General features: G+C 41.0%; 1 protein-coding gene, 1 non-coding gene and 1 pseudogene across 2 annotated transcripts; all 3 read right to left on the minus strand.

Annotated features, from left to right (window-relative positions):
* Window positions 1–28,854: 28,854 nt before the first annotated feature.
* On the minus strand, window positions 28,855–83,183 carry SLC28A3 (solute carrier family 28 member 3). Its single transcript, XM_047097600.1, has 18 exons — window positions 83,106–83,183; window positions 61,005–61,088; window positions 56,105–56,187; window positions 52,804–52,895; window positions 51,204–51,393; window positions 49,971–50,115; window positions 48,623–48,736; window positions 47,464–47,541; window positions 45,241–45,321; window positions 43,703–43,783; window positions 41,626–41,751; window positions 39,858–39,988; window positions 38,531–38,699; window positions 37,957–38,154; window positions 31,237–31,318; window positions 30,185–30,283; window positions 29,822–29,942; window positions 28,855–28,981 (listed from the first exon to the last, which is right to left on the minus strand). Exons 1-18 carry the CDS (start codon window positions 83,181–83,183, stop codon window positions 28,855–28,857), a joined length of 2,079 nt encoding a protein of 692 aa, XP_046953556.1.
* Window positions 59,097–59,201, minus strand: LOC124505303 (U6 spliceosomal RNA). Its single transcript, XR_006960609.1, has one exon. It is a non-coding gene; the product is annotated as a U6 spliceosomal RNA (small nuclear RNA).
* Window positions 83,184–91,907: 8,724 nt separating the features above from the next.
* Window positions 91,908–96,829, minus strand: LOC124524152 (dual specificity protein phosphatase 5-like; annotated as a pseudogene).
* Window positions 96,830–144,179: the final 47,350 nt, after the last annotated feature.

Below are 144,179 nucleotides of genomic sequence, written 5' to 3' on the forward strand. Positions count from 1 at the left end.
CCAGCAGAGATCCTAATTCTACAGCCACGTAGCCCCCACTAGTTTCATTTTGAGGCACAGGTGAACAATTTAAAATTTGTCACAATATAATTGAAAGTGCAGAGTGACTTCCTACTGACGGATTTGGAGACATGGGGGCATTGGGATCGAGGCACAGGGCATGCTCTCCACCATCTGGGCCATGAGGCCAGCCTGCTTCTGCTCGGGACAAGCTTGGTTCTACGTGGGAAGTGCCTCTTCTGCATAGGATCTTGATAGCTTTGTTGATCACCTGGGAAATTGCTCAGGGCCAGGTTTTATCAGTGACGTTTTTCCTTACTCAAGGCTTTTCCTAAGAGGAGGGTTCTGTAAGAGGCAGATGGATGGCACACTGTTTTCTGCCCAAATGTTAAATGACATTTTACACTGAAATAATAGCCAGAAACCTCTATGCTGTAACCAATGTGTCCTTTGTCTCAGGCAGGTTAGAGATACTGGATGATACCTCTTGAATACTCAAATGAATGAATAACAGAGTGGCTTCTCTGATCATGCTTTGATGGTAAATATAGGATAAGGAAAAACACAAGCAGCAATGAGGCACAGAAGAACCAGAGGGGAAAGATGGCTTATAGCATAGTGGCTTCAAACCTGATTTGCAGGGTTACCTCTGCCCTGTGGGAGGGAGGTGGGAAGGCCAGGGGTACACTCTGTTCCTTAGCAAAATCGATTATGTTCAAATCAGATCGTCTGCCCTGTGTAGCTGAGTCCTAGGACCCGGAGGTACCAAGTCGACAAACCTGCCTTCGATTATGGCTATTACATGCACATTATGACTTAGCATAAGACTGATATTTCTTACAGAACAGCTCTGTTTGGGAAAGGCTGTTTGTTGGGCTTGGCAGATTTTTTTCATCCTTAAGATGTGCTGTTTAAATTAGTTAGTGAAAAAAACCTCTAAATGCATAAAAAGAACTACCAAGGGAGAAAAGTGATGTATACCTCCTGCAAAGTGGGTCAGCATTATACGCTGGTGTTGTCCACATTGGGTAGGTAACATTAGCACTGTTGAATTCCTTTAGCCACTGTGCTAAAATACTAAGATCACAGATATGTTAGCTTGAACCATAGGATTTTTGTAGGTCAAATATGGTCAAAAGGCAGCAATTTCATTTGACTCAATCTGATAAGTGGCCTTTTGCTTACAGGAACTTAAACGTGAGTTGGGAGGCAGAAGAGTAACTTATAAATAGATGCAAAATGATTAAGAACTAGACTTAAGAAGGCTTTATTTTGAAGTCAGGAACACACATATTAGTAAAGCCTTAAGGATTCTTTTCTGAAGGCTTCCGTGAGGGTGAATCTTTTCCACTAGATGAACCACAGTGGAAATGAACTTCCATGACCATATGCAGCTCCGTTTTATCCCCAAATGTTATTTTCTGCCCTGACCACCCACCTTTTCCCTTAGTTGACTCTGGAAATGTTCACCCTCTCCCTTCATGCCACCGAGATTTATGCCATGGTAGATATTTTGCAGAGCACGCTGAGTCTCTGAAGGCAAGTCCCAAATAAGAGTTAATATTTGAGGTGCGGCAACGTCCCTGGCACAAATACGCAGCTGCCCAAAGTGACTGCTTTAGAGGACACAGGGCTCACTTAGAAAGCTCTGGTTGTGTTTCTTTTAAAATCACACACATTACTTTATAGTCACACCTTGTGAGACAGGGCTCAGGGTCTCCTCCAGAGTCCAGAGAGAGGCATTTTTTTTCCTCCTGTCTGCATTTAATTCAATTTCATATCCCATTTGAGTGGCTGTGACCTGAGAGGCTCTTTTTCAGGTTCCAGAGAGACTTCACCCTGGATCATTTATTAGAATTTATTATTTTTCTTTTTTTGGTGGTGGTGGAGATGTTACTATTGTAGTAATTACAATGCTCCTCTGATAGTTTCTGTCCTAACCACTATTGAATTTCTAACACAGCCAGCTGAACTGCTAATCACACATATGTGCTGGACTGATACTTTTTCTCCTTGTTGCTTTCCTCGTTGGTGTTTTTCTGTCCTATAGGGTAAAGAAAAATCTTGACTTTCTTGACACTGTTAAATAAAAGATTAAAATTAGTCCAAACTGTCTTGAAAATCAAGTCACAGAAGTTGTGGTCTCAGTTCTGAAAGGACTTTCTGTGTTGTCTTCGGCAAATTTATTAACTTCTGGCAATACTAGTTTCTTTCTTGGGAAATTGAGGGTGTAAAAGCAGATAATCTCCCAGATGGAGTCATCTGACTCTAAAACAATACGAGTCTATGTAAAACCTTGGATGTCGTCAGGTTGTTTTCTAAATTATTCTATGATCCTTACACATTCACTTTTGTAAGGAGTAAGGGAGGAGATAGCTCAGGAATAGGTTGGTAGGAAAATCCAGGTATGAAAATGCATATAGTAATTGAGTTATATGGAAATCATTTAGATTTGACTATTCTTTTTGAGATATTTTCATCTTTGTAAGAAAATATTTTAATAAGAGGGTTCTGGAGATTCTGGAGTATGCTTCTGACACCTAAAGCTTCTCAATTCCTTTATACATTTGAAATTGGGGTTCATGGAAACAGAAGTAGTCATTTGTACTGGAATAAATTTATGGCCATCTTGAGGTTCCTTTTTGTGGATGAAGATTATTGTGCCTGTTTTAATGTCTTGACTCAGACTGGAGCATTTAGACACATGAATGGCATTTGCAGAAATTTGGGCACTAGTTTATGTTCAGGACTAATGTCAGTTAGAATAGTTCAGTCTGTCATCTTGGGCGTCAGACATCACTCAGGGCCCTGGCCCCATTTGCTCCACTGTGAAGTTTGGACTTCAGCAAATATTTGCTCCAGAATGAAGGTTGGGCTTGAGTATCCTTGCTGGGGACATCCTGCCACCTAGTGGCCAGCTGTGGACTTGAGCATTGTGCATTGTTCCCTACGGGCAGGCTCCTCTAGGCTGAGCCCCCGGTGGAGAAGCGATTTATGACAGGCATTTCCAGGCTTCAGGGTTCCAAGCCCAATTCTGTGGGTTCTGTTCACTATTTATAGACTCTTTTACTGATCATCAAATATTTTTAATGCATCCTTCCCCAAAGAGAACCAATATTCCTTTCATTCTTTAAGAATCCTCATGTAGCTGGTGGGATGGCAGAAACGGGAGAGAAGTTAAATGTTGGAAATTCTGATCTTGGTTCTGCTCCTAAATTGATCCTTGCTTCAAGTAAGTCCCAGATCTGGAGTTGAGAGGCCAGATTCTTCTTGGTTCTGGTTCTGCAGATCAAACTGTCCACCTTTGGGAAGATCCCCTCACCCTCTGTCCTCAGCTAACAGCTACAGCATTTCACAGGGTTCCCCCAGGTCTGTGACCACCTGTCACAGCATCTGTCTGTGGTAGGTACTATTCTTATCATTTTATAGCTTTATGGAGATTCAGAGACACTAAGTAACTTGTCCAAGGTCACTCGGGTGACATAAAGTAGAACTGAGAGCCAAAGTTAAGTAACATGCGTCCCCACTCTGAACCCCTCTGTCCAGTGTCTGTGAAACGAAGTAAAAACACCCACTTTCCTGCACACAAAGCAGATGGAAGACCAAAGGAAAAGATAATGCAAATGAAAGCACTTTTGTAATGAAAAAAGACTTCCCCAGATGTTGGTTGACATTTTAAAAAATTATCATTATTACTATTATTATGCATGCTGTTGAGATTATTGCTAACTGCAGGCAAAGACTGTCTATTTCCTAAATGGAAGAGAAAAGTGACTTCTTGGAGAGAAATAGGCACATTGATTAAAGAGTTGTTTGCAGTTGCTATTAATGCTGCTCTCTAATCCTCTCCTTTTCTCATTTGCTGCATGGTTTCAGATGAAGCCGATCCTAATTAGAGATTCCATTTGTGGGAAATGAATTTGTTTGTAAATTCAATATATAAATGAAAGGCTGGCTTTGGACCACTGGGGATAATAACTAGAACCGTGTGATAAAGTTCTGAGGTTTTGGCCTGTTGCTAGGTGAATTGGATAGTTAATGTAAAATAAAGGAAGGAATAAAAGATGTGTAGTCATTCTCTCTAAAGGATAAGGAGGACATCGTTTTGTGTTCTGTGTCAGTGGGACTTACTTGGTATCCTGCACATATACACCCATCAGTCTGCTTTACCAGTGTAAGTGCAGTATGTGTAGCATGAAAATGAGTGATGCTCGGAGTAAAACCCAACAAACAAAAAGCAATGTGTCCTTCTTGTCTCTAAGCCAACGTTAGAGAAGGCTATCAGGAAGCATACACTAACTAAACCTAGCCATAGAGTATAAAGGGACCACGTTGGATGCAAAGTATATAAGCGTCTGGTTCAGGTAGCACATATTCACCACTTACATACCCACACACTGTTCTCACAAATCATTCCTTCAACAGGATAAATGCAGAAAAAGGCCTGGGTTGACTAGCAAGTCTTTGGAAGGCAGGATCCTGCTTGATAGGCTGTAGAATCGATGGAGCAGACATGAGGATCCATCAGAGATTTTGAAAACGTATCCCTGTGGCTTCAGGGGGGAGTTCCTTGCTTCTCCCCGGCAAAGGAATGGTACGTTGGCAACCGTTTTGGTTTCCTTTAGTAGATACACATTGCTGACATCCACCACTTCATATTCACAGTTGGGACACCATGACCCACAAGTGAAATATCTATGTTTTTGGTGCCTATATTTTATGGGTATGTGAGTATCTTGCATAGCTGAATCTTATTATCTACCTATATTGTATATTCAGAGATCTACAGGGACTAGAAGTAGAAAAAAAATGCACATTGAATTCCTCCCCAGGACACACACACACACACACACACACACACACAGAATTTTTAATAGGTTTTACATAATCTATAGAATTTAAACTTATATAACTTCAAGGGTATATTGAAGGACAAAATAAATCATAAAATTAAAGGTTGAATGGGGTATGCGAAAGGGAGGACATGTCAGTTTTGCCTATTTCTCATTGATGGTGATGGTGATGGCAGTAGACAACTTGGATATGGGCTAAGTGTATAAGAACTTGGCCTTCTTAACATCCCAGAAGTTACTTCTCTAAGTTCTACCTAGCTAGTGTTTGTGAGGGAGGGGAACTCTAGTATACTACATAAACCTGTACACAGGGTGATTTCAAATTATCTACATGTCTATTCTCCCAGTCTATATTGAAGAACGTCATGAAACACATCGTTTCTTCCATAAGGAAGTTGTTGCAATGTTGTTAATTACATTACATGATAGATATCCTCTTTATGAAGAATCTTAGGATAAATTAATTTGTTCATGCAGTTCATGCAGGAACAGGGGGTGTTTCTCCTGGACAATTAAAAAAAGAAACTTTATGACACAGAATTGTGTCCTCAAAAGTTTTACTGTCACATTAACCACTATAAGCCCGAAGCTAAATTTGCAACTCATTCAGAGCAAATATAAAGACTTTATGATATATATTTTTGTATTAAGTTTATTTCTGATTCTTAGTATGTTTTTACTCCCCACTCCTTGCTCTTCCACCTCAATTTACACTAGTAGTAAAAATTAGGTTTGGTTCTGAGGAATGGAAAACCCAAAATGCCAGTGACTTAACCAAGATAGAAGCTTCATTTTCTCTTTGGTAAAATTCTGGGTAGGTGGTCCAAGTTTGGAATGGCAACTCCATGATCATCAGGAATCCAGAATGCTAATGTGTTTCTCTGCCACCCTCAACACACAGCTTCCAACTCATGGTACAATAAAGCTGCCTCGGCTCTTACCATCACGTCTGCATCCAGGCAGCAGGAAGGAGAATAGAAGAGAAAAGGGACACAACCAATCCTCCCTTTAAAAGATACTTCCAGGGGCACCGGGGTGGTTCAGTGTGTTTAAATGTCCGACTCTTGATTTCAGCTCATGATCTTATGGTTCGTGGTCTCGAGCCCCACATTGGGGTCTGCCCTGACAGTGTGGAGCCTGCTTGGGATTCTCTCTCTCCTTCTCTCTCTTTCCCTTCTCTGCACTGCACATGCTTTATCTCTCTCTCTCTTTCTCTCTCAAAATAAATAAATAAACCTTAAAAAAAAAGATACTTCCTGGAAGTTACATGCACAACTTCCATTTATGTCCAATCGACCAGACCTTAGTACATTACTTCAGCAAGCTGTAAAGACAGCTGGGAAATGTCCTTAGCCATGTATTTTAGTTAAAAATGGGGAAGGGGAGGGGCGCCTGGGTGGCGCAGTCGGTTAAGCGTCCGACTTCAGCCAGGTCACGATCTCATGGCCGTGAGTTCGAGCCTCGCGTCAGGCTCTGGGCTGATGGCTCAGAGCCTGGAGCCTGTTTCCGATTCTGTGTCTCCCTCTCTCTCTGCCCCTCCCTCGTTCATGCTCTGTCTCTCTCTGTCCCAAAAATAAATAAATGTTGAAAAAAAAATTAAAAAAAATGTCTCAAAATTTCTTTAAAAAAAAATGGGGAAGGGGAGACATGAGGTATTTGGGAAAGAAGTAACAGGCTGTGTGCTAAGTAGATCTATTTGCAATTTAGATTATATAATGGATCTTTGTGAATTAATTTAGATTGTCTCCATACTGGGGCAGGGGTGGTTATAAGTAAATGAAGGAATTACATAAGATTACATTCCTTAGTAGGAGGGCAGATCTTGTTACTGTTTCTGTTTGACAGGTGTCAGACTCTCAGAACGGGCTCTGATGCCATGGAGTTCCTGAACAGTTTCTGTGAATCCTATCTTGGGATGCTCAGATCACTAAGTGTTGACAGAGGTCACACAGGTGAGCTCAGGTTATTCTTTTGATCTCTGAAAGCTTCATGAGCCATATAGATTCACCCATGCTGAGGCTGTAAAGGAAGATACATTTTCTTTGATTTGAAGTGAATTTTTAATTTCTATCAACGTAATAGCTTAAGATGGTTCTCTCTGCCAGTCAGATTCAGGGTTATATAAATCTTTGGTTAAAAAAAAAGAGAGGGGAATTATTTAATACGCGCAACTTGTTTGGTAGACAGATATCTTTCAAACAGCATGGCTCTTGGGGTGCAAGGGGGATGAAAAACATGACAGAAGGATTCAGAAGAGTGAAAAAAGATTCTGGATGCTGCTGGCTAGGACTTCCATTTTATATAAATTTCAAATTTATACAGCTACACTACAGCAGTATCTTTCAAACTTCAATGTGCTCAGGACCTTAGGGACTTTGTTAAAAGTGCAGATACCTGCGACCCACCCCCAGAGATTCTGAGTCCATAGCTTGGGGACAGCATTTTCACAAATACTGGGCTAGAGGATGCTGATTGTCTAGAAGTGAAACATTTCTAAATGGAGTAATTACACTTTCCTTTGAAAAACAAGCCATTTAAAAATGCAGTTTGCTTTAAATACTTAATTTTGTAGGTATCTAAAGGGCCAGCAGTTCTCCCCACCCACAGTCTCTTTTGTGAAGCAGGACCCTCAGATGGTTGAGCTCAACTGAACTCCTGCCTAAATGTTAATGATTTGATGAGGGGCCTATAGCACTGGCTTGCAGCCCTGGGCACCTGACAGGCCAGGCACCAATGGGCTTGGAGAAAGCACTCTTAAGTCCCTCCTCACCATGGCAACCAGCACACACTGATCTGTGTCTGTCAGATTCCAAGCTGGCAACTCTCTAGGGTCACCTGTGTCATAGCAACAGAAGGAAGCTGCTGTTGGTTTTGGCACTCCAAGTGCTCTGGCAACAGGGTGTCTGTCCCACGCCCTGACTTCTTCCTCTCTGCAGTTTCCTGGGTGCAAAGTTCTTTGGATTCTAGGAATTGGGGACCTGACAGAGATAGGGTGCGGGGGGCGGGGGGTGGGGGATTCGCAGACATGAGCTATTGGTGGCAGATGCGTGTAAATTGGAGCTGTCAGCTGGAACCACAGGAAATAGGAAGTATGAGTCTTGGAGGAAGGGAGCACATCACACTCATAAAGACAGCTTGAAATTTAGGCCGGGAGGGAATTATAAGTTTTTCACTATGTGAAATATCCAGACACAAGGAAAATCAATCGTCCTTTGCCGTTGAGTGTTTGTAGGGGGTTATGGTAAAAGCAGGACTAGAAGGAGAGAGGGATGGGGCAGCTAGGTGGCTCAGTTAAGTGTCAACTCTTGATTTCGGCTCAGGTCATGATCTCACGGTTCGGTTTGTAGGTTTGTAGGTTTGTAGGTGCTGACAGCACAGAACCTGCTTGGAGTTCTCTCTCTCTCTCTCTCTCTCTCTCTCTCTCTCTCTCTCTTTCAATCTGCCCCTTCTCCACTCGTGTTCTCTCTCAAAATAAATAAATACAAATTAAAAAAAAAAAAGGAGAGAGGGATGGTAGCCTTGTGTTTTTCCCAACATTTTAACATACAAACTTTTTTAAACATACAGCAAATTTTCCCATAATCAACACCTCTTATTTTTGGGGATAGCTTGGATTTTAATATTATGATTATTACTTCCTCCTTTCTTTTCTTTCAATTCTGGTCTTATTCCACTCCCTTCATTTGTCCTCATCCACCCAAAGCCACCATCTTTAACGATTACAACAAGAGCTTGGTAATGAAAACTACCAGTGTTGAACATGTGTAGTAAGCACAGTGCTAGCTACTTTTCTTATATTACCATCTCATTATTTGTCAGGATGAGAAGGAGGTGAAGTATCCCTCTTAGTGACAGGAAATGGAGTCATGGCTCCAAGTGGCTGAACTAGAATTTGAGCTAGAGTTCAAATCCGGTCTTCTCTGACATTCTGCATTGGCAGACCGGTTATTCCAGGAGGAATAACAGCTCTGAGATCCCTTTTAACTGAATCAGTGAAAAATTCACTAAGATCATCTCAAACCTAGTAACAAGGTCATTGATAATATCGTTTTCCACATGTAAAGGAGCCTTTAGGACAGAGTACAATGGAAAAGTTTTAGACTACTGTTATGTACAAGCCCTCTGGATATTTGCCTTTCTTTGCATGAGAGTGAAGTAGGCAGTATTTTTCTTCCCTCATTATCATTGCTGAAATCATCGAGTTCTTCTATGGGCAAAACATTCCACATTCATTTAATTCTTAAGACTAAGTCTAGAGGGGAATATCACAATCTCCATTTTCGAGATTGTAAGGGAGGGAAAGATCTTTTCCTTTGCCCTGTTAGGTTCTGTGGCCAGAGACCATGAATAAACTTATAAAAGATAGATTAACAAGAGAAACAGTTAACTTCCCATGCAGAGGGGGGATTCAGAAGAAAGAAGTGAAAAGCCAGAAAGTGGCTAGACCTGGGATTATACCATTTTAACAAAGAGTGATCAATTGTGAAAGAAGTAGACAAAGGAAGGTGGTAGATTGTGGGAAGTGAATTGGCAGTAAAATGTAGTTCTAGGGGCAGTTAATTGTGGGAAGGTAAATATACAGGGAACTAATAGACGAAAACCAGTATTCAGTAAGATTTGTTACACAGACTTAAGTGGGTGCCTTCCCCATTGGTAAGAGCCATCTTCAGTGATTGAGTCGTGCTCCTCTTCTGGTGAGAGAGACACAGAGAGAGACAGAGAGAGAGATACCTTTACACATGGAAATTAATGCCCTGCTTTTAGAGACCAAGGAAGAGGGCAGAGACCTAATTGCCTTCAGTTCAAAACAGTCCTTATACTAAAGTGGCATCGTTAGGGGTAGCATCAATTGATCCTCACTGGAATAGATAGATCAATGGAGCTGAACAGAAAGTCCATGTATACCTCAATACATGGAGATTCGTTATGTGATAAAAGTGACATCTCAAATAAATGGAGAATATGAACATTTTTAATGTAATTTTATTGTAATTTTTAAAGTTTATTTATTTTGAAAGAAAGAGAGAGAAAGAGGAGAGAGAGAGAGAGAGAGAGAGAGAGAGAGAGAGAGAGCAAGTGGGGGAGGGGCAGAGAGAGAGGGAGGCAGAGGATCTGAAGCAGTCTCCAGGCTCTGTGCTGACAGCAGAGAGCCTGATGTGGGGCTCGAACTCATGAACCGTGAGATCACGACCTGAGCTGAAGTCGGACACTTAACTGACTGAGCCACCCAGGCACCCCAAAAATGAACATTTTTAAAAATAATCTCTAAGCCCAGAATAGGGCTCAAACTCACAACCCTGAGATCAAGAGTCACATGCTCCTCTGACTGAGCTAACCAGGCACCCTGGGACAAGGTTTTACATGGCAAAAAAGTACTACAAAAAAGTAAAAATACGAATGACAATATTGGGGAAATATTTGCAATTCATATCACAGACGAGGGTTATGCCCTCTGATAGATGAAAAGCACCTACAAATGTCTGAGGAAAAGAAACTTAACCAACAGAGAAATGGATGAAGGATAAGAATGGACCATTTCTAGAAGAAATGCAAATGGCTCTTAAACACTCAGAAAGAAACTCAGCCTCATTTAACAAGAGAAATGTAAATTAAAACAACACTGAGTTGCCCTTTTCTTTGCTATGCAAAAATTCAAAAGTTTGATAAAATGGTGCATTGTGTTTGGCTGGTGAGACTATCGATCAGGCTAATCTCCAAAAGAGGGCATTTTGTCAGTATCTTCCAGAATTAAAAAAAAAAATTAACGTTTATTTATTTCTGAGAGACAGAGAGAGACAGAACAAGCAGGGGAGGGGAGGGAGACACAGATCTGAAGTAGGCTCCAGGCCCTGAACTGTCAACACAAAGCCCGATGTGGGTTCGAACCCATGAACTATGAGATTGTGGCCTGAGCCAAAGTCAGACGCTCAACTGACTGAGCCACCCAGGTGCCCCAGTATCTTACAGAATTTTATTATTTTTTTAAATTTGTTTTTTAATTTTTAATTATTTTTAATTTAAATTTTATTTTTAAAATTTACATCCAAATTAGCATACAGTGCAACAATGATTTCAGGGGTAGATTCCTTAATGCCCCTTACCCATTTAGTACATCCCCCTTCCCACGACCTCTCCAGTAACCCTCTGTTTGTTCTCCATATTTAAAAGTCTCTTATGTTTTGCTCCCCTCCCTGTTTTTATATTAGTTTTGCTTCCCTTCCCTTGTGTTCATCTATTCTGTGTCTTAAAGTCCTCATATGAGTGAAGTCATATGATATTTGTCTTTCTCTGACTAATTTCGCTTAGCATAATTCCCTCTAGTTCCATCCACGTAGTTACAAATGGCAAGATTTCATTCTTTTTGATTGCTGATTAATACTCCATTGTATATATATACCACATCTTCTTTATCCATTCATCCATCAATGGACATTTAGGCTCTTTCCATACTTTGGCTATTGTTGATAGTACTGCTGTAAACATTGGGGTGCATGCGTCCTTTCAAAACAGCATACCTGTATCCCTTGGATAAATAACTAGTAGCACAATTGCTGGGTCGTGGGGTAGTTCTATTTGTAATTAAAAAAAAATTTTTTTAACATTTATTTATTTTTGAGAGAGAGAGACAGAGACAGAGTGCAAGCAGGGGAGGAGCAGAGAGAGAGGGAGACACAGAATCAGAAGCAGGCTCCAGGCTCTGAGCTGTCAGCACAGAGCCCGATGCGGGGTTCGAACTCACAAACCATGAGATCATAACCTGAGCTGAAGTCGGTCACTCAACCAACTGAGCCACCCACGCACCCCTCTATTTGTAATTTTTTGAGGAACCTCCATACTGTTTCCAGAGTGGCTGCACCAGCTTGCATTCCCACCAGCAGTGCAAAAGAGATCCTCTCTCTCTGCATCCTCACCAACATCTGTTGTTGCCCGAGTTGTTAATTTTAGCCATTCTGACAGGTGTGAGGGGGTAGCTCATTGTGGTTTTGATTTGTATTTCCCTGATGATGAGTGATGTTGAGCATTTTTTCATGTGTCGGTTGTCCATCTGGATGTCTTCTTTGGAGAAGTGTCTATTCATGTCTTTTGCCCATTTCTTCACTGGATTATTTGTTTTTTGGGTGTTGAGTTTGATAAGTTCTTTATAGATTTTTGGTTACTAACCCTTTATCTGGTATGTCGTTTGCAGATATCTTCTCCCATTCCATCGGTTGCCTTTTAGTTTTGCTGATTGTTTCCTTCGCTGTGCAGAAGCTTTTTATTTTGATGAGGTCCCAATAGTTCATTTTTGCTTTTGTTTCCCTTGCCTCTGGAGACGGGTTGAGTAAGAAGTTGCTGTGGCCAAGGTCAAAGAGGTTTTTACCTGCTTTCTCCTCGAGGATTTTGATGGCTTCCTGTCTTACATTTAGGTCTTTCATCCATTTTGAGTTTATTTTTGTGTATGGTGTAAGAAAATGGTCCAGGTTCATTTTTCTGCATGTCGCTGTCCAGTTTTCCCAGCACCACTTGCTGAAGAGACTGTCTGTCTTTATTCCATTGGATATTCTTTCCTGATTTGTCAAAGATTAGCTGGCCATATGTGTGTGGGTCCATTTCTGGGTTCTCTATTCTGTTCCATTGATCGGAGTGTCTGTTTTTGTGCTAGTACCATACTGTCTTGATGATTACAGCTTTGTAGTACAGTTTGAAGTCTGGGATTGTGATGCCTCCTGCTTTGGTTTTCTTTTTCAAGATTGCTTTGGCTATTTGGGGTCTTTTCTGGTTCCATACAAATTTTAGGATTGTGTTTTCTAGCTCTGTGAAGAATGCTGATATTATTTCGATAGGGATTGCATCAAGTATGTAGATTGCTTTGGGTAGTATTGAAATTTTAACAATATTTGTTCTTCCCATCCAGGAGCATGGAATATTTTTCCATTTGTTGGTGTCTTCTTCAATTTCTTTCATAAGCTTTCTATAGTTTTCAGTGTGTAGATTTTTCATCTCTTTGGTTAGATTTATTCCTAGGTATTTTATGGGTTTTGGTGCAACTGTAAATGGCATCGAGTCCTTCATTTCTCTGTCTGTTGCTTCATTGTTGGTGTATAGAATGCAACCGATTTCTGTGCATTGAGTTTATATCCTGCAACTTTGCTGAATTCATGAATCAGTTTTAGCAGATTTTGGTGGAATCTTTTGGGTTTTCCATATAGAATATCATGTCATCTGCAAAGAGTGAAAGTTTGACCTCCTCCTGGCTTATTTGGATGCCTTTTATTTCTTTGTGTTGTCTGATTGCTGAGGCTAAGATTTCCAATACTATGTTGAATAACAGTGGTGAGAATGGACATAACCTGTCTTGTTTCTGACCTTAGGGGGAAAGCTCTCAGTTTTTCCCCATTGAGGATGATATTAGCGTTGGGGTTTCATATATGGCTTTTATGATCTCAAGGTATGATGCTTCTTTACCTAGTTTCTTGAGGGTTTTTATTAAGAAACGATGTTGTATTTTGTCGAATGCTTTCTCTGCATCTATTGAGAGGATCATATGGTTCTTGTCCTTTCTTTTATTAATATGATGAATTATATTGAGTGTTTTGCGGATATTGAACCAGCCCTGCATCCCAGGTATAAATCCCGCTTGGTCATGGTGAATAATTTTTTTAATGTATTGTTGGATCCGTTTGGCTAATACCTTGTTGAGGATTTTTGCATCCATGTTCATCAGGGAAATTGGTCTACAGTTCTCCTTTTTAGTGGGGTCTCTGTCTGGTTTTGGAATCAAGGTAATGCTGGCTTCATAGAAAGAGTTTGGAAGTTTTCCTTCCATTTCTATATTTTGGAATAGCTTTAAGAGAATAGGTGTTAACTCTTCCTTCAATGTTTGGTAGGATTCCCCTGGAAATCCATCTGGCCCTGACTCTTGTTTTTTTGGGAGATTTTTGATTACTAATTTGATTTCTTTACTGGTTATGGGTCTGTTAAAATTTTCTATTTCTTCCTGTTTCAGTTTTGGTAGTGTATATGTTTCTAGGTATTTGTCCATTTCTTCCAGATTGCCCATTTTATTGGCACATAATTGCTTATAATGTTCTTTTATTGTTGTTTTTGTTTCTGCTGTGTTGGTTGTGATCTCTCCTCTTTCATTCTTGATTTTATTTATTTGAGTCCTTTCCTTTTTCTTTTTGATCAAACTGGCTACTGGTTTATCAATTTTGTTAATTCTTTCAAAGAACCAGCTTCTGGTTTCATTGATTTGTTCTACTGTTTTTTGGTTTTGATAGCATTAATTTCTGCTGTAATCTTTGTTATTTCCTGTCTTCTGCTCTTTTGGGTTTTATTTGCTGTTCTTTTTCCAGCTCCTTAAGGTGTAAGGTTAGGTTGTGTATCTGAGATCTTTCTTCCTTCTTTAGGAAGGCCTGGATTGCTATATACGTTCCTCTTATGACCAACTTTGCTGCGTCCCAGAGGTTTTGGGTTGTGGTGTTATCATTTTCATTGACTTCCATATACTTTTTAATTTCTTCTTTAACTGCTTGGTTAGTCCATTCATTCTTTAGTAGGATGTTCTTCAGTCTCCAAGTATTTGTTACCTTTCCAAATTTTTTCTTGTGGTTGATTTCAAGTTTCATAGCGTTGTGGTCTGAAAAGATGCATGTTATGATCTTGATCTTTTTGTACTTGCTGAGGGCTGATTTGTGTCCCAGTATGTGATCTATTCTGAAGAACGTTCCATGTGCACTGGAGAAGAATGTATATTCTGGTGCTTTAGGATGAAATGTTTTGAATATATCTGTTAAGTCCATCTGGTCCAGTGTGTCATTCAAAGCCACTGTTTCCTTGTTGATTTTTTGATTAGATGATCTGTCCATAAGTGGGGTGTTGAAGTCCCCTACTATTATGGTATTATTATCAATGAGTTTCTTTATGTATGTGATTCATTGATTTATATATTTGCATTCTTCCACATTTGGAGCATACATGTTTACAATTGTTAGGTCTTCTTGGTGGATAGACCCCTTAATTGTGATATAATGCCCTTCTGCATCTCTTGATACAGTCTTTATTTTAAAGTCTAGATTGTCCGATATAAGTATGGCTACTCTGGCTTTCTTTTGTTGATCATTAGCATAATAGATGGTTCTCCATCTCCTTATTTTCAATCTGAAGGTGTCTTTAGGTCTAAAGTGGGTCTCTTGTAAACAGCAGATAGATGGATCTTGTTTTCTTATCCATTCTGTTACCCTATGTCTTTTGATTGGAGCATTTAGACCATTGACATTTAGAGTGAATACTGAAAGATATGAATGTATTGCCATTATGTTGCTTGTAGAGTTGGAGTTTCTGGTGGTGTTTCTGGTCCTTTCTAGTCTCTGTTGCTTTTGTTATGTATGTATGTATGTATTTACTTTTTCATCTTTCTCTCCTCAGAGAGTCCCCCTAAACATTTCTTGCAGGGCTGGTTTAGTGGTCACAAACTCCTTTAATTTTTGTTTGTCTGGGAAACTTTTAATCTCTCCTTCTAGTTTGAATGACAATCTTGCTGGATAAAGAGTTCTTGGCTGCATATTTTTCTGATTCAGCACATTGAATATATCCTGCCACTCCTTTCTGGCCTGCCAAGTTTCTGTGGATAGATCTGCTGGAAACCTGATTTGTCTTCCCTTGTAAGTTAAGGACTTTTTTTTCCCTTGCTGCTTTCATGATTCTTTCCTTGCCTGAGTATTTTGTGAATTTGACTATGATATGCCTTGTTGATGGTCAGTTTTTGTTGAATCTACTGGGATTCCTCTGTGCGTCCTGGATTTTGATGTCTGTTATCTTTCCCCAGGTTAGGAAAGTTTTCTGCTATGATTTGCTCACATCACCCTTCTACTCCTTTTTCTCACTCTTCCATTTCTGGGACCCCTATGATTCTGATGTTGTTCCTTTTTAATGAGTCACTGATTTCTCTGATTCTTTTTTTTTTTTTAATTTTTTTTTTCAATGTGTTTTATTTATTTTTGGGACAGAGAGAGACAGAGCATGAACGGGGGAGGGGCAGAGAGAGAGGGAGACACAGCATCGGAAACAGGCTCCAGGCTCCGAGCCATCAGCCCAGAGCCTGACGTGGGGCTTGAACTCCTGGACCACGAGATCGTGACCTGGCTGAAGTCGGACGCTTAACTGACTGCGCCACCCAGGCGCCCCTCTCTGATTCTTAAATATGGCTCTTTTACCTTAGTCTCCCTCTTTTTTTCTGCTTCATTATTCTCCATAAGTTTGTCCTCTATATCTTGATTATCTGTTCTGTCTCATCCATCCTTGCCGCTGTGGCATCCATTGGAGATTGAAGCTCAGTTATAGCATTTTTTATTTAATCCTGACTAGCTTTTACTTCTGTTATCTCCGCAGAAAGGGATTCTAATCTATTTTTGACTCCAGGTAGTATTCTTATTGTTGTGATTCTAAATTCTGGTTCAGACGTCTTGCTTGTATCTGTGTTGGTTAAGTTCCTGGCTGTTGTTTCTTCCTGCTATTTCTTTTGGGGTGAATTCCTTTATTTAGTCATTTTGAAGGGAGAAAAGGAATTAATGAGGTAAAACAATTAAAATTAAAAAAATTAAAATTAAAAAATTAAAAGCAACACACACATACAAATTAAATAAATGAGCCTAATCCTAGGTGTGTTTTGGTCTGGGTGTTGAAAGGGGCTTGATAGATTAGAGAAAAAAGGGGAAAGAAAGAAAAAAAAAGGAAATCATTTGAAAATTTGAAAAATGAGTACACTGAAGTAGAATAAAATGAAATGATGGAAGTAAAATAGAATTTGAAAAACTTTACACAAAGGTATAAAATATAGTAGAAAAAATTAAAGAAAAATATTTTTAATAAAAATTGAAAATAAAATTTTTTTTTCTCTCTCTGTATTCAAGAAAAAGAAAAGAAATGAAAAAGAGAAAAAAGAAAAAAATAAAATTGAATAGGTGGACTGGTGAACAGACTGAAATATGATTGAAATTACTTCACTTTCCCCTAGAAGTTAAACTATGAATTGCTTTACAGTCCGTGAACTAAGCAGGTGGAGCGACTTGTGTTGCTGAAAAGCGAGGTTAGCCAATTGGGCAGGGCTTAGTGTAACATCTCCTTTCTCCACTAGATGGCACTGCTAGCCTACTGGGGCAGATTGTTGTGGCGCTTGTAGGTGCGTATGTGCATGTGAGGGAGTGGTGAAAATGGTGTCACCCGGCTACCCAGTCTCCAGCATCAGAACTCAGCTCTCCCTGATCAGCAATCATGCACCCATCCTTTTTCCTTGGCTTCTGTACACTCCCCGCCTTTACACAATCTGTGACCAAGCCCCAGGCAGCACCTCCCTCCTGAATTTTATCTCAAATGTGGCTGTTTTTCCCAACCCCTCACTTCTGGGGGACTGCAGCTTTGACCTGTTCTGCCCCTCTGTGGGAGGATCTCACTGAGCAATGGCCAGGTGCTGGCCACACCCAGGAACATTGCAGGACCATGCTGCTGCCGATGCCTAGTGATTGTGGCCGGGTGCCAGCCTGCCCCAGAAAAAGTTCGCGTGACTGTGTGGCAGAAGCGTTTCAGGAATTATGGAAAATCACAACACACATCTGGCACCAGGCTTCACCCTTAAGGACCTTGTTCCAGCACCAGTGAATGTGGTTGTTCTCCCAGGTCCACTGGGGCCTTGCCTTTGGGGGATCCACACATCCTCTACCAGGTGTCCTTTCATCAGGGGAACTGCCTCTCCCTGTGTGGCCTGAAGAACCCTGGACTCCACTCTGCTCCTGGGGATTCACCCTTCCCACCAGAACACTGCCAGGTACTGAGCTGCAGCATTTCAGACTCTGCGCTCCCCCTGTTTATACAGTCTTAATGGAACTTAAACCCTCTCCTTTCTCTTTTCTCCCTTTTTAGTTCAGTCCCTGCGGCTGTTCCACTTTTCCACTTTCTCTCCAGCTACTTTGAGGGGGGGGGTGCCTTTCCTGTATTCTTCCCCTGCCCCGTCTCAGTCCTCTCTCCTCTTGCAAAAACAGCTCCCTGCCCTCCGTGGCTTGTCTCTCCCCCAGTTCACCTCTCCTCACTGAGTACCTGCTGAGTTCTGTGGTTCAGGTTGTGCAGATTGTTGTGTTAATCCTCAGGTCAGTTTTCTAGGTGTGCAGGATAGTTTAGTGTTGATCTGGTTGTATTTCATGGATGGGAGGCACACAAAAAACTTCCATGCTGTTCTGCCATCTTGGCTCCTCCCCCAGAATTTTAAATGTATGTGCAAGTTTCAGCAATTCCATTTCTAGAGATTTCTCCTATGAGTATGCTGTGTTAAGTGACACATGTAGATGCTATTTACTGCAGCTTTTTTTTTTCTTGCAAAAGATGGGATACAACATAAATAGAAGACTACTGAATAAATTATAGTAAATCCATATGATATGTACAAAAGAATGAAATCTGTATGTAGTAACTTAGAAAGTGCCCTAGAATATATATTTTTAATTTTTAAAGGGGTTTTATTTTATTTTTTTTTCAACGTTTATTTATTTTTGGGACAGAGAGAGACAGAGCATGAACGGGGGAGGGGCAGAGAGAGGGAGACACAGAATAGGAAACAGGCTCCAGGCTCCGAGCCATCAGCCCAGAGCCTGACGCGGGGCTCGAACTCACGGACCGTGAGATCGTGACCTGGCTGAAGTCGGACGCTTAACCGACTGCGCCACCCAGGCGCCCCTAAAGGGGTTTTAAAGTGTATTTATTTATTTTGAGAGAGAGAGAGAGTGCTTGAATGGGGTAGGGGCAGAGAGAGACAGAGAGAGATTCCAAGCAGGCTCCAGTGTCAGCACAGAGCCTGACGCGAGGCTTGATCCCGTGAACTGTGAGATGGTGACCTGAGCTGAAATCAAGAACTGGATGTTCAACCGACTGAGCCACCCAGGTGTCCCCTTAGAATATATTATTAAGTAAGAAAGAGCTAGGTACAGAACAGTGTGCATAGTATGCTGTCATTTGTGAATCACGAGTACAGGGAGTTGACCCCTCTCCCAGCAATGGAGAATCCAGGAGGTGCTCTCCTGGGCACCTTGAGTAGATAGAACACACAATTCTGGTCCTGCTTTTGCTGGTGAAATTGCTGGTCCTCCCCTACCTGGGTGAACAGACCTAGGTCCTCAGGGACTCATGCAGTGCTCACCCTTCTCCCTCACCATCAGCATGCCTGTGCCCACCTGTAGTGGTGAGAACCATACTTTTTGATTCTTTGTAGATGAAGACTTCTTTCCTCCTGGATGCAGGCCTAAAGATTGTTGGGAGTTAGCGTTCACACTTACTTTTGTTTTATTCATACTCGATTAGTCTGTGTTGGCATTTATAGAAGCCCACTGAAGAAATAGAGAAATGACTTTCAGTTCCACATTTGGAACTGGAAAATTCATCTTTAATCAGATAAAGATAACCTGGTATGTCATACACCAAGGGTTTTTACAAAGTGGGTACCAGTGATCAGTGTATGAAATCCCGACAAGCCCAGGCTTGCTTTCATGTTTCAACTACCTTCTCGATTGCTAGCATAATCTGAGATTTTGATTACAGGTAGACTAGCTTTGTATGGAAAATATGTTGTCCAATCAAAGATTGATCATTTGGCCTTGCCTTGAGGCTTAGCAGAAGATGAGAAGCATTCTTTTGGGAGATAAGTCTCTATGTGTCTGTAGCATTTCTGTATGTCTTGAGAGGCAGTCACTGTGAATTTGTGCCAAGATTTGACTACAAGAATGTTCATTGCAAATGTGTTACTAATCATGAAACATGGGCAACATCCACTATGGCCAATCATGGGAGATAGATTAAATTATGGTACAGTCATATAATGGAATGCCTTGCAGCTATTTAAAAATGATGAGGTAGAAGAAAAGTTAACAACATTCAAAAGTGTTCATGATATATTAAGGGGAGAAAAGCTGTCCTCAAAATAAATCACAATAGTGATCTCATTTCAAAAGTATTACACACACACACACATACACACACACACACACACACACACACACACACACAGAATGTCTAAACACCACAGATTATTAGCATTTGTTATATTTTTGTGATATGGGTAAAGTTTTTATTTTTTCTTGAGATTATGAATATTTTTCTAAAACAAATATGATTGCTTTTGCAATAAAGCATCTAATAAAAGATGTTTTGAGAAGGAATAGATGCAAAAATGTCTGTGAATGCCTTTTCTGGTTCAGCTGCAGTGTCTGATGCAGGAACCCACCTCCAGAACCTGAATCTCTTTTTGTCCTTCCAGGCCCTTGTGGGTACTGGCCAGCTGCTGGGGAAACTCTCTGGATCTCTGCCCTGTTCCTTGCTATTGATGTCTGGAAAATGTCTGTGCCATCCACCTGAGCAGAGACACTTGTAAAAACTTCTAACCTGAATATATCCACCCACCCCCACCTCGAGCATATTCCTGGTATTCCTGTTAAGTGGGAGGAGAAAACATTTAAGAAATTTATTTCATTTTCAAGTCATCTAGATGGAAGCCCCCTGCCAATTTCAGGTGGAATTCGATTAAATTCTTTCTGAAATCTCCAGTAGCTTTTGAGAAAGAACTTTCTTGAGTGTCCAGCTGCAGCTTCCTGGGAGCACATGGTGCCTGTTTGAGAACCTTGGAGTCCGTTGCTATGGAAACAATAATCAAGTCAGATTGCCACAGGAGGACCTCTCCTGAGTCCCCAAGAACATATTGTTTCCTTCCATTTGGTTCTGTTTGGTCCAAGTAGACACAGAAACCTTCACTTTCTGGATAACCTGTTTCCATGGCCAGACATTGATGAATGGATGGTCAAAGAGAGCAAATAATTCTTAACTCTTTGTGGTGTCCTTCTCAGAAAGGTCAGATTGTATTTTGATGGGTGAATTCTAATGAGAAATAGAGTCTTTGTTTTTCACAAGTGCTTTAAGAGCTGGTCCACCTTTCCCATCAATGGGATTAAATTTATTATAGCTCCTAAGTAACAAATATGTCAGCTGATGGATGCTTCTGTAACTTGCAAGCTGCTGGAGCCAGAATCTGCTATGGTATGATCAGAGTTCACCTTGCATGCTCATCAGGCTTTCCTACCGTACTTTCAAGATATGAGGTATTTTTACAGTTCATATATATACCCACATATATACATATACATATACATATACTTTTTTTATTTATTAAAAAATTTTTAAGTTTATTTTTGAGAGAACCAGGGAGAGATAGAGAGAGAGAGAGAGAGAGAGAGAGAGAGTGAGCACAGGCAGGGGAGGGGCAGATAGAGTGAGAGAGGGAGAATCCCAGGCTGGCTGTGAGCTGTCAGTGCAGAACCCCACATGGGGCTTGAACTCGCAAACCATAAGATCATGACTTGAGCTGAAATCAAGAGTCAGATGCTTAACCGAGTGAGCCCCTCATTTGTATTTTTAATTCATATTCCAGCACTATAGTTCTATGAGGTCAAATGCTAATGTAAATTTTACTTTTATTTGAGACTTAGAAAAGCCGAGTGAATTTTCTCAAAATGCAGTACGGTGAAAGTACCATTATGTAGTGTAGCCTCAAGCAAACCAACACTTTCTTCAGCCAAGAGGTCACTCTTGGTCCTCTAGCTTCCCTGTTATTCCCTTCCGAGGCTCCATCATCACTGATCTTCCAGTCTGTGACCTGAAGCCAACCATCTTGAAAATCCCCGTGAAGAACAACATATAAATAAAAAGACTCAGCAAGATTATGAGGGAGAGAAAGGGCGATAAGGAGCAAACCAACCCCCATGTGGCTAAACAATGCCTTCTTCACATTCCAATTTGTATTTCCTAAGCTTAAAGTCTTTTGAAACACCTAAGAATGTGTGGCAAATGGAAGCTTTTTTTTTTTTTTCCAAAAATGTATATTCTGCAAAAACTGAAAACAACCTGAATGTCCATCAGGAGCAGAATGGACAGATAAATAGTGGTACATTCATACGATGTAATGACAACAATAAAAGAGTGGCCCACTAGATAAAGCTAAAATACCTTATGCTGAAGCGAGAGACAAGCAGGCATTTGCTGTGTGATTCCATTTATATGAAGTTCCATCTGAGCTGTTTATCTGAACCAATCTTGGGAGGGGGAAAAGAAAATCCAGCTTTTCTGGGAGGGGTGGGTAGATTCCCAGGGAACTTTCTGAAATCATGGAAACATGCTCCATCTTGGGATGATGGAGCCACATCTTGGGATGTGGGATGATAGCCACACGGGTGCATCCGTTTGTCAAAACTCATCAAACTGTACACTTAGAATCTGTGCATTTACCATATATATATTGTACTTCAATGACGAAAAGGAGTGTATTTTATAGGCTTTCTCAGGGAGGCATTCTTCTAAGTGCTTTACATGACTTAACTCATTTACTTCTCATAAAAAATATGGGGGAGGAGATAGGTTTATTTTGATTTTACAGATGGGGAAAATGAGGCATAGAGAGGTCATCGGAATTTCTAAGGTAATGGAACTAGTGTCCGGGGCCAGGGTTTGAACCCTGGCAGTTCAGCTCCAGAGGTGGATTCTTAGCTGCTGAAACATACTCCCTCCCACCCCTGTCAGCAGCAGCAACTGGCTTGTTGTTTTCCATTTTCTATAAGAGCTTTTCCAAATCCAATAGCAGAACAGTTGCTCATTTAAGCACAAGGAATCTGGCTGTTTAAAATACACCTATTTACATTGGGGATTAGGATTTTTTTAAATTTGCTAAAAATTTTTTTTTTTTGAAGCGGGGATTAGGATGCTTTTAACGATTCCATTTAGCTTCAACATAGGAAACATTAGTAAATAGTAGACTGGCCTTGCAGGTTATCAGGAAGGCCAGGCTCCTGAACTTGGCTTGCTAATCATCGTACCATACAGTGTTACAAGACAAGCAAACAAGATGTGCCTGATGTTGCCAACAGATGGAATATGAAAGTGATTCAGGCATTGAGCTTGAAAGAAGACTCATCCAGTTTAGTTTGTTATAACTTACTGTAGTTTATCATAAAGAGAAAAATTAGCCATGACACCAAAGTGTTAACTGTGGCTAACTATGGGGACTACATAGAAGTTGGAAGAAAGTTTCCAATCTCTCAGTTATACACTTGCATACCATTTGCAATTTTTATCACGAGTATGAATTTTTGATGAGATTTTTAAAAGTTTTTAAAAGTGATCCAATTAACTGTTCCTGCTTATGTGAAAGTCAGCCATTTGGCTGACCTTTGTCATTGTTTATTCAATGCATGAGAAGATATTTATTGAATGTCTGCTAGATGCTAGGTGCTAGGTATTGGAGATACACATAGGAATTGATAGTCTAGTGGACAGACAGACATATGGGCAAACAATTATGGAATGAGGTGGATAGTCTGCAGTTGAAGGGACTTAGATCAGACCAAGGAATACTGCCCCCAACTCTCCTCTTAGCCATTATAATCTATGGGTTTGGTGACTCTAATGTGACTGGGGTAGGGGGTGGCTAGAGGAGATGAAAACATTTCTGAATGACCTAGGATTCTACAATCCTCTTATTTTATGGAAATTACTGGAAGCATGCCCAGCATATGGAAGATGTAGGGCTGATCCTGCATATTAACATAGCTTGCAAGTCATAGGTTTTTCCCTAATCTTGGTTTCTCATGGTAAAGTGGCTGGTTGTCCATTGCCAGAGGACTATATTAAGAGGTTGTCATTTAAATGCTTTTCTCTGTTCTGTGATTACAGGCTGTATCCCCACTATTAGAAACTTGTCCTCCCATTTTGCAAAAGGCATAATGTGTAAAAGGGGCTGGCTTGGTGCAGATTCATTGTTTACTTTCTAGAGTCCCTTGAAATGAAAATGCTAAGTAGTCCACTAATGACTGAGGTTGAAATTAATCACTCTACATCCAGAGGTCAATCACATTGCCTTGTAGTATAAAAGGAAACATAATTATCATAAGCTTATGCTGTCTTAAGGTCCAGAAAAAGAAGGGCTAAGTGTATACTTTCCTTCCTGCCTGAGCTTAAAACATTTTTCAAAATTAAGTAACAGGTTGTAAAAAAGTAGCTTTTCTCAGGACCATATGGTTCATTAGCACCATATGGTGCACCTGTTCCAGACATTTCTTAAGTCCTGTGCTCCTGCCTGTTTAAAATGTGAACGATTGCCTCCCCTTCCTGGCCTCCAGTACACTTAGGGTAGTTCCTGGCACACTGTGTCCGTCAATACCTCCTTTACAAGCAGGGCTGATTTGGGAATTGTTCTGTAATTGGAAGTCAGTCTCACTGGGCAAGTGTACACCTTAAGCCCTTCACAGTGGCCTACCAGCCTCATTAAACTACAGAAATATAAAGCAATGAGTTGGGAGCATTTGCAAAATGAATGCATGTTAGTAATCTGGGTAGTTACGGAGACCTTCTCACTCAGACTTCACTGCTTGGATATACTGATTTTACCAATGGAATATAAAAAAAAAAATCAAAGAAAATTCTCCATACCCCATGGCTACAATTTATTCTTTGCTGGGACTGTAAGGCCTCCGCAGGCCCAGAGAATTTGTTTGGAACCATAGTTTCTGGATTGGTGAGAGAAATGCCATTTCTGGTTCCCTCTCCTTTTGCAAACCGATGGAAAATGAGAATAAGCAGCAGAAAAGCAAACTTTCATTTTCATTAAAAGTAGGAAATACTCATAGCTGGACCCAAAATACTGTTTAAAAAAGGGCTTTCAGGGGCGCCTGGATGGCTCAGTTGGTTAAGCGTCCAGCTTTGGCTTAGGTCACGATCTCACCACTCATGAATTCAAGCCCCACATAGGGCTTTGTGCTGACAGCTCAGGGCCTGGAGTCTGCTTTGGATTCTGTCTCCCTCTCTCTCTGCCCCTCCCCCACCCTCTCTCTCTCTCTCTCTCTCTCTCTCTGTCTCTTTCTCTTCAAATATAGATAAAAACATTTGAAAAAAAGGGCTTTCAGATTAGTGAAAGCTGTATTGGTGTCAAGATAGACACAGAGAGAAGTCTGGGGACTTCAAATTTCATGGGCAGACTAGACAGAGTGTAGAATTCTTCAAAATAGATGTCACAGCCTTGTCTTGAAAGAAGCTCGGGGTGCATAGATTCACAGCAGCATGCTGTCAGCATTGAGTGACCTCAGACAACAATTGAATGAACATATAGGAAGCATACAAATGTCCCAACTTTGCCATCTTAGAGGACTATGGGTAGGTCAGTGTAGGACAAATCAGGAGGAACAAACAGCCCTCTAGCTTTTATGTTTGCCAAAAAAAAGTGGAGACATCACCATGTACCAAAAATTCCATGAAGTGGTTTCACTGGGAGGAGGGAAACTTTCAACCAGTCCTGAGCCATTCAACATGGACAGGGGATTGATAAGGTTTCTGAATGCAACAAGTCCAAAGTGGTCACCAACTCGTTCGTCTTGTCCGTACCCTTACTATTCTTTCTCATATGACGCAGGAATAATATGCCCTCCTCAGTTCAAGGATGGAAAGTATTAAAAAAGAAATCCGCATGAGATTTATGTGAACATGTAGCATTTGACAAGAAATATCACACCTACACACAGAGGTAGATGAATAAAACACATTGGAAAGATTATATCACAAAGCAGGTAAAAGTCAAGACAACATATTTCTCCAAGAAGCAATCTGGCAACATATACTAACACCAAATATATGTGGCACTTTAGTGGACCTATAAAACCATCTTATAGAATTGCACTGTCTAATATGGTAGCTACTAATAATTGAATTGTGGAACTATTTCATATGTGGAACTGAGGAACTAAAATTTTACTTTAACAACTGATACTCATTTCAGTTATTGGAAAGCTTTTGAGTGTGTTTGGAACAATTTGGGTGTATGTATTTCCTTTTCAACTGTAAATTTTATGGAATCCAAATACAGACCGAGTATTGCCAATGAAAATATAGTGTCTTAGTGTATGCTCTAGGTATAAAATATATACTAGATTTTAAAGGCTTAGTTCAATAAAAAGAATATAAAATAATTCATTAAAATGATAATATCATGGATATATTGGGCCAAATACATTATTAAAATTAATCTTACCAGTTTCTTTGTACATTTTTAAAGTGGTCACTAGAAAATTTTATATCACATGTGACTTCCATTATACTTCTGTCAGATAGCACTGCTATAGAATAAAATCACTAATATGCAAAGTAAGTGGGCAGATACGATTCAAAGTAGTCCTCAAACAAAACCAAACACCCAAAGTGGATCCTTGTCCTGAACAGAGTGGTTAATGCAGATACATAATATGTCATGGAGTATTATGATGCCTTTGAAAAAAATTATTAAAGTTTTGCCAGTGGACTTGAATATTCACAAAGTATTATTATAGAAGAAAAGTAAACTATAGAGAAATGTGAGTAGCTCCAGTATGGTAAAATCCTCAATGATAGATATGTTTATAAAATATGACCCGAACGTGAAAGGAAAGTACAGAAAGGTATATATCAGGTTATCTAACTAGGGTTACCCATGTGTGGTAGGCCAGAGACAGGGAAGAGGAGGGAAGGAGAAAGAAAAGATATTTAACTCTCTCTCTTTCTCACAGACACCACACACACACACACACACACACACACACACACACACGGGAAGGGAAGGCTAGAGCTAGAACTATATATAATAACTTGGTAGGAATGTCCAAGGTATATTGCCAAGTGAAAAGAAGTTGAAGGTGATATGTAAGTAGACTCATTCTAGCTATGTAGAAGCAACAACTCCTCAACACTCTTATGTGTGTTTGAAGAAAGGTCTGTGTGTGTTTGTCCCTTTTTATTACAAATGGGTATTACATTCTGCACTTGAAAAAAGAAGACTTGAAAAAACAGGACAGTGAGGATTAAGTTTTCCTTGAAATAAAAGAGTGTGGAGAAGAGCCATCAACATCCAAAGAACGATAATGGCAACAGGCGGACTTTGCAAATTAGTTGGCCAGAGAGGCACGCTAGAAACAACAAATCTCTTTGAGAAGGAATAAGAAGAGAGTGTCAGGAATAAAACAACATAGGAAAATACAAAGAATTAAAATGAGGTAAAAAAGAGTTAGAAAAACAATAGTCATAGTAGACCAGAGAGAACCAACATATGAATAACTGGCACCCTTGACGTACTACATCACGGGCTTTTATGAAGGGTGACACAAAAAACACAGAGAGCAGAGGGAAAAGTCATGCAAATATGTTTCCCTAAAATAAAGTCTAAATTTTGCAAGGGCACATGAGTTCCAAGAATAATTTGATACAAATGATCAATAGTTAGAAATATCCTAGTATATTATACTTGAGATAAAGAGTCTTTTCAGGGCACCTGGGTGGTTCAGTAGGTTAAGTGTCTGACTTTCTCTCAGGTCTTGGAGCCTGGAGCCTGCATCAGATTCTGTGTCTCCCTCTCTCTCTGTCCCCTGCCCCCCTCACACTCTCTCTCTTTCTCTGTCAAAAATAAATAAACATTAAAAAAAATTTAAGAATCCTTTGGGTATTTAATTTCATCCTTTACCACCACCGCCACACACACACACACACACACACACACACACACACGCCCCAAGGTATTTACATATATATTTCAAAAAGTTGTGCATGAACAAGAAAGAAAGCATAAATAAAATAAATTACTTCAGGTATTCCCAAACCTTTTCCCGCATTTTTTCTTACTTGTGAATCACCTTTTGGCTCAGTCATTGGTATTTGTGTTTCCTCACACAATGTGGTCTTTGAGCTATTAAGAGAATTGGCAATGAGCATTTCATTAAAGAGCACCCTGCCATTGACTCTGGATTCTTCTCCTGACACATCTCAAATCTCAGAACCCATTAAGGTTCTTCTTTGATACTCAGTAAGCAACTTTGATGCTGATTCTTTCCTGGTTAATGGAAGTATTGGTGGAAGGGTTTCAATAACCAGGAATTATTCCTCTTCTCAAATGGTCCTTAAGTGGCCTTTTGAATGAAAGGTAGTGCCATTTTCCTGTGTTGTCACCAGTAACATAACCAAATTTATGCATGAGTAGGCTTTCAGTTACACTCTATAACATGTTGACACATTGAAGGGAAACATGGAAATCATGCATCCACATAGTATATCATGTTGTTTCTTCAAAATACTCACTATCCCTCCTGAGGACAGGATAATTCATCCATAACCATTGACATTGTGCTTGTCATATGATTAACTTCAGGTAATGGAAGGTAGTAGAAGTGAAGGGTTCTCCCTAGCAGAAAATTTAAGGGCCACCTTTCCCCCCTGTCCCAGTATACCCCACATAGTGGCTGCTCCTTTAGCCTGGGTTCTGGAAGTGAAGACAACATGAAATACAGCCCAAATCGACCCTCCATAAGCATATGGTGTGAGGGGAAAAATAAACTTGTAAGTCACCACGGTTTTTGGCTTATTTGTTATTACACCATAGTTTGGGGGTAAGCTGACTGGTCTAACTAAGCACATGGGATTTAAAACCTGGTTTTAGAACGGTCTAAATGTAATCCTGGTGCACTCTTGATTTCTGTAGGACCTCCCCAGGGCAGGCAATGACTGGGTGATAAACAATTCTCCATGTGAGATTCAAGGTCCAGGTGAATGCAGTGACCTCCCCTGAGATGTTTGAGAAGTGAGCCACTCTGGGTGTGGCTGAGCCATAGTCCCGTTGTCATGAGCAACCATTTATATCTGTATTCTGGTCAAACTATCATAAAATTCTAGGGTCAGAAAACATCTCTGGGACTGGAGACACATCTTGAGATATCATAGTGGTTGTCAGTGGGGAAGGGTTTGGGGAATGGAGGGCCGGAGAGGGGGATGATGCTGGAGATCTGCAGTGTTCATTCCTGTTTTTCTTCTTTCCAATGAAAGCTGATTCCATGATGGGAATTTCCATCTGTGAAGAACAGTTTTTCTTTTCCTCCCCAAAGTAGAAAATTCAGCAACTGTACCTAGAGTTTTGTTGGAGAAGTAGCTGAACTCAAAATGCATTAGGGATCCAACTGCAGTTCAGTGTTGGTGGAGTCAGCAATGTGCAGCAGCCCCTTAAAGAAGTCAAGGTGTGGTTTCCTCCTGGGATGACGTCACCAGGACCATTGACAATAGTGCTGGTGGAAAGTTGAATAAAACAGTTAGTTGAGTCTTTGAAGACAGAGACAGTAGATGAGCAGAAGATGACACATTAAAAGTAGCAAAGGGCAGGAAGCTGATTTCTTCCCTCACATTCAGGTTATGGTGGATTAAGGACAGAGGCACCAGAGAATTAGTTTTTGACTCTGAAATCCTGTTTGGCCTCAAGGATTCCCCCTCTGTCTTCCAGAATAAACAAAGAATCAATCCTCATAAAACACCTGAACCTTAAGAAGGGCACCTAGGATAGGGATATTGATTTTGCAGATAGAAACTATAGAGGGTGAGAGTGGCCAGTAAGGGTCACTGGTGGTCCGTCATGCACTGTAGCCCAACATCATCACTGTCACCATGTCGTCAGGACAGCCTGCACGGCTTGATCCCCTTGAAAGAGAGGCAGTACCAGCTAGCTAGTCAAGGGCATGGGCTCTGTGGGCAGAAAAACCTAAATTTTGTATCCTGATTGTCCTTACATTCATTTTGCTTGGGAAAGTGGTAGAGCCTTCCCCAGCCCCAATTTTATCAAACACTAAAAAGAGCAATAGTTCCTAACTTATGCTGTGGTTTCAAGGTTTAAGTGAGAGAATTCATACAAAGTGCCTGTCGCAAAGCTGGGGCATAAGAAATGCTTGCGCAGCACTAGCTAGTATTAGAGATCCTAGTCTTAGCTGAGAAATGTCAAAATGAAAGGTGGTTTAGAATTGCTGCACAAGCTCTCATTTTTAAACAGTTATAAAGTTATAAAAAGAAGTGGATTGCATCTTTAGGCCTAATATGTCTATTAATAATGGCAGAAGTTATAACCAAGAATACACTACCTGTTCAATAGACTTTGACAACAAGATACCACCTCAGTGGTGTTTGCAGGTGAACTGGAATTGAAGGCATTCTCCAAAATGAGATGGCAGTTGATGTCTACTGGGGTGCTGGAGAGCATCCCTGGAAGTGGAAAAGTGCCATTTATTTTATTAATTAATGTTACCGAGCCTTCCTTCTGCTCTTAGCTTCTCCACCATGCTCTGCACATTTCACTTGGCAATATGCTCGACAGCAGCTCTGCCTCTCAGCTTTCTGCGGTGGCATATGCTGCACATTTGGGTTGGAGGCATGCCCCCCCCCGCACCAAAAGCTGCCATTCTGTGGATTTGGGGAGATAGGACACAGAGGACGGCAGGCGGTACCTGCAATGCAGGCTGTCATGAAGCAGGCGACGGTCCCAGCGATCAGAGCTCTCACTGCCCCTGAGGCGATATCATGCTTTCTGGAAGGAGCCATGGATGCTGGGGAACATGAAAATATGAGATTAATGTTGAGATCGTTAATTAGAATTCCAAATACCCAGCCTCTGAGAACTGTTCTGAGGCTAGGCATGTCAGGTCAGTGACTTTTCTTTTTTTCCAAATTAGCTGGGAAAATCAAGATTCAAGAGCTTAGTGATGAATTAGCTGCATGTCCAGAGAAGTTCTCTGGCATGGGAGGAAGGGAAGAAACTTGTTCATACAAGAAGGCCCAGAGGCTTCCATTTTCTTTTTATTTTTTTTTAAGTTTACTTATTTATTTTTGAGAGAGAGAGTGAGATAGAGAGGAAAGGGGATGCAGAGAGAGAAGGAGGGAGAGAATCCCAACCAGTCTCTGGGCTGTCAGTGCAGAGCCCTACGCAGGCCTCAGACTCACAAACCGTGAGATCATGACCTGAGCCGAAATCAAGAGTTGGACGCTCAACTAACTGAGCCACCCAGGCACCCCAGACTCTTCCATTTTCTACAGAGGAAACAAGTCCTAAGTTTTATCCTAAATTTCACCATAGTATATGGAGGGCATGCAAGGCCAAACAAATTTCAAGGAAAGATCCAAAGATCTGCAACTCATCGTCACCATCTACTTCTGTGCAGACATCACTAACTATTCACAGCATTTTCCCACTTCCATTGGGCCTCAGAACCCTTCCTCACCTGGCCTATAGAAATCTACTGCAATTGGCATACAAAGTGGAACCTATCTCACCCCTGGGTGGAGAAGAACTTGTACATTTGGACAAATTCTTCCTGAGGTTGGCTTGGATATACATGGGAAAACTATATTGCAGAGCAGGGATAAAAAATGGACCCCAAAGGATTTATTCCTGTCCCAGGGCCTTTTTTTTCCCCTGACACAAATAATGTTACAGAGCAAGATGGATATTGAAAGTATGTTTATGTTACATACATTGTTGAAGTATATTCTTTTCACTTACTGAGTCCGCCGATCACTATTCCTAGGGAACCGAAATTAGCAAAGCCACAGAGAGCATAAGTGGCAATTGTCTCAGAACGAATCTGTAAATAAGCATAAACATATAGATGTATACATGGTGTGACCCAGCTTAGTAAATCTGATATCCTAACTAGGCTTCCTTTTCTGACGATGAAATCAATATTGCCGAGTAAATGTGCAGTGTGTGATGTCAAACACCTGTTGGTTTGTAGACTCTTTTTTTCCATTTCCCCTTGAATTTTGAGAGAGAGAAAGGGGCTGTGTGGATTCAGAGACTCTCTATAAAGGAGTTGGAATTGGTAGTCTTGGCCTCTACAAACGCTACTTTCTGCCCAATGATAACTTTTTTTTTAAGTTTATTTAGTTTGAGAGAGAGAGAGAGAGCAAGAGAGCACAGAAGGGTCAGAGAGAGAGAGAGGATCTCAAGCAGGCCACGCACTATCAGCATGGAGCCCAATGCAGGGCTAGAACTGGTGAAATGTGAGATCATGACTTGAGCCGAAGTCAGAAGCTTAAGTGACTGAGCCATCGAGGTGTCCCTGATGAAAACTTCTAATGTTCAGTATGACCTGGCCACCTGCTATAATGTGCCAGGCACAGTGGTAGCTACTGAAGATATAAAGTTGGTCCCAGGGACGCCTGGGTGGCTCAGTCGGTTAAGCGGCCGACTTCGGCTCAGGTCACGATCTCACACTCCGTGAGTTCGAGCCCTGCGTCGGGCTCTGTGCTGACCGCTCAGAGCCTGGAGCCTGTTTCAGATTCTGTGTCTCCCTCTCTCTCTGACCCTCCCCCGTTCATGCTCTGTCTCTCTCTGTCTCAAAAATAAATAAACGTTAAAAAAAAAATAAAGTTGGTCCCAGAAAATACTCACATTACATTTGTGAGACAAAGGACTTACTTAGAATGTATAAAGAGCTGTTATTATTTATTTATTTATTTATTTATTTATTTATTTATTTATTTTGAGAGAGAGAGGGAGAGAGAGGGAGTGAAAGAGAGAGAATTCCAAGCAGGCTCTGTCCTGTCAGCACAGAGTCCAATATGGGGCTTGAACTCATGAACCTTGAGATCGTGACCTGAGCCAAGATCAAGAGTCAGACATTCAACCAGCTGAGCCACCCTGGTACCCCAAGCTGTTATAATTTAATGAGAAGACAAGCACCCGATAAAAAACAGTTAAGGAGATTTCACAAAAGACATGTAAATGGTCAAAAAGCACGAGAAGATATTTGACATCATTAGTCACCAGGGAAATGCAAATCAAAACAATAAGATACCACTAAAATGGCTAAAAAAATTGGATAATACCAAGTGTTGATGGGGATGTGGAACAATTGGAAATCTTGTACATTGTTGGTGGGAATGTAACAGGACACAGCCTGTTTATAAAATACAAACATACTCGGCAGTTTCTATCAAGTTAATAGGCATAGCCTGTATGACCCAGTAATAACACTCTTTGGAATTTTCCCAGGAGAAATAAAAACATATGTCCACAAGAAGATTGTACGTGAGTGTTTATGGCAGCTGTATTCATAGCAGCTTCAAGCTGGAAGCAACCCAAAAGTCCTTCAACAGGCAAGTGGATCAACAAATTATGGATATCCCTAAGACAGAATACTACTCTGTGGTAGGAAGGAAAATAATGGATGCGTGAAACAAGATGAAGCGAGTCCATTTGTATGAAATTTTACAAGCAAAAGTAATCGAGAGTGAAAGAAGGGTCAGGCTGTCTGGGAATCAGGAGGTGGGTGGGGGTATTTTTGACTGCAACTTGCCAGGAGAGAAAATTCCTAGCTGTGATAGCAATGTTCTATATGTTCATTGTGGTTGTGGTTACACAGATGATACATTGATCAAAACTTGTATATACACCAAAAAAGGGCCTTTTTTGGTATGTGAATTATACTTCTGTGAAAAGGAATTATATTAATAAAATGGAAACTCACAGATATCTTAGGAGTTCCTTTCATGCTGGCTGTGGTAGCGTGCTTGCCTTTCTTTGGTCCCCAGCTCTAACCATCCCATAGGAATATTAGGTGCCCCTTTAGAAGTAGGAGAATGAATGAGTCCTTTCACAGGGCAGTAGGAAGATGGAAGGTAAATTCATAGAAGCGTGAACATAGCCCTCTGGCTCTATTCTGATAGCCAGGAGGTGCTGCTCAGGACAGATCATTCTTTCTCAGGTTGAGGGACTGACCACAGGACACTCAGAAGATTGAGTGGACTCTATGGTCCACCAGAAGGTCACCCAATCTGGCAAAGGCACCCACACAACTGAGGAAATTATTTTCTTTTCCAAAATCCTGAAAAATCTATGATTTGGTTTAAAGAACAGACCGGGAAAATACTACATTCAAAAGTAGTGGTGCCGGGGCGCCTGGGTGGCGCAGTCGGTTAAGCGTCCGACTTCAGCCAGGTCACGATCTCACGGTCCGTGGGTTCGAGCCCCGCGTCGGGCTCTGGGCTGATGGCCCAGAGCCTGGAGCCTGTTTCCGATTCCGTGTCTCCCTCTCTCTCTGCCCCTCCCCCGTTCATGCTCTGTCTCGCTCTGTCCCAAAAATAAAAATAAAAAACGTTTAAAAAAAAAAACAAAACAAAAAAAACAAAAGTAGTGGTGCCTTTTTATCCTCCACCCCCCACCTCCCCGACTAACTGGATTTTTTAAAGCTCACATTCAAGACTCAAGTGGTCATGGTAAATTTTTTGTTGATTATAAGGACCCTCTTCTCTTTCGTGGTTTCTGAGAATGCCTTTGTTGAAATTTTCAATCAGTGTGCATATTGCAGGCAGGAAAAAATATTTCAAGTATTTGAGCAGTCCGCTGTTTCCGGAAAAGCTCATTGTCATTCCCTGCTTTCTCTAGTGCTTTTCATTTAGTTCAATAAGCTTCAAAAACAGGCAGGCTTATTAAGAGACTGTGGGGAGGAAGATGGCACAAAGTGCTTGAGATTCCTCTTTCCTCTTTTTGGAGATCTGTGGGAAGGGGATACACAGATGTGGCCATGTAAGGTTTTAAAATAAGAGGAAAAGGAGGCTGAAACGATTCCACTTTGCCTTCCCCCATAAATGTGCAAGATTACGTGATGGGAAGAGCTGCACTGGGAAAATAATAATGCATCATGCAGTTCTTGCACATGAGCAGAGATAACATACGTGCAAGGACAGTCATTGCATTACTTCCAATGGCAGAAAATGGATAACAGTGTCCATCAACAAGGGACTGGTTAAATTAAATAATGGTGTGTTCATACCATAGACTACTATTTCACAGACACTGATGGGGAAAGGGATCTGAGACAGGTTATTATGTGCAAAGAGCAAGTTTAAGAACAATGAGCGTTATGGTTACAGGGAGAAGAGCTGAGTGGCAGAGATATAGGGGGGTGACTTCCTTTTCCTTTTCACCTTTTTGTGCCTTTTGAATTCTGTATGATGGTATGTATAAATTAAGTGTAGACAAATAAATATACAAAGTATTAAACATTTTTTTAAATTTACATCCAAGTTAGTTAACATATAATGCAACAATGATTTCCTTAATGCTTCTTACCCATTTAGCCCATCCCCTCTCCCACAACCCCTCCAGCAACCCTCTGTTTGCTCTCTGTATTTAAGAGTCTCTTATGTTTTATCCCCCTCCCTGTTTTTATATTAGTTTTGCTTCCCTTCCCTTGTGTTTGTCTGTTTTGTATCTTAAATTCATCATATGAGTGAAGTCATATGATATTTGTCTTTCTCTGACTAATTTCGCTTAGCATAATACCCTCTAGTTCCATCCACGTAGTTACAAATGGCAAGATTTCATTGTTTTTGATTGCCGAGTAATACTCCATTGTATATATATACCATATCTTCTTTAGCCGTTCATTCGTCTATGGATGGGCTCTTTCCATACTTTGGCTATTGTTGATAGTGCTGCTATAAACATTGGGGTGCATGTGTCCCTTTGAAACAGCATACCTGTATCCCTTGGATAAATACCTACTAGTGCAGTTGCTGGGTCATAGGGTAGTTCTATTTTTACTTTTTTGAGGAACCTCCATACTGTTTTCCAGAGTGACCGCACCAGTTTGCATTCCCACCAGCAGCGCAAAGTTGTTAATGTTAGCTATTCTGACAGGTGTGAGGGGGTAGCTCATTGTGGGTTTGATTTGTATTTCCCTGATGATGAGTGATGTTAAGCATTTTTTCATGTGTCGGTTGTCCATCTGGATGTCTTCTTTGGAGAAGTGTCTATTCATGTCTTTTGCCCATTTCTTCACTGGATTATTTATTTTTTGGGTGTTGAGTTTGATAAGTTCTTTATAGGTTTTGGATACTAACCCTTTATCTGATATGTCATTTGCAGATATCTTCTTCCATTCCATCGTTTGCCTTTTAGTTTTGCTGATTGTTTCCTTTGCTGTGCAGAAGCTTTTTATTTTGATGAGGTGCTAATAGTTCATTTTTGCTTTTGTTTCCCTTGCCTCTGGAGATGGGTTGAGTAAGAAGTTGCTGTGGGGCCAAGGTCAAAGAGGCTTTTGCCTGCTTTCTCCTCGAGGATTTTGATGGCTTCCTGTCTTACATTTAGGTCTTTCATCCATTTTGTGTTTATTTTTGTGCATGGTATAAGAAAGTGGTCCAGGTTCATTTTTCTGCATGTCGCTGTCCAGTTTTCCCAGCACCACTTGCTGAAGAGACTGTCTTTATTCCATTGGATATTCTTTCCTGCTTTGTCAAAGATTAGTTAGTCATATGTTTGTGGGTCCATTTCTGGGTTCTCTATTCTGTTCCACTGATCTGAGTCTGTTTTTATGCCACAAAGTATTACTTTTATTTTGGGAAAGAAAAGATGATGGGGTAAGGAAGAGCTCATTTTGCAGATGACATGCTATGTACATATTCTGACCTGGACAACACTGGGTTTTGCTTCAGGGACCCAGATCTTACGCTTCAGTCATGTGTTGCCTTTTCCAGGAGATGCTGTGACATCCCCACTGCTTGTTGGTTGGTAAACAAAAACTGCAGGGACTCATCCCCATTTTGTCAACCGGAAATAAGAAATGGGAAAAAACAAAATGCTTTTGCCATTATGACTCGACAGTAGCAGAAGCTACTGAATTCCTGTCTCCAGATCTCTCCTGTGGGTCGGACTCTGGTGGGGGCTCACCCTCAACCCAAATCAGCTCTACTGTTGTGTCTCTGTTCTCTTAATAACTGTTCACAAGCCCGCTCAGTACTGCTGGGATCGTGAGCTTGCTCAGCTCATGAACAAAACTACTTTCTTCTGGCAACTGACAGTTGGGGATGGAAAGCAATTCACTTAATTTAGCCTATTGTTTACTTTTGGCGCGGAAGCACACTGGTTTGTGGCGGCATCCAAACAATGACGACATTTCGCCAAGCTGCACTGCATGGCCAGTTGAAGAACAGACATTGAAAAACAGGAGACCTACAGAGCCACTGTATCCGATGTGTGGGTCAAACGACCTGGACCATAAAACACAGATCAGTACTCCCCTGGAGTGGGCAGTTCCATTTGTGTAGTATATGTGAGTAAATTTGCATGTTTGGTCCTTTGCTGGGGGATGGTAGTGTTGTTCAGTGGCAGGCAATTTCAGAGCCTTCGGCTGCATGATTTTCCTCCTCTTTCCTTTTAAAGCCGAATACAGGCCTAGAACCTTAATTACAAGTGGCTTTTAAAAATTTTAATTTTGTTTTTTAATATTTACTTATTTTTTAGAGAGAGAGGCAGAGTGAGAGTGGGAGACACAGAATCCAAAACAGACTCCAGGCTCTGAGCTGTCAGCACAGGGCGTGTATCAGGGCTCGAACCCACAAACCATGAGATCCTGACCTGAGCCAAAGTTGGACGCTGAACCGACTGAGCCAGCCAGGTGCCCCACAAGTGGCTTGTTTCAATGAGTAATGGCGGTGGTCAGAAGTGTCCACCATTTCCCTAAGACTTTCCACGTGTGTCACAATTCTGTTCTTCAGGAAAGTAAACATTGGAGATGTGGCTATATAATATGACCTAAGTAATGGCTTCCCCTGAGTTCCCTTAGCCCTTCCAAGGCCAAGTGGACATGACCATCTCCTTACAGCCTATTGACCTGAAGTCCTGACACCATTACAGGATGTTTATCTCCAAAGTTCAGACCACTTCCCAAGATTTTCTCTTCCCTCATCCACTTGTGTCTCACTACTTCTTTAAGATGTCCAGGGACTGTCTTGCATTTGGGCAGTTCCTCAGAGTTCATAGAATTTCAAAAGCTGGAAGGAAGAGACTTTCAAGATGATTAGACTATGACCCCATGAGGGCAGATGCCTTAGTACTCCTTCCCTCAGTGCATAGCTGCATTGCAGATAGGAGGCATATGGCAAATATTTGTTGATTGATTGATTCCAGTCCCAGTTCATATGACTCTATGTTAGGATCCACAGCTCTCAAAAGTAAATGATCACAGTCGTAAGGATTAGCTGTGTTTCTCTACACACACACACACACACACACACACACACACACACACACATGGATTAGTTCAACGCCATTGAAAATTATGAGGTACTATGTTCACTATGAGCCCATGAGATCAGAGACTGTTTTGTCCTCTGTTGTATCCCCAAGTGCCTATCTTGATACACAGAAGCACTAGTACTGTTCGATGAGTGTATGTATGTGATGAAGAAGTATTGAGAAATCAAAGCATTTACTCACCGACATATATTGCTGCACACCATTCACAAATTTGGGTCCAGCCTCTTTTCTTAAGTTGATCAATTTTGAGAGGTGTTCATAAGCCACAAATTCATTGAAAAATGTCTTATAGCCTATGAGCTTGGCAACCATAAAGCTGTCTTGCCAGTCCACTCCCATCATGAAGGAAAAGGGCATGAAGATGTAGGAGCATATTATCTATAAAACCCCAAAATAGATATTTTATTAGAATGGTGATTTGTTTCTGGTTATTCTGCCTTACGCTTGTGATAAGATCCCCCACCCCTGCTGCTGTGTCTCCTTTAAGCACAGAAATCCCTTCACATTGTCTGACCTATCTCTATCCATTAGGAGTCAAGGTCGGCATTGGTAACCTGGATTCCTGGCATGAGGTCAGGAGAGAATGGCTGTATGTTGGGGGAAGGAGGGTGATAGGGGGTGGCAGATACATGACAGGCATGTGCATTATGTAAGTATACTATAGGTTGTTAGGGAAGGCAATTCACAAACCTATTTTATTTTTAAACACATATAGGCAGAAACAAAATGGAGAAGAGACATGATAGAATTATACCTCAAAACTCAGTTGTGGGTAGTCAAACATGTTTCCAAACCAGGACAGGGCTGCATTCAAAAAAGACAACAGGGCCAGGAAGGCAATCAAGTTCACAGCTATGTTTGCCACTAGGGAGATGGATGAGGATGCTCCCTGCGTTGCAGCTTCTAGGAGGTTCCTTGAATCACTTTATTAAAAAATAGCAATTCCAGAATTACCCAGGTGTTGTCAGCGGACGGACATCACAGGTGTAGAAATGGCACGATCAGAGCTCACTTGTTTGGACAAACTCTCAGGCTCATGCCTGGGTCAAAGTACTCTTCTAAATTCCATGAAATCATGATGGCATTTATAATTGCTGAATGTAGGTGATGGGTATATGGGTGTCTAACTGTTATACTACTCTGTTAATGGGGGGAGGATTTATAGTTAAAAATCTGTGAAAAGATAAAAATATTGTAGATTTAAAAATTGTATGAAGGTAGCTACTAGAAAATATTTATAAAATATTCACAGTATAAAAACTAATAATTCGAGGAAGGCCTGAATATCCATGACCTCATTTAAGAAATGGAATATCACCATCACCTTTGAGTGCCTCTGCTTCCTTAATCTCATTCTCTTCCCTTTAATCTCAGAGGTACCTGGCTCCCTAGAAATTGCTCATCATTCCCCTTCTTTTTATTTTTCCTACATCATTTTATGCCTAAATAATATGCTGTGTATATTTACACATTTACTAACTTTATAAGTGGAATCACACATATTCACTATGTGTATTCTTTGACAACTTGCTTGTCACTCATGGTTCTGACTGTCCCTACATACAGACAAGGAATGAATCTCAGCAACATGTTCATTGGTGGATTCTGTCATTTAATTAAATTCTTTTGACTATCCTAAATCCCTTTGTCTTTTTCAGCCCCTTTTCTTTCTTTTGCACAGGGCAAAAGAGAATGAATTGAAGAGGGGTTAAAGATACTTATACCACACCTTAATTCTCCTTGTTATATAAGAAACTTCCAGAAATGGTTGTCCCATGTCTTTCCAATGGTCTTAAGTCTGGGCTCAATAAACATATATATTTAAAATGAAATATCTACATTGCACAGTTAAGGAAATGTATTGACATTCAAATATTTGGGAAGTTTTTCAAGAATTAAAAAGAGATTTTTGTGGAAGTCTAGTGAAGTCTAATAGTCACTGGGAAATTAAATTCACTTTAATACCATAATTCGCTGTGCTCTCCGATTAGCAACCTTTTGCTGTATTTTGAATTTGGACCCCCTTCCCCCCACCCCCAACTACCCAGCTTGTATTAAGTAGGTGAATGCATCCCACTTACCCACTTTCCATTTTCATGGCATTCTGGAGGGTTATTTTAGGTGTTTCTCTCTCAGGCCAAAAGAGTTTAGCCACAGCCAATGATGCAGGTGCGGACATGACTGAGGCAGTTAACAAGTGGGAGGCTGAAACCTGTGATTTCAGGAGAAAGGAGACCAACTGAGGTGTAGTCTTTCTGTTGTGTTCGGAATGAAAATGGCCTGAAAGGCTTACAAGAGAAGAGAAGGGCAGGAATTGAGCCTATGCCAGTAAAGGGTTTCTTTGGAGGCTTGGAAACACTCAGTGAGCAAAGTCGGCATGACCTTGGAGAGTCAGAGGGGGAAGGGAGGAATTTGTGTTAATTGACCACATCCTTTGGGGAGAAGCATAAAACCGAAATCCAATCATTTCAGAATAGAATTAATCCTGTGTTGTAAGAACTTCCAAAGAAGATTCCTCTACCTCTCTGTTGACCTTTTGAATGTTTAAATAGTCCCTAAAGCCCATATTTCACTACATCATCAGTGCAGATAGGGGAAATATCTGGGGATGCAGGCATGGATAGATCCCTCTCTGTCTTCCTTTTGCTTTCCTGAAATCCTTGGTACCTTTATACCAGATTCATTTATCCAGAGTCCCTTTAATCTGTAAGTTATTTTGTTTTTGCATTCTCTTCCTCGTATTTTCAGAATTCTAGAATCCATACATCCCTCCCCGCTCCTGTTCCATCCTGCACATTTTTGCTGGCAGCATTCCTACGGTTGTGGCAGAGTGGACCATCCAGGGATTCAGTAGAACTGCTATTCTAAGATCACTTTCACCCTTTTTCGCTTCCCTGTCCCTGTTGGTTGGCTCTCTGAGGCCTGGATGAAATGGAGGAAAAAAAGCCCATCTATCTTATAGGAAGTATAAGTCACCTGGGTCACAAAGCTGCATGTTCTTCCATTTCTCCACTTATAAGCCACATGGCTTATAAGCTCTGTGCTTGGGACACATGCATCAGTTGTGTTCTGCAGCCCTATGCCACAGACCACCAGCTCTCAAACTGGCTGTCAATAATATAATATATATTAATATAGTAATAGTTATATTAATTAATTATTAATATATTAATTATTATATTAATACTAATTATATTAATTAATATATTAATATATTAATATATATTAAGAGATTCTGGTTTAATTACTCTGTGGTATGGGCCTGGGCATCAGATGGTTCTAATGTGCAGAAAGGTTTGAGACCCACTGCACTAGCCACAGGTCAGAAAACTTTCTCTATGAAGGGCCAGAGAGTAAACATTTTTGGCTTTTTCGGGCCACAGCTACTCAACTCTGTAGCATGAAAGCTGCCAAAGAGAAGTGAAGAGAAGTAGCTGGTTTCCTGTCAAACTTTAGTTACCAAAAAAGGGAGCAATCGAGTTTGTCCCAGGGGCCATACCTTGCTGACCTCTGGTCTACACTGCCTTTACTAGAGACAGTAATAGGGTTTTTTGTTGTTGTTGTTTTTACATATTTGAATGTTCAGCCAAAATAAGCTCATAATATGATTTCATTCTGCCACATTCGGATATAATGCACGTTTAGGTGGCAGGGTTTTGAAAGTGAAGCCACAAAGCTCCTCAGGGTCTCTCCATTCAAATGCCAAAGGAACCACGACCAAATATTCAGCAAAAAGGACACTCTTTTGGCCTCCTTATCCAGCAGCAGTGGTAGAGAAAACACAGAAACAACAGCAGCAAAGAAAGAAGAGGTTGAATTTTCCATAAATTTATCTTCAAACATTCTTACCCCGAAAGAAATGTATGCACCTAACACACTTCCAGCAATGGTAGAGAACCCAGCGGTCATGATTGCATGGAGTTCAGACTTGGTGATGTGTGGTAAGTAGGGTCGGACCAGCAGTGGAGACTCCGTCTGGAACAAAGTGAGACCAGGTTAAACGTCCCCTTTTAAATCTTAGGAAGGTGTTCCAATCTACTCAAGATTCCATTTTCTAAAGCAGTATTTCTAAGAGTGAGCCACAGACCAGCTCCATCAACATCACCTGGGAACTTGTCAGACATGCAAATTCTCAGACTCAATCGCTTCAGCAACGCTGAGAATGGGATGAGCAATTGTGTGTGAACAAGCCTTCCAGGTGGTTCTGAGGCATGCTCATTTGAGAACCCATACCATCGATGTCTGGGTCATTGAACTCTGTCAGTGTGCATATAGAGTTATGTGTGAGGTTTGCAAAGTTTGCAAGGCCAATTCATATACGGCCCCCAACAACCTAGGATTGGAGTCTGATGGCCAGGTACATTTTTCTAAGGTTGGAACACTATTGCCCAAGTAACTGTGCCCTGCTCTTCTGAACTGGTGATTTCCAAGTCACTGTGATCTCCCATCTTCCAGCTTCATTATGACAGACCATAAACCTCTTTGCTTAAACCACAGGGAAGTAGAGACACAAGTATAAAAAAAAATACGAGCAATAGCAAGGGCAGGTGCCCACAGGCGCTTTCCTAGTTGAAATTCAGAGGCCCCACTCTTCCCCATGGGTGGAAAGGAATTAGAGAGGGTGTAGTTGTAAAGGCTTGAATCCCATTAAGGAGGACAGACAGCCCACAATGTAGGGCTCTCCATAAATAATAGCTGTACTTCTAGCATATTAAGTATAACATTGAGCACCACAGAAGCATGTGTGCAATTTTACAATTTTCCCCTCATTATTTGTAATTGTTCCGTAAGATTGAATGTATTGAGCTTCACTTCATGGACTAAATAGAAACTCAGTACATGAGTCCTCTGACCCCGCAGGTAGGAGTAATCAAGTCAAGATGGTGTTCTAATTAGTCCTGAGAGATTTTATGACTATAATTATAATAATTTCAACTCCTAGGGAAGGAAGTCTGGGCCCTGCCCTAAAGACTATACTCCAGGCTAGCACGCTGGGCTTACCAATAAGGCTCAGCCTGCCTGGAACAATTCTAAGCCTCAGACTTGGAGCCATGCACTTCTCTGGGTGACTTGCTCTTTGCTTCAAATCCAATTTCCTTCGGTAGCTGTGCTGGCAAGCATTCATACTTTGGTTCCTGAGTGTGTCATTCCATTTTTCCCAAAGCCACACACCCTGAGCATTGAGGATGATTACCATATCTTACTTATTCTCCCCATAGAAATGCTGCTGTTTTCAAGGACACCCCCTAGCAGCATACTTCCTTGCTTAAATGGGCTTCAGGCAAAACACTTATCCATGTGATGGATCAGAAGGATGAGAATGCTTTTGCTCATCAGCATTTTTCTTCAGGCCCAGCCAAGACAGACTGTTGGCCAGTTCAGACAAGTTGAGAATAAACTCAAGTATTCATACAGCTGCACGGTTATTGGTGAAAAGTCTTTCTTGGTCTCTTTCATTACCACAAGCATTATACCACAGAATGTGAGGCTCCCTGTTACATGTTTGCAGCTTCAGAATAAGTGGTGAACTCCACAGGAGTGGTGTGACCTGTTAGCCTCTGAAGGGTGGATCAGAGACCTCAACAATTCAATTAATTCAGAAAAGATTGGTTGAGAACGGGAGGAGCCCAGTGCTTTGCTAATTCGATAAAATGATTTTCCATCTTTCTTCTCCATACACTTTCAAGAACCCAAATTTTACACTAGTGCACTGGGACACTTGGAAGGGATCATTCTCGTACACTCTTTTTTCTCGCTGGAATCTGGACATTGTCAATGCTGAGGGCTCCTTATTTTGACACCCTTCTGCTGACACATAAAAAAAAATAACACCAGTATATTTATAATATTATATTTCTTACTCTAATTTCTGGTAAGAGTATCCATTTCAACAGGTGTTTTGTTTTGTTTTGAGATTACAACTTACCTGTCCAACAAATATATTGCCAGCAGCAACTACAGATTCAATAGGAGATGATCCCATAGTAACTAGCATTACCCATCCAACCTGAAAAGAGATAAGGGACAAAGTCAGTGAAGAGTTGCTTGTATACACAAAACTTCAAAGTAGGGATGAAAATCTTTGGAGGAAAATGCCTTCAACAATTGTTGGCAGGCCAGTGATGGTGCTAAGTATGAGTATATCTTATCTAGAGTTTACAGAGTGGGCCCATCAAATCCTCCTATTTGAGTGGTAAGGCTGAGTCATTGTATTTGCCTTGAATTTATACATTCACTATAGAAACAAATCTGTACTGAAACACTGTATGAGAATAATAAATTCTAATAATTGCTTACATTCTTGACAGGCTTTACTGCATTCCAAGCACTGTTTTAAGCTCTTGATCCATGTAATGCATTTAATTATCATAATACCCCTTTGACGGAGGTCCTATAATTATGGCCATTTTATAGAAAAGGAATCTGAGGCATAGAACAGTTTAGTTGTTTTGTCTAAGATCACCCAGCTAATAAGTAGTGGGATGAGGTTTGGCCCTTTCTACTTAACTCTCAAATGAACATGGTTTATGGTCCTGCTTCTCTACTGACCCTTCCAACTAGAGACTGTGGTGCCCACCTCAGGATGGAAACTTCCTGTTGCATTCTCTCCTTCCTTTCTGCTTAGACATGAGCACAATAATGCTGCGTGTTCAGGTCAGCAATCAGAAAATCACGGGTCCTGGCACACTCTTGCTGACATTCTGGATTCTGCTGGTGTTCTGTTGCTTTCTCTCTCTCTCTCTCTCTCTCTCTCTCTCTCTCTCTCTCTCTTTCTCCCTTCTTACCTCCCTCTCTTTTATTTATTTACAAGGATCAAAGGAGGGCAATGGCTGTGCCCAAACTCTGTATGCACTGCCCCGTTTTTGTGTGTGCATTTGAACTAACTTGCAAATTTCCTCCTGTTGCAATTTAACACAAGTGTAGAACTGATGCTGGGGTGGCAGAAATGAGGTGAAATTTTCAGACCTTGTGTGTGTGTGTGTGTGGGTGTGTGTGTGTGCTTATAAAACTTCCTCAGAAACAAAAAGTAGCTTCTCTCTTCTTGCTTTGATCCTGTAGCCACTCCTAGACCAGGAGTCTCCACTTTTGCAACGTCCTGAGGATAAGCAGGGATTCTGTGTAAGGCACAGGGTAGACAGCCAGGACGAAGGAAGGATGCTGTTCTCTCCACAGGTGTCAGCTCTGCTGGAGTCAATTATTTGGCTAAAGAAGTAATTACTGAGGTTTTATGAAGATAGCCGGTAATCACTAGCTGCAAGTCAAAGCCCCATTAGAAATCCCCAAGATAAAATTCCCTCTGTGGCTACATGTAAGATTTTTTGGTTTGGGTCTAATACCTTGGGGTGGAGGGGTGGTGGTGGTGGATCTTGGCACAAAGAGAAAGGCACTTTGGAAAATCCTGGATAAAAGGCATCTAAGACTTTGTCCCTGAAAGAAGAAGCCAGTCCCTTCAAGACCCAGTACCTTTCTAATGATCCACTGCATCAACCCGAGGTAGTAGAGCATGGACATGACCGTGCTGAAGAAAACCACGATTGGCAGGACCTGGGGGTGAGATGGGGGTTTGAGAGCAATCCAGGGTTGATGTTGCCTCAGTTGTGTTAGTTAAGTTTCAGATCAGGTCTCTTTTCTGCCTCCCTCTCCCCAACCCTGCCCCACCTGGAAACATCATAAAACTACTAGAAACTCCTCTTGAACTTTTGACTAAATGAACTAAATGACACTTGAATGAACTAAATGACACATTTAGTTCACTCCTCTTGAACTAAATGACACTTTTCTCAGGCAGCTTCCCCATCTACAATCTTTTATTTGAATTTGCTCTGGATCAGCTTGAGGATATTTTATAGGAAGCTTGTTTGTTTGTTTCTTGGCAATGATGAGCTGCTGTTACTTCAGTTTCTCAGAGAAGGAATGAAGTTCGATGAAGGGGTAGTTTGTAATAACTAGATCCACACACTGAGGGCCACTGGCAGATATTCTTGAAGTTCTGATATTAAATAGCCTCATTAGCAGAGAATCCTGGTCGAAACAGAGTGTGAGCAGCCTCAGATCTTTATTTGTAGAAGTTGCACAGACCAGATACAGCATGGTGGGTGCTTACCCAAACTGCCTCCCGTAGGGTAAGCATTCATTCACTTAGCTCTGAAGAGAATAATTATTGTACTCATGGAGTTTTTGAACCGCTAAAAAATAAACTTTGGAAATTGTTTATTGCATGATATCACAAGCGTCTTTTTCTGAACCCTATTTCCCTGAAGCTCTTTGGGTGCCTTCAAGATAGCCTGTTTCTACAGTGAGCAGTTTCCACCCTGCAGAGAACACACAGAGCTGTGGGCTGGGTCCCCCCACACTCCTACCCCTCTGTAACCCTTCTCCTCTGTTCCCCAGCTAAATGGCCAGGGACATACTGCCACCAAAGGCACAGAATGACTGAGGACAATTTGTACAGGATCTGATCTAGAAAAATTTATTAATAATATATATCAAAAGACATTTTGTGCCATTATGCAGAGCTCAGTCACTTCTGTGCTTTTATTGGCTTTAATGGGCAAGCAGTGCCTTCCTGAAAGCTTCGGGGAATTCAAGGAGCTTATCTTTTGAATGTTCCCACAGGGATTCTGCTTTGGCTGGGAGGACAGAGGCCACCTCTCTGGGGGAGAGGGAGGTGGTGGGTGCATGGGTGGGTAGGTAAAGTCTAAAGACACTGGTGTAGTCTGGGCATCAAGGTATGCCTTCCTTGTGACTTTCTTTTTCCAATTCTGGGTTCAATTCATGATATGAGCATATTTCTGTCTCAGTTTGTAAACACTTGGTCTTTGGGAGATGGCTTTGTCATCTTAGCAACCAAAGTGTCAAATCAGCATTTAAAAAAAACAAAACTCAGCAATTAAAAAAAAGATTCAGCATAAAAGTTGGCCTAACTGAAGATGGGGTAGTTTGGAGGTAAACTTAGAGACCCTAAGTGAGAAAACAATTTAGATGTGTAGGAACAATAACACCACAACAAAGAATGCTGAAGGCAAAGCCAAATTTATCTTTCTGACTCATCAACAAGTATTTGTAGGGGCTTCGCTAGGGACAGTGAGATTCCTGGGGCTTGTGGGAGCACTGGCAGGCCAGGTTGCCTTTCCCTTGGAGAATAATGTCCCTCCTTTGGTTGGGAGAAGGCCCAGCCTCCAGGCTTGCAGTACTGAAGGAAAGACACAAAAGGTTTAGCACGGAGATGGCTCTGGAAGAACAGAGGTTGATATGAGTGAGCAACTGTCTCTTTTTGGGAAACGGGGTTCCGGAGCACAAGGCTGTCTCTGATCCCTGGCCTGGAAGCTATCAGTGGCCATATGCCTGTTCATTGCCAGGTACCAAATGTTCTTTTCCCTGATGCTTCAGATGCTGTTACCCCATATGATTTCTCAAAAGTATCTCAGGCAATGCTATGAGCCCCCTCAAAGGTTTTTGTATATTTCTAGATGTTTCCCTCAGTGCTATAGTAACAAAGTAAAATGTTTACAATCCACTGACTTCAGATAAAATCAGATAAATTGAAAAAGGTGGTGATGTGCTATCCATGTAGGACATGCCCAGCAGGTATATATCTGGTTTCGGGTCAGATTCTATTGGAACATCTGCAAAGATTGAGAAGCTACTGACAAGGAAGTAATACTTAGAAAAGGGGTTTAGCTTTACCTTAAATGCAAAGAAGTGGTCTGCATATGTCTCACCAAAGACAAATTCAGCCCCAGCATTAGTATACTCCAAGAAGGTCTGAGTTAAAGAAAGGAAAAGGGCACATGATCATTACAACCATGAAACTGGTGGTTACAGTCCACAGGACCTCCCAGGCTCTGCAGAAGGGGAGCCCAGCAAACTTGCTGGATAGAGGTGGAAAGTAAATTTTTACAACCTTTCTCCCCCTCCAGTGGATGGCATGGAAGTGTATTTTTTTTTAATGTTTAAAAAATAAAATAAAGTAAAAGGGGCGCCTGGATGGCTCAGTCGGTTAAGCATCTGACTTTGGCTCCGGTCATGATCTCGCAGTTCATGGGTTCGAGCCCCACATTGGGCTCTGTGCTGACAGCGCAGAGCCTACAGCCTGCTTTGGATTCTGTCTTCCTCTCTCTCTGCCCCTCCCCTGCTCACGGTCTGTCTCTTTCTGTCTCAAAAATAAATAAACATTAAAAAAATTAAAAAAAATAAAATGTTTATATATTTGTTTTTGAGAGAGAGAGAGAGAGAGAGAGAGAGAGAGAGCGAGCCAGCAGGGTGGGGGGCAGAGAGAGAGAGGGAGACAGAATCCCAAGCAGGCTCTGTGTTGTTGAGATAGAGCCTGACGCGGGGCTCAAACTCATGAACTGTGAGATCATGACCTGAGCCGAAACCTAGAGTCGGATGCTTACGTGACTGAGCCACCCAGGTGTCCTAGGAAGTGTATTTTTGAACTATACCTGAATACAGATTTCCTGTCACTTGTGACATTTAATGTGACTCCAGGATACTCAAAGGAACCAGGTGTGGCAATTTGTTCCAGCAAGTCATAGATGGGACATAGGTGGCACTAGCTATCACTCCATGCAAAGAAAGCTTGTTTCTCTATTTGTGGAACCATCTTAGAAGTGTGACACCCCTGGGCCAGGATGAAGGGGCAATCAGGATGGGGAGTGATGTAGTGGATGATTGGGCGAGGGACAACTGTAATATTAATAAACTAGACAGATTAACATATTCTACACAAAAATGTGGGTCAACTAATGCAGACAAATAAACCTATTTCTGACATGTCTTGAGGATTATATCCAAATGTTAAAAAAGAATTTACAAGCAAGGTGTTCATTTAAACCCAACTTACTTGAACTTGTTTACCCAACCAATCGAAAGCCATAAATCCAGGTTCAGTCCTTAGGATTAAGAGCCCAAGAAGAAACTGTAACCCAATTCCCCAAAAGACAGGCCTCCAGTAAACCTATGCAGAAAGATGAAGAGATAGGTGTCACTAGAAAATGAATGGCTAAGCTCAGCATAAACACCCAGAGGATTACTATTTCCTCGGAAGCTTCTCACACATGGCCTGTGATCCATCTTTGAGAGGCCAAAGCACTTGTGAGCAGAGAATCATGTCCCCAGATCTTGGCGCTGCATTCCATCATCCCAATCCTGAGTTCGAAGACTTCAGTCTCCGGAAGGTATGCAATTATCATTATATCACGACAAAATGACTTAGACACAAAGAGTAGTCTTAGAAGGACAATCAAAGGAGGAAGAAAGGATCTGGCCCTCTTAGTTGTGCTATAAATGTGAGAGACATATAATTATTTCTCCTGTCTGGAAAATGGAAAGGCAGAGCATGACTTCTCTGTGTGCCCAAGGTTTGTTCATCTGACAATTTGTAAGTGAATTAAGTGAAATTCCTCCCTGTTGAGGGGCTCTCATTTCACTGTAAAAGGAACCAATTAACTCTAATGCAGACCCAGGGAGTACAGCAGTAATGGACAATCATCTGCCTTCATTTTTGGTGCAGAGACGAGTGGGCTGCCGAGAACTGAAGAACTGGAGGCAGACCAATCAGCGGCGATGCTGACCCTAGCAGGGCAAGGACTTTGGATCTTATTACGTGACCTTCTTCTCAGGCCAACCTTTCAGCCAGTAAAGTCTTCCGGAGTTTGCCATTCTGAGTCATGTGTGAAAGCCTGGATATCTCCAAATTCTTGCCCATTTAACGGGTTACAGGCTGTCAGAATGAGGATAGGGATTGAATTCAGTGGGAACAAATCTGGTCTGTTTAAGGACAGATTTTTGCAGTAAAATAACCTAAATTGCAAGTGGAAATATGATAAACTACAGAATCCAATGGTAGAATATTAGATTATTTACTGGTCCGGGGAGATCGGGATCAAAACAGATGAATTTTCTTAGCATGTTTGATGGAGGGAGGTGGAGGACACGAGTAGAAATTAGACTTGACAGGAGAGAACACCTCACTGGTGGTGTAACTGGAAAATTACTGAGAATTAAAAATGAGAGAGTACTAGTACTAAGCAAGTTCAGGAAGGAAGGTGCCCTAGCCACTTAAAAGAGCATAACAAGGTAAGACTAATATTGAATAACAGTGAAATTCTCTCACACTCATTATTTTGAGCAATTTAGACATGAGGGAAAAAAAGAGGGAAAAAGCTGAAAAAGATTGATTTCATACTTACTTTGGTTGGGTGCTTGGAAAATATAAATACCAGGATAATGTACATTATGAGCCCACCAAAGGACACCAGCTGCTGTTGACCCAGGTTGGCGGTGTCCAAGATGAGCCAGAATATAACACCCAGAATCAGTAAGCTCCAAATCACCCTAAGAAAATTGGAAAGGGGGCATCAGCATCGTTTGCTCTGCTAACTTGAAAATCTTAAGATCAGACTTAAACTATTAAACAAAAAATTTATTAAGAGTAACACCCTGGCACCAGGAAGTTATGCTTCTAGACATGGCACAAACCCTCTTTGGTTGTGGCTATCAAGGCAGATAGCCAAAAATTAAGCACTGGATTAAGCACATTCCAAAACTCTTGGGCTCTTCATTCGTTCAAGATCATACAAAGGGGTCAGAGATGAGAAAGGGTGTTTAGAGAGGGAAGTCTAGTGGTTTCTTTGGGAGATCTTCTGTGAGTTCTCATGTCCATTTTGGGAGATGGGAGAGATGTAACCTTCTGCCCTTTAGGGGAGAACTTGAAATGTGCTCTCTGAAGTTGGAGGACTTCAGCTGAACCTCACAGAATAAGTTGGACTTTAGGAAGGGTTATGACTCCTTGGCGGATCTAGTGGGCATGACAAGTTTGACTCACAGCTTGGATGGCAGAGCCAGAAAGTGTGCTGTGTTGGGATTGAACAGTCCTACGTTGTTAGGTCAAGGATATGTGAACTTTCCAGGTACATCCCTTGAGAGCCATTCTGGGGAGAATCTGTCTTGTGTCTAATCCACTAGGGTCACCTGGAGGAAGAGGAGGTCCCATAGAAAAAGGCTGAAAGAAAAGTCCTGAGCGGTCACTCATCGGATATGGATAGGGGGTCTTACAGGAAAGAGTCAACTTTTATATTCACAGGCTCTTACTTTCAAAGAGGCCAGCTTCAGGACCAGATCAGAAAGCTACCTCCCCAAGTAAGGACTGTCCTTTCTTTTGGACAATATTTTATCATTTAGTGGCACTTGTAATTAAAGCAGTTTGCAGGGACATTTGAACATATCTTGAACGAGTCATTGCCCTATCTAGGCTTTGATTTCCTGTTTGTAAAATGAAGGTATTATAGCAGATTATTCCCCAGGTTATTTCTAGTTTCAATAGCCTATAAATGAGGGACCAATTTCAGAACACGTTTTTGGAAACAGTGTTGGAAAAGACTAACATTTCTCTCAAATGCAACAAGGGAACGGAGTGAGTTTACCACTTCATCCAGAACCAATGGCTGTTTAGGAGCCTTTTGCCAGGAGATAGGCACTCATTGATTCGATGCTCATATTTGGCCATAAAGTAATCCCAGACAACAAAGAAGATGACAGCCACGGTGATCACGAAAAGGGGAAGGGCTCTATGAAAGTTCAGCGCACAAGCTGCAATCACCATTGCCAGGTAACCTGTCGAGAAAGCAAGCACAGACAGGGGGCATCACCAACACCAGGTGCAGACCAGCCTCTAGCACTGATGGGGCTCAGCCAAGGGGAGGTTCAATCAAGAAACCATTGAATGCAGGATTGCTCTTGATAGGGCTATTGACTCATGTAATTATCTGTACTATATATTTTTAGGATTTTGTTTTTTTCACAGTAATTCCCTAACAGTCTCACCATGAATGCAGGAAGGACAGAGTGCTAGGTCTGTTTTCTCATAGAACCTCAAGTTCTTGAATCTTGATGCTTGATTGTTGGGCCTCTCAGTACTAACTCCTATTTTTGGGGATTCAGACTCAGCAGGGGAGTTTCTATCAGAGAAAGGCTAGGTGTTGAAGCAACCACTGGCAAAAAGGTATTGATTCTCCTGGTTTGCAGCTCAGATTTGGCCTATGCTTCAGTGGGAAAATAGGCCTTCCAACCATCTCTGAGTTCCAAAGAATCTCTAAAGAAAGGGGTGAGGGATAATTACCAAGGTGGCTGCTTTTCAAGAGGAGATTCTAGGATAAGAACAGGGTGTCCTAGAAAGGTCAGCCAACATGGTCTGCAGGTTAAATCGGGCCCACCACTTATCTTTGTAGGTTGCAAGTACAGTTGTATTTGTATACTTGTGTCTGAATCTACAAATAAAATTGCATGGAAACACCATCACGCCTGTCTGTTTACTTTTGTTTTAGAAGGACAGAGTTGTGTGGCTTTCACCGCATGGCCTGAAAAGCCTAAAATACTACCTGGCCCAGTGTAGAGGAAGCTTTAAACCCTGCTTTTCCTTGTTTCAGATATCTGAGCACCAATGAAGCCACTGACCTTGGAGGTGCAAGAGTCTTGGGTTAACATCTATGGACTTGGGTGCAATGGTTCACATTTTATAGACAGGGGTGTTATTCAAAATGGGCTGCAGAACTCTTTGCTTTGGAGGGAGTAAAAATAGGGGACCTGCTCATCTATGAAGATAGTGTGGTCTTGCTTTCAGGCAGGAGGGGTGACCTGCATGACCCTAGGCTCCTGCTCACATTGCATTTGCATGAAGTATTAATTGCTTATATTGTCCCCTGTGATTAGGTCCCCATCTTGTGTTTATCAGCATGTTTTCTAGTTACCTGGATTTGCATGAACTAGCCCTTAAATCCATATCACAGTAACCAAGGCTGTAAGAGTAGGGAATCTATTTAGATGCTAGCTACATAAACCAAACAGGGAAACAATCTGCATAGGCAACCACAGTTGAGACCCACCACTCAGGAGCTTCTGGATTAACTTCTCTGGATTCACCAAGGTCCAGGGGAACAGAAAGATTTATTTTTTTTCTATAGAAAGCTACTATTTGGAATATTCTCAAACAAAGACACTGGCATCCACCCCCCTTTTGTTATTTACCTACTATTAAGATGCCCCAGAGGATGTACTGAAGGGTGGTTTTGTGTTTCTTATAAAAATCACAAACTGTATCATACTTCCTTTCCAGATACCTGTAACAACACAAGAGCAAAAAGGCAGGCAGAAGGTAACATCAAAAACATGAAATAAACTGACATACTAAGCTAGATGAGGCTTTGTAAATCAAGCAAGCAAATGAACAGATGGATGAAGTGGATGTCCTACAAAATAGAAATGGGATACTCATCTCCTTTTAGACTATAATCAGCCATAGCTTGGATCAATGTTTGCTGTGTGGATGTGCCAAGCCCTGAGGGCTTACAGAGATGCAGAAAACATGCTTCTGAAAACAGAGCAGGGGAGATGGATAACTAACCAAAAGCTGGAAATAAATGGTAGGACAAGACTGTTTCTCACGGGACTATGTGGGCCTCTGATAGCTTTTAAGCCACGGATATGAAACGTTGATTTAAGGAATTTTCATCCCTTTTGGCCTCACAAAGTTTGAGTAAGTTGGTGGTTCCCTGTCCTGGCTCACCATGTTTTTTAGTGGGAGACTGACAGATTTCACTGGGTGCTTGAAATATAAAGGAGGATTTTGTGGATTTCAGAGCTATTAGCCAGCAAGTTGTAAGGTAGCTTTCTCAAAAGTTCTGGCATTGTTGGCACATCTTTGTTCCTGTACAGAGCTTTGTTAGGGGGTGGTGGGTAGTGAGTGAGCAATATGTGGATCTGGGCACTTGTGCTGGGGGGATGGTGGCCATCAGCAAGTGACTTTGGAGGGGCCCAGGCCCATACCCACAATGACCATGCTCTGCTTCTCCCAGGGTTTTCCTGGTTCCCTCCGTGCCTCCCCTGAGGTCTGGCTTCCATACATTTGCCCCTTTTCTCACTGCCCCTTCTAACAGAGACCTCTTCTCCCGATGGAGGAAGGAACTTATTCACACAATCATTGCCACTTCTAGGTCACTTCTAGTCCTATGTAGGAGATTCCTCATCTCTGGGATTCCAAAGGACTCACTTGCTAATGCCTCCACTTGTCCATTTTGCAGCAGCTGTGCGTCCATGTCCAAGTCTCGGCCCCTGTGCAAGTTTCAGGGCACAGCCCAAGCCCCTTGCTCCTACAACACCTTCTTGCATCTCCTTGAACAGAGTCATTCCTCTGTGCTTTACTCCTACTGTCTCCTTTGATTTCATTTTGTGATAAAGGCTTGACTGGCTAACTTCCTGGAGAGCAGATGTGAGCCCAATGGCACTAGGACCTTGGACATTAGTGTGCTTGATGGGCATTTGTTGCATAGCTACTTTATTTTATGCAGTGTGAGCTGTCATGGACCACACATATTCCCTGTGGGAATAAATGAAGTGGGAGTGTGTGTTGCTTATTTGGAATAGTATGCTACAGCTGTGGGTTAGGACCCATTAGTGGGTTGAGAAGGCACAGTGTGTGACACTCATCTTTATTTTATTTTATTTTTTATTTAAAAATTTTTTTTAAATTTTTTAAAATATTTATTTATTTTTGAGACAGAGAGAGACAGAGCATGAACAGGGGAGGGGCAGAGAGAGAGGGAGACACAGAATCTGAAACAGGCTCCAGGCTCTGAGCTGTCAGCACAGAGCCTGACACGGGGCTCGAACTCACGGACTGTGAGATCATGACCTGAGCCGAAGTCGGCCGCTTAACCAACTGAGCCACCCAAGTGCCCCTTATTTTATTTTTTAAATAGATGTACAGCTTTTATTATTTTTTAAAGTTTATTTATTTATTTTGAGAGAGAAAGGGAGGAGCAGGGGCAGAGAGGGGAGGGCGGAGGGAGAGCGAGAGTGAGAGAGAGAGAGAATACCAAGCAAGGATTCTCCACACTGACAGTGCAGAGCCCAACACAGGGCTTGAATCCATGAGTCATGAGATCATGACCTGAGCAGAGATCAAGAGTCAGACGCTTAACTGACTGAGCTACCCAGATGCCCTGACACCCATCTTTAATAAGAAAGAATAGGACTGATAAGAGCATATCACTCACAGTAATGATGTCTTATTTCATGAAAACTTTGGTGTTGTGTATGTGTGTGAATACATGTACTGAGAATTGGAAACACTGATCCAGAAGATATTGATGGAATCAAAGTTCAGTAAAGACTAAATTTTCATCGTCTAATTTAGGAAAGGTTGATGATGCATCATCTTCAGTTTCTGATAGTGTTTCAAAGTGGCAGCAGTGGAGGGCGACATTTCATTGGACACATTCGTATACTTTGGGTTGGATTGATCAGATTCTTTAATTGCAGGGAATATGTGTGGTCCATGACAGCTCACACTGCATAAAATAAAGTAGCTAGAAATAGAGGCTTCGGCCATTTGGTTATCATGGCTAGGCAACTCCCAGCCTCTTGGTGATTGCTTCCATCCCATAACAGTAGTGAAACCTGACCACCCAAGAGAATTACTCAGCCCCTGGAGTCAGAGGTCCGTAAAGCATAATGAAAGATGGAACAAAGCTCAGGTTTCTGAGGTAGTAAATATTTTTGATGATGTAAATGTGACAAGAGCTTTTAATCTTAATTCTGACCAACTCCAGAGATATCTTCTGATGCATAAAAATAAAGTTCCTCAGAGACATAGAAATTTAAACAAAATTTAAATAGGAATTTAGAAACTTGATAAATACTTGAGTGTTATGACAGAGTACCAGACAATCTTGGGCTAGGAATCAGAAGCTGACATTAAGTTATCTTTGTTCCTTTCTAGCTAACCTTGAGTAAGTCACTTTTCTGAGCTTCATTTTCCTGGTCAAAAAAATAAAAATAATTTGCCTCTCTTACCTCATGGGCAGTAAGAACTTGGAATACCTTCAGGATACTACAGTCAGAGCAAGTTTGTTGGGACTTAATGTGGATTGGGTTTTGAGAAATCAATTGCTTATTGATTGACACTGAGAAGATGAATTAACTACTTTTGCATGGACTGGAGCAATTAGTTAGTAATTTATGCCTTTAATTAGAAGACTGTCCTAGATATTGGGTTCCCAGGACATTAGCAGTTTGAATTTACCATGGTGATTATCATAGAGATCCATTAATTTTTCTGGAAATGGTGTTGGGCGGGTAGTGGGGAAGGGAAATGGGTGGTAGTGGTGGTAATATCCAATAAATAATAATAAATGTTTAAAATTAGATGAAGATAAAACAAAGTGGCAAAACCAAAAAGGAGGTCAGTATGGTTATTTCTCCGTTTAAACCTGTACCCTTTTTTTTTTATTTTTTTTATTTATTTTTTTTATTTTTTTTAAACCTGTACCCTTTTTGATGTGCCTCTGGATCATCCTCCACATCTTCTTTGTTTCTTAAAGAATCCTGCTCAATGGTGACCTGCTCTTCGTCCTGGAAATCAAACATTGCAGCAGAGATGGAATAATGAGAATTCTGGGCATAATGAACCCTGATCTCTTTTTGCTTAGAATTTTGGCAAAGGACTTTTTTTATGGACTGCATTTTATTTTATTTTTTTCATTTTTAAATATTTATTTATTTTAATATAATTTGTTGTCAAATTGGCTAACATACAGTGTGTAAAGTGTGCTCTTGGTTTTGGGTAGATTCCCATGGTTCATCGCTTCCATAACAACACCTAGTGTTCAACCCAACAAGTGCCCTCCTCAATGCCCATCACCCATTTTCCCCTATCCCCCAACCCCCCAGCCCTATCAACACTCAGTCTGTTCTCTGTATTTAAGAGTCTCTTATGGTTTGCCTCCCTCCCTCTCTGTTTGTAACTATTTTTTTCCTTTCCCTTCCCCCATGGTCTTCTGTTAAATTTCTCAAGATCCACATGAGTGAAAACATATATCTGTCTTTCTCTGACTTATTTCACTCAGCATAATATCTTCCAGTTCCATTCACGTTGCTGCAAATGGCATGATTTCATTCTTTTTCATTGGCAAAGGACTTTCTAAAGGTCTTTTAAAATTATTATGCAAGAAGATAGCTCCTATTATCTACTTGCGCATTTTTCCCTTTACACAAAACCTACAGGATCACACTTCTCTCTCCTTTTTCTTCCAAAGGAGCTGTTGGTATTTTCTTCTTTCCTTTAGGGAATAGGTTCATATCTATGCTTTTTGCTCCTTTCTCTACTGTAATCATTCAACCCCTGCTCTGTTCTCAGGCAAGTGCTAAATGAAGTTTATATCAGAGGCTGTATAAATCTCCTTTTAAACTCTGTCAACCCTGTTTCCCAAAGGACTGAGACCAAGGCTGGCTTTATTTTCCTGACAGCCCAAAGCTTGGCCTGCAGATGTGACCACTAGCCTAGTATCATCAAGAGCTGATTAACTTTCCCTTGGGAACTAGGGTCCTGTCAGTTGGGCTAAAGGGAAGTATTTCCCTTTGTTAGCTAACCCTTGCTCTAATTAATGAAGTATATACCTGGGCTATCTTTCTAGATACTGTTTGAACTCAAAAAATTTTTTTTTCAATGTTTATTTATTTTTGAGAAACAGAGAGAGAGAGACAGAGTGCGAGTGGGGGAAGGGCAGAGAGAGAGAGAGAAAGAGAGGGAGACACAGAATCCAAAGCAGGCTCCAGGCTCCGAGTTGCCAGCACAGAGCCCGACATGGGGCTTGAACTCACGAGCTGCAAGATCATGACCAGAGCCAAAGTTGGACACTTAACCGACTGAACCACCCGGTGCCACCCCCGCCCCCCACGTTTGAACTTTTAAATATCCATGACCCGTCCTGTTCTCAGGATAGCATAGAGGATTTCCTGCCTTCCACCACTTTGCAATAATATCTCAAATAGGTCCAGCTACCGTAAGCAATGGTGAGGGAAAGTGGCAAAGAAGTATGCAAATGCAGAGTGGTTTGAATGTGCTGTAAGACAGATAAAGTCATATCTCAGCTTTTATTTTCTGTCATAGCCCAGGTGGCCATTGATTGATCTGGACTGTAAGAGAATTCCTCGAAATAAGTCACAAGCATATCTCTGAGCTGAAAGGATTCTCAAAGATCATAGAGTCCTTTGCTGCCAAACTCCATTATACTTTACATTTAGACTAACTTCATTTTCTGGTGAAGGATAACAGAAGGAGAGACCAGTGGGGTCCAAGCTGCAGCTGCTGAGGATAGGGGTAGAGATAAGCCTTATTCATTTCATTCCCATCTAACACCTAGCTTAGCCAGTAGTTAAAGTTTGACAATTATTTGACTTAATTAATCATGATTATTATTTTCTTACAGTGAAATTGTCTCAAGTTACCTACTATCAATGGAATGCCTGGCATTAACTATTCTCTTTTATTCCCACACCCATTCCCATCTTTATTTGCTTGTTTAATTAATGTTTACCTATCAGATTGGTAAAGATTTTTTCTTTTTCAAAAATCGTAATTCCAGTATAATTAACACACAGTGTTATATTAATTTCAGGTGTATAATATAGTGATTCAACAATTCCAGTGCTCATCATGATAAGTGTAGTCTTAATTCCCTTCACCTATTTCACCCATGCCTCACCCACCTCCCCTCTGGTAACTACCAGTTCTCTATAGTTAAGAGCATGTTTTTTGGCTTGTCTCTTTTTTTCTTTGTTCATTTCTTTTGCTTGCTAAATTTCACATATGAGTGAAATCATATGGTATTTGTCTTTCTCTGGCTGACTTATTTCAGTTGGCATTATACGCTCTAGATCCATCCATGTTGCTGCGAATGACAAGATTTCATTCTTTTTATGGCTGAGTAATATTCCATTATCTATCTATGTATCTGTGTATCTATCTATCTCACCTCTTCTTCAACCATTCTTCTATCAGTGGACACGGGGGCTGCTTCCATAGTTTGGCTTTGTAAATAATGCTGCAATAAACATAGAGGTGTATGTATCCCTTTGATTTAGCGTTTTCATATTCTTTGGGCAAATACCCAGTAGTGTAATTACTGGATCATATGGTAATTCTATTTTTAAGTGTTTGAGGAGGCTCCATACTGTTTTCCAGAGTGGCTGCACCAGTTTCCATTCCTACCAACAGTGCATGAGGGTTCCTTTTTCTCCACATCCTCGCCAACATTTGTTGTTTTTTGTGTTTTTAATTTTAGCCATTCTGACAGGTGTGAGGTGATATCTCATTGTGGTTTTATTTGCATTTCCCTGATGGTGAGTGATGTTGAGTGTCTTTTCATATGTTCATTGGCCATCTGTGTCTTCAGAGAAATGTCTGTTCATGTCTTCTGCCCATTTTTTAGTTGTTTTTTTTTGTGTGGGATTTGTGTGTGTGTGTGTGTGTTTGTGTGTGTTAAAAATATGGGAGCTTCATGAATTTGCATGTCATCCTTGTGCAGGGGCCTGCCGGTCTTCTTCCTGTCATTCCAATTTTATATGTGTGCTGCCACAGTGAGCACCCATCCTCATCTTTAAAACAAACTGAAAACAACAACAAAATCTTCTTGACCCCATAGTCACAGGACATCTACCCTCCCTCCTTCTCTTCACAGCCAAACTGCTGGAGAGAGTTGCCTTTACTTTTAGTGACCCTCACATCCTACTCAGTCCATTGTGATCAGGCTTCTATTGAGATGGCCTCTGCCAAGATCACCCAAGGACCATTGGTGCCCAATGTGGCGGATCCTCCTCAGTCTTTATGTTCTTGTGTATAACAGTAAATTATCTAATTTTTTTTGTTTTTGATTGTTTTGTGAAACAATAAAAAAAGACTTCATTTTTTTTAAAGAGCAGTTTCAGGTTCACAGCAAAATTGAATGATAAGGAGAAATTCCCCATACACCTGTGCCCCCACTCATGCATAGCCTCCCCCATGATCACCGCCTCTTGTTGCAGTTGATGAACCTACAGTGACACATTATCACCCAAAGTGTATGGTTTACATTAGGGATCCCTCTTGGTGTTGTCCATCTTATGGGTTTGGACAAATGCTTAATGACATGTATCCACCATAATAGTATCACATAGAGTAGTTTCACTGCCCCCCAAATCCTCTGTGCTTTGCCCATGTATCCCACCCTCTCCTCTTGGTAAACACTGGTCTTTTTACTGTCTCCACAGTCTTCCCTTTTCCTTTGTCATATATTTGGGATCATACAGTATGTAGTCATTTCAGACTGCCTCTTTTAATGAGTAATACATATTTAATGTTCCTCCATGTCTTTTGATGGCTTGGGGGTTTATCATATCTTTTTAGTGCTGAAGAATATTCCATTGTCTGGATGAACCACAGTTCATTTATCTATTCACCTGCTGAAGAACATCTTGACTGCTTCCAAGTTTTGGCAATTATGAATAATGTTACTATAAACTTCTATGTGCAGGTTTTATATGGACAGAAGTATTGTTTTCTCTTGTTTTGTTGCATAAATACGGAAATGGACACTTTTTTATAATATATTAAGTAAAATAGACAGTAAGAATATGGATAGCATGATCCCAATATAAGTGACATGTGCATGGCAGTGTATATTTGCACTAAAAGGCCACATTTTAAGATGTTAGGCACTGATTTTTTCCTGGAATTATACAGGTCACTTTTTCTGTCTTCCAAATTTTGCCGCAATAATTTCCCACATATTCTACTTTAAACAAGTTATTCTTTTTATCATGAGAGTAACTCCCTCCAATAGATGGCTTGATATTAGGCACCCAGAATTACCCAAAAAAGGATGATCTACGTGAATAATCTGCTTGATTTTTAGCAACAGAAGCCTTTCTCCAAATGAGAGCCTACCCAGAATTCAATATATAAAAGAAATAAAAGTAGCCTTGCGACAGAGTGTCTCAGCCTGCTGTAAGCTTAGGCATCACTGAGGAACTCGAGAGGCTTGATGGATAGTGTTAGAACCACGTCTTAGAACCTTCTTCATCTGCCTCACTTACTTTAAAATCGAGATGCTTTGGTTTAAGCCAGTGCTTTTTGCTTTGCGTTGGGAGTTTGGCATCTGTAATAGTGACGTGTCCGAGAAAGCCTATGTACTCTCACCAGCAGAAAACTCTGGGGACAGGTGTACAAACACAAAATCTCTTTGTTTGAGCACGTGTGTTTTCTTCACGACTCTGCCTTACACATTCTAATTACCAGTTAATTCATTCCTCCGAGTGCCAGCTGAGCACATGCATTCTGTCCCCACAGCTGTCCGTCCCTGTTGCACAGCAGTTACTATGGTAATAGATTCACTCAACCATCGCCGCCCTACCTGCTGGGTGTTTTGCACAGCTCTACACCTTAGTGAGTTGTTGTTTCCTGATGTGTTCTGTTTTTCATCGAAGTCATCTTCATTCTAAGGAAAAAGTACAGATTGCAAAAATACAATTTCAGAATCAAGAAACTCAAATGTTCTTTTTATAAAATGGTACCAAAAGAATTTTGAGGGATGGGACAGCAAAGAGGAGGTGTTTAGATGAGTCAGCTGAAAAAAGAAAGGACCAGTGAATCTCAGGCTTATAAAGAAACAGATGATCTCTGTTCTGTTCTGATGGAAGGAATGATGTGGTCCAGCTTGAGGAAGAGAGAAAGGAGGACCAGGTGCCTCCATCTAAGTCATGTGACTTTATAATAAGCAGAGAAGAGGCTAGGGGGCATCACATACCACAGGTTTCCAACTTATAAAATAAAGAAAAATGTAGGCCAGGTAGTTTTCTTCTTAGATGTTAAATTTTTGAAATGCTAAAATGTGTTTTGTTTAGCTTAAAGCAATCTCTCCTAGTAATGAGAATCAGAAAATGCCTTCTTTTGTCAAGCTGTCTTGATTTTACATTTTGGATGGGAGTCAGCTGTTTTCTTGGAGGAGTGTCCTTACCCCTGAGCTGCAGTTTTGACATATGACTGACACCCCCTGGCTCATTGCTCTTTTACCTGTTTTGAGGGGGTCCAATCTTTCTCCCATCTCATCCCAACTTGCCTTCATAAGGTAATTCATTCCACGTAAGGCAACAAGGTAGATAAACCATGTCAGGTAGGTCCCCATAGCTTTTCAGGAAATGTATCCTGCTTGGCCTGTAGGCTGTGACCTTGTCTTTGAAAGAAGAACAAGTGTATGACTTTGATATTAACTTTAGATTTGTCTGGCCCCAAGGATCTATAAAAATTACAATTCCAACTCGTGTTGCATTTTCCACCTATTAAAATACAAGAGTGTATAAAATGTGGATAAAATCTAACTTGCAGCGTACATGTGATTTATGCATAAAAGCCTGGTTGCCACAGTGCCTTTTTGTGTCACAGCTGCATATCTTACTTTAGCACAGTGCCTCCCACACATCATTAGTTGCTGTTGCTAATGATTAGTTGTTGAATGAATGAACCACAGAAATTTTGATGTTGCATTAACTGGTATGGCATAATACATCTGAGTATTTGGTAAAAAATATAGTAGGGGGCTCTGGGTATGGTATGGAAAGATGACAAAGCTTGCTGATTGGGGTGGGCTGGTGGGCACTCAGGGACTCATTTTACTATTCTCACTTTCATGGATGCTGAAAATTTTAAAATAAAAATGAATACATAAGTAAAGCTGAAAAGTTACAAGTACAGCAAAACCTTGGTTTGTGAGCATAATTCTTTCTGGAAACATGCTTGTAATCCAAAGCAGTTGTATATCAAAGCAAATTTCAAGAACCATTGGCTCAGTTGTGATCATGTGACATTTGGCATCACATACTACTTTTATTGCAAGACATCACTCGTTTATCAAGGTAAAATTTATTAGAAATATTTGCTCATTTGTGGAACACCCACGAAAAAAGCTACTCACAATCCAAGGTTTTGCTATAAAACCCAGTGTAAGTTGGTGGAAATACAGGGCACAGGTAACAGAGGGTGTTGGTCCTTGGGGTCCCTAATTCCATGTGTGATGCTTTGCAGCCTCAGTTTACCCATCTATACCACAGTTTTGATTCAGTGTTCTTATGATCCCTTCCAGAATCGTGACATTTTCTGGGACCTTCTTGGTAATTCCTGCTAATTCTTGATTACTCCTGCCACCTGGTGGCGAGATCTGAAACTTGTGGAACTCAAGGATGAAATAGGAAGTGGTGTGTGTGTGTGTGTGTGTGTGTGTGTGTGTGTGTGTGTTGTGTTTGGGGGGCAGAGTAGATGTAAGTGTTGAGAAGGGCACCTGTGGACGTATTCTGTAACATGTAATGGATTGTTTTACCTCTGGTAGAGTGTGCGCCTTGGCTTTTTAACGTTTTCAGGAAGAACAATGTCTATCATTTGAGGATTTCCAACAGAAACGATGGGGGTGTTGTGGGTGTTGATTGGAGCTAGAAAAATAATCCTTAAGACATTGCTTTGCTTTGTTTTATTGCTTCTTGTCAAATTGGAGTCATAGGGTCGGTCCATAATTACTTCTTGGCCTGTTGTTTTTGACCATCTACTTAGCAATTCAGATTACTAGATACATTAGTATAGATTACTAGATATCTTAGTACACTGAACTACAATGAATATTGTGTTCTAAATGCAAGCTTGTCACTCCACTGAATGGGTGACAATATTGTGGTGTTGTGTATGAGTATTTGTAAGCAGCTTACAGCATGCCATGTAATTTCTCTTGTTAGTGTTAGTTGCTGGGTGTACTCCATTCTGGCTTGAGATGCTCTGAATGGCAGATCCTTGAGCCTGGGGTTCCATCCTAAACTTTCCATGCTGTTTGAACAACTATAGGTCCACAGTGGGTGTTGCAGTGAATACAGATGGACAGAGGTGTTTAAAATTATTTATTTATTTATTTATTTATTTATTTATTTATTTATTCCTTTCAGTTTCTAAACCATTCAACCTCTAAAACATGAGAAATCACTGAAACCATTTCCTCCCCATCTACTTAAGGTATTTCCCTTCTATAGAATTATAGCTGAACATGTAGCCACCCAGAAAAATGGTGACATTTCCACTTATAATTAGATTCTGGCCAATGAAGTACAAATAGATGTGGTGCCCTGAGTGGGGCAGCTCAGGAATATGCCTTAAGAGATGGCTGGCAGGTGCTCTTTGTCCCTTACATTTTTTCCTACATCATGCTGCCTTGTGTGTGGATGGCTCCAGCCAGGCCATGAACATGAACACAAGAGCCCCATCCTGGGGATGTTAGAGCAGTGAGTGAGTTGTAGGGCTCTTGGGTTCCTAAAACCCAGAGTAGTGCTTCCACTCCAGCTGTATACTACCTACTTCCCGACCTTTATCTGCAGGATACAAGCTTCTCCCTTGTTACTTTTGGTTTTGCTTTTATTTGCACCTGGATTGATATAATACATAGTAGGTACACGACACAAGGTTAAACTCTTTGAAGTCCTGTGATCCAATGATCTCCATTTTTACAGATGAAGAAACTAAGGCAAACGTAAGTGCATTGCATGACTCAGGTTATATAACCAGGATAGCCAAGGTGGGATCTGAACTCAGACCGTCCAACCCCAGACTATCATGCCTGTAGAGTTTAGACCTCAGGACAGGACCCTTTGGTCTTGGGAATGTCTAAAGAGATAGTGGTAAACCCTAGAGGAGAAAGCAGGAAAAAACCTCTCTGACCTCAGCTGCAGCAATTTCTTACTTGACACATCCCCAAAGGCAAGGGAATTAAAAGCAAAAATGAACTACTGGGACCTCATGAAGATAAAAAGCTTCTGCACAGCAAAGGAAACAATCAACAAAACTAAAAGGCAACCGATGGAATGGGAAAAGATATTTGCAAATGACATATCGGACAAAGGGCTAGTGTCTAAAATCTATAAAGAACTCATCAAACTCCACACCCGAAAAACAAATAATCCAGTGAAGAAATGGGCAGAAAACATGAATAGACACTTCTGTAAAGAAGACATCCAGATGGCCAACAGGCACATGAAAAGATGCTCAATGTCACTCCTCATCAGGGAAATACAAATCGAAACCACACTCAGATATCACCTCACGCCAGTCAGAGTGAACAAATCAGGAAACTATAGATGCTGGCGAGGATGTGGAGAAATGGGAACCCTCTTGCACTGTTGGTGGGAATGCAAACTGGTGCAGCCACTCTGGAAAACAGTGTGGACGTTCCTCAAAAAATTAAAAATAGATCTCCCCTATGATGCAGCAATAGCACTGCTAGGAATTTACCCAAGGGATACAGGAGTGCTGATGCATAGGGGCACTTGTACCCCAATGTTTATAGCAGCACTCTCAACAATAGCCAAATTATGGAAAGAGCCTAAATGTCCATCAACTGATGAATGGATAAAGAAATTGTGGTTTATATACACAATGGAATACTACACGGCAATGAGAAAGAATGAAATATGGCCTTTTGTAGCAATGCGGATGGAACTGGAGAGTGTTATGCTAAGTGAAATAAGTCATACAGAGAAAGACAGATACCATATGTTTTCACTCTTATGTGGATCCTGAGAAAGTTAACAGAAGTCCATGGGGAAGGGGAAGGAAAAAAAAAGAGATTAGAGAGGGAGGGAGCCAAAGCATAAGAGACTCTTAAAAACAGAACAAACTGAGGGTTGATGGGGAGTGGGAGGTAGGGGAGGGTGGGTGATGGGTATTGAGGGGGGCACCTGTTGGGATGAGCACTGGGTGTTGTATGGAAACCAATTTGACAATAAATTTCATATTAAAAAAAAAGAGATAGTGGTGTACCTACAGATGAAAGTACCCTTCCACGAAGAAGGCCTGATTTGAACTCTAGATATCAAAAGACCAGTCAGAATGGCTAGAATGAAAAGATAAGAAATAACAAGTGTTGGTGAGGATGTGGAGAAAAAGGAATACTTGTGCACTGTTGGTGGAAATATAAGTTGGTGCAGCCACTATGAAAAATAGAAGTTCCTCAAAAAATTAAAAGCAGAACTATCTTAAGATCTAGCAATTCCACTTCTGGATATTTATCTGAAGAAAACAAAAACACTAACTCAAAAAGATATATGCACCCTTATGTTTATTGCAGCATTATTTACAATAGTCAAGACATGGAAGCAATCTAAGGTCCACCGATAGACAAATGGATAAGGAAGACGTCATCTATATCTATAGCCAACAGAATATTATGCAGCCATAAAAAGGATGAGATCATGCCATTTGGGACAACATGAATGGACCTACAGGGTAGTATGCTAAGTGAGATAAGCCAGACAGAGAAAGAGAAACACTGTATGATTTCACTTATATGTGGACTCTAAAAAACAAAACAAATGAATAAGTAAATAAACAAAAAGCAGAATCAAACCCATAAATACAGAGAACAAACTGATGGTTGCCAGAGGAGAGCGGAGTCGGGGGTTGGGCAAAATGGGTGAAGAGGAATGGGAGACGCAGGCTTCCAGTTATGGAATGAATAAGTCATGTGCATAAAAGGTACAGCATACAGTCAATGGTAGTATAATAGCATTGAATGGTGACAGATGGTAGTTACACTTGTGAGCATAGCATAATTTAGAAACTTGTAGAATCACTATGTTGTATACCTGAAACTTATGTAACATTGTGTATCATTGCGTAACATTGTGTATACTCAAAAAAAAAAAAAAAAAGAAAAGAAAAGAAAAGAAAAGACCAGGTAGACTTGACAGAGGTGCTGAAAGATTCCTGAAATGCTCGTGGCCACTTTTAAACTATATTTAGGCTTTGGTGGTCATTTCCCAACCCAGGATAGTGGGCCTCTCACCCTATAGACTGGTTTTAAGTAGATGCTATTCTTTAAATACACAAGCGGGCACTTCTGCATTTGTGGACATGTCTGTCTCCGTGATTAGTCTGACGCTTTCTCTTGCAACCATGTCTGCTTCGCTTACTTGGTCTCTCCCTCCCACTGTGGCCCTGATTGCACAATGTGGCTTCCATTTCTCAGTTTTTGTGGCGGGGGTTTCTCTGCTGCAGACTGAACATCACTCTGCCAGGGGAGACTTTCTTCAACCTTCTTTCCAGAAACTACTCTGGCCTGGTGTGCTCTGACAGTATGGTTGGTCTTGCTGAGGGGGGCACTGATGGGCTTGAGCCTGGGGCAAGAACAGACACCTTCACCCCTGGAGAGACTTTCATCCTGAGTTCTGGTGGGACATACATCATGTTGGTTAATGACAGATGGGAATGGCTCATCAGGCAAATATGATGTTGATAAGGACCCTGATGAGTCACTAGGAAGATATTTTTTTTAAGTTTATTTATTTATTTTGAGTCGGGGTGCAGAGAGAGAGAAAGAGAATCACAAGCACTTGTCAGCACAGAGCCTGACTCAGGGCTCTGTGAGATCATGATCTGAGCTGAAATCAAGAGTTGGATGCTTCACCTACTGAGCCACCCAGGCACCCCACTATGAAGAGCCTTAACTGGGTCTAGAGCTTGACACTTCACAGCAAGTTTTGTAAAGTGTTTGCTAAAATACCTTGGTTGGAAGGCTTTATACTATCAGAACAGATTTAGGTTGGTGATCAGATTTGCTTATTTTGTTATGTGTGTATGTGTGTGTGCCTATCTATCTACCTATCTATCTATCTATCTACCTATCATCTATCCATCCATCCTACCTATCTCCCCATCTCTGTACATCTTTAAAGCAATCTTCCTAAGAAACAGTCAATGTGATACTTTCTGAGGAGTGATGCCTTAAAATATTGCTATGGATGTCATTTGGAAAACTTGGAACTGTGTAAATATGTAAAAATCTATATTATACCCATTGGACTTTAAGCTGAGAAGCCGGATTCTCTGTCCCCTGTTCTCTGCTGAATACCATGTATATAACACAATGGCAGCACAGAAGTGCTTGGTGACTGTTTTTCAGTGGAAAGATATTCCTACAGGCTTATTATAGTGAAGCTATAATTGTGTCTCTACAACTAAGTAGAGACAAAATGGTAGGGACTGCTTTCTCTACTTCTCCAAGGTTACTGTATGTTCTAATATTCTATGCCTGAGATGCCTGAATGAAGGTACCAGAAATACACCTCCACTTTTTTTTTTTTTTTTGAGTTTCAAGTGACTGATTTAACTTTTCGGTCTCCATTTCTATGAACATGGAATGGGACTAGCTGGAGCAAGTGTTTCAAATAGTAACTTAAAATTCCAAAATGCAACATAAATAGATCATAGGAAGCAGCTCACCAAAAACCTGAAGACGACTGCTTTCAGGAATATTGACAAATTATCTATACTAATTGGTGCTGCATTGTGATAAAGGCTTGGGTTCCATCGCCATTTCTGGGTTCAACTCCAAGCTTAATGTCTTGAAGCCATATTCATCACCATATAGGAGTGTAACATATTCATTACCTACCTAGTGCCATATATGGCAATTGACTTTTGTCAATTGACTTTTATATTAGTTTTACTGTTGAGTTTGCTACCTACTTGCTTCTCTGGGGCATTTATAGTCACTTTGCTCTCTATGGTTGAAATTCGGCATATAAAAGTCAACATCTGTTTCATGAATCTAATCTCTTCGCATTGTTTGGGAATATAGCTCCCCCTTTATTTATTTATGTTTTACTTAATGTCAAACATTTTAAGGCCATTTACTCTATAATGTTCCCTCTAAATTGCATGGGCTTTGCCTTGGAATGATGGCATTTTCCAAGGTGGTATTCCAGAAGCCTTTGATCTTATTGTATGGCATGTGACCCTTTTGGCTCAGGTAGCCTTGTGCCTCAAGTCTCTGGTTTACAGAATCCTTAATGTAGTTCATGGGCACTAGCTAGACCATTCCTTCCTGAGATGTTCCTGTTTTTCTCACCAGCCTGTGTGGGTTTATGGACTGGATCAAGGAGCAGCAGTATGGCGAGAGGGGAAATGCCTGCTCAGCCTGTAGTTCGTCATCACATTTCCCTGGCATAATTCTCTGTCACTTCTGAATGATCTGAAGGGAGCTTTGAACTGGGTGCAAGGAAGCAGGACCACAGAACATTGATAACATTCTCCCTTTGTGATCTTTGTGAGCCAGGAGCTAGTGAAACCCCTGAGTACAGGAAAGTAGGGAAAAGCAGGGCTCTGTACCCAAATGAGAAAAATTAGGGGAAGGTTTAGAATGATGAGATTTATAAAAATAAATTTAAGCCTGCAAGTACTCCTAGAAATGGCTTCCACGGTTTTCTTAGAGAAACGTCTAGGGGAGAAACTTCAGCCAAACAAAAGATTAATGAAAAATTATGGCAAAAGGAGTGACAGTATGTTGTGAATCTATTTAATGAATTAAAACCTTAATCCAGGGATTAAGATTCCAGAAGAAATTATATACATTTTAACCCCTCACAGTGTAGAAAAGATACTCAGAACACTTAGCTGAAGAAAGAAAATAAAAGAAAAGTTAGAAGATAGGGTGAACAGGCCAATCTTCTTATCTTTTAATTTCTGAGAGCTGAACGACATTATAAGCAGCAGTGTTTTGGAAAGGTAAATGCTAAAATATATATATTCCGCTAAAATCAAGTGGTAGAAGAGAAGGAAAAAAAAACCCAGAAATTAGAAAAATATACTAATTTTGTGATTACTTATAATCTTAAGCTCATTATAAAAGGAACCATTAAGATAACAACAAAAAAATACATCTTCAGAAGAAAACGAACAAAAATAAAGAATATGCAAACCATATGTGAAAAGATTTTTACAAAGCACAACATAAAATATGATGAGAGGAGCTAAGAACAAATACACCCATCTGGCAGATCAATGGATTCGATGGAGTCAGAGGGGGTAATAAGGACGCGTAACCACACACAGACACCTTCTGATGTCTTTGAGTTTTATGATGGTGCGTAAGAGACATGCATTTACTACAGTACAAACTGTACGTTGAACTTTAAATTTTGACCTCCTCTGGGGCTAGCAATATGCAGTATGATCCTCACACGTGATGCTGGGCATTGCCTAGTCAGCCATGAGATCACTAGCGTCCACAATCAATTCTGTGCCCATTCAACCACTGTTTCTCACTTCACAGTATTCAATGCATTACAGGAGATATTCAATACTTTGTTATAAAATAGGCTTCGTATTAGATGATTTTGCCCAACTCTGGGCTAACATAAGGATTCTGACCACATTTAAGGTAGGCTAAGCTATGTTTGGTGGATGAGGTGTATTAAATGCGTTCATGACATACAATATTTTCAATTTATGATAGATTTATTGGGACATAATCCCATCATAAACTGAGGAGATTCTGTCCTGGAAATGACTCAGGGACTCAGAAAGATAAAACGTGGAGTGGTCAGGATCGTAATTGACCAAGGCTGAATACAGGATTAAAAAAAGCAATTCAGGTGTTCCAAAAGAAACAATGGTCAGAGTACAATCTAATGCTATGAGAAGCCTGGCTATCTGTGTACAAATGGTGTAGATTAATGTAAAGGGAACCAAGGAAGAAATATCTAGAAACACATTTCAAAAGAGGTTGATAGAACTCTTTCAGTCTATGACAGATCAAATGGGCAAAAGTAAGAATAAGGAAGACCAAGATGACAATAAATAATATGAATCTGATTAGCATCTATTGAATTATATAACTCCAATAGAAAATATATTGTGGCCAAGACTGCTAGGTGTCCCTGATATCTATTTTTCTCTATTTCCTTTAACTATAAGGCTCTGAATTTTAGCTGGGCCTGAGATTTCACAGAATAGAGGTACATTTCTGACCTCCCTGTGGCTCTGGTTGAATTCTGCCACTGTGATTGAAGCTACATGCAGCTTCTCAGAAGTGTCCCAAAGCAGGACAGTTGATGGAGCCTGTGGACTCCTTTATTATGTTAATTAAATATAATATTAAAAAGGAAATACTTTAATGAAACCTAGTTATTAAAGTATTAAAATTAATTTGTGATAGTGTATATACATCTTTTTCAACACTTTAAAAAGCAAGAAAAAAAAAAACCCAACAAGGTCCTGTGGCAAGTGTGAATGACTGCCTTAATTGCAATGCCATGGATGTAAATTATATTTGGAGATATTTGAAACAGATATCAATTCTTTTTTTCTACTTGTATATATTAACTCAATGTAGTGACAGTTCTTTTGCACCTTTCGCATTCATTTCAAACAAGTGGTTCTACCTCCTCTTGGTCTGTGTGATGGAGCATATTCTTCTCTGTCGGGACCACAGAGAAGGCATCCCCACTCATCTTCCACCTTGTGGATCTCTTAGTTATGAAGCAACCATAAGTACATCTGGGAGAATATGGACCTTTATTCTTACTTGCACTTGGATATCTTGGTTTTACTTCTGGGTCTGTCCCTATTATCGTCCAGAAAATCTACCAATGGGGGAAATCAAATAATACCCAGGAATAAAGGCTTGAAATAAGCTTTGCTTTGAAATAAGCAGCAAATGAATGATGTTTAAGTATCCTGCTTAACCGGGGCTGATGTCATATGCTTTTCTAAAAGTAGTCGTTTTTCTATCAGAATTCATTAGAGTCTTGGGTTATGTTTAGAAGATGAAATGCAGATTAGCTTCCAATGTAATTCTGGTGTCAGACCAGACACGTTCATGTAGGCCAGACACTAGCAGTTGCTGCATGAAATGTCCACTGGGTGGAGCCACTTAAGGCTGTAAGATACAGGTACCATGAAGGCCAACGCTTGGCCCCACTTCTAATTCTGGCCATCTGTTAAAAGCATTAATATGCTAAAATATGGCCACAATTTTATATGCTACAAATGTTTACTTCATATATTGTCTAGAATGGTTGTATGTAATAAATAAATTGAATCCTTATCAAAAAGCATTCTGCGATCACTGGCCAAGTTTAGAACAAGTTGAGCACTAAAAAGTGGAAAATATGAATAATGTCTGCAACTTACATGTGTCAAAAAATAAGATGGACTAATGGGGGATAGAGGGTAGATGAAGAAATACATGAGAAAGCAAGTATGGTAAAATATTAATTATGGACTGTAGTTGGCGGATATATAGGTGTTTGCTATGAAATCACTTCAACTTTCCTATATGTTTAAAAATCTTCATTTTATAATGTTGCAAGAAGCAAAAAATGTTGGTAATTGATTATAAAATATGTAATAAAAGAAAGGGAATGTTAATCAAGATAAAGAAATATGATCAAAGATAAGTCTATTCTTTTCAGAAGAATGTCAGGGAAGGAATATTGAAATGAAGACTCCCATTTTGCAATTCCCTAGTACTAATTGATTCAGGAAAGGGTCATCCATGGGTGCGAAAACCATTGGGTGAAATGTGTTGGGAACCTGGATATTCACATAGCCTTAAATGTCATCCCGCCCCCCTACCCCCCACCAACAGATTACTTACTAATTAATAAAGAGGGAAACATGCCTTGGTAATGGAGTGCTGTGCTCATCACCATCCTAACCAGGTCATCACCACAACAGTGGAGTTAAATTTCTACAAATGCATTATGTATATTTTTAATTTCTTTTTTTACATGCAGTATTTCCAGAGCTGAAGCTACCTAAAAGTCATATAAAGATAGAACTGTACATTCCAAGACACCACTGACCTCCTGCCTGGTTGCCTTTCACTCTTATTGTAGCTTTGATATTTGTGTTGATAATTTGTGTTTGGTAAATGTGTGATTTCAGCCCGGACAAGCTGTTCTTAGAGCAATAATATAACAATGCCTGGACTCCTTCCTTACTGGGCCAGGCACAGTGCTCTGCACTTCCTCACACACTGCCATACTTAACCCTTGCTTCTCTGGTATTTGCATCTCTATCAATTCATAGATAAGCGTCCTTTCTCCTTCTACTAAAAACCAGTCTTCCATCTGCACTTGCTGGCTGCTATGGTCAATGTTTGTGTGCCCCTAAAATTCACCATGTTGAAATTCTAACCTCCAAAGATGATGGTATTAGGAGATGATGCCTGTCGGGGCTAGGAGATGGTGTTTAAGTTATGAGGGTGAAGCCTTCATGAATGGGAGTAGTGCCCTTAGAAATGAGGTCTCACAGAGATCCCTGACCCCTTCTACCATATGAGGACACTGTGAGAAGGCATTGGTTATGAACTGGGAAGAGGGGCCTCACTAGAATAAGCCCATGCTGGTGCCTTGATCTTGGACTTCTAGCCTTCAGAACTGTGAGAAATAAATGTTTGTTGTTTATAAGCTTCCCAGCTTGTGGTATTTTGTTATAGCAGCCCAGATAAAGGCACTAGTTCCATTTTCTTGCCATATTTTGTCTCCCACTCATTCCAATATGTATTCCATTCCTACCACTCCATGGAAATCACCCTTGCCCAAGTCTTTGATGGCTTTCATGTGCTTAAATCCAGTTTTCATCATCCACAAGGGATTGTTTCCTCCTTAAAATACTCTTGTCCAACTTGTGATATCACACATTGCTAGTTTCCTCTTGTCACCCAGACTTCTTCTCTATTTCCTGTACCATATCAGCCTTTCAACTCAACCCTTAATGTTACATATAGTTCCTTGGGGCTCTGTCTTAGGCATTCTCATTCACTCCTCTAACAAATATTTTTTGTGTACCTACTATGGACTAGGCAATGGTTCCTATGCTGGTTGCTGGTCTCTGTTCTCAGGGAATTTAGAAGATGCCAACCATAATAATAACACAATTAATTATTTTCTTACAATCATGATAAAGACTTAAAAAGTTCAAGTCCTGCACCTTATAATGCTTTTACAGATTGATTAGAATGAACTTGTCTGTGTCTGAAATTCCAAAGATGCATGAGGGAAACAGAAACGCTCTTAACAGCAAAACATCTTCCTATAGTTGAGAAAAAAAATAAAGAAACAAAGATATAATCTCTTTGACTCTGTCAGTTGAAACTAAAATTCTTCTTATTCTCATTTCCTTCTCTGATTTGTTTTTCATAGGTAAATCGCCAGTCTGCCTAAAGGGATCAAAGGTTATTATAGATTTTTTTTTAAATGAAAATGCATTTCATGCCAAAGCCTAAATCACCTGCAGGATGAAGTCTTATTTGCTCGGGCCTGCCTTATTCTTGTGTTATTTTGGGAAGTCATGGTCACTTCCTAAGTATTGGTCTCATCAGACCATTATCAGACTTACCAGACTGTTTCATGCCACAATAGTTAATAGTGAGGCATGAAAGAGGATACATGCACCATGGACATTTGAATTTGCTTACGTTTGGAAAAACAATGCTTCTTAGCGACTCCTAAAATCACCTTGGTCATCAAGCACCTTTTCCCAAAGAGCACTGACTAAATAAATATAAATTAATTATAAATACATGGATAGAGCCCATAAAATTTTTTTTAAGAGATGCATTTGAGTAAGTAAGATATGGATCATAATGAACCAAAGTATTTGAAAAATAACTTTATAAAAGTCCTTTGGAAGAGACACAGATGCTGGGAGGGAGCCAAGGTTTCTCCGTCTGGCAGGAACCCAAGGGGCTTGACGTTTACATTTGACGGCCATTAAACCAATTCAGAGTTGCCTGTTGGTGTCTTCCATAGTTATCCATCAGTAGATCCCAGTATCTACTATACAAAGAGGTGGCCTTCATAGATGGGTTTCAAATTTTGGTTTGGCCCCTGCACCAAAATAGCATCCCCAACTAAATGGTTTGGTTAATGGTTGCTGATACTTGAGCATTTGCTAGGTGCTAGTGCTTTCCACTAATCTCCCCTTAGTCCTTTGATGCAGGGTGTTATGGACCTATTTTTGAATGGGGAAGTAGATGCAGAAGTTAGGTAACTGCCTAATGGCAGTCTGGTTCTGAAGCCTCAACTCTTCACCCAAAGAATTTATGTTTTACTCTCCTCATAATGATTCACTATGTGACTTTTAACCTGTGCCCTGCTAACCCCCACCCCTTCCCTGTCTGACTTTTCTCAGAAGCTCACCTGTCTCTTTCCTCTCCACTTCCTCCTTAAGAAGGGGCCCCTTGTTATCTTCAGCCAAGCTCAAAGTCACATGCAGTACAGTCAGTTCTTGGACCATGATAGACCACGTCTTTTTCCACGTGTGCTTTCAAAATGCTTCCACTCTTACTTCTTTCTTCCCTCTTCTCTGACCTCAAGACCTCATGTTCTACAGGGAAACAAGGAAGTAGCCATCTGGGTCAACAGGAAGCCCAATGTTTGCTGGCTCCTGGAAATGTCTCTGTTGGCTTTGTGTGTGTCTTTGTCTCTTTTTTCCCTTCCTTGCTGGATCCAGCATACCATGTAACAAGACCTTTGCTCCCACCTGCTCTATCTGCACGGGTCTGGCCCTTAATTAAGTAATTTACATTTCAAATCCTCCTACTGCACAAGTTAGGCCAGTGCCCTCTAACCAGCTTCCTCCTTGCAAAATGTTTTCTGAAGCAATGGATTCAGGTGTATGAGAAACTAGGACACAGTAATTTGAAAATAGAAAAATAAAAACTTTAAAAGCTAGAAATGTTGTAAGAAGTGATATAATCCAAAGGGAGGGACACTGAGAGGCAAGTAGGACCCACTGGGGGACAGCTGCACAACTTTATAGATTGTGCTGTTTGGAACTATGTTATGTTCCCACAGTTGAGCAGGTGGAGGGAGTAAGGCAGCTGGAGAGTCCACAGGGAAGCAGGTATGCCTATCCTGGCTTCTGTTTGACTATGACTGACACTTTCTTATGGTGCAAAAAGCCTCACCTCACATTAATGGGCTATTTTCTGACCATGTTTCATGGAGGAGTTTATACCATTACTTTGCTTACAACCCCTTATCATCTGTCTGGCTAGTTTACTGTAGAATGTTCCCGAATCTGCAGAGAATAGAAATTCAGTTTTAAACCTAAACTTATCATTGGTTTTGGATTCTTGGGACCAAGATTTTGAAATCAGTGAAGAGTCTTGAGGTGAATCAGAACTGGCCTCTATTCCTGTCTGTCTCTCTTTACTACTTTTCTGTTTCCCTGTACATGTGTTGCATACCTTCTCATCTGGGGCCTTGACTTCTCCACATAGTGCCATATGGAAAAAAGTAATTTTTGATATGGTAGCTTGTGGAATTATTTGTGTCTTACTGGTTATTTTCCTTATGCCTAGCGCCCATTGAGTTGGTGCTCACTATATATTTGTTGAATGAATTAATGAATTAAAGCCTGGAAGTGTTCACTGGGAACATTTGGGAAATATTCCCCAACTCCCTGTCTAGATGAGACCACCATCTTGTGTCATGGGTAACACTTTTTATAAACTGTGTTGTGCTGATTTGCCATTGTGAACTAATTTTAACCAAATGGTAGCTATTTCCTGCTTTTTGCATAATGCCTGGCACACTGTCAATAAATTTTCGTTGAGTCAATAAATGTCATGCTTTATGTCAATGGGTTTTGGCTCTTGGAGGAAAAGCAAGCAAAGCCTTGAAATCACAGAACTAGGGGACTGAAAGGAACATTGAGAAGTCTTCAGTTACATTTCCCTGTTTCTCAACCGAACCATTCCTGGTAATCATCTACTTTGTTCCTGAACACCCACAGGAGGCTCTCTAACCGTGTGACTCATAGTGTTTTCCTAAGAAACTTGTCTTTATTTACTTCCAGAAGACACAAGGCATGCATGTCATCTTTTTCTTTTCTTTCTTTCTTTTTTAACTTTTTTTCCTTTCCAGGAAAAAGAAGGAACAATTGGGCACGCCAAGGCTGTAAGTGGCTTCTGGGTCAAATACCTTTGCCCACGTGTGGAGTAGAATTAGATGCCTCCAAATCTAGATCCCGGCTTTGAGTGAAAATGATATACTACATCTGCCTAAATCTACAATCTGAAGACACAGTTCTAAACTTCTGTAGCATGATAGAAACTTGGGGCTCCTGCTCACAATAATCTGTTCTCTATAAAAGTCCAAATACTCCCACTTCTGATTTTTTTTTCAGTTTGACACATGACAGTTCAGCTCGCGTCCAGGGCCAGCTTCTCATCAACATCAACAATGTCTAGATGAGATGGGTCAGTTGGTGCCACCACCTTCATTTTAAGTTAAGACACCGTGAAAAATAATAAATTCAGGGACTGTGGAAGAAACCAAATCCCTAAATCTTTCCCCTCTAAGATGTCATGGAAGTGCCTTGAGTTCTTAGTCATCTAGGCTGTTAGAAATAAGTCTAGGTATGACCTGATTTGAGGATAGAGGAGAGAATTTTTTTTTAACCTTCTTCACAAAGACAATTATTGTCATGTGTTTTCTGTGTTTTAACTCACCTGTGGAAGAAACACATCTAGATAGTTGTAGCCAAACTTGTCCTGAATTAGTGGAAACCCCTCATCCACCTGGTGTGATTCATGTTGACCTCCCTCAGGGGATTAGAGAGAAACAATGCTCTTCCTCCTTACTTTGCATAATCGCCACCAACCTTGAATTTCTCTATTCAAATTATTAGGCCAAACATTCTCCGACTTAAATGACCTCCCAAATTTTGACCTCCATTTAACAAACTCTTTAAACCCCACTGACTCATCAGGCATTTCCTGGAATAGGTCAGCTTTTCTCTGTGTGTGTGTGCAGAGTGGAGACGCATTTCCCATCTAGTCCTGTCTTGAACTTTCTTAAGTGGGTCCACACCCAGCTGGCTTAAGAGTGAGCATGGGTTCTGTGGCTCTGAGGGCCACATGTGGTACAATCAATACTTACTCATAGGCAGAAGGAAACTTCATTTGGGATTCTAAGAAACATCATTTAGTAAAAGTATTCTTTCAAAAATTGCCTGAATTTTCACCCTTAGAAATTTTGAGCTTTATTTGGACTCTCTTGCTTTCCTCTTTTCCTCTTCTCTGGATCCTTCTCCTTCCTTTGACTTTGCAAAAATCTTTTGGTTGTCCTATTCTAAAAAGACTTACCCTAAATATGGACACTCGATAAATGTGGTATTTGTCAAGTGGGGAAAATATATATATATTTAAAAAAAATTTTTTTTTCAACGTTTATTTATTTTTGGGACAGAGAGAGACAGAGCATGAACGGGGGAGGGGCAGAGAGAGAGAGGGAGACACAGAATCGGAAACAGGCTCCAGGCTCTGAGCCATCAGCCCAGAGCCCGACGCGGGGCTCAAACTCACGGACCGCGAGATCGTGACCTGGCTGAAGTCGGACGCTTAACCGACTGCGCCACCCAGGCGCCCCATATATTTTTTTTAAAGCAACACTGAAATAATTGGATACCCATGTAGAGAAAACAAACTTTTTTTTTGCTTTAAAGATTTTATTTTTTTAAGTAATCTCTATACCCAGTGTGGGGCTTGAACTCATAACTCCAAGATCAAGAGTCACATGCACTACTGAGTGAGCCAGCTAGGCACCCCCAAAAACAAAAACTTGATGCCTGCCTCACACTATACATAAAAACTAACTTCAGGGAGAGTAGAGTCCTCAATGTAGAAGGAAAATAACAAGCTTTTGGAAAATATGGGAGGGTATCCTTACGATCTTGCAGAGTAGAAAAAGATGTCTTAAACAGGATATATAAAACAGACACACCTGATAAATGGACCCCAAATAATTAGCTTTTGTGCATCTAAATATTAAAGAGTGAAAGACAGTTTCAGTGGTTGAAGGCATTTGTAAACCATATAATTAGAAAAGGGCTTATATTCAGAACATTTAAAGAACTCTTTCAAATCAGTAGGAAAAAGACAGAATCCAGTAGAGAAAACGGGCAAGAGACATGAACAAGCATTTCACAAAGTTGGCATCTAGTGGCCAATAACATAGGAAAATTAAAATGAAATCTCAATGTTACACTACTCACTACACATCTACCAGAATCACTGAAATTAAGCCAGATAACTATTGTTGAGGCTATGGAGTAATAGGCACTCACACTCTGTGGATGGAAATATAAATTAGCAAAACCACTTAAGAAACCAGTTTGGCATTATTACTGAAGTTGAAAATATATATGCATTCTCCATGACCTAGCAATTCCACTCCTAAATGTAACCCCAAATAAATTTGTTACATATGCGCCAGGAGACATGTCTAAGAGTATTCATAGTTGCATTTGTTTCTAGAAGCTCCTAAAAGCTCCAAGGATAATGGCACACATGTCCACCAACAGGAAAACAGATAAATTGTGTAATGTTTATGGAGAACACCATATATCAGTGAAATTGGATGAACTCCACTTACATGCAACAGTGTGGCTGAGTCTCAACAATACAAAACTGAGCAAAAGAAGTCAGGTACAAAATGATTTGTCTTGCCTAGTTCTATATAAATGTTTTAAAATAAGCAAAGAATTTTCCTGTAACTTTCTATTTATATAAAGTTCAAAAATAGGCAAAAACAGTGCTTGGGGATTCGTAACTATACGTTAAGGTATAAAGCAAAGCAGGGTAGTAATTACCATAAGGTTGGGGTCATTGTCACCCCTGTGGGCAGGGGCAGTTGTGACAGACATGCAGGATTGGTGTGTCAGAGCTGAGGGATGGCAATGTCCTATTTCTTGATCTGGATGGCACTTTATAATAAGCTGTCTAGTTGGCTTTGTGTGTTTTTCTGCATGTTATATTTCACAATGAATTTTTAAAAAATAAAAAAGCCCCCTGCCTGCAGCCCAATCTTGCCTTTTCTGAGCCTCTCTTCCCTGCTCTTCTCTCCACCAGGGGAACTTCCTCTCTGACTTCATTTTCCCCAGTTTCCCAGCTCCCACTCATCACACAAACTGCCCCCCATCCCACCCCTGGTCACCAGTGACCTCCTGGTTGAAAAATCACATGAACTGTCTTTGCTGCTAACCTTGTAGTTCTCTTTTCCCTTGGCTTCCCCAGACCCTTCCCTCTCCTGGTGCTGCTCCCCTTTCCCTCCTTGTGGCCTCTCTGCTCCAACCTCTGACTGCTCTAACTTTCCAGCTCCTGAAGTACTGGGGCTTCCTGGGTTCCCTTCCTCCTGGTGTCATCCATGCCACTGGCTCATTGTTGTGTGATCAGCCCCCAAATGCATGATGTTCCCTTCTAGACTCCAGGTGCCTTTATCCCTAGAGCTTCCTGCCTCCTCTCCATTTTCTTCTAGGGTATGAAATCACCCTAATTTCAACCAACGATCTCAAAATGAACTCATGGTCTTCCTTGCTCCAGCCCTATTTCTGTCTTTCTAGTCTACATAAAGAAAATCACTTCTAAGTTGAGATCTCAGGCTAGAAATGTTGACTCTCTTTAATCTGCCCCAGCACTGAGACATACTATTATTTATGTTCACACTGCATGCTAGGCACTTGCTATGGTCTGAATGTGTCCCCTTACCTACCCTCCCACCCCCTGCCAAATTCCTGTTTGGAAAATCTAATGCACAATGAGACAGTATTAGGTGGTGGGGCCTTTGAGGTGATTAGGTCATGAGGGCAGAGCCCTCATGAATGGGATCAGTGTCCTTATAAAAGAGACTCCAGAGATCTCCCTTGCACCTTCTGCCATGTGAGGACCCAGCAAGAAGATGGCTGTCCATGAGGAAGTGTGCCCTTGCCAGACACTGTTCTGCTGGTGTCACAATCTTGGATTTCCAGGCTCCAGAATAATGAGAAACAAATTTCTGTTTATAAGCCACTCAGTCTGTGGTATTTTGTCATAGCAGCCTGAACGAACAGTAGTTTTTTAAAACATATATTACATACTTAAAAAAATGTATTAACTCACTTAATTCTCTCAACACCAGGATATGGTATTATTATCCTACTTTAGAGAGGAGAAAATGGAAATATTCATCGCCAGAGCAGCTCTTAACTCACCCTGACTCAATGCTAATTGCATGGCCAAGGGGGCCTCCTACGAGTATTGGTACTTCTGTCCAGTGCTGGTTGTTACCACCTCTAAGCTACAATCTGATTATCATACCAACCTCCTAAATGGTGTCCCAACCACACATAAATCTCTTTCCATTTTGTCCACCTTCAATGGGGTATCAATAATTTGATAGTGTAAATTCTTTTATTATTTTTTTTAAGTAGGTTCTGTGTTGGGCCCCATGCCCGTCTTGGGCTTCAACTCACGACCCTGAGATCAAGACCTGAGCTGAGATCAAGAGCCCAATGCAAAACCGACTGAACCACCCAGGCACCCCTTGATAGTGTGAATTCTGATCTATTCTTTCCTGATGCCTTAGCCATTTGGAGGTCCCGTGATCTGGGGCCAGACTGTCCCCTGTACCTTCCCTGGAGCCCCTGCTCCTCATCTCCTCTATCCCCAGCATACATATTCTTTCAGGCCCCTGGGCCTGTGCAGACAGTTCTCTTTGCTTGCAGTGCTCTACTGACACCCCTCCCTGTTCAACCAGGAAATCCCTGCCCACCTCAGAGACTCCCCAGTCAACCCAGCTCCACCTGCTTATTTATTTATAATGTACTTGGTACCAACTTCCAGCATTGTTTTTTGTTTTTGTTTTACATCACATGTAATTGCTTATTGGTTTCTGCCTGCCTTGTTCCTGGAGGGCAAGAATAGTGTATTATTCCTTCTTGAATTGGTATCCCTTTCCAGCAGTGGTCTTATCTAGGGGGAAGTAATGGTTTTGCTGAGTAAATATGTGTCTCTGGAAATTCTTGTCAAGCAGCAGGCATTGGAAGAAATAACCTTGTTTCTGCTCGTTGGTGGTGGTATGTGGTATTCTGCTGGGTTTGAGATGCCGTGTTCTGCACCCTGAGACCTAGGGGTACTTTTTTCTTTTCTTTTCTTTTCTTTTCTTTTCTTTTCTTTTCTTTTCTTTTCTTTTCTTTTCTTTTCTTTTTCCTTTCCTTTCCTTTCCTTTCCTTTCCTTTCCTTTCCTTTCCTTTCTTTTCCTTTTCTTTTCATGGAAGAGAATGAGGGATAGAAAAGAGGACTATCTTTGGTGGATGTGTGTCCTCCTCACTGACTGGGCTACCAGTTGCTGGTGACATGGACCCGCCTCCCTTGCAGACATCTTTGTCTTGCTGTCATACTCACTTTGACTCTATTCCATTCTAGCCCTTCTATTCTTTTGAGCCATAAAAGGCCCTCTGCTTTATGCTTTTTTCTCATTTAACCCTTATGAGGGGAATCGGGACATGCTGCCCCCCAATCTACCACTTTGGCATGAGAATTATCTTGAGCTGAAGGCAACTGAGAAAAAACAAACACAGAAAGAGCTCTTCATTTTTCCTCTCTCTGTCTAGAGCAGGGATGAACTTTCCCTTGTGTAGGTGTCCCATAACAGGCAGAGGAGAACAACACTTGTCACTGGAAACAGAGATGGTGCTAAGATTGCATAAACCTCACTGCCAAACCTTATCTCCCATTAGCTACCCCCATGTCTTTCCTCATCACTTTCCCATAATTTCTTGGCCCTAAGAGCTTAACCTCTCTTTTTTTGGTCTAATCACTGCTCCACAATTTTTTGTCTTTTGTTAAAATGGTACATAAGACCCTGAGTCTTAATGTTTCTTTGAATTTTTCATTTATTTTCTGTGAGGCTGCATGAATATAAAATGAAGAATATTAATAAAATTTGTATAGCTTTCTCTGGTTAATCTGCCATTTCTCAGTTTAATTTGCAGATCTCAGGTGCTGAATCTAAGAGGGTAGAGGAAAAGACTTTTCCTCCCTTACACTTGTGATCTATGAGATGAAGTTCAGTGTGACCACTGTTTAGACAACTGAACTGAAGCTCAAGGAAGTTACAGTCACATGTGGGTAAAAGATTTAGGACTTGTGCCAAAGCTCTTTTACCTTCCTTGTTCCCTCCTTTGTTAGTGCCTAAAAGTTTGTTTTGCCTTTTTGGTGACTCTGAATCCCAACAGATTGCTGACACCTGTTTGTGTGGGCTCCCAAGTCAGCTTAGGAAAGGAAGCACAGCTAGGGACATCCCTGAAAAACTCTCATCCCAGAGCCAGTCAGAACAGGCTTGTGTTTCCCTGTGACAGGACTCTTTCTAGGCCTCTGCAGCACCCAGTTCCAAGTTAAGCAGCATTAATCACTCAGTGAGTTTTGGTTGATGACATGAGACTGGTTTGCATAACCCGGCTGCACTGGGGCCGGCACCCAGGCTCCCATCTGACAGGTGCTTTGGGAGGTGGTGTAAGAGAAAGAAAGCCTGAATTGCTCCCTACATCCAGGATCTGGAGTCTCTCCATTCTTTCCTTCTTACCAGCTCTTTGGAAAATATTGGCAGGGCTTGTGAACCTGAAACAAAAGCCTGAGAAGACAATCTTGTTTCTAAGTGACAGGGCAAGTTAGGGATCAAAACAAGTTGTACTAAAAGAGACTTTTCAGGTTTGTCAGCCCAAAAGGAAAAAATCATAGGTTTAAAGAGTGTCATGAAAAACTCTTATTGTGTTCCAAGAACCCCACTGGTTTTGTCTGGGAATTTGCCAAGGTTGCGAGAAATGAGCACTGTGTCCATTTACTTGGTCTCAAACACAAGATAAAACTTCCGCTCACCTGGAAGCCCCTGTTGCTGTAGCCCTCCGCTCTGGCGGCCGTCCTACTCTTCAGCTCCACGAAGTCTTCGCTGCTCATGGCATTGGTTGGGCTCTGAAATCTTTTCAGGTGTCTGGTCTAGAGTTTCCTCCGTACCTGAAGGAACATCAGCCTCTGCTGATGTCAGAATGCCACCTGCTGTTGTAGGAACCTGGGCACGGCTTACATTTGAAAACTTAAGAATCTGTGGGGCGGAGCAGGAGTGATAGGTGGGTGGGGTGTGGCCTCCAGTTCAGGTCCACCCACCTCATTAATCTTCCCGTTTAGGATTGCTGGCCCATTTTTACTTTGAAAACTCAGTACACAGAGCAGAAAAAGACACTTTCTCAACAGTCACGAGTCAAATAATCTATTTCCTGTGGGTGGTATTGGGGACTAGGAATGGTGTGGGGTGGCAAGGAACATAAGGGCTGGCTGCTACCAATTGACCACTATTCTCTGCTAGGTCCATGCTCAGTACTTTGTATACGGTTGTTTTGGTTTATCTTCAGGACAAGCAAAAACTGAGATGTGATAAAGTAAAGTCAACAATTTGCTCAGGGTCATTTGGCTAATAAAGGGACAGTGAGAAGTCAAATCAAAGTCTTTTTACTACATCCCTGTCTACAGATCGGTTTGCTTTTAAAAAACCAATTCCTAGAAATGCAAATATGCAGCAGATAAATGGAACGTGACCAACTGCTCACTTAATAAAAGGATTCTTCACTTTAGGAAATTATTAGCTATAAGATTCTTTCAAATAGCAGTTTCCCCTAGTACATTTAAAATGAATATAGTTGTGTGGCCTCTGAGGAAATGTGAAAAATGCTAATGATAAGTGAAAAGCTAGAATTAATAAATGGAATACTGCATACAGTAGATAAAAGAATAGAAGAAAATACCAAATGTAATTATGATTATTTCTGGGTTGTGGTTTTTATGCCTGGTTTTTATGTGCTCTTTCTTTGCTGAGTTTTCTATAAAGACCATGATTTATTATTATTATCATGATATAGACTATATAATAATTAAAAGCTCACTGGAACCACATTGCCTGGGTTCAAATCCTGGCTCTACAACTTACCACAGCTCAAGAGCTAAACCCAGCCAGCTGTTTATTTTTAGTTTTTATTTAAAAAAATTTTTTTTAATATTTATTTTTTGAGAGAGAGAGAGAGACAGAGACAGAGACAGAGCACAAGCGGGGGGAGGGCAGAGGCAGAGGCAGACACAGAATCCGTAGCAGGCTTCAGGCTCTGAGCTGTCAGCACAGAGCCCCGGCACAGCAGGGCCAGAACGCATGAACCAGGAGATCATGACCTGAGCCGAAGTCGGACGCTTAACCGACTGAACCACCAGGTGCCCCGCCAGTGACATATTTTTAAACATAAAGCCCAAGAGCTAAGAATGGCTTTTAGATTTTTAAGTGGTTGGGAAAATTCGAAAGAACGAATATTTCATGACACATGCAAACTATACAACACATGCAAATTGCAGGCCCCAGAAATAAAATTTTGTTGGAACATGAACATGCCCATCCCCTTGTGTATCATTTATGGCTGCTGTTGCCCCACAAGAGTAGAGCTGGGTGATTGTTACAGAGACTGCATGGCTGGAAGTCCAAGATATTCACTACCTGGCTCTTTACAGAAAATCTGTGTGGATCCCTGACTTACTAACCACGTTGAATTTGGGCAAGGTACTGTGTTCTCTGTGCCTCAATACCTCATCTATAAAATGGACATAATAGTTCTGTTTCACACTGTATATTACTGAGATGACAAAATAGGATAATAGACTTAAAAACACACGGAATGGTGCCTGGCACATAATAAAATTGTGATAAGGTAATGCTTATCTTAAAACGTTAAAAAGAAAAGGCTCAATGATCTCTGAACAGTAGTGGGCATGTGCTTTAGGGACAGGCTTTCTCCCTGAGGCCAGGTACACCTGTCGTTGAGCAGGTGATATATTGCACCCTACATAGGAAGGCATAGCACCCCCACCAGACTGGTGGTCAGGTCAGTCTCTCCCCAAAATCCCCACCATATTGGCAGCATGGAAAAGGTGATCTCTGACTTCTCACTGTGTGCTTGTGGAACCCTGGTCGAAGTCCTCACCATTTATGAACACCATCGGAGCTTTCTTTATGCTTTCCTTCTTTAATGATTCTCACTGATGAATGGAGACTTAGGAATTTTTACCAGTTCTCCCCCATAATTGTGATATGCCGTAATAAGTTGTTGCCATGTAACCCAATGCAAAAAGTCCCATTGGAAGTGATCAAGAGGGGTGCAGATAAACAGAAAGTAGATAATATGGGAAGCTTTCTTTAAAAATTCTTTTTTAATGTTTATTTATTTTTGAGAGAAAGAGAGAGAGAGAGCAGGGGAAGGGCAGAGATAGAGGGAGACAGAAAATCTGAAGCAGGCTCCAGGCTCCGAGCTGTCAGCACAGAGCCTGATGTGGGTCTCGGACCCACGGACTGCAAGATCATGACCTGAGCTGAGGTTGGATGCTTATCCGACTGAGCCATCCAGGTGCCCCAATATGGGAAACTTTCATTGTAAACTTGTTGGAAAAAGCCAGTTGCTGCAGTTAGATATCAAGAACTGTCATGAACTCAAAGACTCAATCTGGTTCAGGTTTACAGAAGATTTTTACTCTCTGGAGGGGAAAAAAAACCCCGTTTATTGTCACTTACGGTTATAAGTGCAGAAGCTTGGCTCAAATACCTGAAATTCCTGCCGATATGCTTTTATGAACCTTTTAAAATGCACAAACCAGGGTTTTCTCTGTCCCTAGGCTGTTAAGCCCGTTAGTTTGAAGAGTGCAAGAGTATTTGAGAACACGTCACTGTGCAAGCAAGAGCACTGTATAGTGTTGATTAAAAGACACAGTGACCTGCCCCTTCCATACTCCATCTACACCAGTGAAAAGGAAACATGGAGACCTACTTAGAATAAATTATACATACAACTGTGATGCTAAAACATAAAAATGATGGTCAGTTACAGGGAAGTTTGGACTCAAAATGCTATCTACCTGAAACCTATAGTTTAGATCTTTAAGAACTAATGAAAATTCAGACTTTCTTTGCAGCCTAAGAATTAACTTGAGTTATGGGGCTATCGCTTAAAATGATTGCTACCTTGGTAGAAGTGATGGCTCATTTTCCCCAATTTGGACATAGAAATCATGATCAGAAAATAAGGTGAAGGACCCTTTCAACTTTACAAGACTACATTTTAAATCATTCCCTAGTCATGCAGAATCATTATTTGTAAGGAATAAGTTGTGCCAAAGGCCAAAGGAATGATCCCTTAACTCTTCTGAGTCTCAGCTGTTTTCGTAGTGTCCCTCAAACTCAGTTTTAAACTTTGAAATCATTGTGTAGCGACCAAATTACTGGGATTTTTAATCAAATAATTTCTATATTCCATTCCCCAAGAGTTGGCTTCTGAAGACTGAAAACCCATGGGTTGTGTGGACAAGCTCATTCAAGAAAAGCAAATGAAAATAACCTCAAGCTCCTCCAAATTTATTAAAAATATGAAAGTAAAATTGGGTGCCTGGGTGGCTCAGTTGGTTAAGTGTCCGACTTCAGCTCAGGTCATGATCTCACAGTCTGTGAGTTTCGAGCCTTACGTTGGGCTCTATGCTGACAGCTCAGAGCCTGGAGCCTGCTTTAGATTCTGATTCTCCCACTCTCTTTGCCCCTCCTCTGCTCATGCTCTGTCTCTCTCTCTCAAAAATAAATAAATATTTTTTAAAAATTAAAAAAAAATGAAAGTAAAAAGAAAATGAAATACATGACAATGTGTCTTGCCTTGTGCGTGAAATTCTATACTAAGGTCACTCTTTTGGTGACAGTGCTTCCAAAAGGAGTAAAATTAATTGTTAAAAATCGTGTGTAACATTTGTCCCATGTTAAGAATGATGTATAATATGTTATAGCATGAGTTTTATCTGCTCCCTGCTGTTCTCCCCCAAGGAACATTTCATGTATTACAGATTAACATTTGTTTATACATTTTATAGTTTAATAAACCAAAAATGTAATCCTGGGATGCTTACAAAGCTTAACCTAATTAACCAACTCTAACTATTCAGATCATTCATGAGAAAAAAAACCCAAAACAATAATGTATATTTGAGATTAGAAATACTTCGGGACGTTTTCCAACAAAAAAATCCCTTTTGCTTTTCAACACTCCCACTGTTCGGGGTACTAGAAGAGGCCAGCCATAGCATTTATAGTAGTCAGAGATCGGTCAGAAGATATGCAACCTGAGTAATACCTGTGACTTAAGATTGTTTGGCTGTCTATATCACTTTATTTTTTAATTTATATTTGTATTTGTATTTTATTTTTTAATGTTTATTTATTCTTGAGAGAAAGAGAGACAGGAAGAGAGACATAGAGAGCATGAATGGGGGAGAGGCACACAGAGAGGGGGACAGAGGATCTGAAGTGGGCTACTGACAGTAGTGAGCCCATGTGGGGCTTGAACTCACGAAGCATGAGATCATGACCTGAGCCAAAGTAGGAGGCTCAACTGGTTGAGTCACCCAACCAGGCACCCTATTTTTATTTTTTTAACTAACCTCTATGCCCAATGAGGGGCTCAAACTCATGACCCCAAGATCAAGAGTCACATGGTCTCCTGACTGAGCCAGCCAGGTGCCCATGTCTGTACCACTTTAGTTAAAATCCTGGGAAGGATGACCTTGGCCCAAGCGCAGACCAATAAAGAAAGGGAGAGAACTAGTGTCTGTGGAGCACTGCCATTGTGCCTTTTAAGTACTTATGTTGTTTTCATTTTGTCTTCAGAACAACTCTGCAAATGAGGTATTAACATCCCCATTTCACAGATGAAACACCTGAGGCTCAGGGACACAAATTGATTTTTCCAAGAACATTAATAAGTGGCAAAGTCTAATTCGAGCCCATGCCTCTATCGAGAGTTCTAAGTTCTGTAAAGAAATAAAACTCAGGGGAAGCACAACTGAGTTAATACCCAAAAGTGCTCATTCTATCAGTGGGGAAAGCAAACCACAACCATGCTAAATGCAAAAAAGTGAATAAAATGGAAAAATGATACGGTTGTCATGATAGCAGAGTTTCATCCGTCTGTGTACTTTGAAATCCTCAAAAAATGTGCCAATGCTTAGTTGAGGAGATTTGTTAGAAGGCCCAAGTATTGGTCTGCCATATTGATTCCACTGGAGATGAATGTTTGGGCTACAAGCTATGGGAGGGCTTTAGCCACCTTAGTCCCTGCTCTCTCTTCAGTGCTCTGGGACAGAATAGGCTCAAGGCTAAATAGCTTGTCCATTGCTCAAAGGAAGAAAACGGAAATCTTTACATTCCGTGTAGCCCAGAGATACTTGCGAGTTGCACAATGAGTTGTTAGTGAGATGAGTTCACACTGGCCAGCTCTCCCCAAGAACCAGGGCTGGGAGGGGGGTGAGGTAAACAAAGAGCCTAGGGTACAAAGTTTAACAAGCCACTCCTCTCAGTGCCTTGCAAGTGTAGGATCAGCACCTGAGAGTAGTGACAGCCTTCTTAAATTTGGCATCCTAGGCACCTTGCTCAGCTCACCCTGCTTCTGGCCCCACCAAGAAAAATCTATGAGTTTATTTTGGACTAGTATAACATAGGAGTTAAGGGTACAGACTCTGGGTGTGCCTGGGTGGCTCAGTTGGTTAAGCATCTGACTTTGGCTGAGGTCATGATCTCATGGCTCGTGAGTTCGAGCTCTGCATCAGGCTCTGTGCTGACAGCTCAGAGCCTGGAGCCTGCTTTGGATTCTGTGTGTGTGTCTCTCTCTCTTCCCCTCCCCACTTGTGCTCTGTGTCTCTCTGTCTCTCAAAATAATAATAATACAACATTAAAAAAGATAAAGTGCAGACTCTGGACTCAGTTCAGCTTCCAATCAAGGCTTTGACTCTTACTAATACTAACTAGCTAGAAGTTCAGGCAAGTTACTTACCAGTAATCTCTCTAAACGTCTGTGGTTACCTGAAAAATGAGGTTTATAGTTCTATCTATCTTACAACAGGCCTGCTGTGGAAAGTGGTTCACATTGGAGAGTAAGAGTGTACATTCTCAAGATTCCAAGGAAAACTTGCCAGTCGCTTCCCAGAAAGCAACTCAGAGTGGACCTCTAGAGCCTGCTAAGTGTCTAGTAGGGTAAGTGGTTAAATAAGGTTAACTAAGAGAGTGACGAAGAAGCAGTGATTTTTGCCTGGGTTATGGTAATGGCAACGTAGCCCTTGCAGATGACCAACGGCTCTCCAGGAAGCCCATTCTTGAGTCTAGGATTCTTGAGTCTTGAGATTTCCAGAGATAAACATCTTCCCGTTTATTCTGTTTGTTCAGAGAAAGACACAGCTGTGTGAGTGGTCTGCAGAAAAGCTTCTTACTGGGCTGGGTCTGTGTGTAAAATTTCCTCAGTTCTCATCCATAAGAGTGGTTGGCGGTAGTGCCAGCTGCATTCTTTTGATGTGATCAGGTGAGTTGATCTTGTGTAATTTAAAGGTCCATGGACCCAGCCCAAGGTTTGAACACTTAGGTATCACTCTCTAAGGACCACAGTGCTGGTCATTCTCTTGTGGGAAACACTCACTGTCCCTTTTCACAGATGAGAAAACAAGACACAGTTCATGAGGGAATGGTGGGTGGTTTGGGATGGCTAGCTAAACAAGGCTGTTATGGGGGGGAAAAACATTATAATTTCTGGAAAATAAAACACTCAAAAGTGTTTTCTTTATCATTTTGTAACCATGATGGCAAGAATCATGAACAGGTGTTAAACCTAGCTGGAAAAATTTGATGAGAAGAGCATTTATAATGTTGAAATTTAATAATTGTGACACCTGAAAGATGCCATCTTAACAAAATGGTCATCAAGAATGGGACAAAGCAAAAAAAAAAAAAAAAAAAAAGAATGGGACAAAGCTACATCACGTGCCTCCTGATAGGCTGCACAGAAGACAGATCACTTCTGTGATACTTCTGCCCCAAATGTATAACTTGAATCTAATAATAAGGATGTTATAATCAATCACAGGATATTTTACAAAATAACTGGCCTGTATTTTTAAAAATTGTTAAGGTCTTGGGAGGCAACGAAGGCAGAGAGGCCATTTCACATTATAGGATACCAAAGATACAGGGTGAATAAATGCAACATATCATCCTAGAGTGGGTCCTAGACCAGTGTTAGAAAGGACAGTACAGGGACAAATTGACCATGTTTGAATTTTGGTCACAGCATGTGTCAGTGTTAAATTTCTTCATCTTCATAACTATATTGTGTCATGTAAGAGAATGTCTTTAGGTAGACATTGGGTCTTTAGGAATAGAAGGGCATGATTTCTGTAATTTATTCCTGAATGGGCTTAGGAAAAAAAGCAATGACAAGTAAACGTATATGAGTATATGAGAAAATTTAAAAAAGCATATTAGACAATGTGTTAATGGTGAATCTGATTAAGTTATGGGAGTTTTTGTTATTCTTGCAACTTTTCTGTAAGTTTGAGATGAGTAGTAAAAAGTTATAAAAAATAGATGTTTTATGAATTATTCATACATACAAATGTATAAATTTAGCCTCAGTTATGTATGTAGACAGTGAAATGGTTAATTATATATATATGTGTGTGTATATATATATATATATATTTCCTCTTTTACTAGTTTTATTTTGCATATGGAAAACAAAAACCAATAACAGTGCTTTTCTTCCCATTCGTATGGATTTTAGGAAATGACTGCCTTTTCCCCTGGAGAAATAGCCCACAGACAAAAAAGTAGCACCACACTGTGAGATCTGTGAGTGCCGGAGTCAGTAGCTTGAAGATGACCCCCAGGGGCAGGGAAGAAAGCAAGTGTGTCACGGGAGATGGGACAAGCACATCAGGACCATAAGCTGGGAAAACCTGTCATTTCTGTCTTCAACACCACTGACCCGGAATACACAGTAGGTACCCTTTTTCTCTTGGCATCCACCGCCACCACCTCAAAGGGATCATTTTCGGTCTATGGTCTGAAGAATGCTTTTCAAATGACACAAGAGTGTCTTTGAGGAGTCGTGCAAAGAGAAATGCCCAAATGTGAATAAGAATTATGCCAAAGTTCAAGTTCAGGAAAGAGCCTCTAAGGAAAAGGAAACTCAGCATGTCAATGTCTTCCTACTTCAACCAACTGCCTCTGTTGGACTCAAGAGGGAATCTCAAAAAATTTGAGGGGTCAAATCAGCATATATATGGTGTCCCTATAAACCCTGTAGGATTACTTTCTTGGATGGTGATCATATTATGTCCTGAAGCAACAGAGACTGATACCGAGGCTGCCAAATTTGAAAACTAAGATTGAAATTATGCTTCCTTCAGAATGAATTGTTCTTGTGACTGTTTTTTTCTCCTGGTCTAGCAACTGCTTTATTCCCTGTTGCTGCAGGTATTTGCTACCTTATGCTTGGAGTGAGAAGGTAACTTTAGGTGCAGAGATTGGGCAGCCCTGAGAATGCAGGGGGCTGGAAGAACAGGAGTCAGTGCTCACTGTGCTCTTATAGCGACTTGGCCCTTCCTTCAGTCTTGAGGACCTATCCCTGAGGTTAGTCTGAAGTTTGACTGCAAGCCTGGTGACTGCTCACTATCCCACTGGGGCAGGGGAACAGAGTGAGGTCTTTAGTATTGCACAGGTATGAAATGTACATGAGTGAGAAAGAAAATCACAGTTGCTCTTGAGGCTGGGCTGGTCCCCCCATCCTAGCTTTAGCAGGATGTGTCTGTGCCCATGGACTCCCATTGAGTGGGTGGGCACTGGTGGAGCACCGAGGTAGGGTGTGTGCGGTAGGAACTCTGCACGTCAGGGCTCAGTGACTGCAAACGGTCTGTAAATGAAGAGCCAGCTCTCTCTCTCCCCTTGGCTGGAGGGAGCCTGGGGTGGCTGTGGAAGGCAGGATCCCAGATTCATACTGCAGGACCTGGCCCATGAGGCCAAAGTTGGGTGAGATCATACTTCTCTGCTTGATATAATGTAAGGCCTCCTTCAGGCAAGTTACTTGGTCTTCAGGAGATAACACATGCAGAGTTGAGTGAACAGGAGATCCTGGCATTGCAATGGACACGAACCTTGCCTCCCTTTCCCCAAACACAGTCCAATGAAGTCTATGCTTCTTGAAAGTGAGAACTAATGTCAACCACATAGCTGTCTTCCTCAGGGATCCATTTGTAGTGTAGGTGGACCATGCTGGCCTCAGGGCTCTGTTGTGAGACATTCAGTAAGACTGTGATGTGGGGGATGGTGTGGACCTTGCACTTGGAGGCATGGTAGTCAGGTTAGGGTGGACCTTGTACTTGGATGCATGCTAAGCAGGTTGGTGAGAACCTTGCCCTTGGATACATTGGTAGGTACTTTTGAGGTTGAGGAAAAGGCAAGAGTGCAAGTAGGCTGCCCTTCAGCTGATGTTGACCACACTGGCTGATGAGGTCTCTCTTGTTGCAATCTTCTCTTGTGAAATGGGTTGGACATCCACATAACACTGAGGATATTCTGAGTAAAAGGTCTCACATCCCACTTTGAGGAAGTCCTCAGGGCTGCAGCCAGCGGATGGAGTTCAGTGCTGCCTGGCATATTCAGCTACAGGATGGGGTGCCTGGCTGGCTCAGTCAGCAGAGCACACCACACTTGATCTCAAGGTCATGAGTTTGGGCCCCACGTTGTGGGTAGAGATTACTAAAAAATAATAAGGAAACACCAAGGAGACTTGACATGTTCAGCTACTGACTAGCTGCTCACCACACCTAGAAGCCCTGATCTATATATTTTAAGACTTTGAATCTATACATTATCCTGCATATTTCTTCCTATGTGGTTAAATGCAGATTCCATGCAAATTTTATCATTCTAGTTCAGAGTTGGGATAGACATATTAACGACAACATCAAAAATTCAGTTATTAATGGAGGTTAAGATTTTTGGTATGGGGTTTCCTCTTACATAACGTATCCCTGAAATGGTAATATTTGTCATTACTTGGTCAAGTGGTACGGCTCATAATTCTAGAAATGCCAACAGTGACATTAAATTTCAAATTGGTGGCATTGAATTTAAAGAACTTAAGGGGGTAGCCCAAATGCAAGTTGTTCTAACATTTTCTCTCAGTGTAAAAGTAAATGTTTAAATCACATCTTGAGCTCAATTACATTTTCAGCCGTACCTATCACTACCCAATTATTTCATGTATTGGCGAAGCTTGAGATAGTACTGGAGCTCTTAAACCAGGTAGTAGAACATCTGAAGTTGTATTATTATTGGGGGACACTGTGAAATATTGATATTTTATTCTATTTGACCTGCTGTGCTAGAAACAACGTATGAGCAGAAAAGGACTATATTCTACATATGCATTGAAACCATCACAATCACAAATTGCCAGAACTATGTAAACTCAGGTGAGAAAACCTCAGTTTCTGAGTTTTTCTGTTAACTTTAGTCTGTTACTTATCATGTGCTTTGTTAACATTCATTAGCAGGATCCAGAACTTATCAGAAATTCCAGGTAACTTCTACTCATTCATTCGGTGCAGATTTTAATGACTAAACGGAAACAAAAGTAATCCTATTCCCTGCTTCCTCTTCTGAGGGTTGCACACACTGAGATATTGTTCACCACTGTTTTCCGCTGGTGGAGGAACAGGGCAGAAACGCCTGGGCCTTGACTCGTCCTTGTTCTATTCTCATCCTTGCTTACAGATCTTCCAGGCCCTCTGGACTCTGTTCTGGTCTTGGAGCATTTTCACCTGAACTTGGACTGGTTCTTTACATTGCTGGGTCCTCAGCTCCCCAGTGGGCTGTCTTAGACCTCTGAGTCCTCTAGGTAGCCCACCTCTAGTTGAGGACTCGACCGTCTTTTGCACTATAGAATCCCCTGTCCGGGCACCCAGCCTGGGGGCAGCAGAGAGGAGCTATATAGCAGCTCTGAAGGCCTGGATCTTGACTCCTTATGTTATCCCCCTGAAAGGAACCTGACAGGTGCACCTAAAACTTGTGCTGGAAACAAGGAAGCTTTTAAGCCTGGCTGATGGTGTGGCTAAAGGAGTGATCTGCAAAGGGTTCCAAAAAAGTCAAGTCAAGGCGATTTTAACACCAAAAAGAGCAATGTTTATAGTGGAAAGACATCAAATACATGAAAATTCATGAGTCCATAATGATTCTTTAAAAAGAAAACTCTAGAAAACACCTCTCATATTTGCTGTGACTTAAGCGGGATTAATTCCTTACTGTGAAAGTAGTTAAGGGGAAAAGGAAGGCTTTATATTGTCTGGTAGGAATTGCATTTCAAGGTAAGTAACAAAATGCCCAGTTGAGCTATACTTTACATAACAATGCAGGCATCATATATAAGAGGAATGGTAAGATTCAAAAGGTGTGATTTGGAGACTCCTTGAGTAAGGATGATCAGTTGGCATTAAATTATTTGGTGGATAGTTGGTGAAGTGCTGGACATTGTATGGAGCCAAAGTCTCGACGTGCAGGTGACATAGTGGCACAGGGGACCATGAAATAGAAGAATAGAGCTCAGGCCAGTTTTTTTTTAAATCGATGTTTATTTATTTTTGAGAGGCAGAGAGAGACAGAGCATGAGCAGGAGACGGTCAGAGAGAGAGGGAGACACAGAATCCGAAGCAAGCTCCAGGCTCTGAGCTGTCAGCACAGAGCCTGACACGGGGCTTGAACTCATGAACCATGAGATCATGACCTGAGTCGAAGTCAGACACCTAACCGACTGAGCCACCCAGGTGCCCCGAGCTCAGGCCAGTTTTGATGCAAATGGGTCTATCATTTTTTTAAGTGGGTCTGTCAGCTATTATGAGCCTTTGATGTGGGATAGTATGAAGTGTGTATTATCACTTCTCTTTTTGCATATGTATTTTTTTTGCATTTTTTTTGCATTTGCATTTGCATACGGTTTCTTTTTTTCTCAAGAGCTCTGAAATGAGACTGCCTGGTTTTTCTCCTGATGCTCTCACTTCTGGGTTGGGATCTTGAGCAATTTATGCAACATCTCAGAGCCTCAGTTTCCTAGACTTCATAGGGTTTTGTGAAGATCTAATAAGAATATTTGTGAAGGAGTACCTGGGTGGATCAGTCAGTTAAGCATCCAACTCTTGATTTCGGCTCAGGTCATGATCTCATGGTTTTTGAGTTCGACCCCTGCATAGGGCTCTGTGCTGACAGGGCGGAGCCTGCTTGAGATTCTCTCCCTCTCTCTCTCTGCCCATCCCCTGCTGGCACATGTGCTCTATCTCTCTCCCTCTCTCTCAAATTAAATAAATACATTTAAAAAAAAGGATATTTGTGGAATTGTTGGACTAGGGCTGGACCCTACAACACTCAATAAATTAGCTTTATTATTATTGTAAATAATTATTTCCTGAATAAATGAATACTGTAGCCATATGTACCTATGTACCTATGTACGTCCCCTCTCCCTTCACCCAACCCAGTCCAGCCCATGAGATTCTAGACTTCTAGTAGGGGATACTTTGAGAACCTATAAATGTGTCAGAACCCAGGCTCCATATTCTTTCATCACTAACCCACCTGCAGAACCTGAGTGAGTCACTCAGTTTCCTCATCATGAGCCTAGAAAAGAGGTGGGCAGAGTGGACGATGTGTCGAGCGTGTGGCATGTGAGGGAGAAAGATGACGCAAACCTGGTAGGAAGGTATTATTCAGCATGACCCAGGGGACAATGTATATAAGATAAAATGTAATGTTTCCCCCACTCAGGGGACAGCACACTGACCTTACTTTTCTTAAAATTTCCAAAATAAAACTGAGGGCTGCCTTGATTCTATCCCTTCCAGGATTGAGTGAACAAATATTTGTTTACTAAATTCTTTAAATTTGGGGTGCTTGGGTGGCTCAGTTGGTTGGTCGTCTGACTTCAGCTCGGGTCATGATCTCACAGTTCGTGGGTTTGAGCCCCGCATCGGGCTCTGTGCTCTCAGCTTGTAGCCTGCTTCGGATTCTGTGTCTCCCTCTCTCTCTGCCCCTCCCTGACTCGCACTGTGTCTCTCTCTTTCAATAATAAAATAAACATTAGAAAAATCCTTTAAAATTTTAATGATAATTCTTATTCCAGAATAAAAATTCCCTTGCCCTTATCCCCTTATACAACAGTACAAGGACTACATTGATTGCCTGCTTCCCCTACTACACTGTAACCTCCATGAAGGCAGAGGTCTTTATTTTGCTGGCTCATACATCCCCACACCTACAGCGGTACCTGGCGTATAGGTAATCCTTTGCGTATATTATCTTAATTGTTCACAAATCTTACTAAGTTATTAGCATGGGTATTGATTGCTCTTATAACATATGGGGCTTATGTCTGCAGCCTGTCAAATGGGTATATTCACTTGTCTCCACCCAAGACTGTTTTGAGTCAGGGAAACAACAGAGCTGTTTAAGAGTGTGGGTGAGGCCTGATGTAAGTATGTGTAATACGTGTCACACCGCAAAGCAGGTTGGGTTTTGCCCAGACAACCCTACTCGGGCCGTCTGCCTTGAAGACTTGGGCTTTTCCTGCTGTTCCCTGTCTTCCTTTGGCATCTCCAACTCCCTAACGAATATTTACTCAGAACTTATCATGAGTTACTCACCATTCTAGACCCCTGGCAGTCATCAGCGAGCAAAACGAAGAAAGATCTCTGACCTGAACTGTGGGACATGGACTTTGAGACAAAGGGCTGAAAGGTCGTGCAGAAAATTTTGCCTGAGCTCCTGAATGGAGTCACAGTTGCCTGAGATGGGGGAGTCTGTGGCGGGCAGCCTTCAGGGCAGAGACGGGAGTCCAGCTCTTTAAACATCTGTAGAAGGACTCCTTGCTTTTCCCCTGTCCCACCAGAATGTTCTACCACACAATCTGCCTCAGCATTAAAAGCTGTTCTCCAGATGGAGCCTTATCTATCAGTCCTTGTACTTCAGTTCGATCTCAATCTTTGCTTCAAGAATGGCTCTCATTTTTGGTTGGTTCAAATGCAATCCCAAGTGCAGGAGTTTTGAGTGGGAGGGGTTGCAGTGTAGTGGTCTTTAAGCAATAGACAGGCAGCAGTCAGGTGAAAATAAAGGGGACCATTTCATCTGTAAGTGCCCGTGGCACCACTACCAATCAGATTGGAAGAATATGAATTAAATTTGTGGCAATAAGTGCAGAGCACGAGAAGGAAGGATGGGTCCGTGGCCAAGGGGTCCTTGACAACAGAATTGTTTGTGTGTTCAATTCTTCCTTTCTTCCTTCCTTTCTATTTTTTTTTTGTTTATTTATGAGAGATAGAGACAGCATGAGTGGGGGAGGGGCAGAGAGAGAGGGATACACACAATCCGAAGGAGGCTCCAGGCTCTGAGCTGTCAGCACAGAGCCCAGTTCAGGGCTTGAACTCACAAACTGTGAGATCATGACCTGAGCCAAAGTCGGACGCTTAACCGACTGAGCCACCCAGGCACCCCACTGTTTGGATTCTTTAGAAAAGGAATGTTATAGTACCAACTGGCTTAAATGTTAGTAGCCAGTTCTGGCTGGTGGGAACATGGGTGCTTATTATTTTACTTTTGCACTTTCTGTGTGGTAAGCATATAGATTAGAACAGGAGGTAGTGGTTAAGAACAGATTACCTGGGTTCAGTTCCAGTTCTGTTACTTATTAGCTGTGTGACCTTGGCCAGTGACTCAGCCAGTCTCTCTTTTTTCATGTTATAAAGATTGGGCTGAGGTTATACGGAAAGTGCCCAGATGAATGCTTGGCACATAACTAAGGGCTATTGAAGTGTTAGCTTGTTATCGTTCCTAGAATTAAGAATGTAGTTTTAGTAGGGGCCCCTCCGTGGCTCAGTCGGTTCAGCATCTGACTTGGGCTCAGGTCTCGATCTCAGGGTTTGTGAGTTGGAGCCCTGCATGGGGCTGGCTCTGCGCTGTCAGATCGGAGTCTGCTTCAGATCTTCTGTCTCCCTCCCTCTCTGCCCCTCGCCTGCTTGCGCACGCACACTCTCATTCTCTCTTCCTCTCTTTCTCAAAAATAAACATTAACAATTTTTAAAAAGAATATAGTTATAAGTCATTATAAATTAATCAACAAAAGATTCATAGGATTTTATAATTGCAAAGAAATCTTGCAGTCTTGATCAAAGGAGTTCTGCTGTGTTCCCAAGACTCCCTCAACGTGGGCCCATGTATGGAGTGTACTGTGAGACCATGAGCAAGAAGGAGTACAGGGGAGACCTGCTGTGTGGATGTGCACAGTGTTCACATGATTCCCTCAGTGACATCCCAGAAAAAAAAGAGCCCTTCCTTGCGGTTCTAGGAAGAATTAATAATTTATATGCGGGAAGCTTGAATTCCAGGAAGCAAGACACAGGCTTTTTCACACCTTTCTATACAGTAAGTTTCCTTCCTTCCTTCCTTCCTTCCTTCCTTCCTTCCTTCCTTCCTCTTTCTTTTTTCTCTTTTTCTTCTTTCTTTCTTTCTTTCTTTCTTTCTTTCTTTCTTTCTTTCTTTCTTTCTTTCTTTCATTGTTTCCTTGCTGCCCTTATCCATCTTTCAGTAATCACCCTTGCCATCTATGTATGCAAGGATGATTAGTGGATTAGCCTCACTACAGATGTGGATTATTTAAATGAGTGTGTATCTTAAAAATTTTTTTTAATGTTTTTATTTATTTTTGAGAGAGAGAGAGAGAGACAGAGTGTGAGCAGGGGAGGGGCAGAGAGAGAGAGGGAGAGAGAGAAGCCCAAGCCAACTCCAGGATCTGAGCTGTCAGCACAGAGCCCAATGCGGGGCTTGAGCTCATGAACCCTGAGATCATGACCTGAGTCAAAGTCAGATGCTTAACCTACTGAGCCACCCAGGTGCCTCTACATGAGTGTGTATCTTGAAGCTGTTTTTTCCTCCTTCAATTAGTTTGTAAACCAAATGCGTTTCTACTATCTTTGCTGAGAGGAAATTACATCTTATTTGTATATTGTCTCTGAAGTTCAATGACACCTCCAAGCATGTTTATTCATTTCTGATTTCACATTTAGAATAGGAAAGCAAAGAGCTCAGCTTTTAGTCTTTAGAGGGAAAATAATCATGAATGCACATAGACTGAGTCATAATTCCCTCTGTGACTCATATCTCTTTGTACCTTTTGTTTTTCTTCTCCACTCACTGCTCTCTGTTTCCTCACTATTTCTTCAAAGTATTCTCACTTTAAACCTGACTTTCATTTCCTAAGAGGCTTGAACTGTTGAAATTAACATTGGTTACCGGTCATGTGTTGCCGGTGGAAGCAGTTAGTGTGCAGGGTACTCTGTGCTGTTCTGTGAATAATGACCTCAGATCTAATCAGACGCCAGCTGAGAGAAGAGTCTACACTCACTAAACCCACTTCACCTGCAGGTCACTTCTTAGTTCTTTGTGCCTCATCACTTTACAGAATCTTTACCAATGTCCCCAGCGACTTCTCCTTGCAAATCTGTGAAGCCTTGGCCCTCCCCGGCCTGATACTGGCTCTCTGCCCTCCCTGGCCAAGTTGCCCTGCACTTTGGCCACCCTTCCCTTGGTCCTCCTCCCTCACCACTCCCTCTTAGTTGCGTTTGTGACTCCCCTTCCCCTACCCGCCCTTGGGGTGTCCCTAGGGCTGGGTTCCTTTTACTCTGCCATCGGTGTGTGACTCAGTTTCTTAGATGAGATCAATGCATGGTATCTCCTGAAATCATCCAAACATTTGCATGCATGCTGTGATAAAAATGAAAATAAAAATGCATCTGGTCTTTGTTCCTATTCTTGGCACAGAGCTCTTGAAACCTGTGTAAATCTCTAAGTGATAAGGGCACTAGGACCATCTTTTGTTCTATGGAGGTGACTCTGGGTGGGCTCCTGGATGGCTCCTGGATGGGGCCAGTCACCAGAAAGACCTGCCATGATTAGAAGCTTGGGATTTTCATCTCCAACTCCCATTCTCCAGAGAGGGAGAGGGGCTGGAAATGGAGTAATTCATCAGTCCTGCATATGATCATGCCTCCATAAAAACACCAATATTATGGGGTTCAGAAGGCTTCTGGGCTGGTGTACACATAGACATACACGGAGAGTGGTGTGCATGGGGAGGGCGTGGAAGCATTGCACCCCTTCCCACATACCTTGTTGTATGCCTCTCTTCTTCCTGGATGTTCACCTGTATCTATTATCATATCATTTCCTAATTAACTGGCAAATAGTAAGTAAACTGTTTTCCCGAGTTCTGTGAACCTTCTGGCAAATTAATTGAACCTGGGGAGGGGGTCGTGGAAACCTCTGGTTTAGAGTCTATTGGTCAGAAGCACAGACGACAAACTGGACCTGTGACTGGCATCTGAGATGTGTCTGTGGGGGGCAGTCTTGTGGGACTGAGCCCTTCACCTGTGGGATCTGACACTATCTCCAGGTAGATGGTGTCAGAATTGATTTAAATTGTAGGACACCCAGCTGGTGTCACAGGATTGCTTGGTGTGGGGGAAAAGCCCCCAGATCCGGTGTCAGCAGTGTTGTGAGCTGATAGTTTTGTGAGTCAAGGGGAAGCACAGGCAGAGAACAGGTGTCTCTTCTGCGTGTGTCTGACTGATGTGTTTTCCTGGGGAAAGGGTCTCGAACTCTCATCATTCTTAGGAATCGATAAGAAGTGGGGTGGGGAGGGAGGAAATGAGGGAAGGACACAGGTGGAGCCCAAATTTGCAGGTGGCAGGCGCTCCACACCCATATTAGGAAACTGCCCCTTGGACATCTCCACCTGATGATCCCACAGGCACCTCCAACAATGTGACTAAAATGGAAATCAACCCCCCAAACAGGTTTGGGTTCCTATTTTTTTTCACCTGTGCCTGGCATTGCCATTCACCCTGCTTCCCAAGTCAGAGCCTGGAGGGAGAGTTTAGCTTGTTAATTTGCTCTCACATCTCATACCCAACCAATCACCAGTTTTCCCTCTCTGTCCCCTGTTTTCTTTCCACCCTTCAGCACCTGCCCAGTTCAGATACTCACCTAAACCATAGCCAGAGTTTCTTTGCCAACATCTTGCCTCTCATTTGTCTAGTTATCTTCACGTGGCTGCCCAAGAAGTATTTCATACATGGACATTCATTCCTGTCATTCTCATGTCCAATATTCTTCAGGGTCTTGCCATTGCTCACAGAAAAAAGACACTTGAGCCAGCTAAGGAAGGCCTTGGCCCTTGCCTACCACTTTCCATTATCTTCCATTCTCCAGCATGATTTGGTCAGCAATGCTGAACTCCTTGTGGCCTCCAGAACATGCTAAGCTTTCCTGCTCTGCTTTGCACATGGAATTTCTGTCGGGAACATCACCTCCATCTTCTTACCTCCTCCTTCATTTTCTATATCCAATCCAGGCAAAGTTCCCCCCCCCCCACCTTTGAAGCCTCCCCTTCAAGGGATGTGTCTTCTGTTATACATCCTGGCTTTCCCAGGTGAATTAAGCCAGGATCCTGGGATCTGCCCACTTTCCAGGTAGGCCCACCTAGGTACCCACTCCAAGTTTCACACCCCTCTTATACTGCATTTTCCTTTTATACTGGAGTGAGGCTCTACATCCTTAAATGATTTACATAGGGCAGCACTCTGGCTCTACGTATAAAGAACTGAAGCAAGATTAATAGAAGGATCAAAAAGAGAGCTGAAATGCAGAGGTCTGGGCATCCACATCTTCCCAAGCTAAAAGGGAGTGAAGGGGGTGTGTGGCGAAATTTACAATTCACAGGTGGTATTCACTCATTTAATTTCATCTGTATCATCCATTGCACTTTTACATATTGAGATTTATTTATTTGTTACATGTTGGAATCCCCTGTTGCTTGTTTAATCCCCTGGATTAATCCCCTGGATTAAACAAGATAGCAAAGTGGTTTTCTACCCAGATCTTCCTTAGAGCACAGCACTAACTAGGAGGAAAACTCCAGAAGTTCTCCATCAGTGAAGAAAGAATTCTTAACAACTGGCAAACAAGGTAATACCTTTCTATTGTTAAGAATTCAGTACTTTATTTTTTCTTTTTTCAACAACTGGAAGCCTGCATCTCCTACTCTCCTTCAGGCATTTTGCCCACCCCCACCCCTCCCCAACTCTGGCAACTACTAGTTTGTTTTCTGTATGTATGGGTCTGTTTCTGCTTTTTGTTTGTTGATGTATTTGTTTCATTTTTTAGAGTCCACATATAAGTGAAAGCATATGGCATTTGTCTTTCTCTGTTTTATTTTACTTAGCATCATAAGAATTCAATACATTTTTTGAATGAATGTGCAAAATAAGGAACCAAAAAGAAGACATTTTCTAATAAGTCGTATAAAGATGATTAATTCATCATGCCTTTGAGTAAGTAGGGTGCCCGTCAGGCACTAGCCCGTCAGGCACTCCTAACAGCTGGAGACAGAATGGCGAGTGACCGCAAACACTTTCGTGGTGCTGTGTGCCAGGCATGGTTCTAAATGCCACCGCCTACTGGATCCTTACAATAGTCGGCGGTGCTGTTCATTATCCCATTTCATGGCAGCTGAAGTACAGGCGGGTTAGATTGCTTGCTTGTTCTCTGTTAGGGCGGGATTCAAACCCAGACAGACATGAGCCAGAGTCTGTGCTCTGAGCGCCTGCACCACACTGCCTTTCCATCCAGTCCCCGGTATCCACCACCTCCAGCTTTGGTTCATCTATGAACAGGGTTCTCGTAAGCTCACCGCATATATTAACACCTGTAATCCTCGCAATAACCCTGAGGCCGGTTCTATTACTTTCCTCTCCCCTCAGCCCTGCTGGTTGTGGGCGTGGCCCAGAGAGGGTGTGCCCGGTGGGCGTGGTCTGTGTGGGTGGCCAGGATGGGCGGGACCTGAGCCCCAAGTGGAAATGCTCTGGAGGTCCTGGATACCACCTTACACCCTTGCTAGAGGGTGGGGAAGACTATAGCCAACTCAACACTTTTGGAGTTGGGATCTTCTGAGTTAGTTCAGGGGACACGCAGCGTCCTTTGTTGAGGGAACACTGTGGTTCAGAAGAGGCTTCAGGCTCTCACCAGCTGTGTGATGGATGGGGGGGTCCTTGACCTGTCTGTCTCAGGGCTGGCTGAGAGGGCTGGAGGGGTAAACAGCCAGTAAACCGTACCCGTTTCTGCGTTGGCGATCTCAGACACATCCTTGGTAAGAATTCAGACCAGACCACTCTACCGAAAACCCTCCTGGCCACTTGGAAGCGTCTTTTGTCAGGTGTTGTTCTTAACTTCTCCCGCTCCTGGCTCCTCTGCTGGCGCGGCTCTTGGCCGGGTTCTCTTCATTCCCTGCAGAGCTCCTCTTCCCCTCCAGACCCTGGAGGGCGCCGCTCCTCTCCACGTGGTCTCTCTCAGGGCGAACCGTCCCTCCGCCACCAGGGGGCTTACCAAATCGGTCCCCCGAGCTCTGTTTTGATCTCCAGTTCTGCCTGGCCATTTTTGTTCCAAAGTTTTCTTCTTGGGTTACAAAGCACAATGGACCACATGCTCTCTAATACTTGAGTTTAGGGCAGCTAGACCAATAACAGATGAACATTTAAAATGCGCTTTTCATATACTTTCCAGCATTCCACTTGTGGAATCTTACAGAAATACTTAAGTCCTCAGGTACACATGTACAGAGATGTGCACCGTAGTATTAATAAAAGAAAAACATTAGAACAGCTTATAGGGGAAATGGTGAATTATGGTACACTCCTACCAGGAGAGAGTAAGCTACAGAAAGAATAAAGCACATCTGTAAGGACCGATAGAAAAGGATTCTGCAAAAAGTAAGTTGAAGAACAGTATTTGGACTGTGATCCCATTTGTGGGTGTGTTTGAAGGCATGTGTGTGAAATATAAATCAAGGGGCGCCTGGGTGGCTCAGTGGGTTAAGTGTCCGACTCTTGATTTTGGCTCAGGTTATGATCTCACGGTTTGTGAGATCGAGTCTCTCTATGCTGACAGCGCTTGGAGCCTGCTTGGGATTCTCTCTCTTTCCCTGTATCTCTGCCCCTCCCCTGCCCTCTCTCTCAAAATAAATAAACATTAAAAAAAAGAAATATAAATCAAGGTTTATTTTAAACCCTATTTTAGGGTTTTTAAATAGGGTTTCCAAATTAAAATGTCTTTGTAACTAGGCTGAAAGCTACAATGAATATCAGAGCCTAAGAACAAATGACATTAAATTGCAAAAACTTTCAAGATTAGTCTCATGTTGTATCTCTATGGATGTGGAGGAGATAAAGATCCTGACACAGGATGGAATCCGGAACCTTCGAGGCCTTTGTGTCTAGAGCGGCAGAAAATAAAGCCAGAGTCTGAGGTGTCTCCTTAAAACCTCTAAGCAGTATGGTTCTGAGTCATTCTGGGAGGTTTTGAGTGAAGGAGAATGGATCTGGTGAAGGGGACAGACTGGAAGCTGGGATACCAATTGGAAAGATTTTGTGAGGCCAGCAATTTTGGTGACTGGGGCAAAGGGTAGTGGGAATGTGGAAAAAATATGGAGTCTTTAAAGGTCATCTGGAAATCTTTTACTTAGATAAGTAATCTTAGAGATTAGCAGTTTGATGAGGTGGCCTGGGCAGGACATGGAGAGTCCTGGGAATATTTAGGGTTCTCACAGGGGATCTGAGCAGAGAAGTAGAGGAGGAAGTTTGAGTTAGTTCAGGCTTACCCTTAGATGCCAACCTGGGGATGGAAACATGAATTCACAGCAGGTAGACACGTCGAGTGAACAGGAGACAATGGTCCAGGATTAATCCCAAGAGCTCTGTCATTTCATTGAGGATTACATGATACCACACATTAAAAACCCCCAACATAGGGCCTGGAGTGGAGCACATGCTCAGTAAATGTCAGTTTCCCTTCCCTGAAGAAACATTTGTTCAATGAGCCCATAGTCAACAATTAATCCCAAACCAGGCTGACCTTTAAGGATAAACATGCAAAGAAGGTCATGAGGCTGATTTAGAATATGAGCCATCACACACTTGTTGAGTTACACAAAGAAAACCATTTCAGGGAAGGAAGTTCTGTTCTCTGTATCACCACTGGAGCCACAGAAGGTCTTTACACTTTCTGGAGCCTCCTCGCCGGTGGGCCTGCCTGGAAGGCCAGATGCCAGGTTTGCTCCCCAGCTCACCTATGACAATGACTTCTACCCTCTGAGAATGCCTTTTATGAGTCCTGCTGGCTGGGTGTGGATAAGCCCATTTTAAAGGATCTGTTTGTTTTCACCCTCCTGTCTGCCCCACACATCCTGAATTGCCCCACCTGAGGGTAGACCTCAAAAGGATGGGCAGTATGAATTTTCGACTCTGGGTAGACGTTCATCCCTAGTAATTACTAAGGGAAGTTTCTGGTTCTGGAAATTCTCTGTAGAGGCTCATCCTAGCAATTCTAATACTTTTGTGCTCCTTTCAAAAGTAAAAAGTCAATTTGCCTTTTCTGGGGGACATCTGGCTTGTTATTTTTTCCTGAAGCTTATTGACTAGAGACTTTCAGGTGCTGTTCTGCAGGTGGTCCTGAACTTCCGGCGATGTGAGGGGGAGACGGGGAGAGGAGCTAGTGTTTTTTCCTGGTCCTCATATTGAGATGCCTACTGGATGCCCATTGTGAAGGGGTCAAGGAGGCAACTGAATTTATGAGGCTGCAACTAGTGCGAAGTTAGAGCTGAAGATTGAAATTTAAGATTATTACTTAAATCAAGAGTGATTCACTTTTTTTATGCCATTGGACCCCTTTGGCAGTCTAGTGAAGCCACTAGACTTTTTATCAGAATGATGTTTTTAAATGTGTAAAATAAAATGCGTAAGATTACACAGGAAACCATATTAAAATACAAACAAGTTTTTAAAAAATATGATACAGTAATATAATGTGCTCCTGTATTAATACATTAAATAACAGATCTAGTAGGATGATGTGTTAAATTAACAACCCGAGGTCTGAGAAATTAATGACCATAATTTAAGGTACTAAAAAAGTAAGTGATATCTTTGATATCTGGAACAACTCTAATGTAATATGAAAATGTTTGTGATTTCTATTGGTGACAAATTCACAGTTATTGTAACACTGCTGTGCTCAGCTCCTTTATTCATGAATTAAAAAATGTTAAATTTCAATTAGGGATTAGTGAAAATAGGATATTTTCCCCGTCCAGTTCATGGATCCCCTGACTGCTATTTAAAGCCACAGAACACAATGAAACCAACTAGCATATAAATAAAGAAGAACAAGTTTCTTAAGACGAATACCTGGGAAATTCTGACATTTGGAGGTTGAGCAAAGGAGGAGCTCAAAAGAGACTGAGAAAGTGCAGGCAGTGAGGTAGGAGAGGAGGCAAGAGAGGGTAGAATCCAGAAGCCAAGAGAAGAAAATGTCTCTGGGGGAGCCTTGTTTATAATCCTGTGATTGTAAATTGGGATTTACTGTATACAACAACATTTTAGACTCTTCTCTACTGGACTATTCCCAGTATCCATCCATCCATCCATCCATCCATCCATCCATCCATCCATCCATCCATCCATCCATTTTTGTCAACTCCAACAACATAGCAAGCAAGGTGTTCTAAGGCTGGGAATACAGAAGCAATGGCCACTTACTCTGTGACAGACCCTCAGTATTTATACTTTTAATTATTACAGCAACTCTTTTATTGTTACTCCTGTGCAGTAGATGAAATTGAGGCAGGAGAGGTTAAATAGTCTATCCAGGGGAAGGGATATTAGCCTGAATTTAGACCTGGCTCCTGAGCCCTAGATCTGTTTTTTGTTTGTTTGTTTGTTTGTTTTTAAGGATCTGAAAGGTTGTTCATCATTCTTTTAAAATTCTTTTTACCTCTGCTTTTTTGAGATATAATTGACATATAACATTGTGTAAATTTACATGATGATTTGATATATGTATATATTGTGAAAATATTACCACGATAAAGTTAGTTAACAACATCTATCACCTCATAGAGTTTTGTGTGTATGTGGTAAGAATATTTAAGATCTAATCTCTTTGCCAATTTCAAGTATACAATATGGTGTTGTTAATTATGGTCACCATGAGGTACATTAAATCTCCAAAACGTATTCCTCTTATAACTGGAAATTTATACACTTTGACCAACGTCTCACATTTCCCCCACCCAGCCTTGGCAATCATGAAATCTACTCTTTGCTTCTATGAGTCAACGTTTTTAGATTCCACACATAAGTGATATCATACTTTATTTGTCTTTCTCTGGCTTCTTTAACTTAGCAGAATGCCCTCGGGCTTCATTCATGTCGTCACAAATGGCAGGATTTTCTTCTTTTCCTTTTTTTTAATAGCTGACTAATATCCCATTGTATACATACACCACATTTTATTTGACCATTCACCTGTTGAAGGACACATAGGTTGTTTCCATGCCTTGGCTGTTGTGAATAATATTGCAGTGAACATGGGGGTGCAGATGTATCTCTTCAAGATATTGGTTTCATTTCCTTTGGACACATACCCAGCAGTAGGATTACTGGGTTATATGGTAGTTCTATTTTTAATTTTTTTGAGGAGCCTAGATACTGTTTTCCACAGTGATTGTACCAGTTTACATTCCCACCAAAGTGCATGAGAGTTTCCTTTTCTCCACATCCTCCCCAACATTTGTTATCTGTTGTCTTTTTGATAGTAGTCATGTTAACAGGTGAGGTGCTATCTCACTGTGGTTCTGATTTGCATTATCCTGAGGATGAGTCATGTTGAGCACCTTTTCATGTACCTGTTGGCTATTTGTATGTCTTCTTTGGAAAAATATCTATTTAAGTCCTTTGCCCATTTTTAATCAGATTAAAAAAAAAGTTGTCTGAGTTTCTTATATATTTTAGATATTACCCCCTTATCAGAAATATGATTTGCAGATATTTTCTCCCATTCCTTAGGTTGCCTCTTCATTTTGTTCATTTTTTATTTTGCTCTGCAGAAGCTTTTTTGTTTGATACAGCCCCACTTGTTTCTTTTTGCTCTTGTTGCCTTTGTTTTTAGTGTCAGTTCACATTTTATCTCTTCTCTCTCTCTCAACTTCCACTTCATTTTTTGAAGCACCTTCTTCTGGTTTCTATGACTCAACACTCTCTTGGTTTCCTTCCAACTCACTGCTCTTTCTCTCCTATGCTCTGTATGAATAATAATTATCAAATTTAGCCTGCATCAGAATCATATAAATGTTTTTTTAACTAAGAAAAAAAAAGATCACTGGGTTCTGCCATACACATTTGGAGTCAGAATGGGGGCAGGAGGTGCCCATGTCCCACTGTGTTTCAAATAAATGGCACAAGTGATTTTGGCATAGACCAAAGTTTGAAACCTAGCACTAGCTAGGATTTAAAAACTACTTTTTCAGAAGTGCCTAGGTGGCTCGGTCGGTTAATCATCTGACTTCAGCTCAGGTCGTGGTCTCACAGTTCATGAGTTCAAGCCCCGCGTTGGGCTCCGCACTGAATTCGAGCCCTGATTCCAGCTCTGTGCTGACTGCTTAGAGCTCGGAGCCTGCTTTCGATTCTCTGTCTCCTTCTCTCTCTGCTCCTCTCCCATTTGCACTCTGTCTCTCTTTCAAAAATAAATAAAAACATTAAGAAGAAATCTTTTTAAAAAATTACTTTTTTCATAGATTAGTTTTAATAAAATCAATAAAGTACTCCTTTCATAGTTTGGATGTTATGATAATTCCATTTCTAAAATGAGGTCATTTGGTGATACCAGTCCAGTTATCAAGGATGGAAGGAAGGACACATTCTAAAAACCGATCATAAAGATAAATTCTCTTGTTTCCATAATTTGCCTAAAGATAGAAGCATCAGCAACACTGGGTATGGGGTTAGAAGACCCAAGTTCAAGTCCATTTTACAGATGTGATTTTCCGGTCCTGGACGAGTCATTTAACCTTTTTAGACCTTAGTTTTGCCTCATTCACCATATGAGGATTGCCATAATTCCCATCTAGACATGATTCATTCCATTGGCTTTCCTCCTTTCCCACGTTAGAATACTTTGTTGTTTCAGAATTCCCGAATGACTGTTGCAAATATATCCAATCATCAGTTTCTATTCCTGGAGGAGTCAGAATCTTAATCTAGACACTGTTTGATACCTATAGTTGTCTGGTGTAGTTATTTGAATATACTGAAGGATTATTTTGATAAAAGATGAAAGGCCAGATCATAGTTTTATTGTTTTGGGGTCCAGACTTTTTGCAAGACTAGATAATGAATAGATAAAATGCAAACTGAGAAAATTATGAATATGAGAGAAAAGCAAGATGAGGATTCATCTCTCAGTAATAGGTCTAACAGACCCCCAAATCCTATGCTCTTGTTCTTTTGTTCCATTTTTCTTTGTGTAAGAAAAATTCTCTGCAAGATTCTGATTATGGTGTAGGGTGTGGCTGGATGGAAACAGGTACATAAATAGTAAGCCCCTTTCTAAAAACAGGGGAAGAAGGGCGCCTGGGTGGCTCAGTTGGCTGAGCACCCGACTTTGGCTCAGGTCATGATCTCATGGTTCATGAGTTTGAGTCCCTGTACTGGGCTTGCTAATGTCAGCACAGAGCCTACTTCAGATCCTCTGTTTAAAAAAAAAATAAAAAAAATAAAAACAGGGGAAGAAAAAGGGTCTGGACAGATCTGGTTGGAGTGGTTTTATTTTTACTTCTTTTCAGTCTATAAAACATATTTGGTAGCAAGCTGCCATAAACACAGCTTGTACAATTTTTTTGGCACCTTTTAAATACTTTAAGTTATTTTAATGTCTATTTATTTTTGAAGGAGAGGGAGACACAGTGTGAGCAGTGGAGGGGCAGAGAGAGAGGGTGACACAGGATGTGAAGCAGGCTCTAGGCTCTGAGCCGTCAGCACAGAGCCTGATGTGGGGCTTGAACTCAACAAACCATGAAATCATGACCTGAGCCGAAGTCTGACACTTGGCTGAGCCAACCAGGTGCCACAACTTTTTTGACACCTTAATGAAGTCTCAGCTTTCTCTCTTTGTAGACGCTCTGGCCACCACCTTCCATGAAGGATTTATTCAAGGCAGATATGATATATTCTAGAGCTGTGTGCTCCAATGTGATAGTTGGTTTTTTGTTGTTGTTGTTGTTTTACAGATTTGATAGAGGTTTATTAAGCTCTCCTTTGCAGAGAGAGGGCCAAAGTGCCTCCTTTTTACACATATGATATGTTAATTTAAATCTCAAAGTTCAAGTTCTTTTTTTTTTTTCTGGGTAGGGATTTTTTTCACTATTTTTTTTTTAATTTTTAAAAATTTTTAAAATTTACATCCAAATTAGTTAGCATATAGTGCAACAATGATTTCAGGAGTAGATTCCTTAATTCCCCTTACCCATTTAGCCCATCTGCCCTCCCACAACCCCTCCAGTAACCCTCTGTTTGTTCTTCATATTTAAGAGTCTCTTATGTTTCATCCCCCTCCCTGTTTTTATACTATTTTTGCTTCCCTTCCCTTGTGTTCATCTGTTCTGTGTCTTAAAGTCCTCATATGAGTGAAGTCATATGATATTTGTCTTTCTGACTAATTTCGCTTAGCTGTAATACCCTCTAGTTCCATCCACATAGTTGCAAATGGCAAGATTTCATTCTTTTTGATTGCCGAGTAATACTCCATTATATGTATGTATATATATATATATATATATATATATATATATATATATACATATATATATAGATACACACACACACACACACACACACACACACACCACATCTTCTTTATCCACTCATCCATCGATGGACATTTGGGCTCTTTCCATACTTTGGCTATTGTTGATAGTGAGCTACAAACATTGGGGTGCATGTGTCCCTTCAAAACAGCATACCTGTATCCCTTGGATAAATACCTACTAGTGCAGTTGCTGGGTCATAGGGTAGTTCTATTTTTAATTTTTTGAGGAACCTCCATACTGTTTTCCAGAGTGGCTGCCCAGTTTGCATTCCCACTAACAGTGCAAAAGAGATCCTCTTTCTCCACATCCTCACCAACATCTGTTGTTGCCTGAGTTGTTAATGTTAGCCATTCTGAGAGGTGTGGGTGGTATCTCATTGTGGTTTTGATTTGTATTTCTCTGATGATGAGTGATGTTGAGCATTTTTTTCCTGTGTCTGTTGGCCATCTGGATGTCTTCCTTGGAGAAGTGTCTATTCGTGTCTTTTGCCCATTTCTTCACTGGATTATTTGTTTTTTGGGTGTTGAGTTTGATAAGTTCTTTATAGTTTTTGGATACTAACCTTTTATCTGATATGTCATTTGCAGATATCTTCTCCCATTCCATCGGTTGCCTTTTAGTTTTGCTGATTGTTTCCTTCGCTGTGCAGAAGCTTTTTATTTTGATGAGGTCCCAATAGTTCATTTTTGCTTTTGTTTCCCTTGCCTCTGGAGACGGGTTGAGTAAGAAGTTGCTGTGGCCAAGGTCAAAGAGGTTTTTACCTGCTTTCTCCTCGAGGATTTTGATGGCTTCCTGTCTTACATTTAGGTCTTTCATCTATTTTGAGTTTGTTTTTGTGTATGGTATAAGAAAATGGTCCAGGTTCACTTTCCTGCATGTCGCTGTCCAGTTTTCCCAGCACCACTTGCTGAAGAGACTGTCTTTATTCCATTGGATATTCTTTCCTGATTTGTCAAAGATTAGTTGGCCATATGTTTGTGGGTCCATTTCTGGGTTCTCTATTCTGTTCCATTGATCGGAGTTTCTGTTTTTGTGCCAGTACCATACTGTCTTGATGATTACAGCTTTGTAGTACAGCTTGAAGTCTGGGCTTGTGATGCCTCCTGCTTTGGTTTTCTTTTTCAAGATTGCTTTGGCTATTGGGGTCTTTTCTGGTTCCATACAAATTTTAAGGTTGTTTGTTCTAGCTCTGTGGAAAATGCTGGTGTTATTTTGAAAGGGATTGCATTGAATATGTAGATTGCATTGTAGTATTACAAAGCAATCCAGTATATTACAAAGCAATCTAGTAGTATTCAATCTGTGGTATTCATTGTAGTATTGAAATTTTAACAATATTTGTTCTTCCTATCCAGGAGCATGGAATATTTTTCCTTTTTTTTGGTATCTTCTTCAATTTCTTTCATAAGCTTTCTATAGTTTTCAGTGTATAAATTTTTCACCTCTTTGGTTATTCCTAGGTATTTTGTGGTTTTGGTGCAATTGTAAATGGGATCAATTCCTTGATTTCTTTTTCTGTTGTGTCACTGTTGGTGTATAGGAATGCAACTGATTTCTGTGCATTGATTTTATATCCTGCAACTTTGCTGAATTCATGAATCAGTTCTAGCAGCTTTCTGGTGGAATCTTTTGGGTTTTCCATATAGAGTATCGTGTCATCTGCGAAGAGTGAAAGTTTGACTTCCTTCTGGCTGATGTGGATGCCTTTTATTTCTTTGTGTTGTCTGATTGCTGAGGCTAAGACTTCCAATACTATGTTGAATAACAGTGGTGAGAATGGACATAACCTGTCTTGTTCCTGACCTTAGGGGGAAAACTCTCAGTTTTTCCCTATTGAGGATAATATTAACGTTGGGTCTTTCATATACAGCTTTTATGATCTCAAGGTATGATGCTTCTATCCCTACTTTCTTGAGGGTTTTTATCAAGAAAGGATGCTGTATTTTGTTGAATGCTTTTTCTACATCTATTGAGAGGATCATATGGTTCTTGTCCTTTCTTTTATTGATGTGATGAGTTATATTGATTGTTTTGCAGATATTGAACCAGCCCTGCATCCCAGGTATAAATCCCCCTTGGTCGTGGTGAATGATTTTTTTGATGTATTGTTGGATCCGGTTGGCTAATACCTTGTTGAGGATTTTTGCATCCATGTTCATCAGGGAAATTGGCCTATAGCTCTCCTTTTTAGTGGGGTCTCTGTCTGGTTTTGGAACCAAGGTAATGCTGAATTCATAAAAGGAGTTTGGAAGTTTTCCTTCCATTTCTATATTTTGGAATAGCTTTAAGAGAATAGGTGTTAACTCTTCCTTCAATGTTTGATAGAATTCCCCTGGAAAGCCAGCTGGCCCTGGACTCTCGTTTTTTGGGAGATTTTTGATTACTCATTCGATTTCTTTACTGGTTATGGGTTTGTTCAAATTTTGTTTCTTCCTGTTTCAGTTTTGGTAGTGTATATGTTTCTAGGTATTTGTCCATTTCTTCCAGATTGCCCATTTCATTGGCATATAATTGCTTATAATGTTCTTTTATTGTTGTTTTTGTTTCTGCTGTGTTGGTTGTGATCTCTCCTCTTTCATTCTTGATTTTATTTATTTGAGTCCTTTCCTTTTTCTTTTTGATCAAACTGGCTACTGGTTTATCAATTTTGTTAATTCTTTCAAAGAACCAGCTTCTGGTTTCATTGATTTTTTCTACTGTTTTTTGTGTGTTTTTTTCCTCAAAGCATTAATTTCTGCTCTAATCTTTATTATTTCCTGTCTTCTGCTGGTTTGGGGTTTATTTGCTGTTCTTTTTCCAGCTCTTTAAGGTGTAAGGTTAGGTTGTGTATCTGAGACCTTTCTTCCTTCTTTAAGAAGTCCTGGATTGCTATATACTTTCCTCTTATAACCACCTTTGCTGCATCCAAGAGGTTTTGGGTTGTGGTGTTATCAGTTTCATTGGCTTCCATGTACTCTCTAATTTTATCTTTAACTTCTTGGTTAGCCCATTCATTCTTTAGTAGGATGTTCTTCAGTCTCCAAGTATTTGTTACCTTTCCAATTTTTTTCTTGTGGTTGATTTCAAGCTTCAAAGCGTTGTGGTCTGAAAATATGCATGTTATGATATTGATCTTTTTGTGCTTGCTGAGGGCTGATTTGTGTCCCAGTATGTGGTCTATTCTGGAGAATGTTCCATGTGCACTGGAGAAGAATGTATATTCTGGTGCTCTAGGATGAAATGTTCTGAATATATCTGTTAAGTCCATCTGGTCCAGTGTGTCATTCAAAACCACTGTTTCTTGTTGATTTTTTGATTAGATGATCTGTCCATAAGTGGGGTGTTGAAGTCCCCTACTATTATGGTATTATTATCAATGATAATAATGTATGTATATGATTAATTGGTTTATATATTTGCATTCTTCCACATTTGGAGCATACATGTTTACAATTGTTAGGTCTTCTTGGTGGATAGACCCGTTAATTATGATATAATGCCCTTCTGCATCTCTAGATACAGTCTTTATTTTAAAGTCTAGATTGTCTGATATAAGTATGGCTAGTCTGGTTTTCTTTTGTTGACCATTAGCATGATAGATGGTTCTCCATCTCCTTATTTTCAATCTGAAGGTGTCTTTAGGTCTAAAGTGGGTCTCTTGTAAACAGCAAATAGATGGATCTTGTTTTCTTATTCATTCTTTTACCCTATGTTTTTTGATTGGAGCATTTAGTCCATTGACATTTAGAGTGAATACTGAAAGATATGAATGTATTGCCATTATGTTGCTTGTAGAGTTGGAGTTTCTGGTGGTGTTTCTGGTCCTTTCTAGTCTCTGTTGCTTTTGTTATGTATGTATGTATGTGTGTATGTATGTATGTATTTACTTTTTCATCTTTCGTCCCTCAGAGAGTCCCCCTAAACATTTCTTGCAGGGCTGGTTTAGTGGTCACAAACTCCTTTAATTTTTGTTTGTCTGGGAAACTTTTAATCTCTCCTTCTAGTTTGAATGACAATCTTGCTGGATAAAGAGTTCTTGGCTGCATATTTTTCTGATTCAGCACATTGAATATATCCTGCCACTCTTTTCTGGCCTGCCAAGTTTCTGTGGATAGATCTGCTGGAAACCTGATCTGTCTTCCCTTGTAAGTTAAGGACTTTTTTTTCCCTTGCTGCTTTCATGATTCTTTCCTTGCCTGAGTATTTTGTGAATTTGACTATGATATGCCTTGTTGATGGTCAGTTTTTGTTGAATCTACTGGGATTCCTTTTGATGTCTGTGTCTTTCCCCAGGTTAGGAAAGTTTTCTGCTATGATTTGCTCACATCACCCTTCTACTCCTTTTTCTCTCTCTTCATCTTCTAGGACCCCTATGATTCTGATGTTGTTCCTTCTTAATGAGTCACTGATTTCTCTAATTCTTAAATTGTGCTCTTTTGCCTTTGTTCCCTCCTTTTTTGTGCTTCATTATTTTCCATAAGTTTGTCTTCTGTATCGCTGATTGTTCTGTCTCATCCATCCTTGCTGCCGTGGCATCCACTGGAGATGGCAGCTCAGTTATAACATTTTTTTTTTCATCCTGACTAGCTTTTCTTTCTTTTATCTCTGCAGCAAGGGGTTCTAATCTATTTTCGACTCCAGGTAGTATTATTATTATCATGATTCTAAATTCTGGTTCAGACATCTTGCTTGTATCTGTGTTGGGTAAGTCCCTGTCTGTCGTTTCTTCCTGCTCTTTCTTTTGGTGTGAATTCCTTCATTTTGTCATTTTTAAAAAATTTTTTAAAATTTATTTTTAATGTTTATTTATTTTTGACACAGAGAGAGAGACAGAGCATGAGTGGGGGAGGGGCAGAGAGAGAGGGAGACACAGAATCCGCAGCAGGCTCCAGGCTCTGACTTGTCAGCACAGAGCCCGACGTGGGGCTCTAACTTACAGACCACGAGATCATGACCTGAGCCCAAGTTGGACACTCAACCGACTGAGCCACCCAGGCTCCCCCTTCATTTTGTCATTTTGAAGGGAGAAAAGGAATGAATAAGGTAAAAAAAATAAAAGTTAAAGTTAAAAAAAATTAAAATTAAAAAAAAATTAAAATTAAAAAATTAGAAGCAATCACACAGACACAAAATTGAATAAATGATGCTAGATTCTAGGTGTGTTTTGGTCTGGGTGTTGGAAGGGTTTTGACAGATTAGAGAACAAAGGGGAAAGGAAAAAAAAGGAAATCATTTGAAAATTTGAAAAAATGAATACACTGAAGTAGAATAAAATGAAATGATGGAAGTAAAATAGAATTTGAAAAAAATTACACAAAAGGAAAAATATAGTGAAAAAAATTAAAGAAAAATATTTTTAATAAAAATAAAATCTTTCTGTCTCCTTATTGAAAAAAAAGAAAAGAAACGAAAAAGAGAAAAAGAAAAAAAAGAAAATTGAATAGATGGACCAGTGAACAGACTGAAATATGACTGAAATTACTTTGTTTTCCCCTGGAATCAAACTATGAAGTGCTTTATAGTCCATAAAATAAGCAGGCGGAGCGACTCAAGGTCCTAAGAGCGAGGTTGGCCCACTTGGGTGGGACTTAGTGTAATTGCTCCATTCTTCACTAGATGGTGCTGCTTAGCTTATTGGTTGGATTGTTGTTGTGCTTGTAGGTGTGTATGCACATTCGCGGGAGCGGTGATAATGGTGTCACCCAACTACCCAGTCTCTAGTATCAGAACTCTGCTCTCCCTGATAAGCAATCAAGCACCTGTCCTTTGTCTTTGGTTTCTGTCCACTCCCCACTTTTACACAGTCCACAACCAAGCTCCAGGCAGAACCTCCCTCCTGAGTTATGTCTCGGACGCAGCTATTTTTTTCGACCCCTTATTTCTGAGGAACTGTGGCTTTGACCTGCTCTGCCTCTCTGTGGGAGGGTCTCACTGAGCAATGGTCAGGTGCTGTGGCTGCACCCAGGAATGTTCGTGGCTTGTGCTGCTGCCAATGCCATGACTGCGAGTGGGTGCCAGCCCGCCCCAGAAAAAGTTTGCATGATTGTGTAGCAGCAGCATTTCAGGGATTATGGAAAATCACAACACACATCTGGCACCAGGCTGCACCCCTAGCAACCTTGTTCTAGTACCAGCAAATGTGGTTGTTCTCCTGGGTCCACTGGGGCCTTTGCATTTGGGGGAGTCACACAGCCTCTCCCAGGTGTCCTCCCAGCAGGGGAACCACCTCTCCCCTGTGGCCTGAAGAACTCTGGATATCACTCTGCTCCTGGGGATTAACCCTTCTCACCAGAGCACTGCCAGGTATCGAGCTGTGGCATTTCAGACTCTGTGCTCCCCCTGTTTATACAGTCTTAATGAAATTTAAACCCTCTCCTTTCTCCTTTCTCCCTTTTTATTTCAGTCCCTACGGCTGTTTCCACTTTTCCACTTTCTCTCCAGCTGCTTTTTTGGGGGAGGTGCTTTTCCCATATTCTCTCCCCCACCCCACCCTGTCTCAGTCCTCTCTCCATGTGCAAAAAGGGCTCCCTGCCCTTCAATCTTCTCCCTCCCTCAGTTCACCTCTCCACGCTGTGTACCTGCTGATTTCTGTGGCTCAGGTCGTGCAGATTGTTGTGTTAATCCTCAGATCACTTTTCTAGGTGTGCAGGATGGTTTAGTATTGGTCTGGCTGTATTTCATGGATGTGAGACACAAAAAAAGCTTCCACGCTGTTCTGCCATCTTGGCTCCTCCAATGTAGTAGTCTTTAGCCACATCCGGCCATTCAGATTTCAGTGTGAATGAATTGAAACAAAATATTAAAACTAAAAATTCACTTCCTTGGGCACATAAATAACATATCAAAGGTTAGCAAGGCATATGTGGCAGTGGCTACTGTGTTGGACCCTTGCAGACATAGAACATTTTCATTGTCACAGAAAATTCTATTGAATAGCAGTACTTGACAGCAATTTTGCTCCCTCAAGAATATTTGGTAATACCTGGAGATGTTTTTGGTTGTTAAAAGAGAGGGTTGGGTGCAGGGTGCTGCTGGTAATCCTACAGTGCTTAGGATGATCTTCCACAAAAAAAGAATTATGTGGACCAAAATAAGAGCAGTGCCAATGTTGAGAGACTAGGCTATAAAGGTAGGATTCTGTTAGACTGTTGGTTGACATCAGGTAACCAGCACACTCTGAGATTATGGTGGGATTTAGCTTAGGACATTGTCCCTAAGATCACAAGTGACAGATCTCCCTGGATCCTTTTATTCTGTTTGGGCTATATTGATTGGGTGGAGTCACTGAAATATTTGAGCCAATTTACATGTCCTGAATACCATTACTTTCCCTAAGTAAAAGCTCATTTTAAACAACTCATATGCTGATTACCAAGGCTAGTAACTTCAGCAATGAAAATCTATCTGTGAAATTCATTATGCTGAACATAATGGCTCTCCTATGGCCAAGAAACCTTTGGACTGGGACCTTTCTGATAAAAAGTGGCTGACTACTTATCCCTGAACCTTGGCTCAACCTTGGCTGCCTAAGTAAAAGTGTTCTTCAATGACTTCAGTTTGGTCTCCAATTCTTAACTCTCTTCTTGGATAAAACCAGCCAGAAGAACATAGCTTTTGCAAAACCTGCCACCTTAAATTATAATGATTTTTCAAAGTATGCAAACATGAGTATATCACACACCAAAACACTCACTGTAGGGATATCTGGTGGTCTCCATCTTTCTGCTACTTCTTTCTCTTCTTTGACTCCAAAGCCCAGGGAAAGTACCCAGCCAGGGTGATTCATTACCCTGTACAGCTCTGCCTGCAATGGGTATCTTGTCTTATTTAACTGGACCAAGGCCAATTATGCATTCTGTCCACCTTCTCTGCAGCTCCTCCCATATCCTAGTGTCTTTAGACTGACTTCAGTACTACTGGCTCTCCCATAATGAGACCTGTGATACCCTTGATTTTAGGACTTTGTTTCCTTTGTCTATAAAATGAAAGGGGTCAGCCTGGTAATCCTTTATCTCCCTTTTAGTTCCAGCTTTCTGTAGCTCTCTACACTATTGACTTCATAGCAACCTTCCATTTACACTAAAATCAGAGAAGTTCAGGTGATTTTGCTGTCTCCTTAAAGCTCCTTACAATGGATTTTAATACAACTGAAGTAATTAAAGATGAAGTCTTGATGTTCGGAAGTTCTCAGACAAAAAATTATAAGGGAGAAGAAAGCAAGTAGCAAAATGTCAGTGAATCTAGGTGAAGGATATATAGGTATGCATTGTCAGATTCTTGCAACATGTATGAGGAGTCACTTTTTCTTTTAATAAAAAATTAAAATAAAAACAATATTAAGTGAGTTTCTAACTCTCAGTGTGGCTGTCCAAAGGGATTTTTTTGCTCCCTACTAAGGTCAAACTCAGAAATGTCTCAACTATCCTAAGAAACATATTGTGTCTTTACAGGAGCTGTTGACACATGTGAATGAAAAGACCAGGCACAATGCCCCACACTGGAGAATGCTATGGTCCAATCCTTAGATTTTTCTTTTTAACAAAAAAAGAATACAACACTTATCTTCTTCCCCTCAAACTTGAAGATATGGACATAAGACTTTTAAAACATCTTGAATTACAGCTTTGAACATGATGAAAACACATGAGGGTTTTACTGTTGACCCTTGAACAATGTGAGTTTGAACTGCATGGGCCCACTTATATTTGAATTTTGTTTCAATAAATACAGTACAGAACTGTACTGCAAATGTGTTTTCCTTATGATTTAATTTTTTAAATAAGTGTTTATTTATATTCTAGTTAGTTAACATACAGTATAATATTAGTTTAAGGTGTACAATTTAGTGATTCAACACTTGCATACAACACCCAGTGCTTAATCCCCATTGTATATTTAACTCATCCTCCCATCTACCTCCCCTCTGGTAACCATCGGTTTGTTTTCTATAGTTAAGCATCTATTTCTTGGTTTGTCTCCCTTTTTTCCCCATGATTGTTTTGTTTCTTAAATTCCACATATGAGTGAAATAATATAGTATTTGTCTTTCTCTGACTGACTTATTTTACTTAGCATAATACTCTCTAGCTCCATCCATGTCATTACAAATGGCAAGATCTCATTCTTTTCTATGGCTGAGTAATATTCTATTGTATATATATACCACATCTTTATCCATTCATCAGTTGATGGACATTTGGGCTCTTTCCATAATCTGGCTATTGTTTATAATACTGCTACTATAAACTTTAGGGTGCATGTATCCCTTTGAATTAGTATTTTTGTATTCTTTGGGGAAATATCTAGTAGTGCAATTGCTGGATCATAAGGCAGTTCTATTTTTAACTTTTTGAGGAAACTCCATACTTTTTTCCAGAGTAACTTCCAGAGTTTACATTTCCACAGTGTAAGAGGGTTCCCCTTTCGTGACATCCTCACCATCACCTGCTGTTTCTTGTGTTGATGATTTTATTTATTTATTTATTTATTTATTTATTTATTATCAAGCAAATAACCCTGTTTTATACAGTGAAGTGGAAGAGCCAAGGCTCAAATCCAAAATTTCTTTTTTTTTTTAAATGAAATTTATTGTCAAATTGATTTCCATACAACACCCAGTGCTCAATCCCAACAGGTACCCTCTTCAATGCCTATCACCCATTCACCCTCCTCAGTTTATTCTCAGTTTTTAAGAGTCTCTTATGGTTTGCCTCCTTCCCTCTCTGTAACTTTTTTTCCCCCCTTCCCCTCCCCCATGGTCTTCTGTTAAGTTTCTCAGGATCCACATAAGAGTGAAAACATATGGTACCTGTCTTTCTCTGTATGACTTATTTCACTTAGCATAATACACTCCAGTTCTATCCACGTTGCTACAAAAGGCCATATTTCATTCTTTCTCATTGCCAAATAGTATTCCATTGTGTATATAAACCACAATTTCTTTATCCATTCATCAGTTGATGGACGTTTAGGCTCTTTCCATAATTTGGCCATTGTTGAAAGTGATACTGTAAACATTGGGGTACAAGTGCCCCTATTCATCAGCACTCCTGTATCCCTTGGGTAAATTCCTAGCAGTGCTATTGATGGGTCATAGGGTAGATCTATTTTTAATTTTTTGAGGAACCTCCACACCATTTTCCAGAGTGGCTGCACCAGTTTGCATTCCCACCAACAGTGCAAGAGGGTTCCCATTTCTCCACATCCTCACCAGCATCTATAGCCTCCTGATTTGTTCATTTTAGCCACTCTGACTGGCGTGAGGTGATATCTCAGTGTGGTTTTGATTTGTATTTCCCTGATGAGGAGTGACATTGAGCATCTTTTCACGTGCCTGTTGGCCATCTGGATGTCTTCTTTACAGAAGTGTCTATTCACGTCTTCTGCCCATTTCTTCACTGGATTATTTGTTTTTTGGGTGTGGAGTTTGGTGAGTTCTTTATAGATTGTGGATACTGGCCCTTTGTCTGATATGTCATTTGCAAATATCTTTTCACATTCCATCAGCTGCCTTTTAGTTTTGTTGATTGTTTCCTTTGCAGTGCAGAAACTTTTTATCTTCATGAGGTCCTGATAGTTCATTTTTGCTTTTAATTCCCTTGCCTTTGGAGATGTGTCAAGTAAGAAATTGCTGTGGCTGAGGTCAGAGAGGTTTTTTTTCCTGCTTTCTCCTCTAGGGTTTGGTGGTTTCCTATATCACATTCAGGTCCTTCATCCATTTTGAGTTTATTTTTGTGAATGGTGTAAGAAAGTGGTCTAGTTTCATTCTTCTGCATGTTGCTGTCCAGTTCTCCCAGCACCATTTGTTAAAGAGACTGTCTTTTTTCCATTGGATAGTCTTTCCTGCTTTGTCAAAGATTAATTGGCCATTCTTTTGTGGGTCCAGTTCTGCAGTCTCTATTCCATTCCATTGGTCTATTGTATTGCTGATTTTAACCATTCTGACAAGTGTGAGGTGATATCTCATTATAGTTTTTTTTTAATGTTTATTTTATTTTAAGAGAGAGCGTGGCAGGGGGAGAGGGGCAGAGGGAGAGAGAGAGAAAATCCCAATCAGGCTCCACACTCAGCATGGAGCCCAATGCAGTGTTCAGTCCCACCACTGTGAGATCATGACCTGAGTGAAACCAAGGGTTGGATGCTTAACTAACTGAGCCACCCAGGTGCCCCTCTCATTGTAATTTTGATTTGTATTTCCCTGATTATGAGTCATTTTGACCATCTTTCCATGTGTGCATTGGCTATGTGTATGTCTTATTTGGAAAAAGGTCTATTCATGTCTTCTATTGTTTAATTTGATTATTTGTTTTTTGGGTGTTGAGTTTTATAAGTTCTTTATATATTTTGGGTACTAACCCTTTATCTGATATGTCATTTGCAAATATATTCTCCCATTTTGTATGTTGCCTTTTAGTTTTGTTGATTGTTTCCTTTGCTGTATGGAAACTTTTTATTTTGACGGCATCCCCTTGCCTCAGGAAACATATCTAGTAAGAAGTTGCTATGGTTGATGTCAGAGAGATTACTGCTTGTGTTCTCCTCTAGAATTTTAATGGTTTCCAATCTCACATTTAGGTCTTTAATCCATCTTGAATTTATTTTTGTGTTTGGTGTAAGGAAGTGGTCCAGTTTTGTTCGTTTGCACGTAGCTGACCAGTTTTCCCAACACCATTTTTTGAAGACACTGTCTTTTTCCCATTGAATATTCTTTCCTGCTTTGTCAAAGATTAGTTGACCATGTAGTTGTGGGTTCATTTCTTGGTCTTCTATTCTGTCCCATTGATCTATGGGTCTACTTTTGTGCCAATAACATACTCTCTTGATCACTATAGCTTTGTACTATAACTTGAAGTCTGGAATTGTGATGTATCCAGCTTTGCTTTTCTTTTTCAAGGTTGCCTTGGCTATTCAGGGTCTTTTGTGATTCTATACAACTTTTAGGATTGTTTATTCTAGTTGTCTGAAAAATGATGTTGGTATTTTGATAGGGATTGCATTAAATGTATAGATTGCTTTGGCTAATATAGACATTTTAATGATATTTGTTCTGCCAATCCACGAATATGGAATGTTTTTCCATTTCTTTGTGTCCCCTTCAATTTCTTTCATCAGAGTTTTATAGTTTTCAGAGTACAAATCTTTTTACCTCTTTGGTTAGGTTTATTCCTAGATATCTTACTGTTTTTGATGCAGTTGTAAATGGGATTGATTCCTTAATTTCTCTTTCTGCTGCTTTATTATTGGTGTATAGAAATGCAACAGATTTCTGTATATTGATTTTATATCCTATGATTTTACCAATGTCATGTATCAGTTCTAGCATTTTTTTTGGTGGAGTTTTTTGGATTTTGTATATATAGTATCATGCCACCGTTTAGTGAAAGTTTTACTTCTTCCTTGCCAATTTGGATGCTTTTTATTTCTCTTTGTTGTCTGACTGCTGTGGCTAGGACTTCCGACACTATGTTTAATAACAGTGGTAAGAATGGATATCCCTGTCTTATTCTCGAACTTAGAAGAAAAGCTGTCTTTCCCCATTGAGGATGATATTAGCTGTGGGTTTTTCATATATGGTCTTTATTAAGTTGAAGTATGTTACCTCTATCCCTACTTTGTTGAGAGTTTTTATCATGAATGGATGTTGTACTTTGTCAGATGATTTTCTGCATCTATTGAAAGTATCATATGGCTCTTATCCTTTCTTTTATCAATGTGGTATATCACGTTGATTTGAGAATATCCAATCACCTTGCAACCCAGGAATAAATCTCGCTTGATTGTGGTGAATGATTCTCTTAATGTACTGTTGGATTCAGTTTGCTAGTATTTTATTGAGAATTTTTTTTAACGTTTATTTATTTTTGAGACAGAGAGAGACAGAACATGAACGGGGGAGGGTCAGAGAGAGGGAGATACAGAATCTGAAACAGGCTCCAGGCTCTGAGCTGTCAGCACAGAGCCCGACGTGGGGCTCGAACTCACGGACCGTGAGATCATGACCTGAACTGAAGTCGGCCGCTTAGCCGACTGAGCCACTCAGGCGCCCCGAGAATTTTTGCATCCATGTTCATCAGGGATATAGGCCTGTAATAATAATAATAATAATAATAATAATAATAATAATAATTCTTCTTCTTCTTCTTCTTCTTCTTCTTCTTCTTCTTCTTCTAGTGGAGTCTCTATCTGTTTTTGGTATCAGGGTAATGGTGACCTCATACAATGAATTTGGAAGTTTTCCTTCCTTTTCTACTTTTTGGAATAGTTCCAGAAGAATAAGTACTAACTCTTCTTTAAATGTTTGGTAAAATTCACCTGTGAAGCCATCTGGCCTCTGACTTTTGTTCATTGAGAGATTTTTATTACTGATTCAACTTCTTTGCTAGTTATTGGTCTGCTTAAGTTTTCTGTTTCTTCCCGTTTCAGTTTTTTTTTAATGTTTATTTATTTTTGAGAGAGAGAGAGAGAGAGAGAGAGAGAGCAAGTGGGGGAGGGGCAGAGAGAGAGGAAGACACAGAATCCGAAGCAGGCTCCAAGCTCTGAGCTGTCAGTACAGAGTCCAGCTGGGGGGTTGAACCCACGAGCGGTGAGATCATGACTTGAGCTGAAATCTGACACTTAACTGACTGAGCCACAAGGTGCCCCTTCCTGTTTCAGTTTTGGTACTTTATATGTTTCTGTTTTGGTACTTTATATGTTTCTAGGAATTTATCCATTTCTTCCAGGTTGTCCAATTTGTTGGCATGTAGATTTTTATAATATTCTCTTATAATTGTTTGTATTTCTGTTGTGTTGGTTGTTATTTCTCCTCTCTCATTTGTGATTTTACTTATTTGCATCCTTTCTCTTTTCTTTTTGATAAGTCTGACTAGGGGTTTATAAATTTTATTGATTTTTTAAATAACTTTCTCCTGATTTCATTGATCTGTTCTATTGTTTTTTAGTTTCCATATCATTTATTTCTGCTCTAATCTTTATTATTTTCTTCCTTCTTCTGGCTTCAGACTTCATTTGTTGTCCTTTTGCTAGCTTCTTCAGGTGTAAAGTTAGGCTGTTTGAGATTTTTCTTGCTTCTTGAGGTAAGCCTGTATTGTATATACTTCCCTTTAGGACCACTTCTGTTGCATCCCAAAGGTTTTTGACTATTGTGTTTTTTTCACTTGTTTTGTTTTCATTTTTTTCCATTTATTTTTAAATTTTCTTCTTTGATTTCCTGGTTGACCCATTCATTGTTTAGTAGCATGTTGTTCAACCTCCATGTTTTGTGGTCTTTTCAAATTTTTTCTTATGGTTGACTTCAAGTTTTCATAGCATTGTGGCTAGGAAATATGCATGATATGATCTCAGTCTTTTTGTACTTCTTGAGGCCTGATTTGTGACCTAGTTCTTCTTTATCATTTTCTTAATAGAATATTCTCTGTAGCTTACTTTATTATAGGAACACATTATATAATACATATAATGTACAAAATATATATGTTCAGCTATTTATGTTATGGGTAAGGCTTCTGGTCAACAGTAGGCTATTAGTAGTTGTTTCTGGGCACTTGGAAGTTATACTTGGATTTTCAACTGCACAGGGGTTTCAGTGCTTCAACCCTCTCTGCACCACTCAAGGGTCAACTGTACTTTGGCTCTTATTTAGAAACAAACAAACAAACAAACAAACAGCAATACTTTTATTAGTATAAATGTCATTTATTCATCCCACAATATTTATTGAGAACCAACTATATGCTATGCACTGTTCTGGAGGTAAACCAAGGAATAACAAAAATTCTTGTCTTTGTGTTCTTACACTCTAGGAGGTGCAGATAGAAGAGAAAGAACAAATATAACAAAATATGTTCATTATATTATGCTAGACAGTGATCAGTGGTATGGAAAAAAAAGGAAAGCTTAAGTAGAGTAGGGGGCATTGGAATACTAGGGGGCAGGAGGGCTGGCTTCAGTCTTCACAGGGTGGCCTCACTGAGAATGGTGTGAGGAGGTGTCTGGCAGAAGAGTGGTCAAGGTACTGACTCTATGGCAGGTGTGTGAAATTTTGTCAGGAGATCTGCAGATTGGCCAAGGTGGTGGATCTGTGCAGAAGAGGGTTGAAGGTGAGGTGAGAAGGTGAAGAGGGACTGAGGAGGGTCCTGTAGGGTGTGATATGATTTGATTTACTTTTTAAAAGAAATCAGTGTGGCTGCTGTGGAGAGTAGACTAACTGAACCCATCCTCTCTGGGTTGATGTGCTTCTAGGGCCACCTTCTGCTTTTGATTAGGTTCAGCAAATCTAATGAGTTCTAAATACTGGCCCTGTCTGGCCTGGTTATAGGTGATGTCAGATCTTTATTCTTCCGTGGTAGCTGCCATTTATCTTTATTTTTGCTCCTGTCACCCTCAGCTCTAAATTTGGCCTTTCTGGTAGTTTCCAGTTAAGGCTTGTTGTTTTCAGAAAACTTTCACTCAATTAGTTACAGTACATCTGTTTCTTATTAAAAATGGATTTTATGCATCTTTAAATCTTTGAAAATATGACTTTCCCCTATGTTCTCTTCCACCCCTGTAAGTCCGATAAATGCCTTAGAAAAGCTTCATTCTGACGGCATAATTGAGGCATACTTTTATTGTGTTTTCTTAACCTCTGCCACTCAAAGAGGAAGCAAAGTAGAATTGATGTGGCTGGAAGAACGAAGTGGCAGTGATTTATTTATTATGTCAGGATGGAGGAGGATATTAGTATTTAGTGGAATAAAAAGGAAAGACAGTAAATAGTCTTCTAATGAGAACCTGGTTAGCATCATGCACGTGGGAAGGTAGGGTAGTGGCTGGTAGTGCGCTGGAGTTGCTTCTAATTCAAATACAAGGGATAAAGTGTCAAGAGGAATAATTATGTAGGAAAAAGAAAGCTTTCTCTTACTTAGCACAGGCTGGTTGCCGAACTCTTGGGCTGGATCCAGGAGCTAATGCCCTGTGTATGGAATCATGGCTAAATTCCTAACTACATTCTTCTTTGTCCTCTACTCCCTTTGCAGACTGACCTTGGGAAGTAGGGCATGCTTCAAGCATCTTGGAATCCCCCTAACTAGCCTCTGTACCCTCTCCAAGTTGTTGCCTTTTCCTGAGTCCTAAGTCTCTAATTTTGTGAAAGTTATTCATCCTGGAATGCCCAAGAAGTAATGAATGCCATTCATTACTTCACTATATTCCCATAGCACTTTGTAATGATGAGAACGCTTCCCCTATCAGGTGCCCACAAGTGCACCACGCACTGAAGCATACTTTCTACATGTATGTTTCATTTGTTCCTCTTATTGACAAGAGAAGTATAAGTTTTATTCCATTTTTCAGATAAGAAGAGGGACACCCTGAAAGACTAAGTCACATGCTAATGTTTATACAGAAAGACTCTTCGCCTTCAAGCTTCTCATCCCTGAGTGAATGGTTCTCCTCATATTATAACTTGTACTATTGTTACTTGTTTACCTGGTGGGTTATAACCTCCTTGAGGAATAAGACAATGTCGTGTTTGTCTTTATCTTCTCCATAGTTCCTGACATGGCACCTTATACGTAGTAGGGGACGCGCTGTGTTATGGAGTCCATGATATTCAGAATGCCTAACATTCACACTTTGAATTCTAAAGGTTATTCACATCCTTTGACAGTGAAGAAGGATATTTTATATATAATTGGGAGAAAACTTAACTGAAAGCAGAATTTGCCAAGACATCAGAAAAGAACATTCAGGTTGTTTCTGAGGCTAAGTTACATGGCAAGGGAAGAACAAAATGCCCCGGTAGGGAGAGGTATCTCAGGAAAGGTTCTATTACAACTGATTCAAAGCAGAATTCTGTTCTTGATGAAGTCCTATTCTCAGGGCTGAGATCAAAATCTCCATTTATGGATAAAAATGGATAAAAAAAAAATCCAACCTGGGAAGGGCTCTTTGATCATTACAGACTGGACCTGGAGAAGGTTGGGCCATATCTAGATGCTCTTTGCACTGCACTTTTACAAGTTATTGTAATTAGCAGTCTTAGTAGTTCCATGCTGATGAGCTAATGAAGAAATAAGGTTGGCAAGCTTTCTTTGCTTTGTGGTCCAAGGACACAAGTTGTCCTTGACAGCAGATGAGGTCCAGCAGATGAGAAAACATGAATTCATCAGACCTGGATACATACAGGAATTTGTTGCAGGAAAAGGTGGCACGTCAAATTAGCAGGGAAAATATGACTTATTTAGTGCATGGTATGACCGTTTAGGAAAAGAAATAGTGAGAGTCTAATTTCACTTTTTATGCCTGTTAAAAAGAAACAACAAGCCTGAAATGGAGTCACTTTTGCTAAGCCACAGAAAGATTTCATACCTAACCTGATTATAGTTTCAGTCTCTATAGGAATGGAATTTTAAACCAATCAGTCAGGAACTTTCTGATATTAGGGAGGAAAATTTTTCTTCCACTGTGTTTTTGGCTGGTCTAAGATTTAAACTAACATGAAACAGGTTAACAGGAGAAAATCAAATTTAATTATGTACGAATAGTGGTTCTATAAGAATCTGAGGCCCACAGGCAGTCAGTCAATTAAGGCCTAGAAATCATCCAGAGCTAAGGAGAAGAGGGGAGGGGTCTGGGACTTCAGAGGGAAGGAATGTAATTCAAAGGAATTTGAAAGAATAAAAGCTTGGTAAACAAATGCCTGTTGGGCCTTTCAGAAACATTGGAATTTAGGAATTTGAATAAACAGACTTTGCTAAGATCCTTCCTATCTACCACACCTAGTTCATATTATACTATAGTTATCTATGGTGATAGCCCCTTGTCTACATTCTTTTATGCAGTTTGGGAGAATACCTAGGGTTTTCCCTGAGCTTTCTGTTTCTTAAAAATAATCAGCCTATCTTTCCATTTGCATCAACATGGATGGAACTGGAGTTTATTATGCTAAGTGAAATAAGTCAGCCAGAGAAAGACAGATATCATATGTTTTCACTCATATGTGGAACTTGAGAAACTTAACAGAAGACCATGGGGGAAGGGAAGGGGAAAAAATAGTTACAGAGAGGGAGGGAGGCAAACCATAAGAGACTCTTAAATACAGAGAACAAACTGAGGGTTGATGGGGGGGTGTGGGGGAGAGAGGAAAGTGGATGATGGGCATTGAGGAGGGCACTTGTTGGGATGAGAACTGGGTGTTGCATGTAAGCGATGAATTACGGGAATCTACTCCCGAAACCAGGAACACACTGTATACGCTGTATGTTAGCCAACTTAAAAAAAAGAAAAAAAATCAGCCTAAAATAATTCACATTCCAGAGACATATTTTATGTTGGCAAATGTTGCTCGCCTGTACTGATCAGCACTAGTGAGATAATCTGTCTGATGGGGCCCTCTCACTTCTCTTAATGGAAGGTAGCGTTATCTGAAATAATCCACTCTTAGCTTCCTTGATCCATCTTGCGTATAAAATCCTTCCATTTTGTATAACTCCTTGGAGCTCCTTTTTTACTTGCTAGGTGGGATGCTGTCTGACTCATGAATCATCAAATAAAATCAATTAGATCTTTAAATCTACCTGGTTGAATTGTTTTAAAAATTCTTTTAAATGTTTATTTATTTTTGAAAGAGAGAGAGAGACAGAGCACGAGTGGGGGAGGAGCAGAGAGAGAGGGAGACACAGAATCTGAAACAGGCTCCAGGCTCTGAGCTGTCAGCACAGAGTCCAACGCGGGGCTCGACTCACAAACTGTGAGATCATGACCTGAGCCAAAGCCGGACACTCAACCGACTGAGCCACCCAGGTGCCCCTTGTTTTGTTTTTTAATACACCACAAGAAATTGCAGTGATAAAAAATATTAATGTTAAAAATGAATCCATAAAAGTGTCAGAAGAAAATATGGGAATTAAAAGTTTGAACAGGGAAAGGCCTTTGTAAGCATGAAGAAAACCACAAACAAACCCAGAAAGAGTCTGATGAGTTTGCAATATTAAAAGGTAAAAGTTTTCTGTGGAAAAATATCAACAAAATCGAGAGATAAAAGACAAGCTGAGGAAAATGCATTTGCAGATGAAAAAGCTATTGAAAAAAAATAAAAGGAGTTCTTACAAATAAATGAGAAAGAGCTCAACAACTAAATAGGAAAACAAAATGGATGTAGAATGAGACAGTCTAATACATTATAATGGAACAGTCTACTCCAGGATACAGAAGGCTGCATGTACCATGGTACCATATGTACATATGTGCATTTATAATTGTATATGCACAGCATGTCTCTGGAAGTGGTGTCCTCTGGGGATTGGGGCGCAGAGGGAGAGGGAGATATGCTTTCTCCTCTAAATCATTTAAGTCTTGCTAACTTCATTTGGAGATCATGAAATATTTTATACCTCCAAAAGAATAAATAAAATACCATGTGTGTTATGAGATGTAATATAAAATAAACACCTATAAGCCAATCCCTTGGCATGGAATACTCAGCATTCTCTATGGACTTCTTTCTATCCCATTACTCTGCCTCCCATCCCACCTCCTCCCTTGAGGTGCCCCTTATCCTAAATTTGTTAGAAGGTCATCCCCTTGCCTTCCTTTATAGATTTGCCATATAGGTATGTATCCTTAGATGACATGTTCTTGGTATTGCTTATTTATGAATTTTAGAAAAATGGTATAATACTTTGTATATTCTTCTGCAACTTGTTAATTTTCCTTTTTTCCCCCTGAAATGTAGCAGAATATGCCACCCCAAAATATGCCTTTTTGGCATAAGGATTATTTTGAGAAATAGACACAGGAGAAGCTCTGAAAACAGAGTAGAAGTTATCCTTCTGTAAAAGATGTTTATAATTATAAAACAAATCTCCATTTGTGAAGGTGTCTCCTTTTCTATACCTGGCAGAGAAGAAAGTCTCTATATTTCCAGGAACTGTTATCAGTGGAGGAGGCTCAGACTTAAATCTGCACAGGAAACTTTACCCTCATTTCTATGCTTTTCCTGGTAACCATCAGGAAACTGGCCTCCCTCTCTGAGGATCTTTCTTTTGTCTTTAGCTGAAGATGGTATTTAAAGTGCTGGCTTGGGCCATCTCTGGGAGAGTTACAGGTTCCCTGGGTATCTCCCCTGTAGGTGGAAGTTATATATATTAATAAACTTCCATTCATTTTTTTCCTTTGTAACATGGGAGTCTCAGTTAAGAATTCAGAAGGGTAGAGACAAAATTACTTTCCCTCCTTACATCCCTCCACATTATTTTTTTTTCTTTCTTTCTTTTTAAGGTTTTATTTTTAAGTAATCTCTATACTCAACGTGGGGCTCAAACGCACAACCCTGAGGTCAAGAGTCACATGCTCTACCAACTGAACCAGCTAGACACGCCCCTCCACATTATTTTCTAAGATTCATCTATGTTTGAAGCTTATAGCTATGGTTCACTTATTTTCATTGTTGTATAGTATTCCTTTGAATCAGTATACCATCACTTATTTATTCAGTTTTTTGCTGATGGACATTTTAGTTGTTCTGTTTCTTTATATCACAAACAATGTTGCAGAGAAAAATTCTTTTTTTTCTTTTTTAAAAAAATATTATTTTTGAGAGAGAGAGAGTGAGAGAGAGAGAGAGAGAGACAAAGAACTAGCATGAACAGGGGAGGGGCAGAGAGAAAGGGAGACACAGAATCTGAAGCAGGCTCCAGGCTCTGAGCTGTCAGCACAGAGCCCAATGTGGGGTTCGAACCCACTAACCACGAGATCATGACCTGAGTTGAAGTTGGATGCTTAACCAACTGAGGCACGCAGGTGCCTCAGAGAACATTCTTGAATATGTTTTAGTGAAAGAATTCTGAGGGTGTATATATATATATATATATATATATATATACATACATACATATTTAGGAGAGAAATTGATATGAGTGTTTATTCTGTCAAGATAGTGCATCTTTTCATATGCTTGTTGGCAATTCTGAGAAATGCCTGATCATGTCTCTTGCCCATTTTCCTCTTTGGTTTTTGATCATCTTATTAAATAGTAAGAATTCTATAGTTACATGTGGCAAGCCACCCAAATCCTATTGCACTATTGGAATTTTTTTGCATTGTGAGGGTAATAACTATTTAAAATATTAAAAATAGCTTACTAGAAGTCTTCAGTGTTGGTCTTCTTGAGAATTTCAGGAGAGGAAAAAATCTTTCTCGAGTCTCTTAGGGTACCTGGCTGGGACTAAAAATTAAATTGACTGAGATAAACAGGAGAAAGCCATACAAATTTTATTGAATTTTTACATGTTCATAACAGAATGAAGATGGCAAGACATGACTAGAACAGGAAGCTTTTATACCTTTTAGACAAGGAAACAATATATTTGTGAGGCACTGATAAGACAAAGGGTTTTGGGCTAAAAGCAGTTCAACTAGGGCTAGGTAGTTTGTCTTTCCTTAACTAAGAAAAGAAGGGTTCATTTAACAAGATTTGTTTGCAGATTCCTTTGGTACCATCTCTGGGCTGATATATATCTCTGCCCAGTGAAAGGAGAACTTTTTTCTGGCCTTTAGGCAGAAATGAGGGAGCTTTTTCTGTGTTTACTAATTGTGTTCTTAATAGTCTTTAGTCTAATTTTTATGTCCAAGAGGCATATTTTGGGGTGACATATTCTGGTTTTCTTCAGAATCATCTGGAAAGTTAAAAATGCACACAGTTAACTCTTGAGCAATGCAGGGTTTAGGGGCACCAACCCCCTGAATAATTGACAACTTGAGTTTAACTTTCCAGAAACTTAATTACTAATAGCCTGCTGTGACTGGATGTCTTACTAATAACATAAACAGATGATTAACACATATTTTGTATGTTATCTGTATTATATACTACATGCTTATAATAAAGCAAGATAGAGAAAAATGTTATTAAAAATCATAAGGAAATCATAAATCATACATTTACAGAACTGTACCCAATGAAAAAGATCTGTGTTTAAGTAGAACTGTGTAGTTCAAACCTGTGTTGTTCAAGGCCTAATTGTATTTTCTGATCTCCACTTTAGAAAGGCCAATTCATTATGTCTGAGGTAGGACATAGCACTGTGCATTTATAGTAGTTGATGGGGTTGATCCTGACTATCCTTGGAGAAATATAGCCTCTGTGGGCATATAAGGGAGATGGGAGGGTGGGTAAAATTGGGCAAGAGTGGAGGAAAGAGGAAGTGAGAGAATTGAGAGAAATTGTGTGGTGAAAACAGAGAAGACTGGGGAGCTAAGGTTAGAGGGCACATTCAAGTTCGATATGAGGATAGCTGAGTGTTGAATGTGAGAAGATCTCAATTGCAAGAATGAGGAGAGGAGGCAAAGTTTAAAGAAATGCCAGGAGGAATAAGTCAGGAATCAACTACATGAGAAGTAAAGTTGGCTCAACCAGAAGTGAAACCTCAACTGAGAAGTATTCACTCATTCATTCGTTCATTTTATGAATAATTGCTGAGCAGTTACCATGTGTCAGATGCTGAGAGAGATGTGGGGAATGCAAAGATAAATAAGAAAATGCTCCCTATCCTGAAAGGGGTAGGGAAAGGCTGCACAGCAGAGCAGGGGTAATACAATAAAGTACACTAAGTGCTGAAACAAGGGTTAAAAGTGCTATGAAAGTAATAATCGTTATTGGTGGTGTGATCATCAAAGACATTTTTGCAAACACCTCCTCCACCCTTACATGATTTTGCTTCATTCACTCAACAATCCAGATTGCTTGCCTATTACAAGCCAGGAGTGGGGAACAAGACAGAAAGTCCCTGCTCTTAGAGAGGAATTATTCCAATAGGAAGAGATAGACAATGCAGTGATTAACGAATAGATGAACACAAAAAATAGTAGGTGGCAATATGGGCTAGGTATAAAATTAAAGCAGGAAGGTGAGGCCTCTCTGAGGAGGTGACATTGCAGTGCAGATTTGAGTTGGGAGACAGCTTGCAAGTATGGAGGGGTGGAGTGGGGAGGTGGGGTGGGTAGTTAGAAGGGAGGGCAGGGAGAGAAGACAGAAGGAACAGGAAACTACACCCACTCTTAGGTGGACTTGAATTTAGCTGATGCAATTGTCAATGAAATAGGAGAGGAAATCAGTATGATCCTAAAAGCCAGGTTAAAGAATTTTATTTTGCTCAATGCCATGGGAATGTACTAGAGGATTTTAAGGTGGGGAGTGAAAGAAATTTGATTTACATATCTAAATAACATTCTGGCTGCTCTGTAGAGAGTGGCTTGGGGTTGGAAGCAGGAAGAACACTAGAAGCCTTTGGTAATGTTCCACGACCAGGGACTGAGTAGTGTAGATGGTAGTAGTCACAGCATATGTGGGAGAGCCTAGGGGTCTGATTACTCCACCGTAGAGAAGGTAGGACCTGCCATCAGAGTAGTTGTGGGCTGTGAAGAAAGGCAGGAGTCAAGGCTGGCTCTTAAGTTCCCAGAATTTGTCCATGTTACCTCCTAACTTCTTCCAGAATGTATGTTTCCCTCTGTGTCCATCCCACTCTCTCAGATCTTATCATCTCTCTTCATTGAGCACTGCAAGAAGCTGTCAACTGAACTCTTCTATCCATCTTCCCATTGCTGATTAAATTATTTTTTTAAATCAATGATTTTCTAAAGGAAGCTAATCACATCACTCCCCTCCTTAAACTTCTTTGTGACTTGCCTAAATGCCCTTAGACCCAACCCAAACTTTTTAGAGATAGGAACGGAATTATAATGTTAGATATTTTCCCTACATTGAATCCTCCTTTAATCCTTCCCAGAATCTCATGAGGGAGTGATCATCTCATTTTATGAGTAATAAACTAAAGTAAGAGGTGAAGGATTTTGTCCAAGGTCACAGAGTCACAGAGTTGTTAAATGGCAGGGAGCAGTTCATTTACACCAGTGGTTTCCAAACATGGATGTAACAGAACTTGTACTGGGGGATAGGAGAGCCCCCCAGGATGACAATATCTAAATATTCTGAGAGGAGCTGAATTTTTTTTTTCTTAAAAAAAATAGAAATTGTTCTTATTTTTAGAACTGTTTTGGGTTCATAGCAAAATTGAGTGGAAAGTACAGAGGTTATATCCTTGCCCTCACACATGCACAGCCTTACCCATTATCAACATCCCTCACTGGAGTAGCACATTTGTTACAACTGATGAATCTACACTGACACACTATTACCACCCAAAGTCTATAATTTATATTAGGACTAAATCTTGCTGTTGTATGTTATATGGGTTTGGACAAATGTATATTGACATGTATCTACCATTATGGCATCATACAGAGTAGTTTCACTGACCTAAAAATCCTTTGTATTCTTCCCATTCATCCCTTTCTCCTTGGAAACCACTAATCATTGTACTCTTCCCTTAATTTTGCTTTTTCTAGGATATCATGTAGTTGGAATTGTGTGCAGCCTTTTAAGATTGACTTCTTTCACTTAGTGATATGCATTTTAAGATTCCTCCAGATCTTTTCATGGCTTGATAGCTCATTTGTTTTTAGTGCTGAATTAATCTATTCACCTACTGAAGGGCATCTTGTAAGTATTGGCAATTATAAATAAAGTTGCTATAAAATATCCGTGTGCAGTTTTCTGTGTAGACATAAGTTTTCAACAGCTTTGAGACAATACCAAGGTTGCATGATTACATTTCATGTAGTAAGAGTATACCTCGGTTTACCTCAGTATACCTCAGACCTCAGTTTTCTCAAGGGTATTATAGCTTCTACCTTAGGGTTATATGTAAAATTTAGCAAATTTTAAGGTTAAGAATTCAGGGACAGTGGGGTGGCTCACTGGTTAAGCATCTGACTCTTAGTTTCAGCTCAGGTCATGATCTCACAGTTTGTGGGTTTGAGCCCCACATCTGGCTCCAAGATATTGACCCAAAGCCTGTTTGGAATTCTCTCTCTCTCTCTCTCTGCCCCTTCTCTGCTCTCTCTCTCTCTCAAAATAAATAAACTAAACAAAAAATCTTAAAAAAAAGGATTAAGAATTCAGTAACTTGTAAAGGAACCAATTTTTCTTTGTCTTCCCTTCTAAATTCTTTGGTTGGTCTAATAATTAAATTGACATAAATTGAATCACTGAGTTCTACTTCTGAAGCCAAGACCATGGCACTTTTGCCAAGTCATTTGTGGACATGTGCAGACTGGAGAAAAGTTTGAGCTGTACGTTCCCAACTGAGGTCGGACAAGGTGACAAGGCTGACTTCTTGTTTCAGCTCCCGTACTGTAAATAAGGGTCCTTTCCCCAATCTATGTAGTGCTGCACTTTTTGAATTTTTGTGCTTGTTGTTGGTGATTTCACTATTTGAAATAGTCTTCAAGCACTGTACTTAAATGCTGTCTAGTGTTTCCTGTGGCAAAAAGGCTATGATGTATCATAGAGAGAAAATATGTGTTAAATAAGCCATGTTCTGGCATGAGGTACAGTGCTGTTGGCTGTGAGTTCAATGGTAATTGATCGGCACTATATGTTCAGTAAAGGGTCTTTAAACAGAAGCACATACAAAACAAAGCCATGTATTGATCTATTGACAAAAATGTGACCAGAGTTTTGCAGGAACTGGACCCTGCAGTTTTCCTAGCAACAATGGTTCAGTGCTCATCATCTACATTACAGTGAATTTATAACATAACTACATGAATAACAAGAATTGACTGTATTCAGCCTAAAGCTGAAAAATCTACATTTTCAGTGGCAGTAGGAGGAAGCTTACAAAATGTATTGCACCACGGGGAAAGTGCGCTGACAAATCTGGTGAATCTTTGTGACTATAATAAGTATGCAGGACTAACTTTACTTTGCTACTCTGGACAATTTAGAAAATGTTTCTTTCTAGGACATCAAAAGATTTTATTTCATTTGACCCCAGATAGCAGTTGTAAAATTTCACTCATTACATATTTTCTTTTGCTCATATTTTGGAGGAAAATTCTGATGATGGTAATCCAATCTTAATTTCCTCTTTGTGCTGAAAGTGCGTGTAAATTACTGGTGGGCTTAATTCCCCGTATTAAAGTGATCTCATTCATTCATTCATTCATTCACTTTTGAGAGAGAGTGAGCACGTGCGCCTGCACACAGACAGGCATGTGAATGTGAGTGGGGGAGGGGCAGAGAGACAGGGAGAGCGAATCCCAAGCAAGCTCCACGCTTAGGATGGAGCCCAATGGGGGGTTTGATCTCACAACTCTGGGATCATAACCTGAGCTGAAATCAATAGTCGGATGCTTAACCAAATGAGCTGCCCAGGCACCCCTAAACAGATCTTATTTAAATCTAGTCATGTAGAGGGGCGCCTGGGTGGCGCAGTCAGTTAAGCGTCCGACTTCAGCCAGGTCACGATCTCGCGGTCCGTGAGTTCGAGCCCCGCGTCGGGCTCTGGGCTGATGGCTCAGAGCCTGGAGCCTGTTTCCGATTCTGTGTCTCCCTCTCTCTCTGCCCCTCCCCCGTTCATGCTCTGTCTCTGTCTGTCCCAAAAATAAATAAATGTTGAAAAAAAATTAAAAAAAAAAAAAATCTAGTCATGTAGAGAACACAACTGGATTGCAAAAGCATTTGGAAGACAACTGGGTGTGAAGGACCAACAAAGTGGGAAGAAAACCAAGTAGGCTGGTCTGAGGAGCCTAGGGTTGACTTCTTTGTCCTTTATTCCTTGGGCTAGCTTGAAACTTCAAGGAAAAATGCTTTTCCCCACTTTTTCTCTTCCATTGTTACTTAGACCACCCTACCGGCTCTACTAGTCATATATTCATTGTTTTCTCTTGTATCAGTATTGATTTATGGCCTGTTTGAAACTCTTGCCCTGCTTTTTTTTTTTTTTTAACCAAACTTCTGAGGTTCAGTCTAGTAAGAGAAGCTTTGATGGCCCTGGGGCTAAGATGGGAGTTCTCTCGCCTGCATCCCCTCCTTCCTTCTGCGCATACCACCGTAGGCTCTTTTTCCGGTTCCATCCCATGGCATGGAATCACCTTTAGATCTTGGCCCTGATTGGATCTCCACAGAACAGCAGACCTGAATCTCTCAGGGCTTCTTTTCTTCCCAGCTAGGTGAAGCCAGGGTTCTTAGAATCTGAAGTGAGAAAGTCTTTCAAATTTCAAGGACAAAATCACATGATTGGGAAATAATCTTGAGTTCTGTGAAGATTACCGCTAAGGCTGTGACTTTATCACTACCACTCTTATATTAGTGTAAGCATTGAGTAGAAGTATTGCTTTGGTAGGTCTTCCAGTCTTTCTACAATGTTCCTTGTGGACACAAATGGTCTCTTCCTCAGAAATTATCACTCACAGCAGGCGTTAAAGAGACACACCCCGAAGCCAGTTAACTGGGGAGGCTGGCTATCAGTGCTTCACATTTGTAAGGGACATGGAATTAAATTGAAATAAATAATGAATAATATATAGTTAGCAATATATAGAGAGAAAGGCGAGCTTCAAGACATTGGGACCTGAAAGGCCAAAACCAACCTACCAACCTAACAAATGAACCAGAATCCCCCAAAACCAAGACACTAAAGTGAGATGAGTGTGTCCATATATAGGGGAGTGGAGTGGTGACTGGGACGGGGGTTAGACTCTAATTATTCTGCCCAGACAGATACATCTAGGAAGAGTGATTCTCCCCTCTCTTCCCGTGTCTGTGTCCCACAACTGTCTTGTGAGTAAGGAAGCCACTTCCTCAAGATCAAATGGATGGGAGGGTAGAGCTTAAAATCCACCCCCCGCCCCCAGAAGGTCATATTGCCCCATTGAGAACACATGAGTCTTTCAGGGGGAATGAGAAGATATTAGCTATCACAATAGTTTGGGGCTCCCCAAAGAGTCACAGTATTACAAACAGATGTTAAGTATATGGGTTGTACAAAAGTTTCACAGGAAGGGGATGATCGGGGGAAAAATGTCTAAAAAGGCTCCTTAAGGGGGACAGTAAGACAAAAAAAAGTTTGACAAACCCTGTGACAATCACATTTCTCAGGCAGCACGTTTTCATCCATGGAAACATTATTTCAAACATCTTGTGTGAAATCATGAACCTCCTGGTGCATATTTGACTCCCTCTGGAGCGTTATAACATAATTTTCCTACAAATAGATAGAAACCGGGCGTCAAGACTTGATTTAATTCTTTAATGAGGGAACCAGCAGGGAGACCAAAGTGCTGGCTCAGAGCATTTGAAGGGGAAGGATTTGTGGTCTTTAGGGAAATGGATACCCAATCAGGCAGCCAGGTTATATATATGACTGTAACTTTCTAAAGCCCAGGGAAACTGCAACAGCTTTGGGGCTCACTTTTCTACCAGGTTGTAAAGTCAAAACAACTTATCGATTTCTGGAGGTTTAACTTCTAACCTGATGGAGCTAAAAACTGCCTGCCATCTTATCACGGATTGTTAGTCAAACATGCAGTGACAGTCTCTGGGGGAGTCAGGTGAGGGTCAGACAGCCTTATTGGGAAGTGCTCCAGCAGGACATAAAATGTGAAGCGATTATCCCTCTACCTTTCAGAGGCTTGGTGCATGGTTTTCCTTTAACAGGAGTATGGATTTATGATTGCTGCTCTTCTGAGTATCACTAATTGAACACTTCTGCAGTGTGGAGTCCTGATTTGGGGTCTTCAAATGATGACCAGCCTTCCTAGGTGAAGAATAATCTTGAATTACATGTATCTAAACTCCTCAGACTAATGCTTAGTATATGCTAGGCATAATTCTAAGTGTTTGCAAGTATAATTTCACTTAACTGGTACAATAATGCTGTGAAGTATGTATATCAGAAATAGAACCAATAGGATATGCACCTATAGAGAAAGAGGTTTATTACAAGGACTTGGCTCATGTGGTTATGGAGGCTGGCAAGTTCAGATCTGCAGTGTAGGCTGGAGGACTTAAGACCTAGGAGGGCAGTTGGTACAGATGAAGTCCAAAGTCAGTCTCCTGGAGAATTTTTTTTCTTACTTGGGGGAAGGTTAGTCTTTTTGTTCTATTCAGGCCTTCAACTGGTTGGACAAGGCCCACCCACACTAGGGAGAGTGATCTGTTTTCCTCTTCTGTTAAAATGTTAACCTCATCCCAAAACACCTTAGCAGAAACACCCACAATAACGTTTGATCACATGTTTGGCTTAGTCAGGTTGACATATAAAATGAACCATCACAGTGAAAATTATTGTAATTTCCATTTTTCTGAGGAGGGAAATGGAGGCTCAGAGTATGGCAGCAACGAGCCCAACGTCACATAGCCCGTGGGCTGGTGCTCTTAACCACTCTTGTGTCAGCCCTTTCAAGTGACTCTACAATTATCCATGTGCCCAAATCCTCCCGGTTTTCTTCAAGGGCTTTGAGCCCCTTGCCCTTCTTAGACTGAATCAACTTCCACACCCAACAACCTTTCCTTCAGAGGCTTGTCCCTCACCACCCACCCCTGTTCTTTCCATCCGCCGTCACCACGCACATGCCACCCGCTGAGGGGCCACCCCCCTGCGCCTGGCATGTCAGGCCATGCAAACCTTGGCCCACCCTCTCTCCCCTTCTTGCTCTTGCATCCTGCTAAGCCAAAGCCATCACCTCTGCTACCCTTCCCTTCCTGTTTCTCACTTCTCTTCACTGGCACTTCCTTTTCCCTGGGGATCTATACAAAAATCCCACTCATCCTTCGAGGTCTTCCTACATGAAGGCTTCCTGCTTTCCTTACTTTGGGAGGAATATATCCTTCCCGAAAGCGTGTCCGGATGCTCCGAGTCTTGTTTGGAAGCAGGATTTGGTTCTCCAGGATGTTGGGTCAAGAGCAGACAGAAGGAAGAAGGGGCGATGAGACCAGATGAGCAAGAAGGGACACAGATGAGTTAAAGTAAGTTAAAGCAATTATTTGGGAGAGGGTGAAAGGCATGGAGGTTGAAAGTCAGAGGAAAGAGGGCTTCTGCATCCTATCCTCATGCTGGGTTTATTATAAGTAAGAAGCCTTTTCCCCAAAGCCCTGGGCAGATTTGATCTCTCACTCCCTGTACTCACCCTACCCCAGACCCCACCCCCACCCATCACCACTTCTTTGAATGTAGTGTGCGTTGTGCTAAATCGCCACGCCACCTTCCTGTGTGGGACCAAGTCATCTTCAGTGGGTGCTGTCCAAACCCAGCAGTGCTGAGATATAAGGCACTCAGTGATGCTGGGGTGTGATGGGATGAGGGCATCTGTTGTAAGCATGCATGGGGTTATGATCGATGTCTTCAGTGGCTCTTAGAAACAGACCATAGATGAGGATTTGTGTGCAATTGACATATTAGAAGTGTGCTTCCGGGAAGACCGGTAAGGAGCCCTTCTGGGGAGGAGGGCATGACAGGGAGGGAGGAAACCAAGTGAAGCAGCGAGGGCACATCAAGTCCGGCTGGGGTGGCTTCAGCCTGGTGGCTACCAACTCTGCAGGGGAAGTTACATCTGGCTGCAAAAGTAGACCTGAAAATGAAGGAGCTGGGCTTTAAAGCCCACCTCCCCAAGTCACTGGCTAGTGATCTCCCACGGGGAAGGTGAAGAGTACAGAGATGGTAAAAAGGGTCCGAGGGGTCTGGTTAGAGCACCAACATCATCCACCAGCGACACTGACCAGTGGGCTCTAACCAGAATTGTACAGTAATGCAGTGAAGTGTTATTTGGGACCAACCCGGCAGAAGTCATCAGACATCAGGCTGATCTGTTCACTGCTGAATCCTCAGTCCTTAGTGCGCCTGGCACATGGTAGTGACTCTATTGTGCGTTGGATGAATGAACCAGGGAGACACATACAGCAGGAGATAGCATCATTTTTGCATTCTATACTCCCTAGAGAGTTTTTAAGAGTTCAAAAAGTGTGGGTAAGACACGACTGATTTTTCCTGGAGTCCTGGAAACTTCAGATCTTGGGTGCTTCTTGCCTGATAGAATTGCTCTCCAGAAACTGCAGGTTTGTGAGCAGCAGGGTTTTCCTGGGGCCCCTCCACCTTCTCCTGGCCCCTGCATCTTTCTTCTCATGTTGAAGAAATGACCCTTTGTGGGGTCATGCACAGGGATTATATTCTTTTTTGGTATATCATGGTAGCCACCAGTAGTTAAAGGAACATTACATGGACCCAGATCAAATTTTGCCCTATGTAGACATGTATTAAACACACATTTGTTAGCAAGCAGGCACAGATCAGTTCATTCTCTGTCTGTGAGCTCAACAAAGCCCCAGCTTTCCAAGCCTGGGTTCAGAGGCACTGATGCAGTCATAGCGTAGAGGTCAGATTTAATTAATTTTGTATGGATCATGCAACTAGAATCCTCAAAAACTGACTGGATATGGTACCGTTTATGGAATGGCCTCAAGTACCATTCCTAAAGGGAAGGGACACTGGACCCGCAGTAAACTCTTCTCTGGGTCAAGGCTGTCATGTCCGTGCACTTTTCCTCTGGGTCCTTGTCTAGGGTCTGCATGAGGGACAGGAGCGGCCCTCACCCTGCACAGCTGGCAAGGGACAGCAGGTGCTCAGCACTGAATGTGCTCTCCGCAGGGCCTGCAGGGAGGACACAGGGAGGCATGTCCAGGGTTTCGGGGAAGCAGAGCCCCTGCTGCCCTCTGTGTGTAAGCTCTGGGAGAAAGTGTCCTTTCTGCACTGATGTAAAAACTCCAACTACAGTCCTGGGAAATGCAACTTTGGAGCAGAAGTCACTTTTGCGCACAGAAAAGTTCCTGCTCACCCCCCCATCCCCCACCCCCCATCCCTCTCACCACAGGTGCACTCTCCTGGCTAGGGCACAGGGCTTGGAGCAGAGTGGGGTCTGGGGGCACCCCCCTCACTCACATTGCATATCCTTGCTCGGTGGTTCACTTCTCTCCGTTCTCCACCTCCCAGTGGGCCATCCCGTTGATGACAAAAGTCCATGGGCAGTCGGGACCTCTCCCTGTCTTGGGTGGGGTCATGGGTGTCATTCTGGGCCTGTTCAGACCTTGGGGAGGACTCCTTACCTTTTTTTAAAAATGTTTTTATTTTATTTATTTAATTTTTTTTGAAGTTTATTTATTTTGAGAGAGAGAGAGAGGGAGAGTGAGAGAGGTAGAGAAGGAGGAAGAGAGAGAATCCCAAGCAGGCTCTGTACTGACAGTGCAGAGCCTGACACGGGGCTCCATCTCACAAACCTCGAGATCACGACCTGAGCTGAAATCAAGAGTCTGATGCTTATCCAACTGAGCCACCCAGGTGCCCCAAGACTCAGTATTTTTTTTTTTAATGTTTATTTATTTTTGACACAGAGACAGAGAGACAGAGAGAGACAGAGAGAGAGAGACAGAGCATGAGCGGGGGAGGGACAGAGAGAGAGGGAGGCACAGAATCCGAAGCAGGCTCCAGGCTCTGAACTCACAGACTGAGATCATGACCTGAACCGAAGTTGGAGGCTCAACCGACTGAGCCACCCGGGCACCCCAGGACTCAGTACCTTTAAGTACCTGCTCCCCCAGGGAAACCAAAGACCCAGGGTAACTCTGGTGACAGAAAGTGGGTTCCTCCCAAAGCATCCGGTGTTTCACATTTGCCAGTTACTTTTCCAAACCCATGTCATTCAGGCACTGCTTAGCAGGAGCTGGCATTTGAGCCTCTCAGCTATTCATGGACAATGTAAGCAAAACTATCAGGAGATGGGGCTGGTGGTCAAAGCTTGGAGGGAGGTGTAGGGGTGGGATCTGCGAGCAAGGCAGGGAGGCAAGGTGGTGGGAGCTGGGAGGAGGGTCACTTCACATGCCCGGGGTGAGAAGACACAGGCTCTGACCTATTCCAGGTGTGTTTGCTTCCATGTAGCCGGCCAGGAAGGTGACGAAATGTCCTGCTGTTCCCTCCCTGGGAGCTTACCAGGGACCCATAACACAGCCAGAGTGGCTGAGGCAGAGGTTAAATTTCCCCCAAATCTCTCTGGATGCCGCTGACCTAGAGGGAGCCAGGACCTGCCCAGTGGCAGGCCTGCACCTTTGAGTTCATTTCTGGGTCTGGGGCAGCATGGACTCTGCCTGGCCTCTCTTCCCCTCCAAGGGTGGCGGCTGTAACCCACATGATGACAAGGGCTTCTGAATATTATCTCCAAATATCTCCTAGCAAATTACTTGGGGAGGATGATGCGGCCTGCCGCAGAGAACCTTGCCCTTGCTCCCAACCGAGACCTGCCGCTGGGAAGGCAGCGTGGGGTCAGGCACGGCTGTGGAGAAAATGGCATTAACACAGCGGCCAGACTGATGAGAAGTACGGAGTGCGGTGGACGGAGCGCCCCTGCTGAAAACCAGTGCCGG

This window comes from Lynx rufus, unplaced genomic scaffold (assembly GCF_022079265.1).
Source record: "Lynx rufus isolate CCGP_SWC_20201006 ecotype Redwood Valley unplaced genomic scaffold, mLynRuf1.p SCAF_10, whole genome shotgun sequence".
NCBI classification, from domain to species: Eukaryota; Metazoa; Chordata; class Mammalia; order Carnivora; family Felidae; genus Lynx; species Lynx rufus.

Coding starts and splice junctions, on each gene's coding strand:
- SLC28A3 (XM_047097600.1), bottom strand. CDS start 83,183: ATGAGCAGCGAAGACTTCGTGGAGCTGAAGAGTAGGACGGCCGCCAGA. Junction 50,116..51,203: donor CATTGGTTCTGGATGAAGTG/GTAAACTCACTC, acceptor CAATTTTCTTAG/GGTGATTTGGAGCTTACTGA. Junction 38,155..38,530: donor ACCCACAACTGAGTTTTGAG/GTATAATTCTAT, acceptor GGGGTTTTATAG/ATAATATGCTCCTACATCTT.